The sequence below is a fragment of the Cinclus cinclus genome, chromosome 1 (assembly GCF_963662255.1).
Source record: "Cinclus cinclus chromosome 1, bCinCin1.1, whole genome shotgun sequence".
Classification (NCBI taxonomy): Eukaryota; Metazoa; Chordata; class Aves; order Passeriformes; family Cinclidae; genus Cinclus; species Cinclus cinclus.
Window position 1 is genome coordinate 138,682,717 of NC_085046.1, and position 144,179 is coordinate 138,826,895.

The 144,179-nt window shown below is 40.1% G+C and overlaps 2 protein-coding genes across 2 annotated transcripts in view; both read right to left on the reverse strand.

Annotated features, from left to right (window-relative positions):
* Positions 1–33,362: 33,362 nt before the first annotated feature.
* ENPP2 (ectonucleotide pyrophosphatase/phosphodiesterase 2) lies at positions 33,363–89,156 on the reverse strand. Its single transcript, XM_062503700.1, has 25 exons — positions 89,124–89,156; positions 88,719–88,821; positions 82,808–82,963; positions 80,660–80,785; positions 78,582–78,642; positions 77,216–77,313; positions 76,098–76,177; positions 74,752–74,871; positions 66,273–66,328; positions 64,073–64,138; positions 63,216–63,288; positions 55,128–55,239; positions 53,699–53,824; positions 50,258–50,289; positions 49,297–49,424; positions 47,278–47,365; positions 47,071–47,158; positions 45,965–46,137; positions 45,628–45,676; positions 43,110–43,246; positions 42,519–42,654; positions 41,657–41,734; positions 38,995–39,127; positions 38,287–38,443; positions 33,363–33,533 (listed from the first exon to the last, which is right to left on the reverse strand). The coding sequence occupies exons 1-25, from the start codon at positions 89,154–89,156 to the stop codon at positions 33,363–33,365; spliced, it is 2,580 nt and encodes an 859-aa protein (XP_062359684.1).
* A 43,485-nt stretch (positions 89,157–132,641) lies between these two features.
* Positions 132,642–144,179, reverse strand: part of TAF2 (TATA-box binding protein associated factor 2) — a 59,603-nt gene continuing 48,065 nt past the window's right edge. The window contains exon 26 of the mRNA XM_062514926.1: positions 132,642–134,265. Within this exon, the coding sequence (XP_062370910.1) occupies positions 134,000–134,265 (266 nt within the window). The 3' untranslated portion in view covers positions 132,642–133,999. The remainder of the gene's footprint in view (positions 134,266–144,179) is intronic.

Genomic DNA, 144,179 nt, shown 5'->3' on the forward strand with positions numbered 1-144,179 from the left:
ACAATTGGTTTCACTACGATCATGGCCTCACCCTTTCTGTTTTCCAGTATAATTCCAAGAGTAGGATAATGCATAATAAAATCTTCAGGGAAAAAAAATATTGTTTTTTCTAGTCCAAGCTATACTTTTTCTTCACCCTATTTTCAACAGTTTCTCAGTGTATGTGAAGATGGATGGAAAAATATTTATTCATTTATTTACTTATTCTAGTCCTAATATTAATGTATTATGACAAATACAAACTTCATGAAATAACATTTTGTGTCTCTCCTCTGAGAACTTACAATACTGGAATTTATTTTCCTTTTTTTTTGTTTTTTAATAATAAAATCATTATTTTGTACCAAATCTTTCTGTATTGACTCTTGTTTCAAAAAGTCATTCTAGTTATGTCCACCGTGCTAGATTTTGTAATAAGAGCTATCTATTGATGGCATGAAATTTAGTGTGACCCGAGGGAAAATTGTGCTCTGATTTTCCCTTTATGCACAAATCCCAGTTTGTCCATTGCACCTGCTCTATCTCTGTTCAGAAATGCTATGCTGCTGTCAGTCAAGAGACTTACCACGCAACTGCAACAGGAAGAGTCTAGTTGCAAATATCTAGTAAATATTTAATATTAGTTTAAATCCCTGTTGTAAAAAAAAAATTATTTCTATAAATGTATTTCTATAAAGTTAGAGCTAAGTCTGTTTCTTTATCATTAAACATGGTGTTTAAAATCTCATATTCTCCATGGACTTTAGAGGGAGCCCATCAGATTGCCTTCCAGTGAGCTTGCTGGAGAAATCAAAATTAATCTCTCACTAAGCCTCTCCACTCAGAGAAACAGTACTGAATAGCCATTGCTGGTCAATTGACTTGAATTATTTTTAGGTTAGCAAACAGGCAAAAAACCATCCTATTTATGTTCCAAGATGTAGATTTATTCTGCCTTGGACATGCAAATGGAATAAAAGTACCCCACTGACCTAAAACTCCTCAGTGTTCATGGATGTTAATTTGGTTGTTGTTATTCTCAATGTCAGAATAAAATATTTTCCCCAAAGTACTGCAGATCAGTTCATACAGTTCATACCTGGATCTCTGGTTTCATGTTGTCTCTCCTCTTCTGTAGCCTCTCATGCTATCACCATGCGCTGAGACTTTTTTCCACCCTCTTCCATGTTTTTTCTATGCTTTTCTTATCCCTCTCCTAATAATTCACTTCCACTGTGCCCTCAAGTGGTAAATCAAGCATGTTGACACATATCCCATTGCCAGAGGCTTTCCCTATGCACCCCGTGCACCCATGCATCCAGCCTTCTCCCTTCTCCATGAGACTTGCAGCCTTCAGGATACATGCTGTGTCCATTGTACTTGCTAGGAGCTAATCAGAGCTTTTTATAAGCATGTCAAGATTTACTTTTTCTGCTGGTAAAAGATAAAGAATATTTAGAAGGATATAATAAATTATTTTCTAAAGAGAATAAAGTGTGTTTATTCTTATTATGTGAGGGAGATTTGCTCTCCTATACCTCTGGGTCTGGCTTAATTAAGACCCAGGCTGAGCACTTCATGTTGCTTGATTCACAGAAATTCAGAAAGAATCCACCCATTAGGCCAAACAGAGGTTTGAGGCTACACATTGTAGCACCCAGGGTTGTGCTCTGATCATCATGACAGCAGAAAAAGTATATTAGACCTTGTGGGAAGATTGCTAGTTTGGGTTATGTTGGCTTTTTTCCCCTCTCTGTTTTTAATTAAAGAATATCACTTTAATATAAAGTTGCAAGTTTGTGCAAAGAGGCAAAACACAGAAATCTTTACATAGATCGAGGCATAATGAAATTCTTTGAACAGCCTTTGTGTACAAGTACGGTCATTGAAATGCTTGAAAAGTTGGACCCTCACCACTTTGCAAAAACTGTATTTTCAGACTGTAACATGTTAGACTGCCTACCTCAGAAATAAAATGCACCTCTCTGGGGAAGAGAATCTGAATTTTAATATAGTGAGAGTATTCCACATAAAGTATTTAGCATTCTGCGGCTTATGTTCTCGCTCTGTAAGTTTGCAATTGTACATGAATCTCTGTCATTCTCATAACAGGACCGTGCTAAGGGCTGCCTTTGCCACCGCTGCATTGCTTAGAGGAAAGACAGACGAGCCCATCACCTGGGGCCAGAATTACAAGCGGTATTTCAGTTCAAAGTTGCAAAGGAAGACAACCATGGCGAAGGGGGACACCTGGTGGCTGCGGGTCTTTGGGACCGGCCGAGGAGAACCTTCGGGGCTGCTGCTGGAAGCAGGGAGGCATCCGGACAGGATGAGGCTGATGCTGCTAATGGAAACTGCCCCTGGCTAGGGAGTCAACATCAGCGGGGAGGGTCAGAAACCCAATTTTCAAATGTATCTAAATTTTTATTAACGTTATGGCAGGGTTCAGCCTCCTCCAGGACTTTGCTTTGTGTGGATATATGATTCAGAAGAAAGTTTCTCATCCCAGACTTTCCAGTTAAATGGGAAAGACACAAAGGATGGAGGGGAGGCTGTTTTCTCTAGTCTGCCCATAAAGCATTAAAAGCTCAGAATATAGGAGCAGCTTCCTCCCCTCCACACACAATTTGTGGTAAACCGAGGAAATGAGCCATTTCTCTAAAATCAGCATCTACAACCTTAACCACAAAGCCTCTCCTCCTGCTCCTCCTCCTGCTCCTCTTAGCTTCACCCTTTGAAGTCCGCTCTGCACTTCAGAGGATCACAGAGGATGCAGAGGAAATGAAGCAGTATGCTTCTTTCCAGAGGGGTCTCATCTCCACAACAGAAAGGCCTTGAGGGAACAGAAGGACAATGAGCCCAGGAAAAAGATGGTCTCGGGAATGGTGATTGCTCCACAGAGAAGTTGCTCCCTATGTGTGGTGCAGATGTACTTCCGACAGTCCTACTCCATCTGATTACAAACCCCCTTGTTTTGGGTTACAGAGTGCCTGGTGCAATATAGCTTTGCATCTCTTCTTTGGGATGCTTGTGAAAGAAATAGCCATCCCTCATCTTCACTAACCATTGTTCAGTGTGGCTGCCAAATCTTTCCTCTTCTAAGCTCTAGTGAACATTTTAGTTTCCATATCAGAGTGAAAAAAACCCACAAAGGGATCGGTATCTGCAGCCCATGCAAAGTGACAGAATTCCAACTCCATCAGGAGGCAAGGAAGACCAGGAGCCCCAGGGTTTGGCAGTGAGTCCATCCCTGTCTCCCAGGCACTTGACACACACACGCAAAAGACCAAAAAAACAAAAAGCCAAACCAAACCAAAACAAAAAAAAAGAAAGGAGAGAAGTTTCTGCTGCAACCTTCAGGCCTGTCAGAAGCGGGAGGGGAGAGGGAGGGGAATTGTTTTGAGAAGTAGGAAAAGCCTCAAGGCAGCTTCAGCTGTTACATGAAGTTCTTTGAGGTTATCTGTGTTCTTCCATTCAAGCTTATTTGGGCTTTGGTTCCTGGAAAGAACTAATATGTTCTTGCTTTAATTAACATTTGTTCAGCATTTTAAAGCTAATTAGAAAAGAAAAAAATCTCATTAAATGCGAGTGCTGAACTTTACTCAGCTTTTCACCATTTCCATGAAAAGAGGTTTTCCAGAGGTTTTCCAGATTTACCACGAGGGGGAGGCAGCTGAAAAATTATGAGACACCTCTTCTTAGAACTTGGTTTTTTTAATGAAAAAACACTGGGACATCCACAAAAATAGTCCAAGCAAATCTGTTTTCAGCCTTAAGGAAAATATTAACCTTTTTATATCTATTATCAGTTAATATACTTTTAAGTAAAGTTGTTGGTTTTTTTTAAAAATCTTATTAACTTCAGTTAGGCTAAAATTCAGCATTTCCCAGAGGAAGGATATGTGCTAATGAAATGATGCTTTTGCTTTTATGTAGAAAGTGAAATAATAGAAATTACTTTTTCAGAACTTAAAAGAACCCACAAACACATGCTGCTTGATTCATATGGAATAGATAAAAAAATATTTCTAAATTTCTCATCTTACACTTCACATTCAGTTGCACAATTCATACTTGTGCTGGAAAAGCAGCTGTTTTCTCTTTCTAATATAATATTCTACACACTCCAAATCCTTTCCTTAAACTAATTAATTTCCTGCGTGTCTTAAGCAGGATTTTTAAGGACATATCTATCAAAACCTAAGAACATGAAAAGTCTTAAAGTGATAACTAAGGTCATCAGAAGCCTTTCACTGCCCACAGCATGACCAGACAAAGCTGAGAAGAAAGCCAGATGAGGCAGAGAAAGGTCAGGTCTCCAGCAGATCAGTGGCAGATTCAGAATACAAGGGACTAGTAATGTGTCACTTGGATGACTTTTCTTGCTGAACTGATGAAAATAAAGGAAGGTTTCTCTCTCAGTTTCTCTAATGACTGTACTTCAACAGCCATGAAGAATTTGAAGTCCAAGGTCAAAGAGCTATGAAAAGCAGCTGGGGAACCCTTTGGGAACACTAATTATGAGCCTATGAGAAATGGGTCTTTTCCCCTGTGTGAGACATGAATCTATCAAAGATTGGTATTCAATAGCAAGCCTTCAGAATAGGCCACCTTTGAAAGCTGTAATGAATAACCTCGAAAGAAGCCCTTATAAAATCTTAAACATGCACAAGATACTAGCCAAGGGCTTAATAAAATACACAAGCCCCGTATGCAAAAAAAACAGGCAAAACAAACAGAAAGCTATGGCAACTCCAAACATAACAAGATGGACCTCATAAGGAGGAATTAACAGCAAATCTCTCAATAACTTGCCTTTTGTGGCCAGAGGTCTGCTATCTCCCCAGGGTACAGAGCACAGAGAAACCAAATTAAACTGTGGTTATCTGATGTCTCTAGTGAGATTCACTTCATCACACGTCACAGGTCAGTGGGCAGCTGAAGTCCAGGACTGGGAGTCAGAAAGTCTGTGTTTGGTTCCCAGCTCTGCCACAGGCTTGCTCTGTAGCACTGCTCTACTTACTCAGCCTTTGTTTGCCTCAGTTTCCAAGGCATAAAGAGCCAGGGATTGCAACAGTGCTGCTGCACAAGGCAGTGCTGCAAAGCCCAGAGCAGGGCTGCTCGCATACCACCACATCAAGGGGGGTAACCACTGTCAAAATGCTAGTTTCTGGATGTTCAGCATCACATATTTTTGAGTTGCTAGGATTCCTGGCAAGGGAGGATGGCTTTCAGACCAGCTTGACTCTGTGGACAGTGGATTAAATGATTGCTGGAAGATGTGGCATTTTTTAATTGCAGGAGGTTAGTGTGCCCAGATGTCAAGCAGTGTGGTGGGGAGAGACCACACAGCAGTATCATGTCCCAGGAGCCCGAGGCCACATTGCACATCACTAACAAGGCTGGAGAGGGGCTGTGGTCCCTCTGAACCCTGCTGAGCTGCTGGACTCTGTTTTTCCAGATATTAGCGTCCATGAGTTGCTCAAGCTGTAGCTGTAGGAGCAGTCTGCTGAGACACAGAGAACTGGGACCATATCATATGGCAGTGATGATAGGGAACAACTGTGCAACCCTTGTCAAATGTCAACACTGAAAAGGTGTCCTCATCCACACTGTTACATGATACCATCTGCAGCAGAGCCAACCCCAGACAATGCACATTTTTGGCCTCTGGTGATCCCTGCAGTTTACAGATAGTCTCATGGCATGGAGCAAGCTCAGTTTTGCAGAAAAGAAACCTTGGAAGAAATTCTGAGACTCTGGTGCAAATCTGTAGTTCTACTTGTCAAGGTCTTATCCCATCATACGCAGTCATTTCCCATATTATCATGAAACAAGAATTCTGCATCATCCCTGGCTTCTGATGGAGGTGTACCCAGCCACAGAGAGAGGAGTTTCAGGAAGCCTGTGGAAAAAGAGGGCTGCAGCCAAAAGCAATGGGAATGCACTTGGCACATGGGAACATGGGATAACAGTGAGATAGATCCTGGCACAACACTGGGATTTGGCCCAATGCATATTCACTACAAATGGAAGAAAGTCAACAGAGCCTCTCCAATGCCAGGAGATCAGGCAAACAGCCTGTAAAAATGACTGCAACAAAAGGAAATACCTGAATTAAAAACAACATAAATTTAGTAGAAAATAATTAACATTATTGCAAATTCAATCCTTCCCAGCCTAGAAATGTCACTAATAAAGCTGCCTGTGTGAAGTGTGATTCAAAAAGATTCCCTTATCCAACTCACTCTTAATCTGCTTTAAGAGTTGAATCATTATCATCATAAAAAAGTTTGTGTTAGAAAAGGCCTTAAAGATCATCTGGCTCCAACAGTCTTCCATTAGAAGGTATCTTGATGTCACAAATTATGAATTATATTATAGATCTTGTTATTACAACCTCCACAGTCAAAAGTAACCAGAACATCACATCTTACCTCGGATCTGTGGTCAAAACAAGTAATGTGCAACCCAAGAGCCCACCTCTGAAGAGACTGGATGCTCTGGAGGTTACAGGAGCTGGAGGAGGCTCCATGATGGCAAACCAAAATTACAGGGGCCAAGGCAGTAGGAGCTGATTTCCCCTTGCAGACATACAGGGAACTAAAACGTATGAGCCAAACAATCTATGTTTACTCTGAAATAAGATGAAATCAGCCATGCAGGAGTGGAATGGCTGTAGTGGAGATGTTCTTCTTGACTTCAGACCAAAAATGGAAAGGTCAGTGGATGCTACAGCCAGCTTGTAGCATCATAGGAACACCAGCCTGATTCCTTTAGGCATTTCTCTCTGCCAGATCCACAGTTTGTACCTCCAACATTTTGACTTCCTACTAACCCTTAGAGGAAGGGTTAAAGGAAGCCAGTGAGTAACTAACTCATACAAAGTTCTCCCCATCATCCTCAACACAACATCCTTATACACAGACCTTGACTAGTTCAAAGCACTTCTAGTTTCTACAGCTTTGAGACTTGTGTCCTCTTGTAAGAGTCTAAATTAAGGCTTGAATTTGACCCTTTGGGAAAAGAATGAATGAGTGAAGTAACTTCAGGCAGTTCTCTTGCATTTAAATAGCCAAAATAACTTGCAATGATTAATAATCATTATATGGACTGTAATCCACCAATTTGTGTCACAGGAACTGCTTTCATTTTACTTATATCATCAGCCACACCTAGCTTCTATCGTCCTTCAGACGCTCTTTTTACGCTCTTGTGTTTTTGACATGAACTGTCATAGAGCCTGCCCGGGCCTTTGCTTTCACAAAATAATTTTTAATTATTTCTATATTTCAGATGAAAATGTAATTTACATTTCACTTCTAGGAATACAAGAAGTATAGGAGTACAATAAGACAAGACAATACAATAAGACAATAGGAATACAATAATACAAGATGAGGAGACTGGGAAGCCAGAAATGACAGAAATTTATTAATAAGTTATCTAGGTCATGACCCAGCAGAAAAGATCCCAAAGACCAGAATCAGAAATTGCTCTGTATGCATAATGGAGCTCTGCACAAGGAACAATTCTCCTGAATGACTTTGGCAACTGAGATACAGGCGGTGAGGACCAGCCCTCCAGCCTCCAGGGCTTTCTCTGTTGTGTGCCATTTGCAGGTCTCTTTTCCACTGTTTGAGGTTTTTGAAATTTCTTTGAAATTTGCATCCAGAAAATCATTACAAGAGTCAATTTTATCAAGATGTGTTTCAATAGACTTTATTTTTCCAGGCAGTCCTTCTATCCACCTCCCAAGTCCCAGAATTGTACTGAACACATCAATAAGAAACAGGGTTGTGAAATCACCTCCACTGTGATGCAGCCCAGGCCAAGGCTCAAAAGACTCTGTTGTTCAGCCTGACCTACATCAGAAGGAAATGTAAAACCTGATTCCTGATGCCCTCACTATGCTGTGGCAGTGAGCCAGTCTGAGCACAACCCTGTCACTTCATCTTACAATCTTTCTACAGAGTGGTACTGCTTTTGATCTGATCCTGTAGGTCTTGAGAGCTCTGAATAAAAGCCAATTTTACCAATTTTTTTTTTCATGTAAAAAGCTCATATTTTAATTGTGGTAAAGGTAAAGACAGTAGCATGAAAAAAAATCTCTGTATTCTTAAATTATACCTGAAATACATAGCCAAAAAAAGTTCCAGAGCGTCTCACAGGCTGCAATGACATTGCCACCAGAAGAAAATTGCCCCTAACATGACCATGTTGCAGACACCTCTGAAGTTTGAACAATTTTGGCTCTGAGTTCTTCTGTTTCAGTTCTGAATTTTACTGTTTCATATAGAGAGCCAAGAAGTATCAGATGGCACATACAGAGCAGGTGCTTATCTGAAATAGAAACTGTAAGATTTAGAGCAAATAGTTCTGACTAAGAGAAAGGTTAAAATCTCAGCATAAATTTTCTCCAGGTGTTTATAAAATACTTATATCACCACTTGGAAAGCAACCTAATTACATGTGCTGAGCATGATGGTGCTTGTACTTAGAACTCTGGTGCAATGTAGATCATGATGAAATATAATAATAATAGATCCAATGTGGAATTAGCCTCCACACAAAAACCTAGCTCTCTTGTAACTGGGACAACATTTGTGCCTAACAAACAGCAGCTGAGACTGTCCACCATCTGGGAGCTTGAAAATTGCAATGCCATTCATATCCAGCAAGAAAACCACTGTGTTTGGGCCAACCAAAGAACATTCTGTTTTGGGGCAAATTAAAGCAAGATATTGGTCTCCATGGGGAGTCCATACAAAGTGGTTTTCATGCAGCCTTGCTTTGCTGTCCCTAAGTGCTAGGACATGCCACTGTTTTTCTTGCAGGAAGATGCAGATTCTCAGTGAGCCTGGCCCTGGCTTGCACAGCACAGGGAGAGCCTCAGACATACCAGTCCTGATCAGCCTACAGAGAGAGCAAAGAGGTACCAAGGGACACTTGGATTGCCTGGGGGCTAGAGGAGCAGAAATAGGCTGAAATTTTATGGTATGATATATGATATATAGCTATACATAGATATATATATATACACACATATATATTTTATATGATATAAAGCTATACATCTTGGGGATTAAGGGCATTTGACAGAAGCATGATATGTGATTTGAGAACAGAAGAGGAGAATGGCTGACCTGTGCTACAGCTGCTATGGTGAGCCAGCCAAGAATACAAATGGCATATAGAAGGATAAACATTTCTGTGGGCACAAAATAAAACTGATATTCCAGGTTTTAATCAGTAGAGGTAAAGGATTTTTGTTTGGAGGAACAGATTTTATATGCTTTTTTTTTTTTACATATCCATTTTCATTAAGGTTGCTTTTACAGCTAGAGGAGCTATTAAGGAAACAGGCAACAGGAATGCCTGCCTTACAAGACAATATTAGGAGCATCTGTCTTAGCCTGGAGCAAACACTGGAGAAGAAAGTGTGATTACTCTCTATAAACACAAAGAAGTAGAAAAGCTCATTCAAGAGCACATGGGCACAGACTGGCTATGAAGTCTAAGCCAGAAGTTTACAAAAGGGTTCCTAATGGAGAAAGTAGTATATTCCAGTAGGAAGGGAAAAAGCACCAAACCAAATTTACTTCTAGGACAGTGCTTGTTAAAGACCTCTGAACCTTCTGATTTACTGCAGTGGCAAAGGACTTGAATTTAAAGTTAGGTTACTTTACAGACCTAGGCATTGGAGAGTCCTGACTGTGCACAGTCTTATCAAAGGAAGCAGCTGGAGACATCACCGACACCTAAAATTAAAAGGGATGCCAAAATTTGGATTTGCACCCCCTAAACTATATCAGAGGTTCCAATTTTGGTGGAGGGGCCACTAATCAGCAGATTCTGCCACCTCTACAAACACAGTAAAAATCCTGCTTTCCTCCAGGTGACAAGGGCAGAGATGCTGCTTGCTCATCATGTGCTCTCTCAGCAACAAATACATTTGTCTGGGGAGCACAGTATCAGCACCTGTTGTGAACTCACCCTGTTCCATGTTCAGTGGGGTGTAAGTAAAGCAAGAGGAGGTCAGAAGTCTCTGGACAGACAGAACTGATCCTGCTCTTCTTGCTCCTGTCCCTGCTCTGTAATGTTACCAGGCATTGATAAAATATGAGAGCATCTCTGGAGGTAAAATGCAGGCCACTTCCTTCCCAGCTAGATGCCTTCTGCCCTGAACTAAAAGATCATGTTTGTGCTCTTCCTCTCTTGCAAGGAATGCTAATTTTTTTTTCCTGCAGTTTTCCCAAGAACAATGCAAGTTTGCACAGTCCATAACAGTCTGGAGTTGGTATCTAAAAAGCTTCTGATTGAGGGGAGCCATGGTTTTGAATGATGGATGCTTTTGCAATCACCAAGGCATGGGAGGAGAACCAGTCCTATACCCTGCATCTGCCCAACTCCCACTTAACTGAACAAAGCATGAAAAACATCCCTCTTCTTTTCCTCCCTAAATACTACAGATTTTTAGACAAATACTTCTGATATGTGAATACAGTGGTGCATATGAAATGAAGAGCTAAATAAATCATAAACTGGGAAGACAAGAACACGAAGAAACATTTGTAATACTTCATAATACTCTTATTTTTAAAACTGACAAACAGAGCAAGCAACACAGATCCCAACACATGAAAGGAGGGGACATGTAACATTTAACTTCAAACAACATAACACAAATAGACTGTTGATCTGCATAATCGTTTAAGCCTGTGTTTTCAAACTTTTAGAGTAATAGGACCACCATTAATGCTAAGACCCTCTTGTGGACCACCATGTACTGTGTATCATCAAACTTGTAACTCAAAACACAACTGAAAGCTGTTCAGCTTGGTTCTGCAGCCCATCTGTGGACCACTTACCATAAGATTGTGGACCACCAGTGGCCTGCAAACCACAGTTTTGTAATTATCAACTGACTCAAGACCAGGCATGTGCCAGAAAAAGCAATGGAGTGGTACTAATGTCATTACAAAGATATTAACACATAATTAACCATATGGATAGAGAGCTCTTTATACCACCTGCAGCTTTCCATGTGGGAACACTGTTCCAGTTCCTCATTGTCTTCTTGCTAATGTGTCCCATACAGTGTACTTTTTGCAGCATATCCTGGGACTTGTTTATATTATGAGCTTCATGCCACAGCCAGTAGCTACAATTAAGGCATAATTATAAGTGGTAGGGAAGGGAGGAGAATCTGACTACCAGTAAATTTCACAATCAATGGTTCTCCTGCTACTCATAAAAAAGTTTAATTGCTCCCCTTCTTATTTGCTTCATTGTTTAACTAGTTTTGGGCCAGGCTGGTTTTTTTTAAGTCTCTGAGTCTTGTGAGTCTGTATTTTAAGTCCTGGTTCTCCTCCTCACTTATAGGAGGTGGAGCAGTACAAACCAGAGATCTCTAGCCACAAATGACTACTCCTAGTCTTGCCCAAATACAGTTTTCTTATATGTTTTGGGCATCCTTGAATTCTTGGTTTATGTTTTTAGGTTCATCCAAACTCTAATTACACACTGAATAGCAGATACTTGTTTAACCTGCTGTAATACATGTAAACACACGTACTCACATACACAGAGGGTTTATCTACAGGACACAGTGAGGTGCTGTGCAAAAATGCCTTAACTATCTATAGATGACCTTGCAGAAGACTACACAGCATTGCACAGAGCCATGCTCAGAAGCCCAATGCACCTTAAAAATCAACATTTTAGTTCAGGGTGTAGGTGGATACCACAAGGTGAGAAGCCCAAGTTGTCTCTGAACAAGTTTACTCAACGCAAATAGTGTAGCCATGACCCCATAAAGCAGTGTAGGCATATTGTGAGGGACATATTCTTTAATACTAACACACCACTTGAGGCTTCCATGGTGCCTTTGCAAAGGAAAACTCTCATTCTGTCATTACTCTCTCGTGGACAGGTAAATAAATGCCAGAAAAGTCCACAAGGCAGCAACAGGCTTAGATCACTCAAAGACCAAAGAGACAAGAAAGCAGGATTCTAGCTGCCAGAGGAGTAAGTGGGCCTCTTCGGGGCTTCTTGACCATCCCTAAGGTGGACCCTTGCAAATGCATTTAAAAGCTCAGAAGAAATTGTATGTGAAATTCATCTTTGACACTTTCCAATTTGGACTAGGTAAGGCTCTTTTGACAGCATTTATAGCTGCTTGGGAATCAAATAGCATGTTAGCATTTAGATACAGAAGGGTTGGATCAGTTGCTTTAAATTGCACAGAAAATCAGTGGCAGGGCCAAAAACCAAGGCAAGGAGTCATGATTACATGTTCTGTTCTCTTGACCCTGTGCCTCCATCCCAGTGCTGCAGAAGGCAGCTCACTTAGGCAAATGCAGAAAGGGAGGGAACAAGGAAGAGTAAGATTAAAAACTCTGGAAAAGAGATTGCAGAGAAGAAGACGTTGCATACCACCCCTAAAAAGCTAGCACATGGAAACATCAGCAGTACTCCCAGGCCAAGCCTGTGGAGACAAATTTATCTCTTGTGCAACATTAGTGAAGGAAAAAGACCAAGTTATTTCAAGAACGGATTTGAGCCAATAAACCAACGCAAATTAGCTGTATTGTAGCAGAAATTTTTCTTATTCTTCTTTATCTTTGACCTTTTATTGGGAAAAAAATAGGGCTGAGCAAAGCTGTACTCTGGTAAGTAAAATATATCAGTAGCACAAGTCTTCATGAAATAGAGGAGCCATGGATGTGTTTTATTCAAGGGAGATCATGTAGATGTACTTGGTTTACACAAACACTAAGCTGATGCTAGTACTTGCCCATGGCACTCTGCACTATGTGCTGTTCCACCACTGCTCAGTCTGTGTCTGAAAAATGAATGTGACATCTAATTACACAATCCTAAGTCCCTCCAGGGAAGAAAAAACATTCTCTTCTTTTGCTTCCAGTTCTTCCAAGCATGTGTGAACCCAGGGATGCTCAGAGGCTTTCACAGCCACTCCCATGCCCGGGGCCAGCCTGCAGGAGGCTGATGGTGCAGACACTGAGCTCTGTTCCCCACGGGCACGGCCCAGGAGTGGGTTCCCCATCACATCCCAGTCCCCACAGCTGGGCTGGCACATCTCCACTGGCTGCTGAAGGCAAGGCAGCTCAGCTTCCAGGGAGGCAATGGCTCTGTGTCCTTCTGCAGACTTGCAGCTCTCTGAGAGGAGAGAGACGCTCTTGTGGTTTTGACATGGCTATGTGTGTGAAACAAACATTTATACAGTTTTTAAAAATCTTTTTTCACAGATTTTTTCTGGGAGCTTATGGGTCTGAAATAGCACAAAGTCTGTTTTACTCATGATACCTCAGGTCGTGCTCGGAGGAAGTACAGAAAGAAGACCAGACCTAATCTCATTTTATTTCATCTTGGAAGCTCCTTGAGGAATTCAGAAAATTCATGAAAACCCAAAAACAAACAGACAAAGGAAAGAGAAAAACCTGCAAATAAAGAACTCCAGCTTTATTTGGGTTCCCTTAAACATATTTGTCAACTGCACAGCACTGCTCACTGAGGATATTTCCTCATGTATCTTATGACTCACTGAGCTACACAAATTGTTTGCCAGTCTGTAGGACCCTAAGTGGCTCATATTTAGTACACCTCTGTCCCCCTTGCATTCTTATCCTCATTTACTCTTCCCCACTTACTTCCATCTCTGACCATGCCCATCGTGACCCCTCAGATAAGCAGACTTGCAGACTAGTTTTTGTGCTGTTTCAGGGCAGGTTTTGGGTGCATGTTTCTTTCTTCCAACTTGTCCCAACAGCTGATTTGGTGGGATGTCCCCATACTTTCTCCCCACACACAGTTCCTCTGAGGCCTGTCACGAATTTTCACAGTAGAAGCAATGCAATGAACTCCCAAGTTCCATTTAGTTTTCACTCCACCAGAGACCTGAAAAGGAACTCTTATCTTGAAGTCTCTCTATGGGACTTATTGTCCACATCAGTGTAGACAGGATCTTCAGATACATCTCCTGTCCCTAACACTAGGAGGTTAAAACACTTTGATGATGAATTGTCATGCTTACACTGAGCTCCTCCTGTCTTAAATTGCATAAATATCCTTGAACCCATGTGTCCAGGAGGTGCTGCAGCTGAAGAACCAGCTCAGGGAGCCAACATCTCTTGGACTCAGCCCACCAAACAAAGCTGTGGGCAGCAGCCCCAGGGCACTGCCCCAATCCCCTTGTGCTTGTTCTCACCTCGAGTCTGTGGCAGTCCAAGGCAGCAGGGAGGACCTTGACCCAGCACTCCCTGTCTTTCCCAGAAATAGCAATGGTTGCCTGCCTCTCCATGCCTAGCAGAAAAGTTCAGCAGCCCCTGATACTACCAAGGTGGCTTGGTCAGCAGTCAGGGCCTGAAGAGCCACAATTCAACCCCTGCAGATGCTGTGGTTAAACCATCTTCTTAATTACACAGGAAAATGTGCTTGAAATAATGAATTTCATTGGTTCAGTTCACCCTGCCTGAAACCAGAGTAAACTGGGCAAAAAGAAATCATAGCTCAGAGCCAATTTTGCCTACCTGCACCAGCCTTATCAGGATGTGGGGGCATTTGGAGACTGGGAACCAAAAGTTTTTCCTGAAATAGGGATAGTCATAACCAACACATTTTTTAAACCACCCAGATTTTTTTCATGGTTTGTTGTGGTTCATATTAGTTGTTGCTTTTTTACCCCACTCTCTAAGAAGCTACTGCCACTGATACCTGTCTTTAGCAGGCACTGAAGGTTTCTCTATCATATGCACAAATTATTCTTGTCATATTTGTCATAGGTAGCTACATCCTGAAATTTGGAACCAAGAACAAACTCTGAGACAGATCAACTTACAACTATAACAACTGCCCTTGCTGGGCAATGATGTTTAAACCATACAAAATAATCTTTGCAAATGTAGGATACACTGCTTCAGCAGATGTGTTTTTGAAGATATTGTAGACTTCTTGCTGCAGGAAGACTGAAAATTACTTTCATCATACTGTTTGGAAAAAATAGACAAACCACAGGGATTATTAATGATGTGTAAATAAACCAAAGTGAGCATTCTGGGGAAGGAGTAAACAGCAGCAGTGCTTGAAATCCAACATGGTGACCCAGGTAATGATATTGATCAGCGCCTTCCCAGAGGACGAGAAATTAGAGAGTGTGGAACTAAAGACACTGTAAGTTTAAAATTAATAGAACCTTAAGCTAGACAGAAGGAAACCACCTATTAATGTTGTAAAGGGGCTTTTTGCTCACCCTGTGCCATGCCTCCTTTCATTGTGCAAGGCTGTTATCAACTTTCATTAGTGACTCTTTTGGCATAAATTTTTTCTCCTATGAAACATGCAGATTTTTATGGACCAAAGTAAGATTATTGAATTAAAATCCTGGATGCTTGGCAATGAAATACGGCTGAGGACAGAAGCCTGAAAGCTCACAAGAAACAATCAAGTCCCTTGACAAAAAGTATTAACAAATAAATACTTTGTAGCTGGTAAAATGTTATGTTGTGCTAGCTTTCAGGAACATCAGGGCATAAACTCACAACAGACACAGGAGAGCAAATTTAAATTCTCTTCCAACCCTGAGGCAACCACATGGAGCTTTAGATTAGGGTCCCATATTTTCTTTCAAAACATGCCGATTTATTTTACTGAAACATTCACTACATCTGGAACCCAAGACACATAGCCATGACTATTAAGCTGTGGAATGCTTATTGCTTCCTCTCACGGAAGGAATCCTGTAGGATTCCTGCAGAGGGTACCAGCACCATCAGGAGCACAGGAGACATCCCAGACTGGTTTGCCTCTACCATGAGAGCTGTTGTGTGAGCCTGGAGAGAGGCACAGACCTCCTCAGATGGAAGAGTGAGCCGAGTGTGGGTCTCCTCAACATGGACAGCTGTCTCCACCACCAATTCAGACACAGGTTCCCATACTGACCCCTTTCCTGCCTCCTGTTGGGTCTGTCCTTCCAGACCACACTTCCTGTGGTTCTTTCTTTGTGAGAGATGATCAAAAAAGGGGTAGGAAGATCAAAACAGGTTAATGCATTAAAGCATAATGATGATAATCACTTTGCTGAGTCTCATGGCAGGCCCTGCTCTCCTGCACCAAAAGGCTGTGCAAAGCTGGAGCTCTCTTATGAAAAGCAACAAGTCAACGTTTCACAATTTTTCTTCTACTTTGTCTGCAATTAGGCAAGGAGAAACACTAATTTGGCTTTTAACACAGATCTTCCACTCTTCTCTCAGTACTTCTTACTAGTAATGGAAAAAAAGGCAGGCCAGTAATTATGGTAGAGAGCATCAAGAAACACCTTCAGCTTGACAAGCAAGAAAGGGAATCCCCACAGACAAGAAGTAAAATAAATCAAGGAGGACTAGAGAGCACAGAGTTTTTCCAGGAACAGACATGTAACAGGACCTGCAGAAACTCTTTCATAAGAAATACAGACCCAACTGGAGGCAGTACCGGCACCGGGGTTGTCTTGACACTTATAAAGGAAGGAACTGGAGAAGCTGGTTTGCTTTAATTACATGACGACAGAATGAAATCCACAACAGCAATTCTATGTGCTTAGTGCTTTCAAGAAGTCGAATTACACAAAGCTGAAAACAGTTATGAGCCGAATTATTGCAGAGAAAGGCTTTAAACAGGAAAAATGTGAGTGATAATTGGGAACTATTTAAACACAATTTAATAAGTGCCCCAAAAAGCAAATTCTCACATTGCACCAAAGAGGTCAAGTGGAGTTAAAAACAAAGGCAAAGCAAACAAAACAAAAGCAGAAACTGTCTTAGAGAGGAAATTAAATCAGCTTTTGCAAAAAACTCCACAAACAATCCCCCTTCACAATAAACCCAGCAACAAAATATTAAACAAACAAACCCCCACATATATTATCATTAATAAGGAAGGAACTGCTGATAACAACTGTGTATTAGATACCAGGAAAGGCAGATAAAAGGAAACAATGGAATACAAAAGGGGGGTGGGGTGGGGGTTGGCCCTTGAAATGGTAGCAGGGAAGATCTTTTTTTCTGTAAGCATATCAGAAGAAAAAAAGCCTCTTAAGAGTTGTAATTATTCACTGTTAGATGTAAAAGTGAAAGAATCATAGAACGATTGTTCCAGGAATTTTTGGTTTTGATAAAGGTCATAATATTTTCACTGTGTTCTTAAATCTCCATAAGGAGATTTTGATTTAGAACTGAAGAATTGGGGGGAAGTAATGCAACAGTAGAAATCCAATTTGTTGCCTGTTAAATGTGTTTAGAAATGCTGACCCAAAGGAACAGTGCAGTGCCTCTGAGGCAGGCAGCAGGGCCCAGGGGACAGTGCAGGTGAGGGAAGGCATTAAACTTGACTTTTCCTGGCTGCATCACAGCCCTGTTCACACCACAGACCCCAGGACAGGTATACAGTGCTCCCAGGGTCTCAGAGAATGCATGTGGGGAGGAAATGGCCACACTGTCAGCTGTGCAAGGTGATGGAGATGCTCTGTCGGAGATCTCTCTCCCATGTCACAGATTTGCCAGCCTCTATTCACCATACCCACAGCAGCACAGACTTAATCACAAAGCACCTCTGGGCACCTCAGGAGCCCAAAAATCAACACAAGTACGAACTAGTCAAGGCCATATGTGTTGAACACTGAACCCAGGCCTCTGGACTGCAGTCCAGTGCCTGGGTAGCAGTGGATCAGGCAGAGATGGACAGCATTCATGGGGCCAGCACAAAGTGGCTTTCACCCTTCATGTCTGCCTCCCCAACTTGCAGGATCTGGGACCTTACACAGACACCCTTGGGGTTTGTAGGCTTTCTGCCAATTCATTTAACCTCTAATGCAGCCTGATACCCACCCGTGAAAGACTATTGCCATCAGTACTGGTACAAGAGGAATCTTTAAAGAGACTACAAAGCCCAGACTCCTATGGTAACTTGATCCATGGCATTTATGATGATTTCCAAGAAGTCAGGCCATGAGAACAGTGGTTTTAAATTGCTGTGACACATGCTATGTGCTTGGCTCACAGCTGGTTGAATGTGAATATGTTACATCCTTTTGAAAGGATTTGGCTGAACAACATGGAGAAATGCTTACCAGTTTGCCTCGTCCTGGCAAAAAAGCCCTGCTGTGCTGTGAGTCAAGCAGAGTCATCTGTGGGGAAGGCAGCTGGCAGGTGACATTTTCTCTGAAAATCCTGGGAAGGGGAGAAAACTGTAGGCAGGAGTATGTGGTGAGCAAAGGGAACATCCTCCTTTGGCAAAGCAGGAGCCCTTGAACAGAGCAGAAGGTGGAACATGCAGCAAGGTGCTTCTCCCAAATGCCAAGAGGGGACTGGCAAGGTTTCATGTGCCTGAAGAAGCTGGTACAACATAGCAGGACTAAGCCTAGGCTTGATGGAAAGGACCTATTCATAAGGACACAGGGAGCAGTAATGAGATTTGTTTACAGAACTTTTAAATTTAATCCCAAATTTCCTTCTACCTTTCTTGTAACGATTTGTCTTCCTCTGGCATCTGGATGCACTCATTTCACAAAAAAGCACAGATCCTCCAAGACCACTGCATATCACCCACTCTTCTGACAAGCAAACCTCACTTCAAGACAAGGCTCAAAACCAGACCAAGGCCTTTTCACCCATTGCCACAATTCCACCCCCTCCAGACAAGTTGTTGTGGTTTTTTTTGCATTGAATATTACTCATGGATAAAGAAAAAAAGAAATTCCACCTATAAGAAGCCTTAAAAAAAAAAGAAGAAAAAAAAAGAGAGAGAACAATTAAAGGGTATTAAGATAGTTGCTGGCTACAAAAGGAAGAAATGCAGAGTTTTGCTGCCTGTTTCTGCCAAACTTAAAGGACAGCCCAGAGGGGAAATAGTGGGAAATAACTATTATCTTGGACATAATGATCTTAAAGGTCTTTTCCAATCTAAATAATTCAATGATTTTATGACCCCACAAAGCTGAGGCTCTGGTTGAGGCTGTATTTGCTGAAGTCCTTGCCCAGGCTCTTCACTGCCCTTGGCCAATAGTGGCCTGGAACTGTGGATGTCATACAGGCTGGATGTGAGGCCTTTTTTTCCTTTTGTATACAAGATGGGATTTCCAAATTCTGGTAAAGCATCTGTAGAGATAATTGACAAACATGTACCCAAGATTGGCTTGATCCAACTCCTCCCTGCCTTACTGCCCCACTGGTCTGGGAGCTGCTCCTGCTGCTGCCACCCCAGCTCCCAGGGGAACCCTTGGAAGGCAGTCAAGCAAGCTTCTCAGAGGGGCATGAAAGCCCTGCAAACAGGAGGATCTGAGTATATAACCCTGTTTCTATAAATTCCTACACAGAAAGAGAGACTGGAGAACAGGCTCACCAAGCTTTTGTTTGCAGCCCTTGTGTTGCTCAAGGAGTGATGCTTGTGGTGGCATCCACAGCAGGGGCTTCCATGGCCTCTTGGGATTTTCTTCCCTTCTCATGACTGGTCTTTTCTGTGAGCTCTCTCCTCTCAGCCTTTTAGTCTGCCAAGGTGGCTACAACAACATTTCCCAGAGAAAGACAAGGATGTGTGGGGGCAAAGTAGCTGGGCATCTCTTTGGAAACTGTTCAGACATGCTGCCAGGTTTAATTTCTATCTAGGCATACAGTTATTTCTCATTCTAAACATTATTTCAAGGAACATTACTAATGAAAACTGATTACTTTAAAATATACCTTCATATACTTTAAAATATACCATTGCTTAATAAAATTTTGGCTGTGAGACTTCCTCTACTAAGAAGTTTAGGAAAAAATAAGGATTTTAATGTCCTCAATTAATCTTCTAAGATGAGAAACAAAAGGGACTTGATTTGAGCCTCCATACAAAGAAAGAAAAATCCCATGAGCTGCTGCCTGATTTTTCATATTCTAAGGTCATTTTGTTTTCCCAACACATTACGTTTACTGGTATGTTTGAACACATCAGGTCAAAAATAAACTGAGCTGTATATGTAAAACATATTAACAGGTGTATGATAAGATGTCATCTTAATATTTATATCTTTGGCCTAGGTACCACTTAACATTTTACAACTTTAATACCTCTTACACATGTATTTTAACTTTTACCTCATTGAAAAGAGAGATTTGAATTCAACATTTAAAGATTATTTAAGACCTGTTTTAAGTGTGGAGTGCTTAAAAATCTTCCAAGGTTCAACATATAAAGTTTCATTTATACTAAGAAATCAGTTGAGATGGAGGTACCACTTAAAATACAAGATAAAACCATATTTTGTAAAGCACTTGCCAGTTAAGTGTGTGTGTTTAGAAGAGATAAAGAGGTGCTTTAACAAGCTTTGAAACTTGTGAGTTAAACCAGCACCAACAAAAACACTGCAGGGCAGTCAATGACCCATATGAAGATAGGAATTAAAATGCCAAAATCTATTTTGCCCTTTTCCCCCTCCCTCCTTGCTTTGCAGAAACATTTTTCTCAACCTCTGGGACCTCAGATGAAGGCACTTTATCTACCCAAAATAAAAGTAAGTTTTTATATTGTTTAGTAATTTGCAGTACCAAACATCCCATCAAAGAGACATAGATTGCTTGCTTTGTTAGTTTCTTGCTGAAAGCTCACTACCTGGTAGACCATGAACTACTAAGGTCTCTGAACATTAATCATTACTACTTTGAGGGCACTCTTAGAGATCTATCTTTGTTTTCTTGTTTCCTTTTATACGGTATTTTCGATAATCAGTGAATATAAGAATTTATTGCATATGAGCATACTTAAAGAACAAAATAAACAAACAAGAAATCCCTTAAACTCATGCATTTTGAAATCAACTTAAGCTAATGGAGCAAAGAATTACTATTCCAGCAACCAGAAGTTATACAGAAATGCAATAAGCAAGTACCTTTATACATATAACTCATAGATGACAGACAGAATACTTACATACAAAGATCAAGGTTGTTTTCAACTATACGTTACCATTCCTGGAAAATCAATCTATACTATTTTTAGCACACATTGAGAACTGGAGTAATGATTAAGCGATTTGCCAAGGACATGGTTAGACAGACTTGGAAAATGGGAAACAATGATTTCTTTCCAAAGGGAACACGTAGTTTATAGTCACAGCTGGTATCGCTATGTAGCAGAGTTCAGTTTTATAATCCATGGTGTAAGAGATGAAACAGATTTTAATACAAAGCCTCCTATTACCTGAGTAACAGGAACAGTCCTAGACTTCAGCCAGGTCTGGGACTTACTCTGGGGCTGTGGTAGGACACAGCAGGCAACTCAAATGATATGAAAGGATTCACAGTTTGCAAATACTGCTTCCCACACCCCAATGTACTTCTCTCCCAAAGGAAAATCCAGTGTTGAAAAATACTTCACAGCTTTAAACACATGATCAAATGCCCTCCAAAATCAAAGGAATTTAAGTATAGAGATGTGAGCTAAACACATATTTAAGTATCCTGCTGGATTACACACACACACACAAATTTGATATGACTGATTGAACCCACAATCCAATTACTGGAATACGTTTAAAGCCAAGGCTGTTGGTACATCATATCCATTGTACAATACCCCAGCATTTTGCCAAGGAGTAATTCTGTGAAGAGTTATGTGCTCATAAAAAAGATTTAGGAAAGAGTAGAGATGATGAGAAGGGTTTTCTCCATTTCTAGTTTCTGGTGTTATCTAGAAAAACACTTTTTAATTTCATTAAAATTAGAGCTATTTAAGGTAATGTTTCCTCCTGTATTTTCAGCTGAGAAATTTGTCCAGGCAGCTTCCATACTACAGACTTGTTCCCTGCTGGCCCTCCATTGTGGCTTTCAGAGGCTCTGGGGGCAGCTCAGGTCCCAGCAGATGGCAGATGTGCCGTGCTCGTCCTGTCACCTGGGATGTACTGGGATGCTGCATTAATGGCTCCAGCGTGTTCAGAGCATCCGAGGGTCACTGGGTGTGCCACAGCCAGTCTGTCTTGCACTGCACCCATCTTCTCAAATGCCAGGCTAATTCCAGGAGACTTTCCTGGAAATTAACAGTATCAGATGAATAACATTACTGGTTCTTCTTCTTTATTCAAACAGCCTTTGTGACTCCAGAGTTTTGAATAACTGGCCAAGCCAGAAAGACCAAACTGTTATTTAATATGATTCAATCTGTTTTGCTGTCCCAGTCAGAGGCCATCTATCCTTGCAAAAAAATTATACTGTGTGACATTAAATAATCATCTTTCCTAGAAAGGTCTGGAGCGCTGAAATTTCTTTTAGTTTGAAAGGAGCTTCTTGGGACTTTTTTACACTTATAAATGTACTAAATTGTACATCTTGGGTAACCAGGACAATGCCAAGTTTAAACCACAAGTAGGACCCAGTGTAAAACTAATTTTTTCCCCTCAATAAATTTGTTCATAAATGGCTTGACAATGTTCAAACTACATAGCAAAAACAAAAAATAATTCACTGTGGAAAGTCATGATCTAAAGATGATTCAGCATCAGATCAGGATAAAAGGCAGGAAGAGATTAAGCACCTTTCAAAGGGAAATACTCTGTTTTACATTGCAAATTGAGGGCATCAAAGAAATTGAATCACAGATGAATCAGATAATAGCAGGAGCTTTTTCATTCAAATGTTAAAAACATTTTGAAGAAGAGATCCTGCATACATTGACACTTGTAGTGAAATGCTGCAAAAACGGCTTCTACTGTTCTTTCAGCCTTGAAAGTATACCCACTGAAAAAGTGAACAGAAAAAATGGCATTTCCTTAAAATGGGCTTGTGAGGATTCAGTGAGAGGCTCTTCAGCTGGAAGCAAGGTGTGAAGCAGCAAAGAAAATGTTTGATGCAGAAGAAAAAGTTCCAAGAATGAGGCCTTTGGGAAAGGGGAACAAACTGCCAGTGAAGTGGTTAAACAAGCTCTTGGCTCACTTGTAGTGAAGTGAGAACAGGGGACATTTGCAAAGGCAAGAATAAGATAATCTAACAAGGATTTTCCATTAAAAGTGTGATGGAAGATGAAGAAACTGCATTTCTATCAGGCCCACATCTCCTCAAGGCTGGTTGCTTCCTTTGGCAAAAGTGGTATATACAGGACTTACAAAAGTGTATGGATGTCAAAATATGCACCCACCATTTGCATCTTCTTCTTTCTCCTGACTAGCAGGTCTATTGATGCATCTGTGAAGGTTCTCTCCAAAAAAAAACTTTGGGCAGACCATTACTTCTATTTATTGCACCTGTTGGGTGCAGACTTTTACCCAATGGTTATATGAGTTGAAATAACCCCATGGAGACAACAGATTTTGAAGGTCAGAGATCACACAGATGGAACAATCACATCACTGGGTCAGAAATATGTGTCACTCCTGAGAAGAGTGTATTTTTCACACACAGAGCATTCCCAGCAGTTGCACTAAACAAATACCTGGACTTAGGGAGCTGCTTTGCTGGATAGAGCTGTGAAATGTCAGGACATGATTTTCAGGTCAGGACGTTCTTTTCAGGTCTGTGAGCAAGTAAGGAATCCTACTGAAGTCCAGAGAAACAGTCAGCACCATTAAAAATCAAATCATGGCTAATTGAGCAATTAGGCATTCAGGCCGCTGCCTTAAAATGATTATTTCAACACATGCAAAGTCCTCATGCTCTGGACTGAAGCTATGTTAAGCAAGATAGAGTTAGAAACACAGAATCATAGAATTATAAAATGCAATGAGCAGGGACAGAGCTTGTTAGAGGAAAGCACAGCAAAACAGAAAGTGTCTTAGCTCTGGCCCACTGCAACTGGTAACTGGTAATTCTCTACATATCTGTAGAGAAATCCTCTACAGATACCCTCATTTCTACTTTTCATGAACATCAGTAGAGGTTCACTTGTTAACAGCTGACAGCCCCTCAGCTGAGTCCCCAGTCACTGCTTTTGGGAGCAGCCCCAGGCTGAGCTGAGAAGACACACGTGCCTAAGTGGTAGAGATGTACTTTTGGGTGGCAATGCATTGTCTAACAGACTCAGCTGCCTCATAGCACTACAGGGCAAGCCTGCACCAATATGGGTAACTGGATTCGTTTGAAGCATTAGTAAAGGTGATCTAAAACCATCAGGCTTCTTAGTGACTTAAGGAGATAAGGGCTGTGAAGGATCATCTCACCTAATTCCATCTGTCTCAAATGAAAATATCTTTAGTCCCTACTAGATCATCTCAGTCACTCTATCATTAGTTACCTGTCTTTTTTTAGTTTTCCAACTAGGCATATTCTGTGTTGCTTCCTACCTGTTTCCAAGTAAAATGAGCCACATAAGTAGAACTCTAGTTTTTAAACCCTTTAGTGAAATAAACTGTTCCTCCTCTTCCTCCTCCTGGAGTGGGTTAGAGGGAAGCAGTTCTGCAGGCACTGAGGAAACAATAATCCTTGCCAGAAGAGGAGACAATAACTTCTTCAGCCAGTTCAGTGCAGCTGAGAGTCTGAGTCCAAAGCCCAGGAATATCACATTATCTACCTCTGCCACACCAAAAAATTTAACATTGGGCCGGAGGTTGTAGCTTGTTACACCACTCTAGGAAGTCTCACAAGACTATATCCTTGGCAAAAACTAACACTGAATTATGTGGGGATGGACTAAGTGGCTGCTGAAGAATTATTATCTTTATGCAAGCTTTATTTGCTAGTATACATTTAATTATGACAGTGGAAAATACAGCCCTCTCTATGGCATCCATATTATGAAACCAGAATTAAGCAAGAATACCCAGGTGATAAATGTAGGCATGTGTTCACATAAATTTAAATCTGTCAGATAAATACAAATATTAAATTAGCCTCTTTTTCAGGAATCAGGTGTAAGCTTCTTTTCTTATTCAGAAGAGATGTGCTTGCAGATTAAACAAAAAAACCAAAACCACCCCCCTCCAGAAAAAAAAATACAAACCAAAAAACAAACAACTAAAAAAAACACTTTGGAAAGGAGTGGGTGGATTATTTAAATACCAATGTGGAAGGCGAACTTGTAAGGATAAGAATGATGTTGACACAAAAGTGATAAGAAGGATAAGAAGATACAATCTGACCATGAACACATTAAAACTTGCCATTTTTTAACATTACAGTTCTGGATTTAGCTTGCACTTAGAGCAGAGAGGCCAACAGCTTAACCCCAACTCCTTGTTGCTGTTCTTACTAGAGGTTTCCTAGACTAGCTGCCTTCGTCATCCAGTTGGGATCCAGTGATCTCAAAAATTCAGTACTGAAAGTATTTGTACACTCTTTTGAGTGAAATTCAGAAATGCAACTTCTAAGACTGTGGAGTTTGGGACAGTTCTTTTTCTGACAGGTAATACTTATGGTAAAAACAAAGCTCAAAAAGCCCCATCCCTTGTGAGAATTACACGGTGCATACTTGATGCTGAAATTTTGGGTGGGATTTTCCATGAACCTCTGTATCTCCAACAGTAGTGCAGCCCAGAAACTTCAAATCCTTTTCAAGCCCGTGTGGAATGTGCTGTATTAGCTTACAAATGACAAGCCTTGAAGTATTTACCCTCATGAATATCCAACTGCCTTTACAAATTCCAGGGCAGAGGAAAATGCTGAGGCTCTCAGACCTCTGCCCTTCTCAGTCACTCTGTGTAGCAAATCCAGCATCTCCAATGGACCACGCTGGGATTTTTGATGCAGCCACAAGCAGCCAAGGTGAGGTAGCAGAGCTGGGAGAGTGCTCTCCTCTTCAGTTATACAGCAGGAAAGAAACACTCAGTGTTAGCCCCACTACAGGGAAAAGCAAAGGGGCTATTTCTCCTCTTGTCTTTCCTCATTTTAACTCACTCCTTCCTACTCCCTCATAAATCTGCTCAAGACTGCTGACACTTTTGTTTCTTGTGCGCAGTGAAATGCTGTTGAAAAGGAACTAGTAGTAATTGTCCATATGGAAACAGAATTTTCCTGAGGGGCTCTACAAAGGCCATAAAGTGAAAGAAATGTAAAACCTCTTCTACAACTTCAGCACAGCTTTAAAAAAGAGCACACCAAAGCACTTAGAATCACACTTCTCCAGCAAGGAAGACAGTAAACTTGGAATTTGTGATGATGACATTATTTAATGCACAGCTGGAGGATTTCTGGGACAGACTGATGATGAGAGCCTGAGTAGATCAGAGAAGTGAGGGAGAAGCCCACAAAGGACAGCAAACGGGGAGGAGGAATATGGAGGGAAGAAAGATAAAGTGATGGGCAGATTATCAGGCAATACTCCAACCTTGGAAAAGAAATGTGGACAGCATGAGATAATGGCCAAGGGCCGTGAGATGTAATGAGATTGACCCATGCAAAACCTCAGGAAACTATTTCTTCCTTAATTGATTGAACTTTTCTCAATTAATACTCCAAGGATGAAGTTTAAAATGGAATTTACTGCATCAGATTTCAGGTTGCAGCCAGAAGAATAGCTCATGATTTCGACCACAGGAGGGCTCCAAGGTTTCATGAACGTGTATGGAAACATTTTGAGAAAGGTTAGAATTAGATAATGAGGCACAGAAGGTGAAAGCCACGGAGGTGCACTCTTAGTTCAGTGTGGAGGCCTACAAGACCTCCTCCTGCAGCTGAGCATGCTGCACATAATGGCTTTTTTTCTTAAACAAAGAAAAGAAACAAAAGGAAATGTTTTTCTGCAAACTTTTTTTTTTCTCTTCTGCCTTAAAAAGGATCATCATAAAAATATCAGTTGTTAGATCCTCAAACAGCAGTATTTATTCTGATGTTGCCAGTAAGGACAATCTTAGAATTTAATTTTTTAATCACATGGGAAAAGACTGCCCCAGCTGCCCCACATCTGCCCCAGCTGCAGCCCATGCAGATTTGATACAGCCCAGGAGCATCTAACACATCACCTGTGATCTGCTTCCTACGGTCTTTTTCTCTAGATTCTGCAGAGGTGTAAGTGTACTGCAATCCTGAGTTCAGTAAGGGGCCTGTGGCCATGGGGAAGCTGGGGCAACTGTTCATGTGGCACTACAATGGAGGAGGAAGACGAGGATGTAGTTATTATCAACCCAGAACACCAGGTCCATGCACCCAAAACACATCCCAAAAGCCAACTAGAAACGTGGAAAAGGCTACAAGTACAAATGACACTCTGCATCCAGTAGAGAGCAGGTGAAACTACAGCCATCAGCAATGTCCTAGAGATGTTGTGAGGTGAAAATTGGCCAATGAGCAGCGGTGATCTGTCACAGTCAATGCTGACATAGAACCTGAACTCTGGCTCATCCGGATTTGGTCTGTACTTTCTAGTCCCAGAGAAGAAAATACTGACTTTATGGATAGCTAAATTTCTCTGTTGTTATAATGGTCTAGTCAGTCATGGCCTGTGTGAAGTTCTGGTTGACTCATCAGAGCTTTGGCATCCTCAGTGACATTAAGTGCCTCCAGACAAAGATATGTACCTGCGTAAAGGCCACCAGATTAAATACTCTGAAGAGGGTTTTTATCTTCAAAACTGCCCCTGGGTTGGGTGGGATTTTCCATGAACCTCTGTATCTTCAAATGTTGTGCACTGGAAAATGCACTGCACTGGAAAAGAAGATGGAGATGTATCAGGATCTTGATACATCCTCTTCTCTTCAGAAGAAGTGTGTAAGACCTGACAGAGCTAAGAGCTGGTAGGCTAACACTAAAGCTATTTGCAGATGATTAAAAGATCAAAGCTGAAATGAAACAGGTAGATCAGCATAAAACAAAATGCTGTGTAAGGATATAAGAGAAGTTTCCCACTTCAGGAGACAGAAGAGGTTGAACAGGTTGAAGGTCCAGGAGATGCTGCCAGAAGGGGACTGGGACTGGAGATTTATTTGACGGGCATACAAAGTTCCTGTTCCCTCCTCATCCAGCTTCTTCTGATATATCAGTCCTCCACATAGAAAAGAAGAAATAATTCCCTACTTGTTGCACACAGCCAGCAAAATTAAAACTAAGGAAAATATCCCCTGAAAATGACTGAATCCTTTTCTGTTGATGGTTTACCATGTCAGTGCCACCTCTTTTCTGGTAAATTCCGGTTTTAGGGTCAATCAGTTACAGCTGTGCTAACCCACAATTACTGACTTCTTTGCCTGTTGATGTCTCCATGGTGAAACCCGCAGATGAAACCTGGGTGACCTCCATCAGCCTTTCCCTACCGTGTTTAGAAAACAACAGATAAGGTAACGCAGTAAGGTAAGGCTCCACAACTGTGCACATACCATGATGCTGTAAAGCAGGGCAGGGATTTTCCTTTGTGCAGGCAGGTCTGGATAAGTTACATCCCAAACTTTTGACTTGTAAAGGGAAAGAAACTGGTGTTTTTTTTACCGCAGCTGACTGCAGCAATGCTGCTTTTTATGTCAACATACATTTTTAGTAAATGTTAGTTTGTACTCTGTAGTGACAGGCTGTTTGCAGTAACCTTGGGAATACTGCTCTTATCTTGTATTTACACAACAAGTGCAAAGAAACGAGATTAGGTATTTTTCCACAATGTTTAAAAAAAAACCTTTTTTCTCCTCTCTTGAACAAGGGCTGAACTTTAAACATTTCAAACACATTTCCCTCATTTGGAAGATGTACAGTTAATGTGGTATTAATCATTTACTGGAAGGTCTATCCTGGTCAGGTTATACTTGTGTTTTCATGACTATACCATGTCTCTCAGGTCAAGTGCAACAGTGGTCTGAGACTGCAGTAAGGGAAATTGAACATAGTCAAAAACTGACCTGGTAGGACCACAGACGGGATGGACAGGCAAGTACTGTGGCATCCCTCTGGGATACAAAAGGACTCTGGTAAGGAACCAGGCCTATCAAAAGCACTTTGATGCATGGAATTGATAAAAAACTAATTCATTTTTTATTGCCCACAAAGGAAGGGAATTTTGCTTCTCTTGCCCTGTATTTAAATTTTATTTCAGCTACATTATTCTGAAGCATTTGCTTTACAAAACTTACCTTGTGCTGTCCTGTCAGTCATGCCATTGCCAGAAATTATTTCAAAATGTCACATATCTAGCTCCGTAAAGGACCTCTGTGACCAGCTTTAGAGGCCATACTATATGCATGCCCTTTAACAGACTATCCAACCTCCTCTCCATGCCTCAGTTTCATCTTTGTCTGTGGTAAGAGCAGCCTCCCACATGTGTTGTGAAGTTTCATTTGTCTCTCTGTGCCAAGCCAGCAGAATAAACCTGGCTGCTGTAATTGCCAAACTCATTGGAAGAACACTGTACTGGAGCAGAGAGGAAGTGGCAGCTCTGCAACACCCAGACCCTCCCCTGCTCTGGGAAAGCCCAGCTGTATCCCTCTCTCCCAAGGCAGAACAAGTGAATTTGTCTCTTTGTTGGTAGGGGCTTGCAGGTTTTTTTTAAAAAAATTTATAAAGGGGGAATTTTCTCAATTGTACTGCAAGTATCTCCTCTGTTTCCTGCAGAAAGGAGCCAAGGTTATCTGCACAGAAGTGTAATACAAATTTAAAGGTAATTAAAGATGTTTGATGTGGGTGTGAGACTGAAGGGAAGGATTGCTGGAACATTGGTTCCTGCTGCTAAATTTTTTCTTCTTTCAGGTCAGGTCCTGCACTCTGTCCTCACTGTCCAAGACAGATATTGTCCAAGTTCTCCTGCAGTTAGCAACACCTTCAGAGGGAACCTCCTTCAGCTTTCCTGAAAAGGTTTTTTCTTTCTGGCTGTATGCAGGAGTTAGAGAGCTATTTCACCTGTTGTACTTGACAGACTGATGTATTGGAAGGAACCAAATGGAAGGGAAACAGGGAGTTCATAAACCTGCCATGTGTGTATTTTCATTTGTAAAGTCTTAAAATCTTCACACATTCAGCTACCCAACTGTTTGCACATGAAGCACTGAGAAGCAAGGGATCATGGCAGGACTGCTATGTAGCAACCTCCAGGGACACAGCAAGATTGGCCTAATTACACACTATTACACTAAATGCAGCTCTGGAAAAACTTACAAGATGGCACACACCTGACAATTAAATCTTTTCATTTTCTTGTTCATCTGGAGATGAAATTGCTTACTAACACAATGCAAACTGCTGCATCTGCTGTTACCAAAACAGGACCGATGTTCAAAAAAGTACTGAAACTGCTGAATATTGTTCCTAACCCCATAAAGGGGCTAAAGGCTGGACATGGAGAAGAGGGAAACAGAAATTAGTAAGTCTCTTGTCTAATCAATCTGTTAGGTGACCAGGACAGAACATAATCATAAGTCATTAAGTACTCTGGTACTGTCAGAACAGGATGGGGACTTTTACTATAATTTCACCATCACACCCATTCTGCTGGTCAGGTTACTTGATCTGCTTTCAGTGCTTATCTATTGAGGATATGTGACTGTGGAAAAGGGGTTAAAAAAGTAACAGTTTCATGTGGCAGTGTTATTCTAGTTGCATAACTACATCTGAAGGATTTTTCACAGGAAAGGACTTTGCTAGGTGTGCAGGACACCATGGTTTTTGTTGTTGTGGCAGTTGCTCAACTGAGCTGCCTCTAACCCATTGAACGTGTCTCAAATTTATATCACCCAAATCCTCAAAAATAGTTTGCTTGACAGAAAAATTCGGTTCTTGTTCTCCTCAATGAACTTTTTGCTGAAGCCAGAGACATATCAAGAAAAGGCAACATGAAACAGAAACAAGTGGTATTTCATCTTTTCAAAACGGTCTAACAGGATTGGAAGGCAGAAGGGTTCCTTCCCTCTGCCCTAAGCTAACATTCACCGTAAAGATTACTGAAGACAAATTACGGGTTTCCTTTCAAATACCTGTTGTTCCTGCAGAGCTCATGCTGCTCTTACAAGGCTTACAAGGCTTTAGCTTTGCATTAGAGCTTTGTGTTAAGGTATCTTTCAATGGGAAAAGTACCCCATGCCATGCGCAGAAGTCACCACAAATATTTCTCATCACAATTATATCTGCTAATACAGTAAAATAAAACACCAATACCATGCAAGAACATAGAACCAAAGGTTGAAGAGAAGTAGGTAAGACAAAAGTAAATTACTAGTATTTACTGTGACAGTAAGAAACTCAGTCAAAAAAAGATGTTTTCCTACACACTAATCACCACTCTTTAGTGAAACCAAGAGTTAAACTCTCCCAAACCATTTTCAATCACTAATTACATTTCAGAAGCAAACTTCTCTGAACACAAGATTATTTTTCAGAGTTTAAATGTTCCTTTAGTATAAATTTCATGTTATTTTGGAAGAAAATAAAAGAATTACATAATTTGTTCAATTTGATTAAAAAACCAAACAAACAGATCAACAGATTAATGTTAAAGCAAAACAGCAGTGGTGGTCTTTAGTTCAGTTTATGAACCACCACATTAAATCATTGCTAAATTTCATGTTGAAGGAATTAGGTCTTAAGAGAAAGCTCTTTTATATCCAAAGGAAATACCCTTTGTAGTACATGTAAGAACATAAAGTTTACCATGGCAAGAAGCCCTGCTGAAAGCTTACAGGAAAATATTTCCGTGCTACCAGACAACCGCAAGAGACATCTTTTAAGTTGCAAGAATAGGATGTTTCCCATAACTTTGTGCAGTTATTACAATTTCCATCCTAAAATTTAGAGATATTATAAGATATTCAGGTTTTGTGCTTTTCTAAATTAAATAGAATTTGGCACCTAGAATAATACATTTTTGTCTGGTCGCAAGAACTTTATTATCTATGTTAACATGATTAATTCCAGTTTACTACTTTCTCTTAGATGGATGCTACAGCGATGCAAGCTGCTGCTGTGCCAGATTAATTTTGCTTAGGAGACCCTGGCTACTTGTCTGTGTACATGGCTGAGATGCTTTCCAGCCCTTCCCTCTTCCCTTCAGCAGTTGCAATCCTTGAGGAGAAAATAGACACAACTTTTGTAGAGCGAGGGAAATCTGTGAGCCCAGATGAAGGCTTTACTATGGTGTCATTAGTAGGCTCAGCCTCAAAGGCATTCTAAATAATAATTTCTCTTTTACGTCATCTAGGTACACTAACACAAATGCTCCATAACATATGTCTTCTATAAAAGCTGTCCAAGTCAAATCAGGCCATTATCCAGATACCAGCGCACAACAGTGTCTATTCTACTGTCTCAGGACTCTGCCCTCAGTGACACTTGAAGGGGCTTGCCAGGATTATGAGACTGAAGTTACTGCACTGAAGTAGCAGAGACTTGACTCACCTGACCAAGCAGGTGATGGCTCTAAATCACATGCACTGTATGGACTCACTGTGCCACAAGTTACATGTGTGCAATCAGACCTAGGGGTTTCCTTTGAGAACCAGTGCTGGCACCAAGCCTCAGACTTGGGGAACACAGCTCAGGCTCTGTCCATTAGAACAAGATGATAAAAATCAAATTTTCTCCTCCTAGCTAAAAGCCCACTGCTGCATGTTTAGCAATGTCACCTCTTTCAACATCTGTCTTATTTCAATTTCCCCCAAAGTAAAAACAAAGGGTCATGGAGCAGATATTCCCAGGAACCAGCCCAGAATGGCAGTGGCAGAGAAGGTATGTGACAGCCCCACCAGTGACAACAGATGTTATCACCTTGAATCCTTTCCACGGCTCTGGAGCAGGGCCAAGTGGCCTCAGGGATGGGGTACCCCTGCTAGCTCATGAGAGCAAGCATCCTCCCCTCCCAGGTCTCCCCCTGTAGCAAAACCTGACCAGTAACAACTGCTGTGAGTGTCTATTTTCTGGTATCATTGTTGAGTACCAGGGCAGGGCACCTGAGCCCCTGGCAGTCCTCTTACCAGCAAACCTAAGCTCTTGAGAAGGGCTCTACCCAGTAAGAGATCTGTCAGCACTCAGCTGCCTGCAAGCTCCTATGAACATCCCTGTGAAAAGAAATCAAAACACATTAAAAAAACTGAATGTGTGGTTTATTATATTTAAGATGCTATTTGTCTATAGTGTTTAAATATGTCTGTCACACAGTTATCAGTAAATGAGTGTAATTTTACATGTTCAGTATTTTGATACACAGTACAGAACTACAATTGTGGTAAAGGAGCATGAGAAATTAATATTTCCTTGATGCACACATCAAACCTTGCAGCACCACTTAAAAGCTCAGAGTAAGGACTCAAAATGCAGTATTACAAGCACTACTAAATCAACCAAGAGACATACCTATATTAAACATTAGAGAAACAAAACAAATGACACAAAGGTTTAATGTTTAAGATTTGATACAGGATTAAAATACTAATATTTTTAATGTCCTGGCTTCAAATTAATAAATATAAAAACAATATAAAAATATACACCAGTTGATAAAAGGATGCACTGAGTAAGGTTAGAAAGCTAAATTTCACTTTCAAACGTATGCAGGTATGTCTTTAGGGAGAGGATTTCTGTGTAGCTGCGACTGGTCTTTCGGAAGAAATCCAAGCTAGTGAGCTGTTCAATGTCACGGACGCGTGCAGTGTGCATCTTAAGAAGGTCTTCAACCCACTTTGATTCATCCTCTGAGCTCTGGGAAAAAAAAAAACCACAAGTTTTACAACAAGTCTTGTCAAAAATCATCTCCAAAAGCAAATGCAACTTGTCTGCACATCTGTTCCAGATTTGAAGAATCTCTGTACCTTATTAAAAAAATGAATAAGGTAAATGAGTTCCAAGAAAATAAATTTGACATTTAACATGCAAGATAAATCCTACAGTTTTATTTCAGTACCCATTTTAAGATGAGGTTGACACAAAGACCATAATCATCCAGAAAATGCCACCCTCGAGTTGCAGGTGTTTCAGAAGAAGTTTTTAGAAGATCCACTGGTCACTCCATGTTTTTTTATTTCACAGAAAGAACTCCATATTAATCACTTTTGAATTACCAAAGCCAAAACTCTAGGCTGTCTGGCTTCCATTTCTATGCCTACACATTATTCTCAATTGACCATCACATCATCTAACCCAGTAATATTTCAATCTTTCCATTTTACTTTTAGAGGAACTTTACAATTCATTACACAGTTGGGACAATGGTTTATATAGGTACCTAAAAACTCTTGTAACATACATATTATTTACTGATAGAAAGAGGAATTTCAGCAAGCATTTCCCGATGCAAAGAAAAAAAATAAACAGGAAGTTTATGCTGCCAGAATGATTTGGGTCAGGTTGTATTCTCTTAGGGGATAGCTGCCTTGTGTCAGCACCAGCACATGTTGGAGTCATCCGCAAACGAAGGTAACTTGTGAACACGTCAGAAAATTAGCCCTGCAAGACACTGCAGTGACTGGCTCTTTGTGTGCCTTGAACAGCCCAGCAGCCTGTGCCAAGAGCATTGCACCCAGGCCTGAGGATGGCACAATGGGGAGCAGACGTGGGAAAAGGACCAAGCAAACAGGACTTTTGCCCCTTTGGCTGGTACCTCTGCACCACTGGTAGGGAAGAAAGAAATGGTGGGTTTTATCTCGGGTATTTAGACTTCATGTGTGTGACTTGGAAATTTTGCTGATAAAAATCTATTTCTGGGCCTATTCTTGGAAATGAACCGTTTCCTGACTGTCTCAGCAATGTCCTCCTACAATATGATCCTCTCATGGATCAAGACTAAACTCCAGCAATGCCAGAGCCTATCCAGTGCAGCAGTTGAGCTACAGACCAGGCAGTGGATTGCCCAAAAAAAAGCTAGGAGGGCAAGCGTGATCGTTTGCACAGAGGACACAAAGTCCCAGACAGATCACAGCTGGCTGCTCTAAAGCAAACATCCATGACCCAGTCAGCACCTGTTTGGTTCAAAGCTCTCAGCCTCAAACCAGCTTTCCTGTCCATATCACTAATAACCTGATGACCAAAACCAGGTCTGGAAGAAGAAAAGAAAGATGCAAATTAAGAGTGGAGGAGGGAGTGTGTCCTGCTCACTCCCCTTTGCCTGCAGTGCCATGCTCCAGGGATGCCATCTGGCAGCATGTGGCCATGGGAAGCCCCTGCTCAGCCTTCAGCCTGCAATCAGAAGTCTGCAAACGTGCCTCAACGAGGTTGCTAGTGCAAATGCAGCCACTGTGACACTGTTGCTTTTTTCAAGCCTTTCTTCTGAGCAGGAAATTTACAGAGTTCAAAAGTAAGCTACAAGTGAGCAACAAAGCTCACCTTTTTTTAAATACAACCAGTTTGCAAAAGATCCACCACATGAATAAATCACAGGATAGGGAGGCTTGTTTAACCTAGTTCAGGAAGACAGCATTTGCATTGACTCCAGAAAATCAATCAACTGATCTGCATTTTTTTTTCCCAGTCCACAACTGGCCCATGAAGACTCAGGCCCAGCAGCAAGGATTTTAAATATAGAGATCAACTAACACAGTATTACATTACCACATAACAACTAATGAAGTGTACACATTTAAAATGACCATTTTCTCCAGCTTTAATCCTTAGTCTCACCTCAAATATAAGAAGAGTTTTAGAAGGTAAGAGTAACAATTGAAAACGTGGAGATAAATAGGAATAGGTGATCAATTAGGAAGCTAACCCAAAATCCAGTGGAAAAAATACCAGATATTCTGCACAAGAATCTCTGAGTATCAATTGGAAAGCTGAACGTGATGCATTTTGACAGGTGGGTGAGGAACTCACTTATGAAAATAAATGTAAATGTTTTGCTGAAAGAGAAAACAATGGCCTGGAGGAATTTTCTAGTAGTTTCTAAAGTTCCTTCAACGTTGGTCTTAGAAAGGATTTTTTGTAATGTTTTCACACTCGCTTCTGGTGCCAAGGTCTTTGCCAAGGCTAGCAAAAACCCCAACAGTTGGGAACTCCTGTCAGTGCAAGGAAGACTGCAATAACACAGTGGAGGATGCAGATGCAGGAGTTCCCAGGATAGCAAGAAACTGGGTTATCCAAATAGACTGACAGAAGAGAAGGACCTGAGTGTACCAGTTATTCACGAATGTGAGTCACCATTATAACACAGCTTTGGCAAAAGCAAATTATAGGTAGTATCAGAGGAGTTATGTCCAGTGGAAAGAAAACCACTTTCATTTTGAGATCTAAACTGTAGTACTTAATCTCATTCATGATCCAGGTGAAAAAAAATATTGGATAGGATGAGATGCATAGGAAGTCTACCAACATCCGCTCTTACAAGAGAAAAAAGATCCTGGGTCTTCCATGAATAGAGAGAAGTTATTTGCCTTGAGAATCATCATAAATCATCTCTAGGGTAAATCCCAGAGAAGGACTATTTAAGACATAAAAAATGTTGACATATAAATAAATGGACATAACCTCACCATGAATAAACACAGTTCAGAAAAGGAACAAATTCAGTTGAGAAGAGTAGTGGTGCTCTTCAACAGCTGTGTGAGAAGAATATGTGTACAGCTAGAGCAGAGCAGAGGGAAAGCTAGTATTTCTTCAAATCTTAAAAGAAAATGGTGGAGAGGTTAAGGCAAGATTCCTATGTTATCCCATGCATTTCATCCATGAAGTATGGTGAGATTTTACACAACCACTTCTTTGAACAAATAAGATGGAACATCATGTGTGAAAGTAAGGCTGATGAGAGATTTCAGTGGCAAAAATTTGCATTATTGTATTTTCATTCAAGAGCAACATTTAAATACTTTGGAGTGATTCTTTGCTACATAAAAGGCATGGACCAATATCTGCTAATGACCTTGCAGAAGCACTGAAGTTTCTCTCAAACTGTAAACACTTACACTGTATGTATTTACAAGTAGCACAAACAACAGAGAAAAGAAGCCTGTTTTGAAATATAAGAAATTAAAGACTGAAAGAGACATTATTGTAAAGAGCTCATAAAAAACATTTCAGCAGTTTAAAAGAATTAAGAATTACGCAGTATAAGGAGGAAAAAATAAATTTGTCATAAAATTTCATACAGGCAGAGTAACAAGGGCAGAGAGACTAATAACTGCCAAAATAGTAATTTCTAGATCACTAACTGGATCTTGATTCAGAACAAAGCAGTCCAAGAAAAAGCCACAATGCAATATATGTATGACTTTCTGAGACTTCTGTGGAAGACATCTCTGCCCAAAACAGTTGAGATCCAAACAGGGGAATGCCAGACCTGCTTAAGAAAGAGGGATACTGCTCCAAAAGCATGGGTTTAAAAAGCAGGCTCTGAAAGCAAGTAGTGTTTGATGAATGAAGAAGAAACAGTGTTAAAGGTCAGTTGTGCTCACAGTTGGAATGAGTATTTCTGCCTGTAGCTGGAATAGGAGTCTTATTTTTTTTTGCCAATACAAAATTTACATTAATGCGTTCATTCAGGAAACGGTCGTTTGATGAGTGAGAAAGAAACAGTGCTCCAGGTGAATTGTGTACAGAATTGGAATGACTATTTCTGCCTGTAGCTGGAATAGGAGTCTCAACTTTTTTGCCAATACAAAATTCATAACATTAATGCATACATTCAGGAAACAGTCTCCTGGCAGTCTATAGTGAAGTGTCTGTGTGCAGGAATCTGCACAGCTGTGTAATGGGGGAACAAGTTCAGGCGGAAGGACAAGTCTAGATACAGCTGCCTGGGAGCTCTGCTGTCCTCACAGAGTGCCAGAGCCCACAGGGGACCCAATACCCTCCTGTCACACAATCAGCTGCCAAGTGTGCACTTTCTGCAGAGCTGACCAGACCAAAGCCTTCATCATGATTCTTAAAGGATCTTGCATCCTAATGGAAGACAGAAAAGAAACCAGTAGGGTGTTTGGCCATCTTTGTAAAAATAAGCCAAACTTTTCCCTTGAATCAAGGTGTTCTGGAAACAGCAAGAATTGGCATTCTGCCCTTGGCAGCTTATAGCATATACTTTTAATGCCGTGTGGGTTGGATGTAATCATGCTGACTGATGTACCCAGACTGTCGTAGCAGACGGATTGCATTGTACCTGCAAATGGAAACTGACCTCCATAAAAACATCAGGCTGGCTGCCAGCACGGTATGTTCATGCATACAGCCTCCCCCCAGTCTGCTCTGAAGTAACACTGACAAAATGTAGAATCCTACAGGCAAAAAACAATATTGTCAAGCTACTGTATGTCACTTCTTCCAGGCAATTTTAGGTGCAGTAATAGTTCCATTTTTTTCCTGCTATCATGGAGGAGTGCTTTTGTCTAATGAGCTAATGACACTTCACAGAGGCACTACCCTGTGCTTCCCATTCATGATATTAGTGAACATTTGCTTCTAATAGTAATGGGTTTTCACATGTCCCAGGGACATGCTTATCACAGGGATGCAGTAGTGCAACCAAACTTACATTGCAGCTCTCGTCGTTGTCAGGCCGGTGGGGAAGGATGTAGGAGAGAACAGAGAGTGGTCCATCACACTTGTCGGCTGGCTGAGTGAAGTCTAAACAGCTGGTTATGATGGCATAGTAATGTGTTGGAACAGGGATTGCACTGCCTTCCACAAACCTGGGGGAATAAAGTAAATATTTATCCACAAAGGATGAACTTGTTTGGAAGAAGGTTACACAAACAACATGGTCTTTCCTCTCCTACGTGTGAGAACACACATACGTTGTTGAGATGTGTTTGATTCCTGAACACTATTGAAAATGAGCATCCAATTAGCTCACACTGTGCTACAGAAATACCTCATGCAGTGCTGAAAGGCTTCTTCAGTTCAGAGACACAGAGAGAACGCATTAGCAAATTAACAAAAGACTTGAGCATGTAACTCAAATAGCACAGCTCTTAAGTTCTGGACATTTTAGAGACAATAGACTGTGTAGAACCAAATTCAACTTCGGCTTGAGGATGAAAACAATTTCAAAGTCAAGGTGAACAGTTAACTGTTGAATTGTCATTTCCTTATTTTTGTCACTGTCCTACCTACATGGGTATAGAGCTAGAAAATTATGTCTCCTCACAAAAAATTAAATAATGTGCAGGTAATTAATTGTTTAAGATAAAGTCATCATTAAGAGAAACAACAGCAAACCAATTTAAAGACAAACACTTACTGTTTTATTTTGTCAGGTGTGTCATGTAAGCCATCATAGTCGTAGTCAAAGATTGGTCCACTTATAACATTGACTCCATTTCGTTCAGTGGCATATCTCTTCACTAAAACCCTTTGGAAATAGTTCCATACCTCTGTGGGGGAAAAAAAAAAACAACAAACCAAACCAACCAATCAATTAAAAGTAATTTTAAAAATCCCAAAACCCAAAACAAACAGAAAAAGCCCAGCCAAACAACAACCCCACAACACACCAACATTTGGATAAGTCGAAGCATGTCAAGAGTATACTTTTTTTTCTTCCTGAGTATAAAAATCCAGGGGATATTATTCATATGACAGCATTACAGAGCTACTGCAGCTTCATTCAGTTTTGTCGATAAAGCTTATTCAGACTTCTTTGTTCTCTGTTGATTTTTTCCCCAACCAGTGATAAAGGAAATACATGGTACCACTCCCAGGCTGGCATTGCCATAGGCTTTGCACAGAGATTGTGCTGTTTCTTCACCAAGTTACAGAAACTGCTATTCACAGGTTTTTGATAACTCTTTAACCAGATAACCCTGTTATCTGCTTACAGGGAACTTTGCTGGGGTGGTGTGTTTTGGGGGTTTTTATTAATCTTACAAAGGATACAGTACTGTAATTAAAAGCAAAAATCAAATATTTTAAAAGAAAGAGAAATACAAGGGTCATATTCATTCAGTTAAATTCTGCTTTGATACACAATATTTAACTTTTAAACTAGGTGCCATCAAGGATGACCAAAGTCATGTCATTACAGCGACCTTTGGGAAGAGCATGATACACTTTTTCCTACCATGTCCTCCTCAACACGTTAAGATTCTTGCAGAGATGGAACACACTGAAACTTCCAGTGATATAATTATTTTAGTTCTTTTTCCTTTTTATTTTGACTAACAAAAGTGTGGGTAAACAAAACTTCTCAGACTTGTAAGAGTTTAACATTTGTCTTGCCAGCTCAGACCATTAAGTCCATGGTTCTCTGGAGCTGGTGACAAAGCCTTAGAAAGCCCCCTTGTACACCTTGTTCTAAGACTGCTCAGTCCACATGCAGTCCCAGCTGGGGTTAATAGCCAGGGTTCTTCTACCAGCAGTAATCTAACAAGAACCTCAGCCTAATCACTTGGCAATACCACTTCTCCAGTGCATATGCCTTAACAATAAAAACTGTCAAAACAGGAAAGATTCCTTCTTGCCACACTGTCTTGACTTTTGTATCTAAATCAGATGCCAGCTCCACTTGCCACTGCAACCACATACAGAGCAACACCAGGGCAGTGAGGGGCCAGCCCAGGGGTATCATTTTTGGAGCTCCAGCAAAGCAGGAGCTGCTTAAGACAGTCTCACTATGGAAAAGGTGGACAGTGAATTATTGCCAGTGGGGATGGGACAGGACAATGAATAATAAACACAAGGCAGAGGAGGAGGCCTCTGCAGCCGGCACTACCACAAAGCCAGTGCAGCATCACACTGTCACCTCCTATTTAACCTGCTATGGAAAAAGATCCATATAATGAGCTTATACTTGGCTCTCAGCATTGCAACCTGCACACATGGAGCGGTTTGAAATTCCCCAGGAATTACATTTAGTACCAGAATTTTTTTGAAAGGAATCCTTCACCCACATGTGATGAAGAATACCACTAGACAAAATGAGCTGCTAGAGGTGGGCTGTTCTCCTTGTGATCAGCATTTCAGCCAAATACTTAGATTAATATTAGCATTAAGAGCATTTTTATGAAGTGATTCAGGAGTGGGAAATTCCCAATAATTTTTCAGTCTTTAATCAGTCAAGTGCTTTTGCTCAAATTTCCAGCAAACATCACCACTTAGTCCTACACAGAGGTTTTTCAGTTAAAATAACTCTTTTCTGGTTAAAGAGAAAGAGGCTCCCATAGGCTTTGATGTTTATCCAAACCTCTCTGGTCTAAAATCTGAATTGGAAATCTCACAACAGGCTCTTGAGATTCTTCCAAGGCTTGTCAATCCCTGCCAAGCCAAAAATGCCACCAGAACAGCCTGAAAGTTTTCCTACCTCTTGGCAAGACTAGAGAGAAAAGGGATATGCAGACAAAAGAAATGTTAGTAATATAACCCTGCAGCACTGAAAGTTTTAGACAGGTTTAAGTCATCCTTCATTTTCCATAAATTGTTTTTCTCTTCTTTTTTCTTTTTAGGTAATAAGTATGTTCAGTCTCCCTCTAAGGGTATGGAGAGAAAAATAAAATGTAATCACTTGTCCCTGAACTCCCAGGCTTGTGCACGCTCTCATGCTCCAGTTGTTGCCTAAGTATGTTCTGCACTAGCTTAGGCTACAGACAAGAGAATCTGAATGGTCTTACAGAAAGTGAATTAGTATGGCATAAGACACAACTGCAGATTTACAGCTGTGCCCTTACGTTAGTCCAGCACATAGGAAAATAAACCCTTCTTAAAATTTGAGCCTTTCTTGTGGTGTTTTGCCTGCCCATACCTAGCACTCTACAGGTGCCCACAGGTGTTCGCTGCTGGCTACAGGTAACTGAACTTTATGTTCTAAACTTCTCTTATCAATTCATTCCATAATCCAACACAAAGTAAGGAAAAAAAAAACAAAGCTTGCTGGTAAAGAGAAATATAGTCATGGAAAGAGCACTTACTTTTGAAGGCAGGATACATTGGAATGATATTCGTTATTAGAAAAGCATCGTATTTGGCTTCTGCAGAAGAACTTAATTCTGCAAACAAGGACACAGAAAAATATTATTAAGATGAAAGATGACAATTTCAGAGAATATAAAAATGTTTTGAAAATGGCTTCAGAGATTAACCAAAGGGGATACCATAATCTAAACAGCAATCCGAATGCTATATTCAAAAGTGTACATTACATACACAGAATTTGTCTTTAATGTGACAGCTGAGGATGGAAAGAAAGAATTTTTTCTTTGCTTCAATAGTCAATCAGTTCAAAATATTTTCATATAGGCTATCCATTTTTACTGTCTTAAAAGGCAGAGAGCTCTGCAGGCTTTTATAAAAGACACCAACAATTTCTTGGGAGAGGAGTGTGGAATTTTCTATTTCTGTGTGAGCCTCTGCACCAGTAATTCCATTTCAGAAATCTACCATGAAATACTTCAGCCACTGAGTGAGGAAGGTGGAGCAATGAAGTCCACAACTGTCAGACAGTTGTGCCCCTTCAACATTTACTAATCCCAGAAGATCATTGATCCAATACTGAAGCAAAGCAAGTGCATCAGGAGAATGGAGGGTGCTTGTTTATACAGTTTTTTTTACTATCACTATTTCTATAGGATGGTAGAAACTTTTACAGCATGCAAGAGACTAATTTGGATTTCTAAATTAAAAATATGTTTATCTTACTGATGTTTTAAATCAAAATTATTCTGTTTATATCTGATGGGGCTTGCCTGGAGTATGTGCATACCAAAGGTTTTCTCCTAAAAAACCAAGAAAATTACAAAATCCCAAGGTACCAAAAAAGTTGTCCAAACTTACGAGGAGGGAAAAGGAATCCATAGGAGAGCTGTTTGTCGCCTCTGTAGGCAGCGCAGCTCTGGCTGTTCCCTGGAGAAATGCGGAGGTCAGGCCTCACACAGCTGGCCAGGTGTTCTGGGACACCTGATACCTCTGCCTGCATTGAGGAACATGGAGACAACAAAAATGTAATTTCAGCTTTTACAGATAAAAGTAACTAGATCATATAGTTGACAGACTACCCAGAAGGCCTTGAGTACAGTAAAATAAACCACTTGGCTGTACAGCCAAATCTGCTCCTGCACTGCTGCACAGCCCCATCTTCAGGGAGCAGAAATCCCCATGAGAGATAATTCAAATGAAGTTGCTCATAATAAAACAAACCCCCATTGAACAAAACTTAAAATTAAAACAGGAGAAGAAACATACAGCTCTTCCACCTTAAAATTTGTCTCTTGTGAAGGAAATAAAATAATTTGGGCATTGTTTACAGTGGTACTTGACATAATTTTTTGTGGGGAAGGGAAATTTTAGGACTTTAAGAACATAGATACCAAGAAACAATTACCCCAAGTTTTTAAAGCACATTTCAAGAGCAGAGAGAACACTAACCTGTTTGGAAATAGTGTAGGATGTCCAGAGAGGCATCAGGAATGTTTCACTGTAGCCACTTTCAAAGTCGTGGTGATGTAAGATATTGTATTTTGTGCGGTACAGTACTGCAGGGCGCCCATATAAAAGATGCTTCTCTAAAGATCAAAAGAAATTACATTTACCTTTATTACTGAAAACCTTAAGGATAAAAATAGAAGGGGGGGGTTTGGCTTTCCATTAGATGTTGATTTTTCAGTGATCATTAATGGGATACTGACCCCAAATAACTCCTAAGGAAATCTTTCGACAGAGAAAGAAAAACAACTCTTCAACTGCTCTGGCTTCAATCCTCATTCCAGGCTCACAAACACCCTTTGGGATTAAAAGTCCCTTCTACGCTTGAAAGCTTTTTTGTGTCACAAAGTGGAAAGGGTGTTTTTCCAAAAACTGGAAAATCTTATGATCTTTGTGTCCACATCTCAGTCACACATGAGGTGATAAGCACTTTCTTTTCACTGCTTTAAATCAGTCCCCAGTCTATCAGTTCTGCCACTCTTCAGTGGGCTCTCACTCCTTCCTATGTTTTCTGTAAAGACTTCCCCAAAAGGGAAGCAAAAGTGGTCACGCAAAGAGTAGTTTTTTCCCACTTGACTGATTTGTTCTGAATACAGATTTGCTATTTTTTGTCAAGAAACAAACTAAGAAAAGAACCTTTTCCTAACTTTGGCTACAAAAAGACGCCTCCAGCTCTGTAAAAACAGCCCTTCTATCTTGGTGATATGGTTAAATGTCCTTAGATAACTCTCACAAGTTTGCTTATAAAAAGACAGAAACATTGAAAGAGAGAGAAGAAAAATAAATTTCCTGGATAATCTTGCATTGTCCTGTACAGTCCATTGAATCTGATAACCTTTTGGCAACCACTCTTGGCTTGCTTTTGGAAATTAAAACACGGAAACAAGGAAAGTGGCCTAACACAGATCCCAGATAGGCATTTAACCTGAAAGAAAAGGGCATGTTTTATTAGTGCTTGAGTACAAACAGAGGATGTTTTTATAGGGCACAAGGAAAAAAGTAGGAAAGGGCTAGTCTAAGGACAAAGATGATAAACTTGCTTTATTCGAGAGAAGCTGAAGTAATCTTTTTCTTCTGCCCGTGAATAACAACACTGCACTGTGTGGTAAAGTGCACCATGAAGTAAAACAAAACTTGCATGAAGCAGAACTGCTTGTTTAAATAAGAACACATCATGCCATTTAAAAGAGGGTTGACAAATGAGCAAGTGCAATTGGTTTAAATGTTTACATCTTAAAAATGCACCAAAAATACTATTTTTATATTACTACAGTGAAGAAGAATGAAAACCAGAAACCAAAATAAAAATGTTGAGATTTGAACTACAACAGTGAAGGTGTTTTTTCCTGATGCCATAAATTGCCACTGTGAGGAATAGCTCTTCATTAATTGGGAAAATTAGTTTAACAAGATAAAAGCTGCAGAAAGGCATTTTCATTCACAAAGAAAGGAATAAAGCCACCTTTAGAAACTAAAGGAGAGGCTGCATTGCCTGTTCAAAACAGAGAAACTGAAAATACCTTCCTAAGGGAATTAAAACAAATCACCTTAATCATCTGAACAGTGCAATCTGAGGTACCTCAAAATCTGTGTCTAAACTGAAAGCTTCAGAATTTGCTAATTTGGACAATTGTTATCGTAAGGGAAATGCTGTGAATTGTTACGCTGAACTCATCATCACTGTGAGAAGGAAAACTCTGCTTTGGTGAGCCTTTCAGTCAGCAGTGCTACTCAGAAAAGCAGTTCCTATCCCCTCTCCTCTGCTCCTATTGCTCCACTTTACCCTGGACCACAGCCCTGATGCAGCTGAAAGTGCAGTCAAGCAGAAGTCAGTGCTGGCACACAGCAGGAACTAGTGCCCAGGAGAGCTGGGAATGCTTTCTCCTGGGAGTAACATTGACTTGAACACTAAAGAAGAACAGAATAGTACTGAGCAGTCTGAGCATTTGTTTTGCTGTGTAGCCTGCACCCTACTAGCAAAGCATAAGGACTTAGTCAGGGATTGTCAAAGCAGCTGTAGCATCCTTTCTAGGTGAAACCTAAGCTGGTATAACTATGGTAAAACCCAGCCCACAATTACAATCTGGTTTCTTCCCCATTTACAGCCTGTAGCTGAACAGATTACTGCCTCATGCACCCTCTTCTTTCCTCTTGTCTTTGCCTTCACATCTGAGCTTAAAACTCCTAGAGGTGATGATATTGAAGAGTTAAAACTTGCATCACTTCGAACAATACTTTAGTCTTGGTTTAGCAAAAGGTAGTGTGTACTTTCTCAAGTGAGAGGCACTCCATCTTGCCCACAAATCTCATTTATGTCTGTGAGCTACTTTGACAGCTACTCGAAGACACTTTACTACACATTAACTAAACCACACCAGGAGTTGCTCTGGTATTATGATGCGAAGTAATTTACAAAAGAAAATGAAATCAGCTTTCATTAACTGAAGCACCAGGCTCTTACCTTCTGTTCCCTTGACATGAAACCGCTTGTTGAGTTCATCCAACTTGTTCTTCTCGAGAAAGGGAAAAAAAGAACAAGATTAGGACCACCAGAGCACTCTGCTATCTCGTTTTACTAGCATCTAACAAAACAAAACTAGTGCTACAAGACAGTGAGGATTTTCTTGTCTCCTCTTTTACAAACAAAACCCATAATTTTTCCAAGGGGGCACAAAGACTTCACAGAAAGGACCTGAGGAATTCTTATAGATCAAACCCTCTGAAAACAAATAAAATGGCTACAACTTTACCAAAACTTCTGCTACTAGTGCAGGCTTCCACAGATCCTAAACACCTACCTTATCATCACATGTACATCCTATATCAAAATCTGCTGGAGGAGGTAGAGCTACAGGATACAGTGGTTTAGCAACTTCATCTGGCACAGTCGGTTTATAAACATTGGCTCTCAGCAGGTGATTTAAACTTCCGTGGGTGCCATTATTTGGAGCAGGCTTTAATCCAAGCAGATCTATGAAACCACCAAGGGAAAATGAATGGTGGTTAGACTCCAAACAAGTATTCAAGCAGCAACTCTATCCAGCCAACACATCTATTAGTAATACTCTTTACACCCACAGCAAGTTAGTGAGAGCTTTTAGTGTAATAAAAACACTGATTTTTTTTTTTCCAAATCATAAAATTGTAAATGCCACATGAACAGTATCTTTGCTTTTATGACAAAATATTAATTTGCATCAAGACACTGGAAAAGTTTAAAAGTTTTACAAAGTTTTATTATAACTACTCTTTCAGCCTCCAGTGCAAATCTGCGGTCAATGTACCGACCTCACACTCAACATCTGCAACACAGTGATTTCTAAAACAGGGCTAACTACCCCTTAGGTATTACATGTTTGGGGGGAAAAAAGTGAATTGCGTCTCTGAAACACCTCAAAGTTTTATTGTGAATTACACCTTGAAAGTTTCACTGCTCTAAAAAGTCAGTATTAAAGAAAAGACCCTAATGAATATCTGTGTATGTAATGAGATTTTTTTTCACAGCTTCAGTAGAAATTTGGGAAACATAATCATAATAGAAAATGCCATAGAAAACTAAGTGATCAACCTGAACTGCTGCATGAGACATTCAGATGCAGAAGCAGTAGCTGAACAGAAAACTCCTTCCTAGACAGCTGAGATGTGGACATCACACATTGTAGAGGTGTCCATTTGATCTCTGCCAAGCTGCAAATATCAAAACTAGACTAATCCCCTTTACTGGCCAGCTCCAGAGCAAACTAAGACCCCGGAGAAGTGCCTTCAGCCCACCTGGAAAGTTCTTGGGAAAGGCGGCTAGGAAAAAAACACTGAGAGGAAGTCAGGGCATAAGCTCATGGGTACCTAAATGAAGGCCTGTTAAAACAAGTTGCTGCTTTTGCAATTTCTCAAGCAGGAAACTTACCACACATGACGTTATAAAGTTCAATGTTTTCAAAAGGAGGCACTTTGGTTTTGTACTTGAAGGTAGGGCCATAACCTATAAAGACAGTCTGAAAAAAAAAAAAAGAAAGAAAGAATTAAAGAAAGAAGAGCATTAAAATTTAGGGGCTTTTCACTTAATATCTACATTCCAGAGACTTTCAATGACCCTCCCAGACATTGCTCATACCTGCATGCTGTTTATCTTGTTGTCATAGCCATGGTCTCCATGAAAGAAACATTTTCCTGTTGGTTTCTTGTAAACATCCATGGCTTTCCTAAATTGAAAAAGTATTAGAAATTTTCCTCAAAGGTGGCTGACCTTATAGTATCCTCTGGGGCAGGAAGGATAAGTTTACAGGGCTATGCATTGTTTATCTTTGATGAGTAGCAGCAGTAGGGACTTGCAGGCTTATACAGCATCCCCAGGGCTTCCTCTACTCCCACTCTAAGAAACAGCTCTCATTATTGATAAAAACCTTAGTGTCTATTATTTTCTCAGATTACATAATCTCCTGCAGACTGGAGCTGTTGGACCACACTCTTCCAATTCTCAAAAGGCCAACAGTGGCTGCTCAGAAAGCACTTTTGTGATGTTACAATGCTGCAAATGTCATACAGTGGTATAAAGTGCTTTCAGCTGTTTACCTTCAGCCCAATAAACTACAATGGGTAGCAGAAAAAAACTGGAAAAATAAAGATTTTCATGAAGACAAATAGCTGGGCTAATAAGTGCTGGACCACAGGAATGCTAATTATCAGCTTGATATTGGGTTTTTTTACAAAATACATGGAAAAATAAGTATTGTGTCATAGGAATTATAATCATCAGCTTATTTCAGAGTACTTCTATGCAGTTTTATAGGGCCATGTGCAGGGAATACCTGCAGAGGACTTCATTATCTTACAAATTAATTTCTTCATCTGCAATAAAGTAATGCTCAAAATTTGATTTTGGCCTTTTAAATTACTAGAGTTAGAACAATTAGGGCTGTAACGACCATTTTCCCTTAACCATCAATTACAGTTACACTAATGAATGGATTACTGGTGAATGAGATCTCTGAAAATTAATAAACAAGGCAAAGAAAGACTGATGTAATTAATAAGAAATTAGTAAATGTAAATCAATCTGGGCAACCCATCCATTCCAGTAAAACTCTTAAAACTAAAGCTTATATAGACCTAAAATTCAGAGTGTGATTCTTTGAAATATACATAACCCCAGCGGGACAGCCTGCCAGCAGCCAGCAGAGTTATGCAAGAAAGTAAATGGGGTTTCTCATTCACTGCTTCTGCAGAATGATCCTTGCATAATTCATGGAAAGATAAGCACAGATGTCAAAAGGCACTTACAACACACTGTGTGTTTGCCTGGCAGCTATATGGGCAAAAAATCCTACCATAATCTAAAGTTTGTACCATGAGCCAAAGGCTGTGTCATCTTCCAAGAAGCACTAAGTCAGATTGATGCAAAAAGACCCCACCATTCTCATACATTCATACTGTAATACACAACATGTGTCAAAGTGTACTCAAATAAAAAGCCGTGCACGATCCATAAGCAAAGGCTACTCCTCTCCCGTTTATATGTGTTATGTGCCAACTGGTTTTTCCTCATTTAATTTTTGGCTAGCTAATAAGCACTGCCCATATTCCATAACCAAAAATTTGGATTCATATAGCTAAGGGCAATCCAAACCAGAGTTTTTGCCTGAGCTACAGCATTCTGGCTTTCTGTGGATTTGTTGTGAAACAAAATACACTGCCAGCACAGTTCTTTGAAGGCTACCCTGTCACATCCTTCTGCATGTTCTCAGATATTCACCCACTCTGGCAATATCTATGTTTTCTTTCCATTCACCTATCAAACTCTTGTTCCCAAACATGCCCTCACCACATAAGCCTGCCTCTTCTTCCCATGTTCCTTGCTCCCCTTTTGGACTAAGCTTGCACGTCTTTAGAAAGATTTATCAGCTTCTACATTTGAGCTACTCAGTCAAAACCACCAAGCTGCTTGAGCATATCAGTCTAGGTTTCTACCTTTTATCCAGTAACTGATTTTCCCATACCTCAAAATATTTTGTGTTCTCAAAACTCCTCTTGCTCACAGGGTAGAAGAGGAGGATGCTAACAGACAGGGCAATCCTAAGCATCCCGTTTCCTCAGAAGACTGAAAATCAGGATGGAAGCAAAAGCAAGGGTTTACCTTGCCACGTGCCATTTGCGATCCACCAGTAAATGGACATCCTCAATTCTTCGGTTGTTAGCATAGTGCAAGCGTTTAGGCAGGTGCTGCTTCAGGTAAGGTTTGAAGTGCTGGTCAGGCTTTCTACACTGAAAAATAAATGGTTACACACAACATGCTGTCAGTTAGCTTAAGATGCACATAAAACCTTTGACTACAGAAATCAAACTGTTAAGGTCATCACTGATGGTGTCTAGAAAACAAAGTGTACACCTAGAGTATGCAGTCCAGTAATTTCTGTTCAGTACTTACATGCAGCCAAGGCCCAGGCAGCCATTCAAAGATATATTTGGAAAGTTTCATTCTTGTGACAGTCTATATGAAACCATCAAACAAAATATCACACATACTTAACTCACAGATGAATAATTTTATTCTAACTGGACCAAAGCTTAAGTTCCAGGAGAAACCTGAATGCTCAAAAATACACCTCATCTGCAGAAATACTTAAAGCCATCTGGTTACAAAACTTTTTTTGTTTGTTTGTTTGTTTTTATTTTAAACACTTTTCTTCCATTAATGGCAAGGTTAGACTTGAAGACTATCAAATGCACTTTTTCAGAGTCTTCAAAATGCTAGTAAAATGTTCACCCTAAAAGATTACTTTCCAATTTGGAAGCTATTTCCAATTCTGAGTCTATTTAATGAATAAATAGACTCAATTCAGGCAGTAAAGGCAGTCCAGAGATTCTGTCTCTGCACTGCCCAAAAAGGTTATAAAAGCTACTAGAGCAAAAAACAGCAGAAAACATGACAAACATTAATCGGTGTTCATGAAGGGCACCACTTAACATTCTTTATTTCTAATAATGGTTGGTTGATTTTCCTGTCTAAAGAGTGAGAAAGGAAAGCTGAATAAGGCCACAAATCAAGAAGTGAACTGTGAAGTATAGACAGATATCTCCCAGTCCTTAATACTTACTGTAAGGTTGGCAACAATCACTTTAGGGTCATCTGTTAAGCAAAGGTAAAAAAAAAAAAGAAAATATTAAAAATTTGCAAAAGAAAACACAAAGTTTACATAAGCATACTTCCTAATACTTCCCTGACCTTTACTAGAAGTGCTTTGTATATATCATAGAGTCACAGAATCATTTGGGTTGGAAAAGATCTTTAAGATCAAGTCAAATCCTTAATCCAGCACTGCCAAGTCTATCACTAAACCATGTCCAAAAGTGACCCATCTTTTAAATACCTCCAGGGATGGTGACTCTATCACTTCCCTGGGTGGCCTGTTCCAATGCTTGACCAACCTTTTCATAGAGAAATTTTTCCTAAGATCCAATCTGAACCTCCCCTGGTGCAACTTTTCGTCTTGCCCTGTCACCTGTTATCTGGCAGAAGAGCCTGACCCTCATCTGGCTACAGTCTAAGGTTGCTGTAGAGAGTGACAAGGTCTCCCCCGAGCTTCCTTTCTCCAGGCTAAACACCCCCAGCTCCCTCAGCTGTTCCTCATCAGACTTGTGCTCCAGACCCTTCCCCAGACCCTTCCCCAGCTCCATTGCCCTTCTCTGGACAAACCCCACACCCCAATGTCCTATTTTGGGTGGGGAGCCCAAACATTTGAGGTGTGGCCTCACCAGTGCCAAATACAGAGAGACAATCACTGCCCTGCTCCTGGCTGGCCAAGCTGTTTCTGTTCCATGCCAGGATGCCATTGGCTTTCTTGGCCACCTGGGCACAGCTGGCTCATGTCCAGTCACTGTCAACCAGCACCCCCAGGTCCTTTTCCAAGGACAGATTTCCAGCCACTTTTCCTCACCCTGCAGGACTGCATGGCGTTGTTGTGACCCAAGTCACAGCTTGGACCCAGCTGCAGGACCCAGCACTCGGCCTTGTTGAACCTCACACCACTGGCCTTGGACCACTGATCCAGCCTGTCCTTCTGCAGAACTCTCCTACCCTCCACCAAGCCCAGCTTGGTGTTGTCTGCAAACTGATTCAGGGTATCCTTGATCTTCTCATTCACATCATCAATAAGGATATTAAACAGAACTGACCCTCATACTGAGCCCTGAGGAACACTCTGGGCCCAGTCATCCAGACAATATTTTACCCACTGAAAGAGGCACCTGTACAAGCTGCAGGCTTCCAGTTTCTCCAAGAGAATGATGTAGGAGACACTATCAAAAACTTTACAAAAGCCCACATAAACATTATCCACAGAAGCAGGTCGCCCTATCATACAAGATCATGTTGGTCAAGCAGGACCTGACTTTCCTAAACCCATGCTGATGCCCTGGCTGTCCTGTATATGCCCTGTGATGGCTTGGTGACATATAGTTGTTTAGGTAGTGTTTTCACTGTTTTATAATCTGGGCCTTAGTTTAATGGAAACACATAATTTCTGCAAACACATACTTTCAAGACTTTTGGCTGTTTTACTTTAAAATAAAAAATGATCCCCAAACACAATGACTTCCCTTGAAAAATTTTGAAAGCACACTTGAATGCAGCAATGCACTCTGTTAGAAGGAGCAAGATAAATATGTAGCATTTTTTGGTCACTTTTAACATTTGACTGATTTCACAGGCTACCATGGAGTAAGTAAAAAACCACAGTAAAATATCCTGGATTGGTCTTCAGGCTACTAAAAGGACATGCTAGATGTAGAAAGGCCAAACCCTGTAACAGGCCATACTATGTTCTTCTGGGGAGTGGGGGAAACATTTTTCATTTATGAGAGGAAGAATAGACTAAAAGAACAGTTTGAGAAGTGAAAAATCTCCTGTTCAAATACTATTTTAGTTGCTTAAGGCACCATCGTGTTGAGCTTAAAATGGGCTCTGTTGCATCTCAAAAAAAAGCTGCCGGCTTTTGCATGGCAAAGGGGTGTTTGCACTATTGAGACGGTATTGTGGAACAATAAAGAATAAAAAATTTGGTAATTTGCCATTTAAGGAGGTACGTGCCAGTTCTAAAGGTAAGAAACAGCTTTGTTCTACGTTCAAACTGCTGATTTATAAGCAATTGCAAATAAACTAGGAAGCTGCAGACAGAGGACAAAAGAAGAAAATGTTATTTTGGGAAAACCAGTGGTATGACTCAGAGGTCAGACAGACAGACTGATCTTTTTGAAACATATTCCCATTCATTCTCCAAGGAAAACTTTTTTTTCTCAGCAATTTGGGAAAACAACGATTGAAAGATCTTTTAAAAAAAGCTTCTCAGAACTGAAATTTATTCACAGTAGACTGTAGGAATTCAGTCTCATGCTAGTCTACAAAATTTGAACAACATGCACTATTTTCAACAAATCTTTACACACTTATCATATAATCCTTGAGCATAAACACCCAGGTAAAAACATTTATAGTAAAATAAATGCATACACAAATCAGTATTAAGGATGTTTTACCACATTCTTATGATTTTTGCTATTATTCTGGAAGTATTTAATCTTCAAAAATGGATCTTTCCTTGAAACTTGTCCTCACCCAGAGCATATCTGAAGATTTGTGATGGAACACTTGGCTATCCCAGCTTTCTGATCTTCCCCTGTATCAAAAGTTGTCACTCTTGGAAGCATATGGTGCAAAAACCACAGATACTTATGGTTTATGAGTTACACAGTTTGCATAGTAGCTTAACTTCTGGCAAAGCCTCATATGCTGAGCCAGAGCAGTCAGGGTGCTGGCACAAGCCCTGGCACAAGGGCATATGGTCTGAAATGCTTGAGATTACAGAGTTAGTTTCATCAGAGAACTCTTGCCTGAGCCCTGAGAGCTATTGTCAAAGAACAGTTAATTTCAAACACTAAATCAGGGCAAACTTCTAAAAGCATGGTTCAAAATAGCAACAAGTTTTACTGACAACATTGGCCCTGAATGCATGTTCTAATCTTCCTTATATCCTTCAACATCTCCAGTCTGTTGCTGTTTAGCAACCCATATGACTTCTCATCTATGCCAAAAGTATGATAAAACTACTGAATTAAAAATTACAAGTTACTTGTTTCTTATTAGCTCATAAAATATACCAGATGCTTTTTTTTTTAATATCCAAGCTGTGCAGTGCTGAGATCGCCCAAATATATTTTTTGTTGACAGAGGAGAAATGTGCATGAATAAACTCACAATGACACGTAAACTGGCATGTGAAACTGGCTTGGAGTTCTTATTTCCCCTTGATATCAAAGAGTGGCATTTAACCCAGAACACTGAAACCCTCCCCTTGACAGTTCTACCATGGTGGGTTCTGTGAAGGACAGACTGGAAGGGGAGCAAGCAGCTGTCTTCAGTGGCATTCCCTCTGAAATTCCTGCCAACACCCTGCAAATTTACGCTCTTTGGATGGTATCATTTCAAGGAAGGAATAGAGTCTAGTTCTCAGTATAAAAAGGGTACAATTAAATTAACTTACACTTTAGGTTATTGCTAGACCTAGGGCGAATTCGCCCTAAAGATCCAGGAAGCAAAATTATATCATCCACATTAGTCAGATAGTTGCTTAAAAATTCAGTTCTTTCACAAGTTGTGTCTTCCATCCCTGCAGAAAGAAAATGCAAAATTAATCCACCCTGGACACATTTTCCAGAACAGCAAAAAAAGGAGACCCCAAACACTCTATGTATTATTTTCTTTTGGATGACTAATCTTGTTCTTACAGCCATCCAATTCCAACATAATACACTGGTAGGACTCAAACTAGGAGTGCCTATGTGAGAGAAACATCAGTCTCAGCATCATAGGAACAGTCACCACATACATGATGTGTGCACTGACTCAACTCCAAACTCATGGAAAAATCCAAGTCTGTTTCTAGTTTAATGTACTACTTTGGGGATTATTTCTTTTTAAACAAATGATTTTAAGAGGAATAGAACACAAAAAGGTATTGTCTCTTGGTGGTCTGTTCTAAGGCAGTCGCAGATAAACAATTTTCTCTTGCAGATATTTGTGGTGGGGAGGAATGTACTGCCAGTCACAGATTTTCAACACAAAACTGCCACCCCTGGAAATCCTTCCTGAGCCTTACCTTTCTCTACCCACAGCCAGAAATGAGGCATATGCCATTTTATTGCTGATATAGCAGTTCATGGGAAACTGTCAGGAATAAAAATCTAAAAAGAAGAGGGCCTTTTTTGGTATCACTAAAGAAGTTATGCAAACCCAGGTTTTCCTTAAATAAAACTTTCCTTCTCTTTTTATCTTTGCTAATATTTACTATTTCCTATATTGCAAAGTTTATTCTAATGTTTGAAGGAACAAGACCAACCAAATAATGTCTGTGCTTTTAGGTGACTACATCTGACCATGAAATATCTTTTTACCTCCTTCCTCCATTATTATTATGACTTTTCCAACTAAGCAGGGTACAGTCTTATATTCTGTAGATATGAGTCTGATAGGATAACTTGTAACTTCCACTAATTGCCATAGAAATGCCTCAATCTAAAGTCTTATTCTTATGTAGAGGAAAGCAAGACTATTAAAATTTTCATTCAATAAAAACTGATAAAATGATTACTCTAGGTAAATTATAGCCCTCCAATACATGCAAGAAGCACTACACCTGGATGTGATATCAGAAACACCAAGATTTGAAAAGCTCTGAGTAAAGAAGTAAATATCCAGATCACTGTTAAGAAAGTGTCCCTCCATGACAGTTAACAGGTGAGCTGAATTGACAGTGCACACCAACTGACTTGTTTTGTGAGAGTTCAACTTCCAGAAAAAAAGATCAGCACAAAAATATCTTAAATGGAACTTTGATTTAGGTTACCTATTGTATTTACACCTACATTACTTAAGCACTTATATTCTGACAAATATTATAGTTTAAAATTTACCATGATCACCAACAAATATAACATTGACACAACGATGTAGTTTCAACTGTTTCAGTCCATCCATTAGCTGTCCTACTGTCTTGTCAATCTCTCTCAGGGGATTCACCATCATCTGTATAAATATTCAGAAGGATAAAAAAGTTAATTCTGTCATTGCAATGTTCCTGCTCCTACAAAAGGGGATCCTTTGGCAAAACTCTAATGGGAAAATCATCCAGGTCAAGAGGCAAAGCCTTGGCTGAGCTGTTACTCCTAAGATTATTGTACCATTTCCTTTTGTATATCCACACCATGATTTTATTGTGAGAAAGCCCTGCTGAGATGCTGACACAAGACAGCAAAGGGTCTTTATGGCTGATCCTAGAGCCCCCATGAACATGGGTATAGTTGGCAAAACAATGTGTAGATAGCAGAAAAACACATGTGATTTTTGGGTTCAGTTCTTTTCTTATAGATAGAAAGCAGTGCCTTTAAAAGAAAACAGTATTTTATGTGAATGGTTTAGTCAAACAATGAACATGAAATGAAGCTTTAGACTTAGGATTCACATACCAAGTCACTTAAAGAAATTCACTTCAAAGGACATCTGATATCAGGATGACAACATGCACGTCACTTGAGTAGCACATGGGGCTCAGAGTGAGCTTCAGCTTCAGAGCCAAGAGTTTCCAACAGCTCAAATGACAGTTCTGGCAAAACTGTCAGCAGGCCCCAGAGGACACAGATACTATACTGTGATTTCTTCATTTAAGTTCCTTTTTCATTAAAAAACCCCAGACCAAAACAACAAATAAAACAAGCCAAGAACCCCCCACAAAACAAAAACGAAGAAAGACACAGGACTATGTTTTCAGCCTTAAGAAAATGAAACCTTTTTTACCAGAAGGCACAGAGAGGGGAAAAGTAAGATTTTAGGCAGAGGACTCATCTTGTTTTGATTTTGAGAAGAAAGCATTTGTTGTCACTATAGGGCAACTCCTTCCTCACTTGTCTGTTTGATTTGGCTGGTTCAAGTATTGACAATAAAAAGTCCTCCCAATGACAAACAGAATGATAAATTCTGGATGAAAAAAAAACTAGATTTCAGCAGAATTTTCTAAAACAAACACCATGTTAGTGTGACCCAGAAAGAGATGGCTCAGAAACTCTCCCTCTGCCTGAGTCATTAAGGGGTAGATGTTAAATGAGTCTGCTAGGTTATGGGACAGGAAATGTCAGCTCCCTTTGTGGCACTATAAATACACAGAGAAGGGACTTACAGGAGAAGGAATCATGGTGGGGAACAGGACAAACAATTTCTGCAACATATGGAAGTGGTACAGACAAAGGGTGAATTTTTGAAATCTTTTAATTCAGGAAAGCCTAAGCAGTCACTTAAGTTAAAGCTTTGAAACCTTCAAGTTCAGAAAAAAAGAAAATTCTCTGTTTCAGCATTCTTTCACTCTCCAAGAAGAGTTTCTTCTACAAATGGGAATTCCATTTTTTATGGCAGTCTATTTATATTGTGTCAGTCATATAAGGAAATACAACTTTAACTCGGAATCCAAACAGTATTCAAGGAAGCTGGAAATCCAGACAAATTTCCCTTTAATGTTTACCTTTGTCAGCAAGTTTGAGTCTTCCTTTAAACAATAATAATGATGATAAAAAGACAGAGAAACAACAATTCAAGGATTTCAAGTGATAGTTCTGTTTAGCTACCCTCTTCAGCAATCTGACCTCCTCTTACAGCTCCTTCCAGATGTAACTTTCAAAGATTTATTGGCAAACAAATAAAGCTGTGGAGTAAACCTTTCTTCACCTAATATCAAGATTTTGGAAAACTGTACAGAACCATATCTTTCAAGATACATGGATCTCTTGGATGGTGCTAAAATAGAGTTTTGTAGCACTGTGAAAGTGCTGAGTGTGGGATCTGAAACATACAAAAACCAGCTGGATTCTCTCACAAGTTTTCCCACAGAAGTGTGATTAGAAGGAATGAAGAAAAAAAGAATCTTACTTTTAAACTTTTTAAAAATAACTGGTTGGGTCCATCCTGCACTGCATTTCATTGCTGTCAAACAGCATCAAAAGATTAACTTGCAGATATGATGGCAACTATTACATAATAGTAAGGTTTTTTTTCTGAAATAATGGTGTCAAATTTTCACAGTTGACTTATCAGAAAAAGTTATTTAGGAGTAAGGTTGGATGACCTTTTCATTCAGAGAAAGGCAAAAAAAAGGGTAACATACGTTCACATCCCTAGGAATGTTGTTTCTACTCTATTTAATGTCAGAAGGGTATAGCTTGGAATGGCTAATTAGTGAGAAATAGCAATATCATCCATAGTAGCTATAAGTTCCTCTCTCAGGTAAACCTTAAAATGTTAAAAAGTTCTCAGGAAAATTCCTAGGCTTCTATACGTGATTTTTTTTTTTTTGCATGACCCTGTCTGCCATGTTTTTACACTTAAAACGTGTCTCAAAAGAACTTTTTAAAGTTGAATTGTGCAACAAGTCAAAAAACACCCCCCAAAAAAATCTCTTGAAAAGAATGTTTATAGCCTCTTGTAGGATACTGTGAAATGTAAAGGCTTTTGTTTCTAGCTTAAAGGAGAAATATGTAGACTGTTAGTGCCAGGTGGTTAAAGACAGTACACTAAGAATACTCTTTTCATCCACTTGCACTTTTTCCTAATAAAGTAATTTCTATTTGATGTTTTCCTTGTGAAAACAGACTTATGCACCACCTTTTGCAAATAGACCATTCAGAAATCCTTCAATAAAATTCCTTACCCTCGAAAGTCACAAAATTACTTGAAAATGTGTATTTTTAAAACAAATGTTCTTTCCCCTTTAGAGTTTACTAGTCACATTTTCAGGACATTTCTACAACCATGATGACTAGGCATAAAACCTCAAATAATCACTATGCTCCCATGAGGTGGGAGTTACAGAAGCTACAACATATTGCAGAACTTGCAATAGTTCAGAAGAGTTAGCAGCAGTAGATTTTTCTGACTTGCCTCCAGCTGATAGCTGAATTTTAAAAAATAAAGAGATTATAAAGATAACTTTCCCTAATGCAAACAGTCTGAAACAAGAAAAACACAGCTCCCGGAAGGCTTAGTCTGGGTTTGGCTGCTCTCCTTTGGGTCCTTCAGTACATTTATATTTTGGCTGCAAAATCCCAACCTGAAGCATGGAATGAACTCCCAAGTTGAAAAAAAATAAAGCGTAGTGCCTAAAAAGTGGCACTTCCATCATAAATTTTTGGAACTTACTTTCTTCCGACGAGTTTCCGTAGAATATTGATCCACTCTATGTACTTTTCTTCTTTTCTTTGGAGCTGCAACTGGTCTTTCCTGTCTCCTCTTAGGAGGAAGCTTTCTCTTAGGTCTCTTAGGCGGAGTAAGAGGGGAGCCATAACTACTCTCCTGTACTGGCAGGGAGAGATGTCTGGACTCAGAAAAAAAGCCTGTCTCAACTCACATCAGATAATAAAGCTACCTGTGTCACATAATCCTGAAGCATAAATGCCACAGACTTATCAAATATTTAGGCTTTTGGACAATTTAGGTTCTACCCCTTTTTAAGGAGGAATTCACCAAATCATACTGAAAGCAGAACAGCAGTTACAAGAGCAGCCCACATAAAAGCAAATTAAACTGGTGTTTTGAAAGACTGGTGGGGCTTCTGTGTATGAAAATACAATTATATAGGGGGTATTCATTATGAAATAATAATCCATTAATATTATCGAGATTTAAGTTCATTTCAATTACAGCAAAATTCATTGCACACAACTTAATGAGTGTCCAGGGTAGAGTACTGGTGGAAATGGAACATTTCACTTGAATGACAGTTCAGGTATGAGTATTAAAGGCTGTCCAGTCTCAATGACTTCTGCAAGGTTTTCCACACCAAAGTTTTGGCTAAATTAGTGACATCAAGTACCCTCATCCATAGCAGTAGCAGGTACCACTACTGTGTGCCAGACCCTGCACCTCACTGAAATCACCAGAACCTGATTTGCCACTGTCTGGGGTCTGCAGATCAGAGCTATGCAGGTAAGACTCAGTTAACACAGACCTCATATCCTTCAAATTGGCTGGGTGGGGCACACCGGTGGCAGTGCATGAGAAATCTGTGCCTTATTACCAGCTTTATGGGCATTTTGAGAATTTAATTTCCCAGCAGTTTCAGTGTGGCATCACAATGGGTAAATGTCATTGTTTCTAAATGCACAATTACCTAGGATACACTTATGGAAGGAAAAAAAAGAAGCACACAAGGAAGGAAACCCCAAGATCTAGCTAGAGTAAATTAGTATCCTATTAATCAACTTGCTCATAATTTTGAGCTGTCCCACTCTCGCTGACTGTAACACAACTTGCAGGCTCTTGGCGCTGCTCGAGATGGTGTGAGAAGAGCTGACAGGTGACACCTACCAGGAGATAAACCACAGTCTGCAATGGAGCACGCTGAGTGGGCTGAGGGAGAGTTGGGGATTTATGATGCTATGTAAGTTCTATGTACTTAGGCAGCTTCTCCCAGTTGTTGAGTTACAGAGCTCCATAAACAGGGAAGGGGAAGAAGGGGATATTACCATCTGCCATGCTGTTTCATTGCTTCCAACGCAAGCAGCTGGAAAGGAGATTCTAGTCCAGTCTCATTCGTCTCTCTCCAGAAAGGCATTTTAATAAAGCAGCACCAGAGTTTTCTGTTTTTAAAACGCTTCAAGCTTTGTGCAGTCCTGATGAGAGGAGCGGCAGGGAAAGGAAGGATTCTCATTTTACTGTCTCTGAATCGGCTCAGACAGAGCTCCACAATGCCAGAAACACACGAGCACGGGAGGCCCAGGTCTCAACACTGAAGTGACTGTCTCAAGACAGCATGTTAGAGGAGCAGCAGAAATGGCTTAGCACTGCCAGATTTCAATGTATTTTAGAGCTCTTATGGTAGTATATTTCTAGAATATTTTATATTTTTAAAAAAGTTAGCTAGGAAAAATAAAAAGCCAAGTTCTTATTAACCAGCCAATTCTTAGTCTTGCTTGAGAAGAGTCAGAACAGAGTTATGGAGAAGGGAACTGAATCCCTCCCCACTTACAGAAGGAAACTGTAACATCACAAGGGTAACTAGCCAGCCAAAGCTTTGCTTCTTGACCTGGATGGACCAACCTACCAGAGTTCAACTGCAGAAGCACAGAGGGAAAGAAAAAAATAAGGCAGAAGTAAATCAAAAGCAAGCACATATTTTATAACTCCCATAACTGCTCCTGGAAACATAACAGAACCCACTTAGATACCTCCTAAAATGTTTTTAAAGAAAAAAACCCCATGAAACAACCCCACCTCTAATAAAAGAAAAAAAACAACCAACCAAAACAAAACAAAAAGCCCCACCAAACCCCAAAATGTAGACAACCAACTCATTTACACTGAAATGCATGTTAGTGGGTATGCAAAGTTACACTTGTGGAAACTAGCTATAATATAAATTCCATTTATATAAAAAACACTCACAATTCACCAATAAATTTTAAGTGTATCTAAGTCCCTTTGCTTCTTGCTTTAAGACACTCTGCACATAAGCAGTTGTGCATGTCCTGGGGAGATCTCAGAGCCATCTGGATGCCATTAGACCTCTAAGATTATGCATTTAAAATAAATTTAGGATATTATTTGGCATAATTAGCTCAAATAAAAATTCTCTTTATTCTAATGAAGATTTGGAGGATTTCAAGGTAAAAAACTATTCCTCAAACTACTAACCTCAGTAAGAAAAATCAGCATGAAATATTCACTCTTCAAATGAAGTAAGAAACCCATTATAAATACAACACAGAGCTGTTACAAGTCTGTTTTCAAACTTTATTACTTGGTTAATCTGCCTTTGCATGACACAAAATGGTCAGTAACACTCCAAATGTCTAACTGCTGCCAGCTGTATACAAGAAAAAATTGATTTCACAGGGAAGTCATGCTCTTGGTATCAAGGGATTAGCTAAAAGGGATCCTTCTGAGGACTTTCTTCCAAATGATGTAAATTTCATAGCTCCTAAAAATTATACTGGAGCCAGTGTCAAGAGAAACAATATAAAATACTTCCTCTAGCTTTTCTATCCCGAAACCTGGCCCCTAGCAAACTTCAGCATCTGTGTACTTACACAGCTGTATTAGTTTACTTAAATTTCCATTCACAAAGTTTGGTCCACTGTTTGAACTGCAAACCCATACATGCTCTTCTGCTAAGCATCTGTTCTTAATTTGCTGAAAATTGCTTTCATGGTCTTCTTGTGTTTAATACAAATAACACAAAACTATCTATTTGCAAAATTCTCATAAGCTATTAATTCACACATATTAAGAGCTGAAGATTTGCCTTGCAATTAGAGATCAACCTTCAGATAACCATCCACAAGAACCCCCATAAAGGAAGAGCCTCAGGGGGCTTTTTGCTTTTACAATGACTTTTCCTACTATGAACTTTGCTGCGCTTCACTTTTTAGACTCTTATAATTAACCTGAAACTAGATTGCCTCATTGGATATTAAGCAGATTTGTAAAACACCACCATTTAAAGAACATTTTCAATGTCATCCTCTTAATATTCCCCTTTTAAGTCCATGGAAAAAGCACCACAATTCTGTTCAGAAGGAAGTGGCCATATCCAGATAAACAAAATCAGAGTTTTCAATCACAAGGCACTTATAGCAATTGTAACATTTCATTAAGAGGAACTGTAAAGCATTATTAAGAAATACATCATTAAATCAGAGAGCTCTCATTATCAATCCCTTGCCTGACTGAATCAGACACAACTCCTGTTCTGAGCCAAATGATAACATGGACACATATCCATGTCTCTCAATTTAGCAAGTGTTGGCAGATCTTAACACCTGCTTAACCAGAAAAAGGACTGCTTCTCTCCATCCAACATGGTGCTTCAGTGCTGATTTGGAATAATTCCTCACAATCACTGCTCTAACACCATGGCTCAAACTGCTCCAACAGGACTGCTACCCACAGCAACTTCATAACCACTGCAAACTGTTTAAACAGCCCAAATACCTCAACCATACTAAAAAATATTAATGCTGCTTCTCTTTGCTCTCTTCTCCTATCAAGAACAGCCACCAGATGTTAAGCAAACTAATAAGAAACTACTTCTGGGTACCTGGCTGTTCAAGGAGACTGGCATTGCCTTCCAGAGGGTAGGCATCTGATACACTTCTCACTTTTTGAAGACTGCAAACATTTGTTTACCCTTTGAAAATCTTATGTAAAACCTCTTATAGTCTTATGATAGGAATCTGCAGGCATGCATTTGCACTGAAACTAGAGGACCTTAGCAAGCTGCCAGGCATCATTGGAAATGCCACATCCCAGCCACTCAATGCAGGATATTTGGGTACAGCATTTACTTTCTCTTCCCACATATCCAAGACAAGTGCATTATCTTTAAGTTCTTGTCACCTGGACAGTGTTTTCAGGGGAAACAATACCCATCAGTCCCAGCCAGCTACACAAAGTCAAACAAAGGGTTAAACTGCTGCAGCAGGTTGCACATAATTTTTCATTAAAATGCCTTATGGTGCTTTAAAACTTTTTCCAAACTCAACAGTATGGTCCTGAGGGAACCATATTGGAAAAGCTTTCTGAACCCCTGTAGGGCCTATATGAAACTGGAACTAGCAGCTTTTTACATTTCCTGACAGACTGGAATTATTACTTTGGCTACTGCCAGCTGACAGCTTTAAAGAAAGCTTTTTTCTCTTCTGCATTTTATCTCAATATTTTCTGCATTATATTTTAATTACTTTATGGAAGGATAAACTGTTACAGGAAAGCTGAATTATGCTGTTGCACACAAATATACTACTGTCTTTGCCATAAATAAAATAAATCTTTCCATTTCCATTTATCTTATCACACAGAGAAACAGCCTCCTGAAAGGCAAGGGCAGCTCCTTCTCCCAGAAGTTAATTTTACATGATAAATCCTTCAGAAGATAACTTTGTTTTCTCTGGCAGAGGGGAATCATAATGCAGAAACAGGTGAAAACAAAGTTGTTAAAAAAAAAAAAAATCTGTGCTAACCTCTGAGTTGAAAGGACCATATCTGTGGCCAGCAGCATCTGGTTGCTCAGAGTAGAAAGCATAAACATAAGGCCTGAAAAAAAGAAAGGTCTTGTTCAGGTTAACTTTCTTTAGGTAACACTACAAAAACACAGGCTAGCCAGGTAAGTCAAATTGAGTCAGCTTTCCAATGCGACTTAGCTCTATGGAAAAAGAACTGTTTCTCAGTCATAGAATCCTGCAATTATTTAGCAGCTCTTTGTTTCCATGGTATGATTTAGTTGTTTGGCAGCTTTATTAAACCCAAGAACACATGCAAGGAGGCACATGGGGTACCATGTGAGGACACATGCTCATTCTAAATCTTGTAGGAGAAATCACAACAGTCGCTCATCTGAGCCTTACAGTAGCATGTGGCAACTTGTGTATTAAAACCCACTCATAATTAAAATCTTAACTTTTTCCTAGAGCTCTGTGTCCAGCTCTACAACTGCCATTGCCTGTAAGGTTGTTAAACCATATTAGGCTCAGTAGGATAAGACAAATCCAAGTTAATCCATGTAACTACATGCTTTTTGATAAGAAATAAATTCATACCATACATTTATTTGGAAGAATCAAACTGCTGATGGTTAAAAGCTGATGCGAAAAAAAAAAAAAAAAACAAAAAAAAACCCAAACCAACCAACCAAACAAAACATCTGCAAATCCAAAAGAACTCACAATAAAAGCAAAACCAAACAAATCCTTAAATCTGTGATAGCTTGTAACAGACAAAAATAAATTTCAGAATTAAATTTTTTCTTGCCCTTCCAGCTACTTATAAAGACAAGACAAACTAGCAGTTATCTGACAGAAGATGACAACAACTGAATTACCTTTCATTGTCTGGAAGGGTTAACCACTGAAGTATTGTTAATATTCTGCGCTCATGGGGGATGACACTGGACCACAAAATACAAAGATATACCTTGTTACCACAGAATACAAAAAACATCAACAAATGCTTGCTATGAACTGAATTTAATATGAATAATGTATCATAATAGCATAATTTGCTTTTAGGATGCTGTATCTTCTTTGTTGCTTAATACTGATTCTTAATTTGCAAGCAGTATCACATCAGACCTTCTGAACGTCTACATACCCCAAAGGAAAGATGATTAAAAGTTTCCAAATGCAGTCAGAGCTCAAAGCAGTAAATCTACCTCTTCTAAGCAGGAGTGAATAAAAGATCCATTCTGGTGGCTTTAACCCAGATAGCTGGTATGGGTAAAATCCACTATATTGCTCACATCAGAACATCCTGCTCTGGTAGCATTCCTATTTTCTGTTTCCAGACACTGGAAAAATTTACATTGCTTTAACAGTAGCAGCTGAGACCTAGGCTGGTATGAACCAGAACGGGGCCATCTGAAACACCAGGGCAGCAGCACAGGGACTTGAACTCTGAGAGCTTCTCTCTCTGCAGAACAGACCCATCTTACTTCACTGTTTGTACAGCAATTGCCATTCTCACTTGGCTGCTGAAGCCAAGTTTATGCTATGAGAATGACTAACCTTAGAAACAGCTGTTAAAGTTCCAAATATCTCATCTTAGGAAAGCTCTGCAGGTCAATGACCACACAGTCATTTAAATACAATAGCCCAGTCAGTCCAGAATCCATTAGATCAACAGCAGAATCCCAAGGCAGGAATCAGACACCATCATCAGTCATCATAATGAACTGAATGCAGCACTCTTTGGAAACCTCTGAGAAAGAAATAGAGATGGCAGGAGCCATTTGGAAATGCCTTAGTTTTTAATGTCTTGTAGACAAACAGTAGTTCTCAATCTCCAACTGCATGAAGAATTTTGGGTTGTAAAAAACCCAGAAAAATTAGAATTTATACTAAAATTTGCAAATAAGACAACATTTTAAACTGGAATAATAATTATGGGTACTGTCCAATTTTTCTATATTTATTATTTGTGCAATATGTAAAAAAGAAAATCCATTATTTCAATTAACTAATTTCTGACTAAAATCTTTTGAAAATGCTGTTTTCCTGAGTCTGCCTGAAAATTCTCCTGGAAATAGTCTGTGTACTGAATGAAATAATGCAGTTTTATAAATATTTCAATCATACATAAATTGGCTGCCTCACTCCTTTACTAACGCCATTCATACAATCCGTCCTTGGCTACCTTTTTCACATTCTATATCCACAAGCATGCATTGGCCAGGATGTAGATTATGTAGCTATAGAACTTAGGAATCACATTCATTTCTTTGGTTTGTAGGGCACCAGAGTGGAGCTCTGTCAGATTTCATCTTGCAAGCCTAAACCTATCATCAGCTTGTGGTTTGTTTTATTATTCCCTCCATGTGCTTTATGATATTTAGAAGAGTAAGATGTAGTATTTCTAGAGGAATAAAAAAATAGTCAAATCCCTTTATTACTTCAGCCTTATAGCTTAAACATTTTCTTTGTTCCTACAGTCCTGCCAGAAGCTGTAATAGAAAGACAGATCTACATGAACTCCTCAAAAATTGTCAAAATTCATTCATTTTTGGTTGTAAAGATATATTTTGGTGGGGACAAGGGAAAATAAGTGGAATCATTAAGCAAGAGAACAAACAGCAAAGATCCTCAAGGCTGTCTCTTAGGAAAGGGAAATTGGACATCTTGCTCAAAGGACAGACTGTATTGTAAAATGAATTAATCAGACCTTTGAGTCAATTAGACTGGTGATGTCAACCAACATAAGAGGAAAATAAGAGTCTTCCACACTCAGAAGACTAAGAAACATTGCTAGCAAAAAATATACTTGGGAATGAAAGACAGTAATTTTTCACATAGTCACACATCTTTTCTTTAGACAACTGTTAAAAGTCAGTAAATGAATCTAAAACAGCAAACTGCAGCATCAGCTTTAGTTACCAGAAATGTTGCACAAATGAAATAATAGAGGGTTACAGGTAGAGTCTACTACCTATCAAATGCTTAGAGAAAGTAAAACAACTTAATAAACACTTAGATTGAATTAATTCTTAACTATTAGTTTGAAATCTCCAGGAAACAGAAGGTACTTACATAGACCAGAAGAACGTGCCAGCTTTCACCCCTTGCTTGGCTGCAGTAATCCAAATCTAATGAGGAAAATACAAGAGGATTAGAATGTGTTCAGATCTCTAATGACTCTCCAAAATAAAATGTTTTCAAGGCACATTCTTCTACCCAGAGCCTAGAAGTGAAAATTGCAGTTTTCAGCCTTGGCCCGAATTTGAAAACCAAGAGTGACAAACCTATGCAAAGTCTGTAGCAGTGAGTCAGCTGCTGTGCTGTAGACTTTCACCCCTAAATCTCTGTTTCATGACCAGGAATTCCTCTGGTATTTAATTTAATTTTCAAAACCCAGCCACTATACATCTGACCATTTAGCTTCAGGTTTTGAAGGATACTCAGTTAGAAAGGAACGTGTACCTTAACACTAATCAGTATCTGCATAAATGTCCCTCTTCCCAGTATCCTACAATCAGTAGCCATCAACAGAAAATGTGTTAGAAGAGAGCACACAAAAAAGGCCACAGAGGGTGATGAGGTGTTAAGCCTGCAGGGAGGGACACATTCCTTCACAGATGTTTAAGAACTTCTTGAACTCACCCGATGGGGTGATTGATAGAAATGATGGAAAAATCTCCATGAAATTTTCAAACCCATTTTTCAATCCTTCAAGTCCCTTGTACTTTTTTAGCTATAAATCAGTTTGCAGCAGAAAGTTCTGCAATGTAGTCACACACTCCATAAATGTTTTTTTAATTTTGCTTGATTTAAAACCTGCTGGTTTTCAGTGGGATTAGGGTACCGTTCTCATACTTCAGAACAGGTTATTAATACTTTCTCTTCCTTCTTCCATGCAACATTCACTATATTCTCCTCTATTTACTCCTTTTCAAACACGACTTTGTTTGATCTTTCTCTAATGAAAGTTATACCATGCCCCTGGCTATCCTCATCACCCTCTTTCTCTTTTCTATCCTATGACTCTATACAAGGCAGGGGAATGAGAATGTTAGAACATCAGAAAGGTTCACAATCAAGGAAAGCAAACAATGAGTTTGTAGCTCAACAGAATTAAATTTGTCTTGCAAGGAACTATCCAAATTATCTCAAAACTCATTTCAAAAGTGGCAATGGCTTAAAGACCAGCACTGTGTATAGAGCTAGATTATCTTCTAATGGAAGAAGATTTATGCATACTGCAATGTATATACTTCATGAGGAGTTAAGACAAAATGTAGCTCATATAATTGCAGCTTTTTTGTTTACTTTAAATCAACTCTTTGAAAATAAATTCAAAATCCATTTACCTTTCTCAAACAGGCACTTAGAAATTGTCATCTGTACATGCATCATTCAAATGCCATGCCTGATTTATTCATACATCAGTCTTAATAGAAATTGATTTGGCACAGTAATGAAAGATCATTTGCACAATGAGGCTATAGTTAACAGCAATTAGATTTGGATTTTGTAATGTTATTTATGGGAAAATTGGTCATATTTGCCTTTCCATTGGCCTGGACACAACCCTTACCTCTCATATTTTATTCCACCAAATTTGACTGGACTCAGTCCAATTAAATTAAAATAACAGCTATAAAAGGTCGTTTTTTTTCATTTTATTTTAACTTTTTGATAATGTATCCTCTTTTACAGTGAAAACTAAATCCAGAGTAACACTATAGAAATGCTTTACTAAATACATGCAGCAAGGAGCAGAATGGCCATGGGTTTGGAGCCCACTCATTGTTTTCAGGTGCTTCTTCTCAAGAATCTGATTTTGGGCTTGGTTTATACATACTCAAGCTGCCACCAAAAAGGGAATCCCCCAGACATCTCCCACAGCCTCTGCAGCCCCAGCCTTCCACCAGCACCACAAGTTGCATGGTGACAGTGATCAAATGATCACAAGATGACATAGCTGCACAGTAACTGCCAAAAAAAAAATTTGCTTTGAACTTAGATAGGAATTTAAGGGTTGTAAGTTGAATAACAGCAACATTGTTTTCAATAGCTCAGAATACAGATATTTGAGTATCACAGGATACCAGCTCTGATAGGATGGGACAGAAGGATGCGAGTGAGCACAAAAGATGAGGAAGCATGCCTGCAGCCCAGTGACCATGTCACTGAGCCCACACACTGCAGTCAGAAGTACAATTGCAATGCAAGGATGTTTGTTGGTGCCACATAAGTCAGCACAGTCAGGGTACATAACCAGCCTAGACACTGTCTAAATAAGACAGTTATTCATTACATATTCATTAGTGCATCATGGTATTAACAGGTGAAAAAGGGCCCAGACTTAAAGCAATTTACTTTTCCTTTGCATTGCAGATGCATTCATAGAGAAAAGCCCAGTCCTGGCAGATAAAGGAGGTCGAAGACACATGCAGCATGAAATGTGTGCCAGCTCCCTCTGTTGCTATGCTCTGTCTTACTCTGCTTGGAAAACTGTTGTCCTCACAGCAGATTTGAGTTTTTTTTTTTTGGAAAATGTTTGTGTTCCTGCAAATTCTAAATAATTTTGCAGAGAACTTCGGGAAGGTCCAACAAACTAAGTCCAGGGAATTCTGTGTTTGGATTTTACTATCTGCAAACTCTAGTTTGACTTTCTAGTATTTTAGCCCAAACTGTCCAGTCTGCCTGGTTTTCTAAATAAGACCAGCAAATTTCTACCCTCAGCAGCTGAAGATGTCCCATGCTGCTCCTGTCTTAGCACAGCTGAATTCACCTCTGACCCTGTGTATTTTAGGTGATGATTTTAAACATGTGCCAAAAGAGACTCTCCTTCTGGCCAGGCAAGTAAGACACTTGTCATCCTGGCAGATGAATAACTAGATCATTGCCAGCACATTTGTGAGAAAGTGGTTGCCACATTTTTATTCTCGTTGAGCACAGAGTGTGCTTCATGAGCATCACCTGAAAACAGCACTAGCAGCTTTCTGCACTGGGGTAATGCACGTAAGTGGAGATCACTCCCAGCTGTGCAGTCCTAAGAGCAGTAAGTGCAGCCTAAAGGCACCCAGACTGGCTTCAGAAAGGGGAAAAGCTGCACCTGTCAGTATTTCACCTCAGGAATGCAGCCATTTACACTGGCATTAACTGTTTAGATGAATACATGTGTCTGCTGCACTTGAAATAAGATGAATAGCTAAGACAAGGATCTGTTGAAGGCAAAAATCAGCAAATCAAAAGGCCCCTATCTGTCTACAACATCTGAGTGAGTCTGAATGACTTCATCCTGACTTTGGCAGGCAGAGTCTGATTCAACTCAACAAACTTACGACAAACCACTACTGGACCTCTGCTCTCCTTCGTTTTTTAAGGGGAAGGAGGAAAAAAAAAAACAAAAACAAAACAACAAAACCAGCCAGCCCTGTGATTTATTTAAATCAAAACTAAGAAAATTCAACACTATCCACCATGAAGCAGCCAAATCGAGGTAGAAGAATTTCTGTTTGCATTGATCAAGCTCTAAATAAAATACTCTGTGTTTTGCAGTGCTGATGAATCTAGTGGTAGCTGTTTCTACTAGAAATACCCTTTGTTACCCAGGCCCCTTAACGGATAGGCAAAATTAGACAACAGACTGAAGCAACTGATGGGATCAAGTTTATTTAGTACTTTGGCTATAGGATAATAACTCCAGTAGAAATGCTGGGAGCAAGCTCTTACTGCAACCTTATCACCAGTGAACACCTCTCACTGTCATTAAGTTAAACTCATTGTCTTTCAAGGGAGACTACAAGTTGTGCAGGAGATCGAGATAGAAAAAAGATACCAGATGGCCTCTCAACCTTATTCATTCAAACCAGCTGGAATTAAGAAGCAAATAAGGGTTACTGTTCTGCACGGTTAGTACCATTTTGAGTTTATGCATTTTTTTTTATACATCATTACATTGGGTTTAACTGCTTACATGTTAGAATTTTATAGTCAGCTGTTTAACCGTGTCAAATGTCCACTCTTGACTTGCATAGGGGACAAGCCTAATTGTATTGCAAACTATATAAAGTCCGTATTTCCAAATTAATTTGTTTAAGCAGAGAGAAGGGGAATAAATATTTGAAAAATAATAAGAGATCGACCAGTCTGTCTTCATGCCATGTCACAGGAAATCAATAATATCTAACCTTTCCAATACAGAAAGACCTGTTAAATTATGCAATCAGATTCAAACCTAGTACACTGGCATGCATCCCAAGAATAGTATACATGCTTTCCTAGATATTTATGAAACATATTCTGTAAATTGAATTACTTTTATTTTTATATCCTCTGTGTTGAATGACTACAATTCTCCTCCTTTACTTACGGATGAAAGTAGACAAGGCTAAGATTAGGTGTCAATGCCATATGGAAGTCACAGATTCTCCCTTCTTCTGACTGCTAGACACACCTGCAGGTGTGCAAGTGCTTCATGCAGAGTTATTCAAGATAGCTGTGGAATTTTCTTTGAAAACCAGCACAGAAAGTGGGACACCTCCCTAGTTTTAATGTTCTATGAATAAACAATAGCCCATAACTTCAAAAAGGCTGACAAGTGTTTGATGAGTCAGATGGATCAAAGGCTGACACAGCAATGGGAAATCCCTTCTACATCCAGGCAAATGTGGGAAGGAGGAAATCACAGCATTTCCTAGTAAAGAAATGTGTACAAGACCGGTGCAAGCATGTAGAATCAATATCACTCCTGAGCCATTTGCAACTTGTTCTGCCAGCAAGGTAAAATGTGGAGTAACCCCTTCCGCACTTCTACACTTCTAACACGACAAATGTTCTCCCAGACTTGGCAACTAAGCATTGCCTGCTTGCCTGCCCAAACAGATTTTTGGTACAAGAAGACTATTAAATAAATAGAGAGACTCAGAGTCCTGTTGCTTGTTCATGGCTCAGATGGAAGAAAAGAAATATTTATAAAATAGAATTACAGACATCTCTCCTTCTGTTTCCCCTACCAATCAGCAAAGTGATTGCAAGACCTGTTCAGGATGGAAAGGCAGATGACAGGTTTCTGAAGTTCCTTCTGTAATTATTAGACAGACAAAATCAATAACATTCCAATAATGGTTTTATTCTAAGTACTGATATATAAATTTGGATGAATCAGCAATATCAAGATGCAGGGTGGCAATAGCTAATGTCCACAGGCATGCCCTGAAGACTACAAAAACAGCTTTACAACTTGCTGTCTGTTACCTAGGAATGTCATGGCCATATTTAAGGATTTACATCTCAAGATAGTCCTTTTTTTGAGGGTTGTAGTCTTTAAAAGGTTTATACTGGATTTAAAGCTACATACAAGGCACCCTAAACATCCATCAATACTTTTACAATTATGATATTTCTGACGTGAAAGGCATCTTTTGCACCCAAACTCAGGTCCAAGTCAGGTTACCTTGTGAAAGAGGCTCTCTGCCCCCATAAACTGAAGACCAGCAGTTTTATACCTTGTCTCTTCTTATCTTGGAGAGGCTAATGGGTTATTTTCAAAGATCATGAAAGATCAATTGGAAAAAAAACCAAAGTAATGTCTGTAGTGTAAGTTTAAATGCACTACATCAGACCAAGACATGGAAAACTACTGCTTAACAGAAGTGAAAGACAGCAGGGGCCTAAATTTAGTGCCCAAAGTTACTTGGGATGAAAACAAGAGTGTCAGTGTCATGAAAAATGAACAGTAAACTTAGTTTCCCCCATGGGCCCTGATGCTCACCATTTCTGTGAGATGCTGTTGCAGTATGAGGAGTGGTTTTATGGCTGTTTCCTATGAAACACTTCTGTTTTGAAAACAAGGTTGTTTTAAGCTTATATAATAAATACTAAATTAGGAAGTCACATAACCAGCTACAGCACCCTGAAACACTTCCAAGCTACTTTCTCCCCCCTTCTCCCTTTCATAACATTATTAATTTCTCATAATTCCTGGAGTAAAAATATTCAGATACTCATCTGCCAAATCCCACTGATGTCCATGGTAATCTGGCTGTTTTTCAGCAAAAGACTGAGTTATTAGAACAACTTAAGAAAGAAAGAAGGACAGACCACCAAACCCCCCCCCACACACACACACATTTTCATAGAGCCATATACATTAGACCAGTTTCCAGGAACAAGAAAGTATTTCAGAAATTACCAATGTTAAATGACATTCTCTTCTAGGCAGTTTTAACCATAATACAAGGCTGGGAGTGATGCTCAGACACTTTTTCTTCTTTGCACAGAAAAAATACTAATTTCCAAACCTGTGCAAACCATTTCCCACTTTGAAGATTTTGAGTACTTCAGTTTGAGACCCAGGATCTAAAAAGAGCCAGCTGAATATGTGATATGACAGGGTTCCTGGGATAGGCAGACCAGTATCCTTTCCTATCCCCTTATCTTTTAATACCCAGCTACTTTGGGCAATCTATGCCACTGTAATATTTAAAGAAAATCATAAAAAGCATTTAAAAACTTATTGTATCTAATCAATACATAGACAGAGATAACTTCTCTTATAAAATGTGCAATTCTTGCACATACAGAAGGAGTATAAGTGATATCATTTCTGCAAGAGATCTATCACCTCCTTATCCAGCTACTGTGGCCACTTTATCAAGTTTGCCCATCTTATGGGTTTCCCTCATGTTATGTGTATGGGGATTGAATTACAGTCCTTCCTCTGTGCATGTTTCCAATTTTCCAAAGACATGTCCAGTTTATTGCATGGTTTGTGTGTTTCCTTTTTACCAATTCTTCAGAACAACTGGTTTATCATCCCTACTTGGGTATGCAACCCCCATGCACACACACCGTATCCTCTGACAATTTCACCCAGCATAAGGTCACCCACTATTGTGTAACTTTTTTGAACTCTTCTCAGATGACCTTTTTCATCCAGAAAACTCTTTTCTTCCTTGGAGTAGCATAGGTGTGGGGATTAACAATGATCCCCACACAACACAGCAGATGATAAAGTATTCATAGACTTACATCGTACTTCTAAAATATCACAGTTTAAAAGTAGGGACATTTGTACAAGCCCCAGCAATTAGTTCTCAACTACGTCCTACCTAGCCATGATTAAGGTAAGATGCAGAATTAAATTTGCAATGCATAATGAAATTTCAGCTGCTTAATGAGTTGTCGCACAACAGTAGAGCTACAGGATTATCTATGAGCTCGACTCCAGCAGCTGGAGCAGGTTTTAACTGTAGCTCTGGCTGTAACTGAGATAAAGAGTTTACACACTGCTGTTCTTTCACTGCTCCTGGTTTTGATCCTGATTCTTTTCTTCCACGTGGATAGATAATAGGTACGTTCCTTGCCCTCTCTTCTCACCACCCATGCCAAAACCTAACCAAGGTCATAGCTAGCCAAGGGAGTCTACACTCACTGACAGATTTTACAACAGCACAAATACCTCATTCTGGCTCAGCTACAGCCAGATATATCTTTCTGTCACACATCTCCCTGCAGCTCAAAGTTGCCTTGTCTCACGTTTGTTGCAGATTAAGCAACATGCAGACAACATACACACTTGCTAAACCTACAACTGTCTGAGCAATTCCCTTTAACCTCTTGGGATATTTGTGTTTTTGGAGGATGATATGGATCAATTAGGCAAACAGAAATGACAGATTATGGTGTTCCTAAACCCTTCCCCATCTCCTCACTTTAAATCACTGAATTAATCTCACTCCTTTGTGAGGTTAATTCACCAGAGAGCACTCAAGCCATGGTTCCCTAAGCAATCAGTGCAATTAAATGTGCAAGTACCTTGGCTTCCTGCTCTTAAAACTCACTACTTTTACTTTTGTTGTCAAAGCAAGCCAGCACAGCACGCACTAATAGGGGAAAGTGCAGCAGAAGCATGGGGACTGTCTTAGCTGTAATAACACAGAATACTTGGAAGGACTCCATTTCCTTGCCCAGAATTAGGATTCAGAGCTAGACAAACCAAGTCCAACACTAATCTAAGAGACTGGACATAGTTCAGCCTCTGCTGCTGTGCTCAAGGCTGAAATTAATTCTCAAGTTTCCACAGCCTCTGCAATAAATCAAGTATTAAAACAGTGATTACTTGTGGACTTAACTAATAATGATGAAATTATGCTGTGCTATGCTGACAAAATATTTATACTAAAACTGTTCAAAAAACGTTACTAGGACAAAAACCTGAGAAACCCATAATGAAAAGGAAACATTATACCATAGTAACAAAATTACAGTGTTACACTGCTGCCTTAAGTGAGTGTTTTACTCTAGCTGCATCTAATTTATACTTATCAATGCAAGCACCTTTCCATAGTCAATGGATTTATTATTCTCAAAAGCAAAAGCCAGCTCAAGACATTACATTAAGCTGATAGACAGAAGGCCAGCCAGTGGGGCAGGGGTAGGGATTAGGTACAAATTGTTCACATATGTTTTTTTTAAATTATTATTATTGGCTATGTTCCACAGCACAGGGGGAGGGGAGAAGAGGGAGGAAGAAAGAAGTAGGAGGGAATTTGAAACTTACTGGTTGACCTCCCCACCATCTGTGATTGAATTTCTCTCGCCCTCGAAGACTGAAGCTGGCATCAAACACTGGGTCATACATCGAATTGCCAACAATTCCATGTGATTCAGGATAGAGTCCCTTTGTGCAGAAGTAGATTAATTAGTAAAACCCTAATGCACACAAATGCAGTGCTTCATAGCTATCTGCAAAATACCACTAAATTATCTTAAAATAAGTATCTTTGTAACTACATAACAGACAAGATTTTTACATCAGATAAGCACATTTAAATCTGGCTGTAGTAATGAAAGCAGTAAGAGGTGACTGAAATGTGCTAAAAAGCATAAAAACTCCTGTTACTCAATATTTCAAGTTTTCCGCAGTTTAAAAATTAGTTTGAGGTCATCAAAGAAAAAGCTTATATGTATGAAAAGAAGATCTATTTGTACTTTCAGATCCTCTTCATAAATGCCCTTTCTGGACACAGTAATTCATTCTCTGCTTACAAGAGCAACACTTACCACTTCCATTTTATAATATTTTATCTTCATGAGTGCTTCTGTTAGATAAGTTATTTTCAAGAAAAAGAATTGAGGCAGGTCACCAAAAGCCATGGCTTTATATCACAATTTATCCTGCAGTAAAAGCAATTCAGGGAGAAGAGCAGAAAATTCCATTCTCTGGGCCCTCTCCCCTCCCAACCTACTCTTTCTCAATATGCTCCTGACTCATCCATTTAAATATTTGTGCAGTGGCTGCACAAAAAAAAAAAAAAAAAAAAAAAAGTTAAAAATTGCAGCTGCAGGTGGAGAGTCACTTATGGCAGCTTTGGAAGCACTGTCAGTGTCACACAGGTGTGGGGATAACCTGGCTGCCAGCCCTGCCACCGCAGCACAGCGATGGCTCCTCTCACTGCAGGGCCAGTGCAGCATCCAGACACCCTCAGCAGCTGCACACTGCCCCACTGGCTTGGGCTGCTCCAGCAGAGAAACAACTGCTGGTTGTATTCAGGGCAGCATTTCATGCATGGGTTTTTTTTCCCCTTAAGAAAACTTTGACCTGTAATTATGCAGCAGTACAAATAACTGAAAAAGCAGGCATAAGAAAGCATAGGAAAGCTATGGCAGTGTATAATGGTGAGATAAAATCCATTTCACCACCACAAAATAAAAGAAAATTCTTAAATACTTTTTCTTCAAAATGAAGAAAATACTGAACTTAAATAAACACCAAAAAGGATGGATAATGAAGCAGTTATATATATATATATATAATTATTATTATTTTAAAACCTTGTTTCCATAGAACACATTTCTACTTCAGTGCAACATTTTATCATGAAAAAATCCTTCCCACGGACTTACAGTAGCAAGGGTGTACAAGTTGGGGAATGTTTTTGTAGGGTAAACAGGTCGCATGTAGGGAGAATGTGTTCCACAAGATCCTGAAAAATCAAATGCAAATGTGAGGAAGCAAAGCTCTTAGACATGGGGGGAAAAAAGCCAACAAAGTAATTTCTGTGACTCAAAATGATGCAGAAACTAGTTAAATTTTAACTAATTTAAGTGGACTTTCTGCTGCTTAACAGCAGTCAGCAGTAAGGGCAGTAGTAAATCTACACATGCACACTTTGTACTTCACAACTAACAACTGAAATAATGCATCCAGATGACTACAGAACCAGCTATATTCCCATGGACTGTTTTTTTTCCTGAGCTAATCTCCATCTGGAGTCATTGGAAGTCTCTTGCTAAGTAAAACAACATGGGAAAACACAGGTTTATTTTAAGTAATAAATACACCAAACTGCAGTCTCACACTGGGCTTTGTAGCCTCAGCCCCTCCCCCCCCCCCCAATCATAAAATCATTTAGGCTAGAAAAGACTTTCAAGATTATTGTACCCAACCATAGCCAGCTACACAAATACGAGGGCCAGTGCACACACACAGGGGGAAAAACCCAACACATTTCAAGGGTATGGGCACAAACAAAACACCATGCAATACCGAGAGGCTCACATATGCAGTGCACCCAGTCCTCCAGAAACCCAAGGGGATGCCCATTCCCAGGAAGGTGAGTGCAGGGCATATTTTCAGCCAATTACCAGGCATCCAAGTGCAGCTTCTGCAGCTACTTATACATATCTATGACTTCTCTGAATCAAGTGGAATATTTCCTGGGCACCTCCCAACTAGCCTGTAAGCATGCATGATACATATCATGTACTAAAGATTAATTTCTTGGCTGACAAAACCACATGAAAGTCACTGATTCTAAGCAGCATTTCCCAAAGAAGCAGCTGTGTGCTGCATTATTCAGGGTGCTTTCAAGTCACCAGTTGATATCACCTAATTTAAAGGGAACTTCTGCCATTTCATCTCCATGCTGACCCTTCTGTTACTCAGTGAACAATGAAAGCAACTGGGCTGGAAGAGACTGTCTTTTATCTTTCATTTAATGACAGAAAATAGATGTACTCACTCAGTTTTTCAATATTGGGCATGACCTTGTTCCCTTTCTTCATATATGATGCACGGAAACCATCAACAGAAAAGATGATCAATGGAGGATGAACAAAGCTAAAGGGAAAAGCAGCAGGAATATAAAGCAGAATTTCGAAATTTTAGTTTTTTTTAATTTTCACTTGCTCATTGAGCCTCCAATAAATCCCGAAGTTCAGTTACTGTATAAACTATATACCTGTAGTATTTTACATACTTTACAGAGCAAAAGAAACTGATAATCCTCACACTTAGTAACAGCCAGTGTTCACGCAGTCAGTGAAAGAGCTGATATCCAACATGAAAGACATCTTCTCTGAACAGCTAGAAACATATAACCCATAAAGGCAAGTGCTTATAGAAGGAGATAGAGAAAGAAATTTACCATGCACAAGTACCCAGGTCAGCACACAATCTCTAGTTAAAAGCCACATGTCTCATGACAGTCTTCTTTCTCAAACAGAGGTCCATGGGGCATTTGGAGCATGCTCTGTATGGCACAGCTCATTCTAACATACTAAACATGACAGTATTTCATGTCACTTTATTACTTTTTGAATTTACTACTGCTACTGAGAGTCAAGTCCAAGCAGGCAGAAAATGTGCCATGGATGGACACACCTGGGTTTTTATGTCACCTGCTGCAGGGGTTAGAAGCTGTCACTGTCACCAGGAGAAGTGCCTCCAAACTATTCTCCTAACAGCACAGGCTGAGCTGCAGCCCAACAAAGCACCCAAGCAGATGCTTGCCTTTAGGAATAATAGTGAAACAAATGGTTTCAAAAGTTACTTACTTTCTCCATGTTACTCATGTGCTCAAATTCCTCACTAAGTCAAGCCTGTACCCCATTGCAATTTAGAAATCGTTTAAGGATATAATGCTAAAAGTACAAAATTCCATCAAAAAAATTGCCTGAACTGTGCTCACATATGGCTTAACTTGAATTTTACTGAAAGCAAAACAACCTAGGCCTTTCCACTGACTTCAGAGGAGTCTGGTTAACATCTCTATACATGTAAGAGAAGCAGGCAAATCCAGCAGCAGGCCACTGAAGACCAAGAGGTCAAAGCCAAATATCATCCATCACTATCACCCAGCTGCTCAAAGGCTAATGCATGACAATATTATGATCCTAAATAAAGGCAAATGCATTACAATATTATGAGCCTAACTGTACAAATGGTGAAGCCCAGGAAAGTATCTAACCCACAGTCGTTCAGCCTGCATGACAGGGCCAGTGCAGAAATGTGGTGGGCAGAGGTCCAAGGCCTCTTGGCCTTGACACAGAGCAGGCAACCACTGGCTTTGCTGCATTTGCCTTTCCAGGTGCAAGCAAAACACTTACCCTGCTGGACATTCAGGAGCCTTTATCTCTTCACAGTCATCATCCACCCAGTGGGTTTCTCCTACCAGAAAAGTCACATTGGAGTTTCAAAAAACAAAAAAGTACAAAATCTGTGGATATAGCTACAGGTTTTACAAAAAATATATATTTAAAAAAATGAAGTCTAGCTCCAGTTAATGGACTGACTTGTTATACTTCCCATGAATAATGAGAATGTCTTTTCACAAAGCTGAACAAGTGATCTCGTTATATTATATTCAACAAAAATATCCAAACTAGTACTTCTACAAGCACCTCTTAAAACCGGAGTTAAAAGTGTCCTTTTGACCGCAGGAGACAGTGGTAACGCTTTAGACAGAGTGGCCATGTATTTTAATTTTTTTTTTATTTTTGATCTGTCAAAAACAGGTAGTGCTGCTTCTGGCTGTGAATTCCCACCCTCCTCCCATCAGTTCTGATGTCTCCAAGAGGTGATTCAGCTGGCTAAAAGCCCAAAACAAAATTCATTCTGGGGAAGAAAAACAACTCTAAATAGTTTCCAGCTGGTTTAGACAGATGATCAGCTCATGGATCAGGTGAGATTCATGCTAAAAAAAAGCATTAAATACTCTTTCAGAGCTAGATTAGTTAAAATTACTTCATGTAATCAACTATTTTCTTAAGGTTTTCACTGCTGAATGCTGTCTATAGAGTGGTTCATGACTTGCACTTTTACAGGTCAGTTGAAAAAAAGAAATCATTAGCTAACAAGCCTACTTCCTGAATCTGGCCCTATTAAAGAAAATTAAATTCAATTAAAAGAACAAAGCAAAAAATATAATCAAAAAGACCTGCAGGAAATATGTGCTGCAGCAATTCCAACTGATCATGACAAGAGGTGGAGGGACAATTTCCAAAGGAAAAAAAACCCAAACAACACACTATCTTCAGATAGGCAGAGGCACGAATAAAGAGGAAACACTGTTCTCACATAAAGCTTAGTCCTGTTAGAGTTCCAGAGTCGTTGAGATAGTTTGTTATTACCCAGATAAATGAAGATTATGTACATTAAACCTGGAGACATACAAATTCCTCTGTCTTGACCTTTGTGAGAGGAAACTCACTGGAAACTCTACCAGTATTTAAGTGGTCTCAGCTTCTGGTTTCTTTGGGAAGGGGTAGGACATTCTACAGGGATTTGTTGGAAAATACGTATTTCATCTGGATTCCCAACAGCAAAACACAAATAAACAAAAAGGCCCATTTTCAATATATGGATGGATCTGGACTATTATAATTTTCTGAACATATGCATTTGTCCAAAATAGTGTAACAATTTCAAACTGCTACCCTTGCCCCAGTAAAGTTAATGAATGGAAAAAACTAAGAACTAGGTGAGATACAAAAGCAAAAAGCTGTGGAGCTCATTACCAAGGATCAGAAGACCTGCTGTGAATGGCAGACACTAGACAGGCAGGATACGTTCTAAAAGAGCAGAGCAGTGCATGAAAATAAAGCCTTCGAAGCCCATCCATTCCCCAAGCAGTGCGGGCTGTTCTGCAGCCATGGTGTGCCAGGGTCATGTGAAGCCCACTCCTCCCCTTGCACCCGTAACAGCCCTTGGATTCTTGCAACTGCTCTTCCACAAGAAAAAAGCCTACAGGTATTATGCCAAGCAGTTTGAGTAGAAGCTTTTGTGACTGGGGTGGAGAGAAGTCTTTGGGACAGAGATAACATATCTAGGAATGCCCCCGCTCCTTCTGAGATCATTAGGTATCCCTGCACTCCCTGCGATGAAAACAAATGTATCTGGACACTTTGGAGCTTTGCTTTAAACTCTTCTTCATCCACCTCCACCTCTTCTCTTTCTACCATTATCTCTACAGGCAAAGGTAACGTCCTTCAACATATTATTCACCTTTGCTAGTGCCCAGAAAATTACAAACGCGATTCCCCACTTTCCCCACCTCATTAAAAAAAAAAAAAAAAAAAAGAGCCAAGCAAGCAAAACAAGGAGAGTTCCTCTTTCGGATGAAAACTCTTTACCCTGCCTTCTATTGGGTGTGCAGAGATAAGAGGTAGAAAGACCAAAGACTTACCTTTGCAAACGACTTGGTAATTAGTACAACAATCTCCTCTACTTAAGCAGTCTTCAGAGCAGTGACAAGCATTGTCATCATTCCTGGTTTCTCCACAGCGATCTTTGGTACACTCCCAGCCCCGAGCTAAAATATTCACAACGTAAGCAAGAACAGGGGATTGTAATGGAAACAAAAAGTATTCATTCACTCACAATGAAAACAGCCTAATCGTTAAAGCAGATATGTAAAACAGAAGGAAAAAGGACCCTTGTCACTTGCAAGTGTGGGAAGGCTCCTCCACAAACACCTGTGTGAGTATTTCTGCTGCCCTAAGGTACTGTATTCCAGGCTCTGCACAATCTGAATGCCAGGAAAAGTGTGGAAAGGAAAAGACAAAAAAGGATCTTCATAAATAAATGGTGGAACCTAAGGCACAAACTAAGAATTCTGATGTTTCTTAGGTAATCTTTGCTTTTCCTCGCAAGTACTACAGTCCCCTGTTCAATCCTTAGAAAATAAGAAAGTAAAAAAAAGACTATATCCATGCAAAGTGATGCCTTACTCCCACCATCCACAGTGCACCCACAGTGCAGATCCAGTACCAACCTCAAAGATACGAAAAAAACAAGAGCTGTCCTTCAAGGAAAAGCATGGCATGGCTGCTGTGAAAACTCCATCTTTTCTCATCTTGCAAATGAATTTAAGACCTGGCCTGTCAAAGTTAGGTGCTCTCTCAAGGGTAGTACATTGCTTTGGAGAAGGGCCTATGGTTTTAAACATATGGTTTTCCACAGTAAGGTCCACCCAAGAAACAATAAAAATCACTTTTGACCACATGTACCCAGTAAAAAAAAACACACATCAGAGCAAGGTCTTTTATCCCCTTTTCTGCTTCATTTGGAATTTATTTCTATAAATGTGTAATATTTACAGATCACACATGTGATAATTGCCTGAACAAATACCTGTGGGAGTATCTGACCATTAGCACAACAGCCCCAGGGGCTATATAGGTATCCATATGCATGTGTGAAACTGTGTGTCTGCTGTGGACAGGAGGGTGAGGAACTGAAAATCTGCCCTTTGGTAGCAGACATTCTGAAAGTCTTCAAAAAGAGCCTCTCATTCTGCAGCCATTTACAGCAGGGGTGAAACAGCCTAAAATTCAGAAAATTTTGGCCTGGAACCAAATTTTTCGTACTAGATTAGCTCACTCTTTTTTTTGTATCAAACTATGAAAATTATATAATCATAAACAGAACTGAGGAAGTCAGGACTTTCAAGCATGGCACATCCATGGGCAATGATATTTTTAATCATTGCACCTTTCTTCTGTCTGCTTAGTAAGTGTAATAATTCAATAAAGCAAGAAAAAGTTCAATGGCAAAAATAAAAGGCACCTGTGTCAACTCTGACCACTGTGCAAACACTGAAGGTACAACTAATAATTTAAATGTACTAGGCTAAGAAGTAAAATATAACTCATATCTCTCTTTGAAGTTCTCCTTACCTAGGACTCATGGGAAAGAATAAAGCCAAAAAAAAGAAAGTTAGCCTATTGCTATATTTCCGTCCCCCAGGGTCCAATTAATTGAAGTCAAATGTTTCTACCAATACAGTAATATGCATCCTAACACCTAGAAATCAGGGCCTGGGACATGGGTAGCAAGCCCTGGCTGTCCCCTGCAACAAAAGGACCCACACCCCTTCAATGATCCTAGCTTCCAAGGCACCCTCTCAAGTGACACTAAATTGCTCCAATATTAAGTTATCAATTAGGATGAAGAAGGATGGCTGACACAAAATTACCAACGTACAGTTTTTACCATGGTTTTTGATTGTAAACTAGAAGTCAGACTGGTGCCAGAACACTGATTTTTGCTTTTAATTTAGTGTCAGAGGAGCTGCTTTTCTATGTGGTATGAAGAGCACCCTGCTTTTTCTGCCCCTGCCATAAGGGGCGATAGGGGTACGTTCCTACTGCTCCTTGCAAAGAAACATGGGCTGCATTTTTCAGCTGAGCTGAGCCTGCCTGGCCAGGGCAAGGTGAGGAGGAGATGAAGATGGTTATGCCAAGGAATAGTGGTTTATCAAGCAGGTCCTGACCACTGGCAGAACCCAGGTGCCAGCAGAGCCTGGCAATGCAGGACAGGAGAGCCACCATACCTGTCTTTAAGCACAGCTCATCAAAGTCGAAGCAGCAGCTGTTGTAGCTCTTGCACAGGTTGTCACAGCGGCAGCCAGGAGGCTCTGCCTCTTGAAGTTCAAAGCATCTGTTTTTGCAGGAGCCAGAGGTATTGATCCAGGGGGAATCTGACAGGACTGTGTGGAACAAGAAACAGGGCAGCATCCATTAGGCTGGCAGCATGGGACAGGGAGCTCAGCCCTGACCAAGACCTTGGATGCTTGCTCTGGGAAAGGGAAGGGAGCAGGGAGAGCAGGAGAATTGTTTGAAGAAACAAAACAAATAAAAGAACAAATTTTAAAAAAAGTTGTTCTTTTGGGGGGGGGGGAAAAAAGGGAAACAGCATGCTGTGATAACATCCTGCAAAGAAACAACCCTGGCTTTACCTTTGTAACAATCAAGAGATCATTAGGAGAAATGTATTGAAGTCTCCAAGGCCCCATTCCAGGAGCTGCAGCTATTCCACAGAAGCAGGCCTTTGTTTTCAGAAACCAAGTGACATTTTCACGGCTGGCTGGGCAGTTTACAGAGGAAAGGACTCCAATTAATCCAAGTGCAGACAGCAGGACTTGGTTTGCTAAACTGGAAGGTGTCAAATGAATGTGAAGCGTGAAAGAAAACTTTAAAATGCTCTATAAATTAATGGAGAAATAAAGCAAGACTTTTTGACGGGCTTCTGCAGGGCACCAAATTATAAAAAACTTTTTAAAAAGAGAAGTATTAAAGAAATCAATAATTATTATGTGTACAAGTAAATGGAGGACTGCCAGTCTGCAAACCATGAATAATGTATTAGACTTCAATAATCTATTTATTAGTAAGGGCCCTTAATGTGAAAGCTGATATATGCCTGCTCTTTTCTCAAAACTTACTATTTTACACACTTTATATATTTTACAACTTTTTCTTGTAGGAGAATTCTACCTAGAAGCTTATATGAAGCAGGAAGTGTGTGCTGTTCTTTAGGGTTAATGTATTTTATGAAATAAAGTAAGCAATGTATGTTATCCTTTAAATACAGAAGTGTTCCAAGGAAAATTTCACAATGCCTTTTGTTCCTTGAGAGACCTATTAAAATTAAGTATTTGAAATTGTCTTGTGTTTTGTTTTCTTTTAGGCCATGGTTTGGTTTTGGGTTTGGCAAACCTCACCATGATTAGCAGTATGACTTTTAGAGGACTGACGCAATGGCACTTTTGGGAAATAGTTGCTCTGATATTTTATTATGTATTTTTTCCTCTACACTTTCACATAGCTGAGAATTTAGTTTCCACATAAACTGAAGGGAAATCTCTTCCCAAATAAGACTGCATTAACTGAACACTATGAGAATGGATGGAAAAGATGATGCAGGGGGAGTTTGGAGTGACATTGTAGCAGCTGATGTTTCACCAGCTCTCATCCCAAGCACTTCCCTTTGAGTGGCACTGACTGGATGCCAGCACAAACTAAATCAGTGAGTAAACCTGTCAGCAAGATCACATATAAGAAACCCAAATGAACCGTGGTTGCAGTTGTAGCTCACGGCAGTGTCAAGGCACACTCATATAACTGCTGGAAAAGGAAGCTGCAGACTCCATCTTTCTGTTTTTGTGGGGTTTTATTTCAATCATGTCAGCTGTGCTCAGAGTGAGTAACATCATACAAAAAGTGAAGTTTCATTCTATAGCTACATACCCTGCAAGAATGCTCTTAGTGAACCGTTAGTATTTTGGCCACCTGAAACTCTAAGGAGATAAAGATTGTGCATCTATGCTGGCAATACATAGATCAGTGTTTTCTTTGCTTATATAAGTAGGTCACAAAGCTACGCCAGAAACTAATCACACGAGAATTGTTTCAAATCATGTTAACACAAATTTTTGGAGCTATGAAGCTGCGGTCCTTATTTTTGATGACAGCTGCTTCCTATCAAATGCTTCTGAAAATCTATTACCAAAAACTATTTTCATGTTATTTAACCTCTTCCACTTCTTTCTCTTTTGGAAGCTAGGTAATATGTAATCACAGAACCAGTGGCCTGCAAATCAAAAGTATAAGAAACTTGAAGGTATTACATACCAGCATGTAAACCTTACCCTGGGCACCACCCTTTTCATTTCAAAGGGTTGAGTTCGAGAAATTTTCAGAAGGCCAAAAAAAAACCCAAAACCAAGGCATCAACAAGTGTTTAGGAAAGAGAAGGTGTAAATCTGACTGCAGATTACATAAGAGACAGTTAACTGCAGCTCAAAGAATGTCTATCTGCTGTAAAGAGCAGCTCATTTATACCAGGAAACCACCGGAATGAACTGCCCACAGAAACTGTGCAACCTCAGAGCTTGAAGATTTTGAAGAATTGCTAGGCCAAGATTATCAGAAGCACTTCTGTAACAACTGACTTGGTCTTGGGATATGGAGGTCTACACAGCTGTTCAACATCCCTTCTAGCTCCATCTTATATAACTGCAAGTAGGGTTTCCATTTCATGTAAGAAAGGTTTAGCCCACCTACCTTGTCCAATTTTTTCACATCTCCTGACAATCACCTCATTAGTGATGTAGCAAATTATCCCAAATCACTTAGCAAATTCAAGTCACATGTCCTGAGTCAATGGAGGACACTTTTCATATCGCAGCACAAAAAAAGAACTTGCTGAATTTCTCCAAGTACATTAAGATCATTTCTTTGTTTCCCACGCTTGACCTTGCCTTTGCAGCCAGACCATGATTTTCAGGTCGTGCACAATGCCATAGCACAAGTACTAGCACATACAAAATAGTTGGAAAATATATCATCAGGAACTCTCTCCCTGGTGAGCTCTTTCAAAGTAACAGAAACCTGTACAGAACAAACTTAGTTTAAAATCCCGTTCAGATTTCCTGCATCCTCCTTTTCAAATTTTCTGCATCGCTCCACAGCTCCTGCAGTCAGATGGTGCAGAAGGTACAGGGACCACAGCCTGAAGATCCTTCTTATTTCATACATAAAGTTTTTCACGTTTTATCTCTGTACATTCCTTTTATTGTCACTAAATTCAAAACAGACATCTAATTGTCTTCAGTGTCATGGATTAGACAGCAAAGCTAAATAGGGCAGTAGTGCCTTTGTGATTCAGTTCAAGGAAGTTGTTACATTTCCATTTTAAAGGTGTTATATTTATCTTAGAAAGTGCCATAACCAACTATTTCGTTTGATTCTGTCTGATTGCAAGGTTTAAAAATAATAAAATCCATTTATTTTAGTAGTAGTGTTTAAAACAGGACTACACAATATAGACATGCTTAAAGAGTCAGAAGGAGACTATCTAGTAAAAATTTGCCATTTTGGATACCATACGGAGCCTATATGAAACAGCAAAATACTTAAAACATCTGGAACACTAGTTCTGCTAGATGATACTGCTATTATGAACTTGCTTTTCATTTTTGCAATGAGTTAAATCCAAATGAAAAGCCACATAAGGGAAAACATACAAGTGTTCCAACAGAAGAAAAGCATGATTCCATTTTTAATGGCATACTTAAAACTACAGCGAGAAGAGATAGAAAAACTACAGTGTTTGTCCATCCAAAGCATTGTTATCCTACTGTGAGCAAGAAACATGCTTCAAGAGATTACTAAGGCCATTTTCCCTGAAAGTACTTAAAAAGATGGTTAGGAAATTCATAAAGCAGATAACTTACAAAGGCAAAATTATGGAAAAATGTGAGCTTTGGTTCTCTACTGTCACTTAAATAATTTGTTTGGTACAAATATTCACATCTCAAGTGTATAGAGACATATATCTGTATGTCTGTACACTGTAAAAAGAGAACAAGAAGGGGTATTTTAGGCACTGTGGTGATACTTTGGCATGCATTTGCAAGGCACAAGGTGAAAAAAATATGGTTTTGGCTCACAGAAGAGTTCTAGGCTATATGAAAACAAAAAAATTTGCTTACAATCATGGCCTACCTCTGGAGAAATAACAAATTGATTTCTACTATAATGCTTGGTAAAGAAAGTGTTTTGTCAGTATAAAATGATTAATTCTCAACATCAAGACACTTGGGGGTAGATAAGCTAAAGAATAGTGAAGTTGAAAAATAGTTTATACCAATTTTTTTTCCTAAATATTTCATCGGACTGCTCTTCTAATAAAGCATAATTGAAAGTCATGCAATTAAGAGTGACTAAGGTTCTTTGATCACAGTGCTTTCAGTTTGCTGAAAACCCCACACATCTCCAGTGCAACTTTTTACTGTCTATACTTTACTGTAGCTATACTGCTTCATGCTTTGCTATCATATTTTTTTTTCTCCTGCAATAAAAGTAGCCAAGCTACATAAACACAGAATGGAAAAATCCTCCATTACTTTTGTCTCTCATTGTTGCACCCTTGACTGGACTAATTCAATGCCAGGTGTTCAGTCAATTCAGTCAATCTCACTTGTAAGCCAATTTTCAATAGATTTCCAAAAGTATCCCATCTCCTGTCCTTTTCAAGAGGTCCTGTGTTTCTTCCTACTTTTCTGGAATGCTGAGCTAACCCTCCTACTCTTGGAAGGAGCACACAGTTACTGTTCCCAGCCCAGGAGGTGTTGAAGATTGCTGGTTGGCTCAGCAGAGTTGGCACTGCTCAGCTGCAATGGGACCCCAATATCAGACCTCTGGGTCTTCAGTAAAAACCAGCTGAGCCCTACCTAACAGTCACCAGTGACAGCAAAGCAGATGGCACTCTGGTGTTGAATGCTTGAAATGTAAATCCTTCCCATCACTATTACACACACTACACATCTGTTCTACAGCTAACATCCTAGACCACTTTTCAAAAACTGTTTTTCAAGTAATTTTTCTTTTACTGCTGTGAAGATAAAAAGCAACAGCCACTGTCTCCTTGATTACCTAAAATGCCTCTACTCAGTGACCAGCAGCCCTGATAGTGGCTGTGATTAAACACCAATTCCTCAAAGAGGGAGGACAGGAGGACACAGATACATTACCAGGAACACAACAAACTCTGTTCATGACAAACAATTTTATAATTAAAATTCACAGGGTATCATTACAGATGGGCATTGCAAATGAAACCCTTTCACTTCAGTTACATTAACCAGCTCTAAGTCAATGACCTAAAGTTTCCTTTCTCCTGCCAAAGGAACAGAGACACTACTGAAGCCTACTTTTTCTTGAATAAAAAAATACTAGTTGTCTGGTTTATACATTTTTCCATTTGGACTGTGCTTGAGCTCACAGAACCCTATACTGCCCCACAACATAAAGAAGAGTTCCTCCTGTGGTATGTTCTTGCTTTTTTTTCCAAAGGAAAAAAAGTAGAAGGAATAAGAAAAGCAGAGGACTCGGTGACAGCACATCTGCGCGAACACCTGCTCTCCTCTCCCAGCCCTCTCTGCCGTCAGATGTCTGCCGTCTACTGTTCACAAACCAGCATGACCTCAGGAGCCACAGAAATCCCAAAAGCTTTTCTCACCAGTGCCTCTTGAAAGCATTAATCAAGTTTCTAGAAACCGCTTCAATAGCTACCAAAATAAACCCACCACCCTTAAAGCCATCAGGGAGTTTCTCTTAGCACTAGAAGGAAGCTGTGTAGGGTACAAAACACTGCAAACACTTCAGGAGCTGATGAGAACAGTCTCTGTAAGACTGACAGTGCTCAGTCCTAAAATAAGCTAAATTTTCCATAGTCACATGCACACAGAGCAAAAGTTTAAGTAAATAGGAGACCTATAGGTGAGTCCCAAAGGTCAACTGACTCAGGCTCAGTGAGTTATTTATTCTTCTCTATATCCTAGAGGGAAAAGGAACAAGCAAACTACTGTTACAGAGTAGGAATGTCATTTATAACATTTCTAACCACAGTCTGTAATATAAGGGTATATGGTGATGTATAATTTATGTCTGTTACTGTACCTGAGACCGGGCCCTCATCCCATTCTTCAGATCTCCTAAACCGATTTGCTGTAAATCCCATGCAGACATTTACTCCAAAGGCAAAAGCAAATAAGGATATAACCTGCAAAAGTAAGCAAAGTAAGCAAAGTAAGCAAACTGTGCAAGAAGCAGGACTTTTGCACTATGCACATTACGCATAAAGGACAGAGATGGTCCTCAGTACATTGGAGCTCCCCACCACTGCAGTTCCCATCACTGGAGCAGCAGCTGACAGCGTCACCGTTGGAGAGTAACACAAACCAAAAGGGGTTTATGAATAAAACATCTCTTTCTGAAGCTGAAACGCTCCTTTTTGTAGGAGCTTATTCAGGAGAGACGGGCTACTCCTCCTCTAAAAGCAAACACGCTCCTCTACTCCCCTACCTGGTGCGAGTGGACGCAGCCCTGCTTAGCCATACCAGGGAATTCTTGAAAAGCCTGCGCCGCACCGTCGCCTTTTTTTATAGTGAGCGCAGAGCTCTGTTTGCTCGGGGAGTTCAGGCTGTTAGCTACGAGTAATCCCACCTGGTGAGGTTGACAGACTTGTGTGATTTGTCCAGGGGGTGATTTCATCATGTTTCACTCACAAATCGCAGCTCCGAGTTCAAGAAGCTCCAGGCATCATCGCTCGCTGCGCCCTCCCCCCAGACGCACACCCGCGCGCTTTTATGTGGTTTTCTCTGGCAGAGTAGGGCTGGCTTGTGCCGCTGCGGCCAAGAGCTGATCCTGCTCGTTTTATTCTCCTCACAAAAGTAACATGCTTAAAAGAGAAACCAAATGCGTCTCCATCTGGCTCAGAGAAGAAGCGGGGGAAGCTCGCTGCGGGCTGCGAAATACAAATGTCCCGCGGGCACCCCCGAAAGTGCCGGGCTGGTGTCAGGTGTGCCAGCCCGGAGCGGCTTTGGGAGCGCCCGGCTCCTCTCCGAGGGTGCTCCCCACGTTCGGCACCGGGCTGCAGAGGCCGCTGGAGACACCTTCGGAGCCGGGGGCAGGGGAGCATTTTTCAACCGTGTTGTCCCGTGCTGCTGTGGCAGGGCAAGGCTCGTATCGATGGAAACACAAGCTGTTTCATCTGAATAGCTGGAAACCCCAGACTGCCAGAAAGGAAGGGAAGTGACACGTTCCCTCTGCCCCACATTTCCCTATTTTCATCAACAACAGAAAGCTTGGCTGTTTGGATAAGCACTTTTATTTACAAAGCAAATGATAATGTTGAACAGAATTACGGTTCAAATCAGTGGCTTAAATATTGTTTGCCAAGGCAAATTATTTACCACTGTAGTTTGCCACGTTTTTTTTCTCTGATGAAAGCTTCTTTCATGAAAGTGTTTACTAACAATTACATTTAAAGGGACAGAGTCAAGGTTTGTAAGCCCTCGGATGGACTGAGTTTCCCTTGGGACCTGTCCCAAATTCTATACTGGCATTGAAAGACACAGTACCGTTTTCTTTAAAATATTTTGCAATATTAAACACGTTCAATTTTGAACTTTGTTTAGAGGTAACTTTTACCTGCTGAAATAACTGCCCCACCGTGTAGCTTTACAGGACAGACTCTAAAATTCCCTTCTCTTTGCTGCCCAAGTGTCATCCTGCCAGCCTTTGCTAGGACCTGATCCTTTTTTATGCAATTTCTTAACCAAAAGTGCTCCATTTTGCAGCTGCAACTTTGCATTGCAAGGCTCAAAGCAATGTAATTAGCTTGAGAATTCCTACACAAGGACATTGTATTCCTTTTCCTTGCACAAACTGAGACTATGAATTCAAGACTCATCTCCTAATGTTCACTTTATCACTAGCTGGGCTGGAAAAAAATTACGCAGCAGTAGGTGCTATTTTTCTAGCAAAAAATTGTGCGTAGAGGTCTAAAAAAAAAAAGAATCAAAAGTTTTACTAGCTGTTTCTATAAAATTCTTCATCCTTAGCCTCTGGTATATCTTGTGGTCAAACAATTTCATCCCCAAACACTGGGCAAGTTTAAGTTCAGCAGTGTTTGACCACAGCAGAAGGGAAACCTAAAGTGTCACAAATATAATTGCTCAGTGGTGTTGCCTATGTATCTTAACTAATGAAGTTAATTATTTCAGAGGAAAAATACGGGAATCAGCAGCCCCAAGCTCTCCCCCAGGCTAGGACCTTCCGATCACCAAGGAACTCGGGCAAAACACAATGGACTTTTCAATTTGGGTGGCCAATTTTGTGTGCCCAAACCAACACATGAAGTCTCTGAGATGCTCTCAATTTCAGAGCCTTTGCTGTTCCTGCCTATCTTCCTAACACACAGGTGCTTTGTTGTTTTTTTTTTTTGTTTTTTTTTTTTTAAAGAAAGTTCCTACATACGTTAAAAATGGCCATTCAGAAAAAAAACCCTGAACAAATAAAACAAAAAAATACAGCATTATGAATTACTTCTACCGATTTAAACATACATATTTCATTCTTCCATTCATGTAACACCTCTGGAGCTTGAAAATGTTACAATTTCACATGAATGCAAGAGCTTATTCTATGTCCATGTTACAAGTGTATTAAATTAATTAACCTTCTTTGTAATGTCTTTTAGAACTATAGATGATGACTCTGAAACTGCTAATCTTTTTCATCTGTGTTATGTAAGACATTTTCCAGTAGCTCTGAACTGAACACAGTCAGATGCACAATGTTCTTTTTGTGACTAGGATTGTGCCTGAAGCTATCCCACAGATTCAAAAGGAACTTATTAGCATAAACAAGGTCTAATGATTTAGTTCAGGAAAAATGTCACTGTTGGGATCAGTGGCAACTAATTTTTTCAGCAACTAATTGCCATTTGAGTAATCAAAAGAGACAGGACTAAAGCTGAAATAATGTATTCCTGGCCCAAGAATTCAGCGATTCAGTGGAAGTTTTAAGGCTTAAATGAAACACATGGAAAAGGAATTTTAACAAGATAATCAGAATATGAAATGCCTCTTCCTCAGTTTTTGTGCATAAAAATTGGCCTTTGGGTTTTCAGGCTTGTATGATTTCACTGATTATTTAGCACGGGATGCAAAGCTTACAAGGAGGCACCAGATGGCGCCTCACAGGAGACATTCATGCTGCGACATTTCCAGTTACAAACATTCACAGTCAAGAATCACAGAATCGTTTAGGCAGGTAAAAAACATTAGGACCACTGAATCCAACCCAATGCCCAACCACTAAACCACGTCCCTAAGTGCCACACCTAAACGTCTTTTAAATACCTCCAGGGATAGTGACTCCACCAGCTTCCCCGGGCAGTTTGACAACACTTTCTGTGAAGAAGTTTTTCCTAATTTCCAGTCTAAGCCTCCCTTGGTCCAACCTGAGGCCATGTTGTCTCATCCTGTTACACCTTACTTGGAAGAAGAGAACAAACTCCACCGTGCTACAGCCTCCTTTCAGGCAGTTGTAAAGAGTGGTAAGGATTTCTCTGAGACTCCTTTTCTCCAGGCTAAACAGCCCCAGCTCCCTCAGTTTTTCCTCATCAGAATTGTGCTCCAGACCCTTCTCCAGCTCCGTTTCCCTTCTCTGGACATGCTCAATGTCCTTTTTGAAGTGAGGGGCCCAGAACTGAACCCAGGATTCAAGGGGCAGCCTCCCCAGTGCCAGGTCACTGTCCTGCTGGCCACACTGCTTTTGATCCAGGCCAGGATGCCATTGGCCCCCTTGGCTACCTAAGCACACTCTGGGTCATGTTCAGCCACTACTGATCAGCACTCCCAGGTCCTTTTCTGCTGGGCAACAAACTGACTGAGGGTGCCCTCAATCCCCTTGTCCAGCTCATCATTAAAGATATTAAACAGAACTGAGCCCAGTACTGAGCCTTGGAGACCGGACACCAACAGAATTTAATACTAGCACCACTCTCTGGGCCCAGCCATCCAGTCAGTTTCTTAATCCAGTCAAGAGGGCACCCATCCAGCTAATGAATAACCAATTTCTCCAGAAGTATGCTACTGAAAAAGGCTATTCCGTAGAGTTAATATAAGCAAGACAGTACTTACAGTCTTATATAAAACTCATTTTTTCTTGAGCAGTTTTTCTAATGAGAAAAGGAATGCAGAGAAATCAAGGATACTGGCTGAGGTTGGGGATGGAGTAGACTCTAATAAAATGAGCCTTTTTAGTTACTCTTGTCAACTTTGCACTGGATGCAATTGGTGACTAGGGGATCAAGGTGAAAGCCTCCAGTAGGGTTGACAGCAACATGAAAGACAGAAAGATTAAGGACTTCCCTATAGTGTCCCAGAGCTCTCATCCTCCCAAACACAGCATCCACATATAGTTGTGGCCATGAAAACAGTCAGTTGAGTGCACAAAATGGCAATTTCAAGGAACAAAACCTTTTGAGAAACCCTAGGAATTTAAATAGTATTCATAGCAAGTGTACAAGCACTGGGAAGCCAAATGAACTTCCAGCTGGCAGAGTGAACATGGGGACAGTTGAGTACTTCACTGATGACACTCTGAGTCTTAATGTAATCAAAGAGGCACAACATATCAAGTAGAGCTGATTCCTGTGTATAGAGGACTTTAAACCATGTTTTTGTTACAGAGTCAGAGAATGGTTAAAGTTGGAAGGGGCCACTGGAGGTCATCTAGTCCAACCTCTCTGATCAAACAGGATTCCCTAGAGCACATTTCTAAGGATGGTGAATATATCCAGAGAAGGAGACTCTACAGCCTCACTGGGCAGCTTGTTTGAGTGCTCAATCACTCTCACAGTAAATAAGTTCTTACTCACATTCAGGTGCAACTTTAGAAGGCCTGACTGCTGAGGAGCTGCACCACTATGCCCTCTGCTACCCCGTGAGCCTGGGGAGACCCACAAACCAGGCTGTGCTCGCATGAAAGCACACCCTCCTCACCACAGTTTCTCAAAACACCACCAGTCTTCAATTATCTGTCTGCTCATCACTGCCCCGAGGGGAATGGTATGCAAATCATAGTGCCTGGTGCCCTGGAGGGCTGTGCTGAGGATGCCTTTCTTGGCCAGAAAGATCCATAAAGCAGTGCCAGACCCTCGGGGACAATCATGGACAAATTAAAGTCTTCAAAATTGCAGTTTGCTGCAGCCCAGCCCCTGTAGCACCAAATGCCTTAGGAACATATAGGCCCATCAACATTTCTGAGCATCCTATATAATGCCTGCAGGGTTCACAGGATGGGGGGGAGAGCACCCAGATCCAGCCCAAACTCAAAGAGTACCATGCAGCAAAGCTCGTCACCTCACCCTCATGTTCGTGTCCTGCTCAAAATACAGGGAGAGTGGGTTCATGCCTGTCTGAAACTGAGTTCTGCCTACCCAGAGACAGAAGAGGAACCACTGGTCAGGGGAGGACCTGAGTCCCTGTCTCTGCTTTATGTGAAACATTTGTATACTCACTGGGATAATGACTGAAACACTGGTGAGCAGAGTGGTGAGAAAAAGGAGGACATAATGCAGTAGATAAATAAATTCTCACACCCCACATCAGATAGAACAGCTTCAGTAGTTCAGTGAGGACTGTGGATTTGGTGACAGCACTGCAGCTCCAGAAGCTGCCTGTGATGCCTGTGGAGGGGTCTTAGCCCACGTGCACCCTCCACACACAATCACCCTTTGTGGTGGCATACAAGCAGAATAAGGTTTATAAGTGAGGTTATGTCTTAGCAGGACAGCTAAGTCAGCTGGAAAGAAGAGAGGAGTTTTCAGTGACCTGGAGAAAGCTTTGGGTACCTGACTGCTTGTCTCTATCCCAGCAGTGCCACAGCTAATACACCACCCACTCCAACATAGGGAATTCACTTCTCACTGCAAACTGCACACAACAGCAGCAGCATTAACACCACTCCCATATCTATGCCTTCCTCATCTTCACAGAAACTAACATATACCAAATTCAGTTTATGGACAACACTACTATCATGAAGTAGACCAAGTACTTCACTAAAATGCTCTGAGAATTATATTTCTTAAGATAGTAATAAAAAAAATTCTAGCAACTGCAGGATAAGAACTGTTCAGTGATGAAAAATCTTCAAGGAGAATATGAAGGAGTGAAACACGGAGCCAAAAGGCCCATATATGTTTTTAGCACAGTCCATAAAAGGTTGCGTATTCAGATCCTCACTCTTGTTTTTCACTGCTTGATATGGGGGTCGCAGGTGCCCATTATCAGCATTACCCGGGTCTTTTTCAAAGAGCTGTAGATTTCAGTGGTGTGACATCCACCACCTACCCCCTAGACAGCAGTCTGGAGGTTTCAAGGTCCTTGCATGGTACCTTGTGTATGCCACATACAATCACTATTAATTTATTTGAACTTTACAAGTGATACAACCTATTGCATCCCACAAAACCCATAACCACTTTAAATTAATTAATTAAAGCTAAATGAGAAAAAAAACCCAACCAAAACAAAAACTAACAAACAACAACAAAAACAAACAAAAACCCCACTAGGATGGGAAAGCTACCTAAGGATGCAAAAAGCGGGTATTCTAGAACTTCAAATCATATTTCTAGTTTATTTCTGTGATTTCTATGTAGATCCTTTACCATGTTCAAACCTTTCTCAGTAGAATATTAGCTTTGAATCTCCTGTGTGTATATAAAATTTCTTGTGGGGACTTCTACAATAACCCTGTAACATATCTCTCTGACTTGATTGCATTTACCCTCAGCTCAAACTGTACTTTGGCACATTTTCAAGGTCAAGGCTTGGATATGATTAAAAAATTTCCAAGTGCTAGTCTCCCCTACAAGTAAAATATGGATACAATTAATACTGTTTACTTTGTTTTCTTAGCAAACAAAAGTTTCTGTTTGTTTGAAATACTTATTTTCATGTTTTCAGCACTTGGATCAAAAAAAGAAATGTTTTAATTAAGATCTTTCTCCTAGTTAATCTAAAAATACCGCACTGATATTTTCAAAACAGAAAAATCCTATTTGATTTCAGTTTAAAGAGATATGTCACTAGGAATATTGTTCTCAACTTGCCTGCAGCTGAGGCTTTGGACATGCTTTTCAGCATCAATATTCTGCAGAAAGATCAGAGTGGGGTCAGGCTGGAAACAGAGGATTCCCACATAACAAGTAGGGGCATGCCTTCAGGAGGGCACATTTTCCTCCTGGTTCTATGTAGGAAGAAGAGGCATCTAAGGCTGAAGTATTAGCTGCTGTTATATGTGTTTCCGTCTATGAAAGTTTTTTTGGGTTTTTTTTGGTATGGTAAATGAATGCATGAACGTAGAACAGACCTTGGCAGTGTTGCAGTTAAGACAAAAAAACAAAACCCAAAAAACAAAACCCAAAAAACAAAACAAAACAAAAAAAACCACACAATAAAAATGCTGAGGGCCTTCTGGGCCTTGAACCTCTGCATATGAGCATGAGCCTGACTCAAGTAGATCTAATTTTTTTTTTGCATAAGGACTGCAGGTCTACACCACTAAATGCAATCAGTCCAGCACAAAGAGAAGGAAATCCTGAAGAAATTAGGAGAGCTGATGAAGAAGAGATGTCCTCTTAAAAACTACAATTATTAAACACTGCCTAAACTGCCTTATCTGATTCACAGGGCACAGGAACACTTATGCCCGTACAAAAGGAACTGTCCAGGCTTTTGTTCATGGACAAATGCATATAATGGGGATGCAGCTAACATGTTAAAAAACTTGATCCCACCTGCAGCCCTTTTTTGGGTGTACTGATTAATCTAATCAGTAAAGATTAGATAAAGAAAAGATAAAGAAAGACGCATCTTTTTAATGTATCCCTAGCTGTTGAGAGGGATGAGGTATTCCAGTACCTTGGAAACAGCTGGTTTTTCTGCCCTTTTCCTACAGAACAGAAATAAACCCAGCAAGAAGAATCCAGATACCTAATGTCTACCACCAGTCCTGGCAGACGGCCAGGTCCTTGCTATCTCTTACATCCTCTCACCCCAACCATTTCTAGAGATACACTGCAAATCAAAACAGGTTAAAAACTTCCCTTTCTTTGACAGGACAATTGGATGAGTTTCCTGTCCTGGTTCTCAGCCCTGGCAGCAGTGAGACACAGAGAGCTGCAAACTGCTGCTGCTTCCCAGCCCCAAGCTGGACACTGTAACTGAGGAGCATCCGTGGGCAGGGGAGCGGGGAGGGGGCAGGGACAAGCTCTGGTCTCCCCCCACTCCCAGGGGAGCGGTGTCACCGCAGCTTTCACTGAACACCCTGCACTTCTTAATAGGCATCTGCTGCTGCCTGTTGTAATGGCACAGCACAAAAGCCTAAAACAATTGCATCTTGCTTTTTGGGTCATTTCGGACAGATGGGCCATTTTCCAAGCATCACAAATTTTCCTAAGTTGAAACATGTCACCAAAAGTTCAGTTGAAGGTCACATTTTTTTTCTCATTTCAGCTGAGTGCAAAGATGACAAATATAAGTACAAAGGGAAAAACATCCTGTTGGAACAGTAGTCCCTGTTTTCTACGAGTGAGAAAAGTATATGCACCATTTCAACAACAAAACAATGTGATCCATCGCTGAATGACTATTCTTAAAACCCGTGTCATAATGTGTAACTGAATAAATTTCAAAGTCTGAAGGAATGTAATATAAAATTAATGAAGAAAAATGCTAGTAATCAAAGATATGCAACTCTGCATGATTTTGTGTAAAGATTATCAGGGTTTTTTTTAGGCAAATACTTTTTTTACTTTCTCAGCATAAAACATTGGAAAGGAATAAAGTATTTTTTCTAATGGATTAAGCAAGTAAACTGCAGGGAAACTCAGGTCACTTAAATATTAATAGATTTCTTCATTATTTTAAAGCAAACAATCTTACTGGGTTAAGTTTTGCTTAACTCATATTTTGGTTTTTTATTTAGCAAAACAAGACTTAGAGAAAGAAACAGTTCATTGGTTTAGTGATTGCTGACTGCTGTAGACCAACAGCAGCTCTGCTTTGCTCAGCCTTCAGAGAAGGCTCCCCACCCTGGTAAATGCCCTTTTCACAGCAGACAAGACTGAAACCAGCTTAAAATTATACTTGTTGAAGATTTCTGTGGCAGAGACAGATGTTCCTGGGTATCCACCAAGAACCTGCAAAACTATTTAATTTATTGTCTTTTCACTATCCATGGCTAACCCTTCTCCCTGATACTGAAACCAAACAACTTTGATGGCAACATCTGATCCAACCCATGTAAAAAAGACTTGAGAAATTACTGATCTGGTGAAAAGAGCAGGGACATCTCCTTTGCCAGCTGCAGGGATGGCCTCCAGCACCTGCCTTCCCTGCTCAGGTGCATGAACTCAACATTTCAGTCTTTTGGGAGAGGAAGAACATTATGATTAAATCACCTTAAAAAAAAAACAAAACAACAAAACAAACAAACAAAAAAGAAAAAAAACATCTAACAGCACACTTTGGGCAAAGAAGCCAGGATGGATGATGGAAAGAGGCAAGGAGCAGCAGTATGTTTAGGTGACAACTGAAGTCATTTGAGGAGGAGCACCCCTACCGCTGTGCAAACTGAGGTCCCTTAGCACTAAGAGCAGGAGCACAAACTTCCTCTGTGGTAGCTTGAGTTGTGAAAGGTGGTTTGAAAATGGGTGTGGGACTATAACTGCATGGTCATACCCCTGCTTGCTGGGAGCCTAAGTCTGCTGAAGCATCTGCTTGATTCTGCAGATTATTCCAGCGTGGTTTTGGAAGGTACTGAATTAAAAAAAAAACATATTAGGAAAACTTCTCTAGCTTCCTACTGTCATGCATTATGAATAAAATAAATAAGCCAAACCCCAAACTCCATTGTATAAGGGCAGGTGGAAGTACAGTCAGACTGCAGGACAGATGGCACAGGGGAGGAAACTTGGAGAAGTGGCAGATTCAACACTCAAACCAGGCTCAGTGCTGCCAACAGCAACTGCCAGGACAGCACAGTAGATGAAGGGGACCCAATATCCCATGACTGTCACTGCCATCTCCTGCATCTGTGGGGAATGCTGGGCTGGCTTGACAGAGCAATGGGAGGGCAGAAAAAGACATCTTAGTGTGGAGGGTGAAAAAAGACAAAATATATTAGGAGAACAGAGCTTTGGAGACTCCAAAAGGGAATCTCCTTCTTGTTCCTGCTGTTGTGGAGTTTGGAAGGAGGAAAACATCCTTGTGATCTCTGCCCTATTGATAATGCTTTTACAGTTGTACTCTACTGCACAAGACCACTATATGTTAGGGAATGTCAAAAAAGTAGAGCATCTTTAGGTGCACTGAATGTATATAGTCAAGCACAAATGACCTGAGTCAGTGCTTTTGGATTTGGCAGCCAGCTGAGACTGGGACCCTTCAGGTTGTTTCCTGTAAGCAAGGACTTAGATTCTCTGGTACAATCCTGTCATTCACAAGAAATATACAAAGAAATACTGTTCCTGTGAGCAGGGAAAAGAATCCTATTATTATGGATATCCAAAAGGCACTTAAGGGCTTCTTGCATTTCTCCCAGATGAAGTGCCATCAGCTCCAAGGGAATTTCACCCCATCTTACAGCATTGCCTCTGTTCAAGATGGAGTGGTGACCTTTTCTGGGGTTTGCCTATTGTCTTCACTACCAGTTTAGCTGCTCAGCCTCAGCATGGAAAGAAATAAAAAGGCATTTACAGGTGATGGCAACTTAATTATTTACGAAATATTGTTTCATCAGGACATTTTCTCTTACCCTCATAACGACCATCTTTTCATCCACTGGATGTTTATGACTGTCCCAGCCAAAATTCAAAGAGCCTTTGAGGAATGCCTGAAATGACTGAGGAAGACATACCTCACTTCTAGTATCACCTGGTGCAGGCACCAGATTGCAGCCACAAACTCATCCTCATCTTTCTCCAAAGAAAAAGCTGCACCAAGCCATATTTTCTCTCTATACAGCCTGTGAAGTCTTTAGTTATTACACTGACCATCCCTCACTGGACCTGATACAGATGAGTGCCAGCTCCCACCATCCCATTCACACCTGAGGCCAATGCTGACACATCAAACCATGAGCTGGTGCAGCTGGAGGGGCACTGATTTGTTGCAGTCTTTGCAGTTGCAATCAGAATTTCCCTGTCCCCTTTGGTAGCTCCAGCACTGAATTTGGTGCAGGGCTGGTCCCCCTTTGCTGCAACTGCAACACACGCTCCTCACCATCATCCTGCCCCAGCTCCAATAACCCTTGTCTCACTTCCCCATCCTCCTGTTACTGGCCAGAAAAGGTTTTCAAGCTGTCACATTCATCAACAGCACCAGGGACATACACTTAATACTACTTAAAATATTTTTCAGCAGGGCGAAATATACAGCAATAGGTTCACACCCACAAATTTCCTGTGGATAGTAACTTCTACCTTGGAATTCAATTCAGTCTTTGCTCTTTTCACTGCTATTTTTCATGAGTCCTGCTGCACCAAAATCTCTTGCCTCAGGGACTAGCACTTAAATTAGGCAGTCTGGGGCAACTCTGCAGAGGCCAGTTGCTGTAGTCAAGTAATTGAAAATTCAGAGTGTGGGATGAGGCGTCCCTGGGCTGTTTTCTTCCCTCTGCTTTGGTATGCTGTTTGCAAAACAGCTGAGGGAAGTGTTCCAATCCTGTCCCAGGTTTGCACTCTGTAAAACCTGGAGTGACTCCCTGTGGAGCCCATTTCAGAAGTCCTGCCTTTGCTGCCTCTAAGAGCTTTTGCTATTGCAGGGACAGAGCAGTACAATCATCCGTCCTTTAGGCGAACACATTTCCCCTTTGCAAATGATCCACTTTTGGCAAAAGAATGACGGGGGGGACGGTTTGTGTGTAAACACAAGGATACGGATGTGTCTGCGAACACATCCGTATGGGTGGGCTAATAACCGTAAAATAAAATAATAAATAAATAATAATAAAATAATCCGTAAGTGGGCTAATACTGGTACCTGTAGCCTGGCAGCCTCAGCAGGTCATCCTGCCGTGTCCCGGCAGCCACCTCTGCTCCCACATGTACCAATATAGAGCCAGAAATTGGAAATTTGGCATAGATCAAGAAACCTGCATGAACAAAACATTATTACCCAGGACAATCCATATATCCCAAGTTCTTTGAGCACCACAGGTATGAGAGGCAGGACCTCAGCTCAACATGCCATTAACAGCAAGCAGCAGGGAACAGAAATCTGTGAAGGGAATAAAATGTGACATTTCAGTGAGGGGGACAGGAGGCATGCTGCAGGAAGGAGAAGAATGGCAGGAACAACTCTGGCTGTGTCACACCAGTGGTGTTTCTGCAGGTTTCTACATCAGATAACATGGGAAGAAAAAATTAGGTTACGGACAAGGTTGGGTTTCCAAGAACTTCTTCAAAATGAGAAAGGAAGATAAAACTGGTAAAGAGCTAAGTGGCAGAAAAGCCAGAGAGCTCTTCAAAACTTGAAGGTTTTCAGGTTAAAATTTTTATCTAGCCAAAAAAAAAATACCTGGAAACAGAAGATGAGAGGGTGAGAATCCAGAAAGATGCAGTAATGCATAACTTGGAGAGGCTGGGGCTGCCATGGAGCAGGGAGAGCCCATCCCAGCACAGGAACGGCCAAGGCCCTCACGAGGCCAAGATGGCGGCGCCTCGGGTAGAACACCACGGAAAAGGGTAAAAAACACTGTGCAGGTAGTGAAGGGTGAGGGGGAAAGTAAGAGAACATCTCTGTGGACACCAAGGTCACTGAGCAAGGAGGGGAGGAGGTGCTCCAGGCACCAGAGCAGGGATTCCCCTGCAACCACCAGAAAACACTTTAGTGAGGCAGGTTTGTCCGGAATGATCCTGGCGTGTGGAAAGGCCTCACAGTGGGGCAGGGGATGTGTGAGCAGGAGGGAGCAGCAGAGAGGGGCTCTTATGGACCGATCATCCACCCAGTGCTGCCTGGGATGGAGGGGACAGGTGGAGGAATCAGGCATGAAGAACTGGGAAAAGGGGAAAGAAAGGCGCTGGTTTAATTTTTGAATTTGCTTCTCACTATCTAAGTCTGTTTTAAATGGCAACAAATTGAATTCATTTTTAGCAGGTTGAGTCTGTTTGGCCCATAACACTAATTGGGTATGTGATCTCCTTGTCTTTATCTCAATCCATGAGTTTTTTCCATCTTATTTTCTCCTCCTGCCCTGTTGAGGAAGGGAAATGAGAGAGTGGGAATCTGGCAGCCAGACAAGGCCAACCCAACACAACTTCCTAGTACAAATCTCTACAAGAAATGATGAAGCTAGATAAATAAAGGAGAAAGCTTTTGGACAAGACTTCTGAGTTACTTCACAAGAAAAACAGTATGGAAGGAGGGTATGAAGCTGCACAAAGAAATGAAAACAGCTGGCTGGAACTGTATTAGAAGAGCAGGTATCTGAGGACACAATCTCCCTGCCGTGGATGTAATCCATCTGCAATAGGAGAAAAGTTCTGTCTGGTTTAGGACAAGAGGACAGGAGCTGAGAATATCTGCTAATATATTTTATTTTAAATCTCTTTTAATCCAATTTTTTGCAGCACTATCAACTAGAACTTCTAAGCAATTAGTCACTTCAATGTTTTGAAACATGAAGCCTTCTAGGACAAAAGACCATTTACCATGAATCTTTCTCATGGAATTTAAACAACTGTACACAACAGGAAAATACTTCTCCAATAGTGATAGAGCTAATATGTATTTATATTTACATTTATGTATTTTTGTGTACCAAAGTGACAGTGACCCTGTTCTCTTTCATTCTAATTGTGTGAGCACACACAGTTTCATGGGTTTTGAGACAAAGAAAGCTTGTGAGATAATTTGGTCTGGCTCCCTACAAACGCAGTTGTCATCACACCCGGTGATGAGCACAGGGGAGGGTGCATCCCAGCTGGGTTGGTATGGGTGGCATGGGGACACCTGTGCTGGGAGGCTCAAAACCCCTCATCCAGCCAGGTGTGGCTTAGGTCAAGGATGCTGTCAGATTTGTAAGAAACTGAAAACCAATTTATGTTACTGATGTGTCAGCAGTATCAGGTTTTGATGTTTTTCCCTAAGTGGTCCTTTAATCTGGGGAAGTGCCATAAATGAGCACTTCCAATAGCACATGGGAATTCCCCCAGCACTGCCAGGGGCAGTCTCGTGCACCATCCTTCATTCAGCTCTCACAAATATTCACTATCTCCACTTCCAGTTCAGCTAATGTCAAAGGATTCATTTGGCATTCTTTGGTAAAGGCTGCTGTGCAGGCATTTCTATGAACAGCTCCAGCTTTCAAGAATGATGCTAACACATCTTTATCTGTCTGGCATTCAAACTCAGCTGGCATACTTGATAAATAATTGGAAACCTCCTTGCTGCAGTGACATTAAACTCATAGTTTAACCCTCATATTACAACCTCTGAAATAAGCTAAGATTTTTTAGAATAAATATTACTACACAAATAGAGCACTATTTAATTTTCTTAACATCTTATACAGGTCAGCCTCCTAGGAGGAAACATTACTCCAGCCTTGCACTTCATGAGAAGCTCTTAATTTAAAAATGTCTCTATTTGTCCCTGAACAGGTACAGCAGCTCTTTGTGGGCAGCCAATCTTAGGGTCACAGTCCCCTTTGCTTTCTTTTAGGTACAGGCACCCAACCCTGGTATCTCTCCCTACCCACCAGGCACAGCCAGTGCTCTCTGCCAGCCCCAGCCCACCTCCCCAACACCCAGTGGGAGGGTCCAGTGGGACCCTCCAGTGGGAGGGCTGGAGCACTCGTGTAACATTAGGCAGAGCCCCGACAGCCCTGAAATGCCCTATTTCCCATTTTTTGATTTTCATCGGACAACTTGGCGTCCAAATTCCACTTGCAGAGCTCTAAGTTTCTATTACAGACGTGGTGGCAATAAGAAGCAGCGTGCACAGCACTGACACATCCTGACAGGAAGTTTGCATAGATCAGCAGAAATTAAAAGTAAATCACAGTCAAAATCTAAGCAAATCAGAAGCAAAAGAAACTTGAAAGAAGGATCCAAGAGTAATACTTCAAAATCAGAATAATCAAAATCATTATGAGTTCATTTTGAGTAGGGGAACTACAAGGCATGCAGCACTTCATTGCTTCTTGCCCCTCTAATCAGCACTTTACAGCTCTGGCATAGGGAGTTATGTTAAAAAATACAGATACTGGAAGTCTTACTACCCTGATTAAAGAAATCCCTATGTTTTCCCTGGAGAAAAAGGCTTAGGGAGAGGTACCTGTAACAGGAACCTTATTGAGATAGATTGCCTTTAAGCCCAGAATTTTACCAGTAAAGCTCCAGAAACTGGAAATTTTAATATAAATCAAAAGCCAAGTGGTGTAGGAGTTCTAAACTCATATTTATGTACTCACATAATATTAATACTGTAGGAGGTAAATATAAACAAAACACAAGATACTCTGCTCATGTCTGTGCTGGATGCCAATTTTATATTACTATGAGGTAAGAATATATATGAAAAGCAGTTTGTATTAAAAAAGTTAAGAGAAGATATCTCTTCAGGAGGCAAAACAAGCTATACAAGAACTACTATGGTTTCTAGAATACATTTTCTTCCCCACGCATTATATAATATTTTCTCTTATTATGAATGAGGGGGCTTCCAACATCACCCCTGAATGCATTTTGGAAGGACGTCCTACTTACCAAACCCAAATCCGAGTTGCATTTTGCAAAACCACATTCATGCTGACTTTGCTTGTAATGATATTTATTTAAGGCTACTTTGGCAAGCCAGGAAAACACACAGGGCAGAAGGGGAGTGCAGATGCTCCTACCGTACCAGCGAGTCTTTTTTCTCCATGTCTGAAGCTCGGTGCTGAGACTGCCCTTGGTCCTGGCTGGAGAGGCTCGGGCCGGGAGTGTCCCGGGAGATCGGGAGTGTCCCGGGAGATCGGGGCTGCCCCGGCTCCGGGCTGGCTCCGGGGCTGTCCCGGGCCCGGCCCCGGTGCAGCACGGCTGAAGTCAGGGTGCCAGCTGCCCCGGCAGGACAATGACTCCATTGGGAGATGGCTGGGGGACAAAGGCTCTGCTTTCAGGAATGATTTTATATGCATACATGTGACCTTTGCCTGAAACGGCTCTTTGGAAAGTGTCCCTGTCCTGAAGCTCTGCTTTCAAATGCAGAACTCATGGGTGCTTGCTAAATCTGCCCTTTCCCCCCCTCTTTTTATTTTGTGGCACAGATGCCTCAGGCGAGGTCATGTGCAGATAATAAGGTGATGCTCATTTTTCCTCTTAATTTAATACACCTATTCAGTAATGCATAAGATTACTTTCTTCACTTTACAAAGTCCTTCACCAGGACCTGCTACTTGGAGTGCTTTTTCTGCTTTTAGGACTTTAACTACAAAACCAGATCACCCCAATTTCCAACCCCATGCCTTGAGCCAGCCTCCACTAGCTGGTGCTTCCAAGCTCAGGCTACCTTTGCTAGAGTGCATATAATTTTAAGTTTGTGCATCCAGATCACAACAGCAGGACCCTTGGGTTTTTAATGTATTGGAGTGACTTGTTTATTATAAATAAATTTATTATAAACTAGTTTATTTTAACTGTGATTTTTAAGTATTTTGCAGGCTTCTTACTTGAATAGTTATAAGATAGTGAGTGTCAAATACACAGCATGCATGAAATCCAAATATCATGCTAGCTGGGCTAGAGGTGGAGGGGTGAAGACATAATTTGTCACCTTTACTTTGGGATACAGCAGTGAATGCTGCAGGTGAAGTGATGGTCCCTCAGAGTGATTATTTATTAGGTTACAGGGAAAGTAAATAGCAGTGTGACTCTCAGGTTAGCCAAACTTTCCTTTATAAGACCTTGATTTTTGCTGTTTATTGCTCTGCAAAATTATATTTGCACTGACATTTTTGTGCTGAAAAGAGTTAGTAGATTTTAATCTATTTTTAGTTTACAGCAAAACACACCAAACATTTTTGAGATTAAAATGAAGAATGTGTTCTTTTCTATACAAATATTAACCAAAATTATCTGTCCTTTCCATAAACAGATCTCAGGCTTACATACCCTGGAGCAACAGACCAGATTTTAGGGACCAGGGAAGAATGGCCTTTGTCAAATGAATGCATTCATTCATTGCTACCAAATTCCATACAAATTTTGTCAAGTTATAAATCTTTAAGAGAACTTTGTGTATGCTGAGCACTGTGTGCAACTTGCTCACACTTAATGGCTGAGGTCTCTGGAGATCATCTTCTTTGGGTGTCTTTGATTCCCTTACTGATCATGGGTCACACTGCAGATTTATTTCAAAGGAAAGGAGTTTTAAAAGTCTCTCACAGTCTGAGCCAGATCCAGGAGAGTGGTCCTGGCTGTCTGTCATACACCACTCCCTCAGCACAGTTGCACACACAGCCTGTGTCTCTCCCATAAAAAGTGTGGTGTTGAGCATGCTGGGAAAGCAAATTTCTTGTGCTGAAATAAATCCCAGCCCATCCCCCCAAAAACCCCAAACCCCACTGTTAAATCTCCCCAACCATCCTCCCTGTTTCCCACAGCCCTTTCCTTCAACATCAATCTTTAAAGAGAGGGAACATTGAAAAGGAAAATAAAATCAAAGCTTTGAGAAACTATCACAAAGATAGCAAGTCCTGTATCATAAATGAAATAGGGCTGCTGTTGGAAAGACAGCACAGAGCACCTGATAACACACAGAGAACACAGAAGCAGACAGATTTCAAGTGTTTGAGGAATATTAAAATTTCAAAGAATTTTAGATACAAATCCAGTTAGAGTACTACAAGTAATGAATGCAAGCAAATTGAAGTATACATATATTCTGCAATATCTCACCACAAAATATCTTAGCAAAGGGAGCAAAAAGTTACCAGAGAAGAAGAAAGAAACAAGCAAACAGATCTCCACCTCACAGCAGAATGTTCTCAACACTGTGCTCCCTAATGCTTGAATTTCATGTAAAAAAGGATGCATCTCACTTACATTAGAAGCTAATGTGCTGCCTGTGATGCCATTGACCACCTTTTAGTCCCATCTCACTTAAATATAATTTTCCTTTTTTTCTTTGATTTTAGCTTATAACTTTTAATTATTTGTTATACCATGGAAAAGAATCTATACCACAGCAGAGGGGCTTAAACTTATTGTTACGAGTGGTCTGCTGAATAAAGACGTGTCTACATTATAAATCGAATGATTTCTCCACATTTACAGAGTTAATATATACCTGTATTTGTAGACAAGTGCAAACTTCCCCACTTAGTCTCACTTCAGCATGGTTTGCAGGAACTGTCAAGATTTATCATTTCCAATATATTCATTGCACTCTAAAACTATTTTGGTCAGTCTTGACATCAGTTTAACACCACAGCCTTCTCAGTCATTCAGCTACTCACTTTTGAGTCATACTCAATTAAAATAAATCTTAGGCAACTCTCACTCTGTATAAACACATTGAGGCTATTTAGCAGAACAGATGCTACTGTCCCTAGGTGTCATGGGGAGTAGTGGCTATTGCTTTAGGTAATGCTTCCTCAGAATTAACTACCACACTTCAAGCAGGGGCAGTGACCTGGGGCAGAGGGGTACACAATGATGGAAGTTGGTGCCTGTCCTTAAGGGCTTTGGGAATGGCTTTCTAACCAAACCCACATAATTTTTAACGTGTATATATAAAGAGTTATTTAAGATCCCTAGAAGGTGATCTGTGCAGAGCCACCACCACTCTAACAGGCTGTGGCCATCACTGCATTTCCACAGAATCATAGAATGGTGTAGGTCAGAAGAGACTTTAAAACTTGAAATTCCTTCCTATTATCCAGTCTGCACCTGCCCTCTTTCAGTTTGAAGCCATTTCTCCTTGCCCTATCACTACATGCCCTGGTGAAAATATCAAACAGCCTCTCACTGCAGCATACCTTCAGTGAGCTGTGATCACAGATGTTGGATCTGCTTTCTGGACTTGCCTTTAGGCAGCAGAAAGGCATAAGTTGCTCAGATCAGGGCAGGGCTGCACCTGCACAGGTATAGCTGCAGGTAAGAAATTTCAGACACCAAGGTCCTCTGTTGACCATCCAAAACATCCAAACTAATGAAAACAAAAGTGGTAACATTCCAGGTATGCTAAGTTTGGAAATTAGTATTCAAGAATTGGATTTTACAACAAATGCACTGAGGAGAGTAAGGGGCATAGGCTCATGCTTTCATTTGTAGCTAAGGTTAATGAAAATGATAAAAAATATTATTTATTTTTCAGTATTCAGAACACATAGGAGAAAAGATTGTACAATCTCAGCTTTAAAGCAGCTGTTCTCCTCATCAGAATCAGAAATCTGAACATCTCTTGATCTCGTGCAATAAGAGGGAGTAGTTATAACATTAAATCAGGCCACACATTGAGCAGCTATGTATGGATTTCTGGAGCTAACATTAAGAACCTATTTTTAAAAGCTGTGTTTACAGATATCCCAGACTGCTAGAAATAAAGACCTTTTAAACATAACTCCTTTTAATCCCTGCACTTACTTCACTCATTTTAAACAGTATTGATGAAAATAAATTAATCAGAAAATTATACTGGCAGCTTGATATGCCATGGGAATTACAGCACTAAAATCAACCATAAAAACCAGTGCTTCGCAAAAATTGCACTACAGATAGTCATGAATAAAAGAAGATTGTGACTTACAAGAAATATACAACCCCTTCTCTTGTTAATCTGTTCCATATTTGATCACTGAGTTTGCATTGCAGTTGAAAAATATCCTGGGGGACCACTTACTGTACAGCCTAATCCAGCCATCCACCCCCTGCAAAGTACAACCTCATGTGGTTTTGTTTCATTAGGAGTTCCTCTGCAGCTCCAATGACCCAGCTCAGTTTCACCTCCAGCAAACAGGTCTGAGCATGAAGAAATAGCTTCTGTGGCCAGAACTGTGCAGAAATATGTAATTCTGTACCAGCATAATTGCACGAGCTGAGCTAATGGAAAAAACATACTTTGTCCAGTTACCTTCTAGGCATGGCTGGAGTTACTCCATCTGCAATCTGAATGGATTATGCGGTCTTGTATCTCTGACTTTGTCTTGGCATATTTTCTTGTTCTTAACCCTTCATTGACAGTGTTACAGCTACATAACAGCTTTGTTCAAATCCCAAAGGTTTACAGCTTCTGTTAAACAACATTTTTCCTGCCATTAATGGTTTTTATTTCCACTAGACTTTGCCCACCAGTAGGGAGGGACATTACAGTATCCTTTATCTTCAGTTAAAGCAAAAACATATCCTCCCTCTGAAAAGTCTTCAGACCCAGAACTTCTAAAAATCATCTGTCAAAATACTAGTCCTTTTTTCCTGGGCTCTGTTAACCACAGTATACCAGGCTATGAGCAGTTATAGAATATCACACCTTTACAGACCTGCACCAGCAGGATCCACCTCTGTGAGGATGTCTGCCGTGGATAGTTTGGGATGGAAAAGAAGTGGCCATAAATTGTAGCCAGAGGTACATGTGTGTAGGGAGACAAAGTTTGGATATGTGAAGAATCATAAAGATCATAAATTACGGCTTAGTTCTCCCTGACCAGCATGAAAAGACTCTGCATGGGCTGCAATTTTCCTTCGAGAGAGCTAGAATTGGCTGAAATAGCTCACAGCTTTATCACTTTGGCCATCATGCAGGGCACTCCAAGCCCTGGATAAGACCAGAAAAGAGCCACAGGGAAGAACAGAACATTACCAGCATCAGCAAAGAGCCACAGGGAAGAACAGAACATTACCAGCATCAGCCAAGATCCTGCTCTTTGGGTTGGGGGCTGACACCATGGCTCCTTATCTACCTGTGTCATCACTGAGACATTGCTCTCTACACCTTCAATCCTTCTCTTCTTCTGCTTTTCTTGTCCCAAGGCCAATCCCTTTATGCCCTATCCCAAAGAACATCTCTTTAATCTAACACAATTACATGACCACATAATTTTGAAGTTCCTAGTCTTGTACAATAAGTACAAGTGGAAGTCAAATTCTACATCATGAACAAGATGCACAAATTTCTTGAATTAAATAGTAACTCACAAATTGCAACTAGGGACCAAGTTAATAAAATCCCTAAAGGAGGGAACACAGTAAATTTCAAGGCTGCTTTTGCCTGATACAGAAAATCTTGTCAGGCCTGACTATAAAGGCCTGACGAGACAATGCACTAGCAATGAGGGTTGTGAAGGTTAAATTAAAAAGAAAAAAAAAATTACAATTACAGAGTCGCAGATGCTAACACCAATCCATAGGTGACAGTAGCCAACAAAAATAGCCACAAATACAGCCAACATATTCCAGAGAACAGAGAGGTAAAGCAGTTCCAGACAAGGCTTAAAGAGGAAGTACTGGTGACTTCCAAGGGTCCCACTACAGGGAAGGGTTGAAAATACACATGGATTTGCAGGTGATACACCAAGACTAGCCTCTGGAGCACATTCAGGAATTCTGACTACCTACCACCTACTATGCCAGTGAGAAGATGTTGGTCCAAGCTGTGACATAGCCTGGGTTGTTGACAGGGCATTTATTATTCAAGGTCAGTGGGTTGGCCACCATTACTCTAGTGCTTGGACTTTCATCTTCCTGAAAAGGAAGTTGAATCTCCAGAGAACATAAACATCTCAATCTTTCTGAGGCAAGGGAAATTGCATACATTTTTTAGAAGTAAAAATAAATAAATAAATAAATAAATAAATAAATAATTAATAATAATAATAATAATAATAATAATAATAATAATAATAATTTCTTGTTTCTTACTACCTCCAGTTGGGGTGTAAAAGCTGTTTCAAGTGATTAAACAACTCATCCTTGTGTGGAGATCCACTGTGAGAGGAAGGTACAAGCCCAACTACAACATGGATTAGGGCCTTACAAGTACTAGATTGAGCAGGTATCTATCACAGTGACAGGTACTCCTTCACTGAAATGTACTCAGTTTTGGGGAAAAAAACCCAGGAGTGAACTGGCTTGTTTAGCTTTGGCTGCTGCAAAGAGGAATGACTGAGCAGTGAAGGTTTTTGGGCTGCACAAATCAATTTTACATTCAACTACTTGAGAATTCTAAAAGGACTTGTTTGTTCACAAAGCTTAGTTTATATTTCTGCTTACAATTTATACTTCTGTTTTTGATTTCTCACAACATTTGTGTCCTTTTTCCAGACCCCCCTGCAAGTCTTTATTCACTACAGCTTTCAGAGTTTTGCTTTTGTTCTAATGTTTTTGCCTTCTAAGTTGTTTTTTTTTTTTTATGATGTACCACACTGAGTGCTATAACAGCCTGTGAGGGATAGTTTCTAAGAAGAATAAATTACAGGCATTAATACAACAAAGCACAGAGCTTTGAACATTTGGTTTCATCGTGGAAATACTCTCTTTCATATGAGAATCATGTTGAGGATTTATTTCTAGAGGACTTTTTTCTGCTAGTAAGATCTAATGAAGCAGTATTCTACTGAAGGCTTGTTTTTTCCTTGCACACTCAGTCATGGTTATTGCAGAGCTCTTCTGCTGTTTCTCATTTCACCACAAGGTACCTATGTGCATATGAAAGGTACACTGCGCAGAGTTTGCTTTCAAGTTTTCCATTAAGTGGGGGGAAGGAGGGTATGGAGGTTTTGTTTGAGCTTCTTTTGTGGAGGGAGATTAAGGGAAGGATACAGAAACCAGGGACAAAGTAATTTTTATAATAAGTCCAGATCTCCCCTCTGTAAAAACATGCCAAGCAAATATACAAATTATGGCAAATTGGTTGTCTGTGTGCACAACTGGGCTCATGCTAAAAACTAAGAACACTGTAAGCATGAGTTAGAACATTTATTTGGACCTCCTTGAAAAGTCTTCCTTTCAGTAGGTTCAGTCCTGCAACATAAGTAATTTAGCTCTCATGAGTAGTCCCATTGACTAAAAGCAGGGCCTGGATTTACAGGGTCACCTAAACCAACAGAGGAGTTTAACGTTTTCCCATAAGTCACTTCCCATTATACGCTTTTGCCACCTGGACTCCATCTCCTTAAATCTGCTTTATTGGTCCCATATGCTTTTATTCCATGAAGTGCTCGAACTTTGATGGAATGGAAGGGACACAAGCAAGCATCAAGCAGCTTTCCTGAGCTGGAGCTGCAGCCGTGCTCCCAATTAATGCCTCCATTCATAGAGCTGTGTCCCCACGCTGCACACAGGGAACAGCCTCCCACTTGTAGTGGCCAAACATGCTGGCTTTCTCTTCCAAATCTGCTCACAAAATCCACTGCGTCATGGCTGCCTCCAGCTTGCAGCTCTGTGCCTGTGTCCCATAGGGTTTGTTCCCTCCTGGTGCCAAGAGCAGGATTTCACCTGCAGCCCTGCAGGTCTGGAAGCTGCCAGCCCCCAGCTGGCACCACTGCCCCTTTCTTGTACCAGCTCTGGCTCCCATTTGGCTCCCAATGGATTTAATTCAGTTTTTCAAAAGGCACAAACTACTTCCCCCCCCCGATATTGGTTGGATCTGGTTTCTGGCTGTTTAGCAAACTGACTCACCAGATCCAGCTGAGCCTCTGGGCTGATCCTCAGGAATCCCCAGAAGTGGAGCGGGAGGAGGACAGGACCACCACATTCAGAAGCCCTGTATTAACTAATTGTAGAACCCTACACAAATTAGGGAGGAGAGAGACACGACTCCATCTATCCTTCTGGCTGCATATCTCCATACATCTTCTCCTTTTTGTCTGCATTTTGCAATACAAAAAATGTAAGGAAATATTTTGGTGCAGATTTCCTGAAAACAATGGCAGTTTTTGGACTTGGACAAATTTTTAGCAGTACCTAAATCTATTTCAAAGCTGGCATGTTAACTATACATCTACTTTTAAGGTAAGATGAAAACAGTTTGATTATATCATACTCAGATCAAAAAGTGGGGGGTGGGAACCACAAACTTTGCAATGTTTGACTTGAACTCGAGTGTAAACATCTGAAGGCTTTTGTGGGTGTTCGAACTTCTCAGTGACAGGAATCAAGGTAAAAGCAACTTGATTATTTCTTTTTATCATCTTCCAGCCTTGGTACAAAACCAGGAATTCATTAATTACTTCAGACACCAGTGAGGCTGGATTGGCAGCAGCAAGGAGCTCTGAGCTTTTGCTTTGTAACTGGTGTGTTGAAAAACTCCTGTGTGTTTCCTTCCTCACGACATGACTCACAAAGAGATTTACGGCTGTGTTTTAACCATGTGTCAGCGAGCCAATGCATCAAGATTTACAGGAGAAAATTTGGAGACTTATCTTCGGCTGAATTTTCCCACCAACAGCTATTATAATTTATAATAAATGTTAGCATATTTCACTAGCTGTATGATGAGATTAAATACTAGAGAAAAGTGGCCTAGATAAAGGAAGTAAGTCAATGGCATTGTATCCCTTGAGATCAGATTTTTTAGCTGCACCACGCTGCTCACAAGCAGCAGCAAGTAAGTCTATAGGAATGCCAAGAAATGGATGTTTATTTGCATGTCCTGAGGTTTTGCTTTAGTTCTTACAGGATCTCTTACCATCAATGCTACTTCTGTCAATTTGTTTTCACGCAGACTCCCAAACATCCCAGCAGAGACAAGTGCCCATACAGTAAATTTAAGGTGGTGATCACTTGCTTAGCCACCTTTCACTAAACAAAAAATTTAAATGCCATTTCTCCCGGGCTGATTTGTTTCATTTTGATTTTGGTTCCTTTTTTGATTTTGGCAGTCTACATGCACAGGCCAGGGGTCTGTGAGACTAGAACAGGGAGAGGTAATGCACTTGTGCGGGGATGCCAAGGAAGAGGCCTGGGGCAGGTGAGAGCTGAACACCTCTATTTTCTTTACATCTCCTAGCACTGTATTTCTTGACAGCTCTCAGCTGCTTTCATGACATGGATTCCAGGAATGAACAGCACAGCAAGGAGACCCTGTAGGTGGCCTAAGCAACACAATTTGCTGTTACAAAGATGTATTTTGTTCTAAGACCTTTTTTCAGCCAACAAAATTTCAAATCCAGCTAAGGTGATGTCAGCTCCTCCCTCTCATTTTCTGGCTTATGCCTAGAGTATAATCTTGCTTCATGTTTTAAATATGAAACCTTCTATTAGGGTTTTGAGCATTTCCAGTTCAAGCTGTTGCAATGTCTTCAGTGTAACCAGAAGAGCATATAAAACTCAGACACCACAGCAACTTGCCAAGTTGTGTTCAGCTGAGTTTCTTGCTTCCATTTGGAGTTAGCTGTTATGGATCACAGTATTGAAATAAACATATACCAGGCTGCATTAATGAAGAGCTGTTGAGCTTAGAAAACTCCAAAAAGCTCTTCATCACTGGCTAATTTCAAGTTTCAGGGGTTTTTCTGGTTCATCTCAAAGTTCCAGATCCATTATTCTCAATACCACTGCTGATTCTTATCACCACTTTTGGCTCAAAAGATGAAAACACCTCCAGGTTCAGCATGCTGTGCCTCTTGCTATCATCCCACCCCTAAATCCATTACCTCAGAGAAAAACATTTAATAGAACGAGCTTAGAGAAGGCTGGCATAAATTGACAGCACCTGTCCTTCCACTTTCTTTTCTTGCCTCACTGACAGTAATTTCCACATAAATTGTAACATATGTCTTTCTGCAAAAAACACATTTTACCTTTTACAAGATATCACCTTCAGAAAACACATAATAAGTAGTACTGAAGTGGAATTTTGCTGTTTGAACTGTCAGTCCTCACACATCTTTCAGGAAACCAATACAAATTTCAAAAGTAAAATTAAACCCAAATATACTTTAAGAGATTGCTTTTTCAGGTGTCTACCGCCATTTTAAAGGATTTGTAGAATCACAAGTTTCTTGTTTCCTTCCCAAGTTACCTGAAAGACATTCAGGAATTCTTGATGGACAACAAAAAGTTAATTAAGGTATAAATGAAATACATGCATAGTAGAAATAAAACAAGTAATAATTTTTAAAAACTAGTTATTGGAGCATGTACTCTCCAGCAGAGTTTCACCCATCTATTAATTCAATTCATACTTTACCAATGGGTAAAGTCAGCAGGATCAATGTGGAACTATGCAAATAAATAACAGCAATAATACAACATTGAGAGGGTTCCAAGAGTGCTGCCTCTCTCTTGCAAAGCAGCAGTCTACCCTCTCTGATCCCTTATGCTTTTGCCATTCATCTCAGGTTGGACGTAAGATGAAATTGTTAAATCAGAGGCTGGGGAGGATGCCAGACTTCCAAACCCAGGCTGTGAAAGGCCCCCTCTGTCCATTGCAGAGTTTCACAGGGACTGCAGACAGCAGATCTGAGACAGCCTTTCAGGCCTGTCTTTATCAGTCAAATCACCTCTTGTGCTCTGGAGGAACCCCTGGAGAGACTTCAGCCCCCCAGTTGTGCTGGTGCAAGGGGGCTTGGCTGTGTGCACCCCCAGCCAGCCAGACCCCAGGCTGTCAAACTTTCCCTTTACACAGGCAAGCTCTCAGTCTGCCTACCTCTGCTTGCAGGACTTCTAATTCTTGAAAGTTTTGATATACAGAAAAATAATATATTTGTCAGGAGGAGAAATTAAGCCTCTTTCAGTTTTATTACATTCCTTCTGTTTTATAGGTATGCCTTCTCTTTCTCATTTGTTTTGCAAAAGACATTATAATATAATAATCAACTGGAAGGAGTTTGCTTTTGATTGCTTTGGATGAACTGCCTTAGACAGTCTGTGTCTGAAGTAGAAAAGATTAGTCCTGTATTTACTAACATGCCACAGGCTCAGGGAGAAAAGGGGGGAGTAATCCCTCAAAAAGGGCTGTTTGTTATAAAACCCACCACAAGTAATCAATATACCCCAAAAGAGCAAAGGCAGTGATGGAGCAAACCCTTAATGTGAACCAGACCGAAAACACGCAACAATCAGCTTGATGAGTGAAGTAGTGATTTGGCAAATGTTCTGACATTTCTTGCCATGGGATTTCCGGACAGTCATGGTGAAAGTAAGTAAACATGCCTCATCAGAAATAACACTAGCAGCAGGCCCAACAGTAACACACAGATGGGCTGTTCTTTCAGAGCAGGGAATACTTCCCTTACCTGATATCAAATCTTACCCTCCACATGGGGCCACAGAGCAGCTTGGATATGAAATTTATATAAAAAATTGACTTCCATGAAAATACTTCTGAGCTGGAGGTGAAACAACGGGATTGCCAAGTTCACCCTTCATGACAAAACCAAGAGGTTCCCTGAATTAGTCCATATCTGTTGTGAATGTTTGAAGAAACAATCCAGGAGCTAGCACTTTCTCTTTCCCAGCTCATCCACTTTCCATTACAGAAAGAAATTCTATATTTCAGCAACCTACCCAGTCCTTTCTGGGGAATTTTAAGACAAAACAAATTCCTAATCTAGAAAACAAAAATAAGAGGGTTAAAACATATTAAAGGTTTAAAACAATGAAAATATGAATTGTTATTCCCATGTAGCAACTGAATCTTGACTTTTTGTTTGCATGACATTGAAGGAACTCCTCCCATCTCTGGGGACCATGAACTTGTGCAGAATAGAGACAAGCAGAAAAAGGATGTCTCATTTTGTCAAGAGATGCATTCAGTCCCTTGAAAAGGAATATAATATATAAAATCACTTAATGAATCTTCAGCTCAAGAGTTCTTAACCAAAGGTTCTTTCAGTGTGTACAAACTCAGATGATCTGCCCAGCCCTTCTTTCTGATTAGCTGCAAAGAGATGTAAGATTTTTGGTGACACCAAACCTGAGGGGCAATTTGAGACAGTCCCCTAGACTGGAAATAAACAGCAGCAACTGTATACAAAGGTTGAGACTCTTGGATAAAACATCAGGGCCCATGGGGAGCATTCCTGCATTAAAGTCAGTGTTTGATTCCAAAATTTGATATCTCCAAGATGGTCAGAGAGATTTCAAGAAAACAAGACCATCACTCAAAGTGTGACAGAGGCTGTTACAACACCATCTCCAACAGGCATTGAGTTTTAAACACTGGGGTTTGATGCAGCTCCAGGAAAGTGCTATGCTAAGCTTTGGAGAAGATGTGCTAAATTTGGAATGTTGTCCAAAGAGAAAACCAATTATATTCACCAAAAGTCCATCTAATGTTTTACAATGACCGTAAAACAGGCAGATTTAACAAGGTGTGGCAAGTAGCCACTGACTTGACTCGAAGGTCACCTGTCAAATACAAATTGATCAAGTACTGAGAAGCCACATGGTGTTCAACAAGCAGCACAAGGCTGAAGCGAGCTTGAAGTATGGCTGAGAGACAACCTCCTGCCTAATGCAGAAGGAGCTCTCAGCTGGTGTGCTTCTCTGCTACTGAGGACCTGATCAAGACAGCAACCAATTCTGTGTTGTAGAAGTCATCCAACATAGATGTCAATGTAGAAGATATCCAACAATTCTCTTGAACTTTTTAGTATATTAGTATCTCTGAAACAACCAGCTTTAGCATGGTCTTAGGGTACCAGCATTATCACCTAAATGCAAAATACATAATCCAAAATGTACTCCAGGTCACCCAGTCTAGGATAGATTGCCACTGCCACTCAGTCTGTCCTCTGGCCAGATGCTGATTCATGTCTGTTGCTCTGGATCATATACATCCTGTTCAGGTGCTTTCTGCACAGGTCTTGGTGTTCTAGATCCCTGTTTCAAGCAACATCCACCACAGCAACAAACAAATATTCTTACATCCTTGCTTCCTCTGCTTCCCACATCAATACCACGCAGCAAACACAGGCAGAGAGCTGTGCCAGATCAGAAATTCAGAAATGCTGAGCCACTTTTTTTTTTTTTCACAATGCTAATGTTGCTGAGAAGAAAGGGGCACAGAACACACCCTCGCTGTTCAAATGCTGCACGTCAGGGCTGCAGGACAAGCTGAATCTTCCAGGTGGCTGTCAGTGATACCGACAGCAGCACAGTGGCTCAGCACAGTCCCTGCATACAAATTCCTGACTTCTTTATTGTGGAGCACCATTCAAAGCTTCGTTGTGGACAGCGAAGATGATCAAGAAATGCCCATGCAGTGGTGTCCAATCAGCTTCCAAAATATCTTGACAGCACTCCTTTGAGGTAAAGGCAGCACCACTTGCAGATGAGACAGGGACACTAACAAATGAGTTCTACTTAATTTAAAAGCCTATCTTAAGACTTGAAGAATGCCACTTTCAAGAATACACAGCATTAGAAAGCACTACTACCACAGGCACTGCCAGAGACTGGCCATAGTGGCTGTGTGCAGCATAGACCTGCTACCTTCAGATGAACCCATCAAGACTCAGTAGTTCTCCTAATCAGAGCTAGGCATTTCAAGCTGAGTGCTGAACAGAGAAGTTAAAAAATGACCTTTTCAAAAATTATAGTTGAAAAGACCTGGCAACATCTCATAATAATTTTGTCTGTGGAGACACAGAAATAGGATCCAGCTCTTCAGAATGATTGAGCTGATCTGAGCATGACCAGATTTATCCTGCAGCCCCATTCCCCACTCTAGACACTGTGCTGAGATTGTCTCATCATACTTAAATGCCAAGGTACTGCATAAAGTTGCCCAGATGTTCTTACATCCATTCAAATGGACCTTATTCATATTCTCCAAAGAGAGTGCTTTGTGGTTTGTTTTATTTTAAAATTATTTTAGAAGACTGAATTCAAAGAAGAGCAATTCCTAGTGTGCAGATGATATGCTGCCTCCTTCATGGCTCAACAGCAGTACTGGAACACATCTGGCTTGCATGAGGTAAGAGATTGGCAATCACAGCTGTTGTGGGCTGTCATCCCTTTGGTAGCTCATACCTACAGAGGAATAAAACATGTATTTTAAGCAAATGGATATGATACCTGTTGGCCAGGGGCAGTGAGACTCCTGAACCTCTGGTTACAACCCAGTGGATTGTGGGTCTAAATTATTCTGTCTTGTCATCTTTGCCTGTTGTTCCTTGATGCCCAGTGTTTCTTCCTTGTTGCTACTTCTTCTCAGATCTTCTTTTGACTTTATGGCCTGCCACTGGCTCCCTCTCACAGTTCTTGATCCATTTGCTTAGCTCCCTCATTCCCTGGGCCAGCTTAGTTTTTATTTCATGTTTGATTAACTTTCATCAGAGGTCTGCCCATGCCAACAGACTTCACTCTGGAATGACTGGGCCCAAAGTTCCCTGCTGCTGCCTCTGCCCTGGTGGCAGTGATTATGTGAACTGCTTCAGCCTTGCATCAAGGTGCTAACTCACAGAAATTCACAGGGCTTTGGTTTCGCCATGCTGGGGTCTCTTCTGGAAATCAGGTAAGGACTTCTAAATCACGTGAATGGTTTGGCCAGTTCTACCTCTCACGTCCACTGAAAAATGTGAGTCTTTCAGTATTTCAGGCAGATGTTAGTAGATGATTCAGGGAGCAGATACACATGGTTGCCAGCCATTGAGTTGAAGAAGCCCCAGAGAGAGTCCAAGAGATGATAAAATTGAGCAAAACTGAGAGTTAATCCAAAGTTTGTAACTTGCTCTCAGCTCCCCTGAGATCACACAACACACACTGAGCAATGGATTCCAAAATATTAAGAAATAAGCTAGCGTGTAAGAAAAATAAGGATCTCCTGTTGAATTAAGGAGTTAGGTCATTAATACTTGTTCATATTACATTACTCACACTTGAGAGACAAATAACTATCTGTTGCCTCACTAACCCACATATTTATTTGAACAAATATTTCCCAAGAAGTAGGGAGAGAGAGCCATTTCAACAGAAAAGTTCTATATTATGGTCTTATCATAACAAGCCACTTCACAGTATGCTGATGTGTACCGTATACAAGCATCCATTGTGAAAAGCTATTAAGTGTATCTCATTTTACAGTGCTGACATGTTGGTTCCTTCACAGAGGTCATTAGCTCACAACAGGGCCTCACATTTCCCTATGCCTCTCTAAGGTTTTGCTGTATTTCAGAATCAAACCTTAGTATAAGCATTATTAACTCAGGGTGGGGCATGAATGGTGCCATATAAAGTCAATTTATATAGAAATCCTGCAATCATTCACAACAAATTTTATTTAATATATAAAATGAAATTTACAATCTTTAAATAGAAAGGACATAGTACATGATTAGGTCAATCTCAATTGCTTAAGATGTTTGAAAGAGAGCCTTCCAAAAAGGAAAATATACCCAATCCTAAACAAAATTACCTATTTTCCTCTAGGCTGAAAATACTGCTCAGTCACCTGTTCCCAGGCCAGCCTGTAAACAGTGCTGGACATGAGCAGTGTGTGGAGGTGAATTGCTGCCTGTATTTTGATCAAACAGATCACTGATTGCTGCTGGAGCACCAGCATGACCCTCAGTTCAGAAAGCAGAGACATGCCAGGCACTGGTGATGCTCCCTGTCCCCAGTCACTCCAGTACCCCAGAGCTGTGCCTAGTGCAGAACACTGCATCCATCTGGGCTGCAGAAAACACTAGAGACAGTCAAAACCTCTGAAAAAGCAGAACAAGTAGTTTTATGAGTAGACAGTGGCAAATGGCCAGAGTGCCTCACCTGCACACATGCATATGCAGTTTTTATCATCTCTGTAAATGTCTCAAGACCACGAGAGACTATTTGGTGTCATGTACTGATGTTCTGTGCATAAACCTACTTCCCATCTTCTGGTTCAGCTCTTCATTTCAATGAAATTTGGAATCATGTCTGAGCTGGAGAATTGTTAAACAAAAATAGAGGAAAAGAAAATGGAAAGAAGGAAGAGGGGAGACAGAAGAGCAGGGGGCTGAGGCCAGGGAAAGAGGCGCTTGAAAGCTGATGGGGTGCAAGGTGGCCTTATCTGTGCAGTGTGTTCAGCTGGTGGGAGATACACAGTGGTTCACCTTCCAGTCCATCCCCTCCTCTGCCTGGCAAGGTGAAGGTACAGCATGTGCTGGCACACGAAATGTCCAAAATAGCTCATTTATGTGGTTGATGAATATACCAGTCACAATGCAAAAGGTGGGCTGGAGAAAACTCCTGGCACTTATGACTGCAGCTCAGCTACCTGCAAGTGCTTTTTTGCCCTCCTGAAAGGGCAGAGAAGTAATTAGTATTTAAATAGAGGACCTGAACAGTAATTTGAAGGAAGAGGAAGATGCTGCCTTCACAGAAATTAACTCTGCAGATAAAAAGAAACGAAAAAGTTCTGAATTATACCAGGATCTAAAAAGCTGGGATACTTATGTTCCTCCAATGAATGTCAAAGGCACAAAAATATTAAGTATTACACTTGCAACAACTCACCACCTGGACCTTCTTTTAACAGTAATAGCATTGTGGATGCCTTATACTAATTAATCTTTACTTTAAATATCAGTTACCCAAAATACAATCTAGGATTTACAACTTCCCTCTTTTCTGTAGCAGACAAGTAACTGCCAGGAGTTGCTTCAGGAGCTCAGCATGTGGAGCAGGATCACCTCAGCCTGAAAATCTGCCCAGACTGAATCCTCCCATCACCTTCAGGTGAAGCCTCCATCATACTTAAATACAAGAAAGGTAGATTAATTAGAAAAACTGTTACTCAGGCTCTCAGTGGTGTAACACCTGCTTCAAAAGGTGACACTTATTACCCAAAATCATCTCAGACTCTAGGGAAAGGTACAAGTCATTGCCTCAACTCACAGCCACAGTCAGAAATACATACAGATACAAATACAGCTCAAAGGCTAATTCCCAAATGTGTTTCTGTGCAGCCCAATATATATTACATATGTTACCACAGAGCAGGTAAATCAAGTTCAAAGTATATTTGATTTTTGTAAAACAGCTGTAAATCACATATTTAGAAGCTTTCTCTTTTCCTGATAGCACAAATCACTAAAGGAAAATGAAAAGTGAACCACCAAGCCGTTAGTTTCTGTTGGATGACAGATATTCAGTCATGATATGCTGCTTGACTCTGAATAATAAATGGGGCTCTTGCTGGGTTCTCAATTAAAGAATACAGCATTCAAAGATAATGGTCAAAAATCAGGCAGCTGTTGTACATTATATACCTCACCACTTCTTGTTTTCATTTCACAAATGATTTTATTGCAAATTAAATTTTTAAACTTCTTTTTTTTTGCAAAAAGAGTACTGTTTTCAGCTGCCCTCTCCACACTATTTTACTCTGAGGTTTTCATATCTCTTCATAGAGCAGTAGTCAACAAACAAATCCTTGAAGTCCTTTATCAGTTCTCCTACAGTGTAATTGCATTTCTCTTCTATGAAGAGATGTACAAAAAGCTTTTGTTCTCTCTCCTCCTTTGTGTCTTATCCTACTTAGTAAGTGCTGAGTGTTTCATAGAGCACCTGGAAGATTTTCAGTGCTATAAAAAGAAATGCCTCTTTGTAAAAATTTGACTCTCAAAAGCAACAGAAAGTATTCAGTATTTCGAACTTAGTCAGCTACTCAAAAACAAACATAAAAATTCCAACATTATAAAATGATATTTGAGATGGAGAAGCATTTTTTATACATACTGCTCCAAACACAAGAAAGATGCTTGCACAGACTCTGGAACTGTAAAATGTCCACAAGGGACAAGGAATTTCTATGTTTGGTTCACAGAGAGGAGAAATAAGCTGTAGCAGCCTGCTGGCCACAGAGCTGGGAACAGACCATGAATAGCCATGACAAGACTCAAATTCTCGAGTGTAGGGTATCAACCTGCTCCTAAGAAGCTTAAACCCACTGTTTTAGTGGATGTCTTTGAGTAATTTGTCTTTCTTGAAGCTTGGACATCCCTCTGACATTTATTACAGCTATAAACTGGAAGAAGACTTGAAGGCAAAGAAATAGAGGGAAACAAGCGATGACAGCAGCAGCTCTGTAATGCCTAAAAAGCAGCAGAATCTGCCTTAGGAGGGTGAGTGACAGAGCTGATGGGAGACAGTCAATCTCTCCAAGTCTCTCTTCCCTGAGGTAACAGACCACCCCAGACCCTTCTCTTCCTCCCTATCTCAAGATTTTCACTGTACAGAGAACTAGGACTTGACTAAAACTAGCAAGACAGTAATGCATTGTCAAGGACTTCCACAACCTCTGTATCAACTTGAAAAGTTGTAGTCAAATAGTTTGAAAACTTCTAAGAAACCTTTCTCCCCCATATGCTTTGATTCAGCTTCTGGGTGGGAAATGAGCTATAAGACTGGTAAGTTTTAAAAGATACATTTTCCCCCCAGAAATATGGTTTTGAAAAGGGGAAGAATCAATCAGGTCTTAAAATATGCTCTCATTTAAACTCTGCTTTCAAACTCTGCCTTTTTTTAGGGTGTATTTTAATTTAGAAGTTTAACTGGTTAGTTACACTTCACAGTGTGCTTTATTTACAAAATATGAGAATATTTATAAAATTAAAAGTGCATTTTCAGAATTAATTGCTTCAGATTAACTCTTGTGAAATTCAGTCCTGTGGATAAAAGAAAAGTACAAAATAACAGATTAGAATAATAACAATAGTAACAACAATAATAACAGAAAAAAATAAAAGTAATTAACAAAAGTCTATTTGACCTGAAATGACTTTTGGAGTAATTTTTGAAGTGAGTTTCTTTTCCACTCTATCATTGAGACCAACTTTTTTTCAGCACGGAAAAGTAAAAATAACTGCCAGTCACATAAGCTCATCTCACTCCAACCTTCCAAAATGTCCAAAATGAATCTGATTCAAAGCAATCACTCAACAAGTTCACAACAAAATTAAGACTCCCAAAGAGGCGCAGATGTGAAAACTTGAATTCTCCCTATTGTATTATTTTCTCAGAGCAAAGTCACAAGAAGCAGTGGAGCCAAATGAACTGGCTGCTGCTGCCAAAGAGGGTTTTGTTCCTGCTCATGTCTCCCTCCCTCCCTCCCTCTCTCTTCCCACTCCACCCTTGACTCCACAAGCCAGGCATGAGCCTCGCTGCCTACTCAGCCTCTGCCCAAAAATCAGCTCACCAACAGAGCAGGAATAACCCAAATTTTTTTCATGGGTGAGAGAGTTTATCAGGCCACAGAAGAGCCCACTTAGCAAAAAAATCCTATGTGCCACTGTGGGGTCAGGAGTTGTGGAGGAAAAAGAGCTTGTTGCTGCAGGAGGGACAAGCTGTTAAACCAGCACAAAATGTACCCATACAGATTCACTTTCATTTAGAAATTAAGAAAATCCAGCTAAATATTCTTTCATTTGCTCTGTCACTTTATGGTGGTTTCCACAACCTAAGCACCATACTAACTGAAGGATTTTTCAGTAAATTGCAAAGCCATTCAACTTAAATCCTGACTCTTCTACATCAACAAACATTGCTAACATTGTAGATTTATCAGGACAAAAACAATAGCAAAAGAAAGCCTTGGAAATGTGTTTAGAAAACTTATATTTATGGTATCAGATGACTATGGAATAATGCAGACTTCAGATATTTGCTGCTGTGACTTAATTCATATGCAAACACTCACATATTATTGACATTTAAAATTATAAAACCAGAAAGCAAACATATATTTTAAGAATATATATTTTAATGAATATATAAAAATTGAAACTTACAAAAGTAATTAAATCTCATCTAAAACATTTTTACTTACCTCGTGTATTTTAAGGGCTGTTGTTTAATACAGATGCTCCATTAAAAACTGGGTTCTTAAGTTCTGAGAATATACTATCATGAAGAACTAAAAATAATAACTCAAAAATTCTTGTATTAAAATTTAAAAAAATTCTATTTCTATGAATATGAAATCAACTAAAAGCAAGAAGCTCTTACATTCCTGAAAGCTAAACAATGTAAGACACTAATTTTCATTTATAGGAGTCCTTGTGTCAGCTTGCGTGCTTTATGGACAGCAGAACTTGTCAATACAAAAATGTTATGAGCTCACTCAAGGACTCCATGAAGGTGCATCCTGTGATCCCTCCCTCCACAGCACTGGCACACTCTGACAGGGTCTGGCAGCTACTCACCAAAGCTGAAACTCCTGCTTACTTGGACACCTAAGGACAGGAGCTATGTCCTCATTAGATGCTTACAAATTTAAGAGATGCAGTACTTACTCTGTGGATATTTTATGCTATAATTGTACTGAGAACTAAAGAAAAAAACCCAATGAAAAGTCTGCATTAGAAATGCATACATATATTTTAGCATTACATATTTGCCCTACCCTTACGTGTGTTCTCATGTTTATTCTGAACAAAATAAAGGAATTAATATTAAAATCTGATATACCAAAATAAATTCTCCAGATTTTGACTACTTTGTATATTTCCAACAACACATTAATTTCTACTTATATTTGTAATGTGCATTCTTGCAGTATTTGGATAATACTGCCCCCAATAAAATATTTTTCCATTTGTTTTAAGAAAAGTGTGCTGTAAAGCAGGAGTTTTAACCAAAAATCAGAACCCAGATCAAAAGCAACTGTGTAGGTTACAGACAACCTATGAGGTTTGAAGGTGGAGAGAACAGAGAGATTAATCCACCATCCAAATATCAAATTTTAACTTGATGTCAGGTTACAACTTTGAAATAGTCATCAGTTTTTCAGCAGAAGAAAGACTCAAGCTAAACCTCAATCAGTGAGATCTTTGGCAGGCAAAGACCTCAGTTTCCTAAACCTTCTGCAAGTGCTGGTCACAGGCACCACAAAAACTTCACCAATAAAAACGAAGATTAAAGAAACCACGAAAACAACCATAGCAGTGAGGTCCCTGCACTAGGTGGGGTGAAGCATCCCATACACATCCCCTCCAGACATTTGCCAATCTCCTGCTTACAAGCCTACAAGAAATGAGTTTTCACATCATTATTAGGTGCCTGTTAGAATGCTTTTCATCTTAATATTCAACAAAAATATTTATTCTTGTGAAAAAAGCTAATCCCTCCCTTCCCAAAGGAAATATCAAGAACTGATAAACATTTTTTGTTGCAGCAATATTTTAGGTGTGTGAAGGGCAAGTTCCTCCCTCAGACTTCTTTTATTCTAGACCAGGAATACTCAGTTCTGTTTATGTATTTTCTTCTATGCAATGTTACCTCTTGTTTCCATCTGCCCACTTATTTCTTAAAATATGTTGCCCCAAATCACTGGCACTCAATAGAACAGCTGCTTTCACATCTTATATTATTCGGATTTCTGAGCACACTTAGCAGTTTGTGAACATTGCCTGTCTACATTGCACCACCTGCAGACCTTAAACTTTGTATTCCATCAAATACACTAATGGGTTTTCTGAACCAGGAATATGATGTAACCTTCAGAAAATGCATTAGAAAAAGTTTTTTTATATTCTCCCCCTCCCTCCCCTATCTTCCAATTTTTTATTGGCAGTATCTTCACTGTATTTTCTCAGCATGTGTTTAATAGTGCACTTAAAGTCATACAGCAAAACCTCTGATGGCAGAATTCCTGTGCTACAGCTCTGCCTCTGTTCTGTGCCTGTATCACTGAACAATACATTTTCCCTCAGCCTAAGAATGTAAATCCACATCTCCGAAAGTAGAAACTACACCAGTCTATGGAGAGGAAATTATGGCTGAACAAGGATATAATATCCTCATTGAGACTAAAATGCACAACCCTGTATACGACTGGGAGAATGGTAATATTGAGCTATCCCTGAATGAAATATATGGGAAAGAACCATAAAATAACAACAGTAAGGGGATGGGAAGGTACATTAAAGTAGCAAATAAATAGACAGACATGCAGGGAAAGTACAGCAAAATAGCAAACAGGTAAAATGGATGTGACTAAACTAGGCTGCTAGACTGCTTGAGCCAAGGGGTGGGGAAGATGCTGTAAAAGTGCGTGAACAATGAGCTATAGCCAATCGTATGCATTCTGCAAGCACGTGGACAGCTGCCTTTATCCAATTGTTGTATGCTAAGTATTGTGTGTACCCTGGACTTTACTATAAATTGTTACCGTGAGCGCATAATAAACACAGCTTTGATCATACCTCTACAAGGAATCTGACTCCCACATTCCTCTCTTTCTCTGGCACCTGAATAGGGATCTTCATGCAGATGAAAGCAAAAAGCTGAATACTGGAGTGAGAAGCTGATCCAAGCTGCTGTGCTTCTGAAAGAAGGCAAGGCTGTAGAGGAACAGAACAGGGAGTTCGGCTGTGAGTCAGCAACTACAAACTGTGGTAGGAAGAGTGGCCATTTCCCCCCTGCCCCTGCTTCAAATATGGAAACTGAATTTACTGCTGCAAAAAAACCAGCTGTTTGCGCGGGCAAGCAATTGCCAAAATGGCAATAGGAAAATTAGTGCAGTGGGCATGGGAGAATGGATTTATGAATACTCTGCACAAGATTTTTGAGTGGGAAGAATGGAAAAAAGTGGGTGATGAACTGTGGGAGAGAAACATTACAAGTAAAGGGAAAGAACCTTTCATACGATGTGGGGAAACTTGGCAGGTAGTGATTAACACCTTGAAGGAGTTAAAAGCAGAGTCAAAAGTGGCCATGGCGGCAGTCAAAGCTATCCTGATTTTGGAAAAACCGATGCCCCCCCACTGAGCCTGTGAGCTGCTCGAGTGTGTTTTTTGGTGTTGGACATGTTAGACCGATGAAGAGGATGTCAGTCAAAAAACAATGTAAAAATGTCAATGAGACATTAGCTGCAGCAGGGAGGCAACAGGAAAAGACGGGAGAAAGTGTCGAATGGCTGCTACCACCACCAGAGGCTGCTGGTCCTCAAGTAGAAGAACCATCGACTCAAAGGGTGATACAAAAGTCAGTGGAGGCGCATGTGGCGCCCGCCTCAGGAGGACCGAGTTGCCGTCCAAAAATATATCCTCTGTTGACACCATAGGGCCCACCACCAGCTGAATTGACCCCACTGCCTGAAGACAGGGACTCGTCTGAAGAAGAAGGGGACCAAAAGGCTCCAAAACAAAGAGATCTGAGAGACCTGAAAGAACAAATGGAGTCAGCCATGAATGCCCTTCAACAAAGAATGGAAAAATCTATCTCAATTTTGAAAGAAACCCTAGAGGCAGCAGGGAGTGCAGGGGCTCTGATAGCTCCGATGGCTCTTATTCCTTCCTCCCCTGCAATTACAGAGAGCTGTACTCCGTCATACGATAACGTAACAGCAAGTAGCCTTGTAGGTTCACGATGGTCTGGAATCATTCGAGATGCCATACTGGAGGGAGATTGGCAATCAGTGGGAAATGTCACATTGCCCATGGTAATGGGGGGAAATGGTGCTTTGAGGTACGAACAACATGACTGGAAAATATTACAAGTTAAGAACACGGTGCAGGAAAATGGAATAAAATCAGAAGCAACTAGAGCAGCACTTGACTGGATTTTCACTGCAGATGTCAATTCACCACATGACTGCCGCAACCTAGCCAGACTGTTAACACCCTCACAATTAGTAATTTTTGAAAAGGGGTGGACGCGCCTGGCAGGACTAGAAGCGGCAAGGCCGAGAGACCCTCAAGACATGTTGCAAGACATGTCACAAGACATGTGACGGTGGAGATGATCACCAGATCAGGAGTGTTGGCCAATATGAATCTACAACTTCAGTATCCTCTATCTATGCATCATTTGGCAGCACAAACGGCCCAGCAGGTGTTTCATGCTGTTCCAGATGAGAACCCGCCTCAGTCATTCACCATGGTGAAGCAAGGACTAACTGAAATTTATACCCACTTTATTGACCGACTTGCAGCATCCATCACCGAGCAAACTGACTTAAATGAGGAATTGAAACAAATGATGTTCAGCCTGATGGCCTGAGAAAATGCCAACCTGAAGACGAAAGCCATTTTAGCTACCTTGCCAAAGGACGCAGATGTGGGGGACATGATTGAACTTGCTAGTCGACCTTGGAGCAGAAACTCAGAGAAACTAATCGCTCAAGCAGTCCCAGTGGCCATGACACCAGCTACAAACCTGTTAGTGGCAGCAGTGCAAAAACTGGGGGCAAGAGTGTCAAAGAAGCCAAACTCCAATTTTGGAGCATGTTATCGATGCAGCAAGAAAGACATCATCGCAAGGCCTGTACTGCAACAGTGTGGTGTGAGCAATGCCAGAAAAACCACCATGCCAGAGAGGTTTGCCGCCTGGCAAAAAACGAGAAAACCAGCGCGAAGGGACCACGCGCGATGACACAAATGGCATGCCCCACAGTGCCATTCAACAACTTCCCCTCCCAGCAACCTGGGGAAGCCTGGGAATCGATCTGACAGCAGCAGTAGAGGGTACCTTGACGACCTTGACAGTACACAAAATACCCACAGGCGTGATGGGTCCCGTTTTTGCTACGAACAGTGCAATTGGGGCCCTCCTCCTGGGTCGCTCATCAGCTGGCCTAGAGGGCATTGTAAAAGCCTGTTCACAATGTAGTCAACAGGGCAAAGGGCTAGGGTTAGGAGTAAATCTGAAAGGGTTGGGTGCCTGTGAAATTTGGCAGATGGATGTTATGCACGGGGATGAATTCGGACGACAAAATACGTTCATGTTTGTATAGATACCTTCTCAAAAATAATATGGGCCACCACGCAAAGTGGGGAAAAAGCTTTACATGTGATTAGACATTTAATTGTCTGTTTTGCAGTAATGGGTGTTCCAAAATGCCTAAAAACAGATAATGCACCTGGGTATGTGGGCAATAGAGTAAAAAGATTTTTACAAACATGGGGTATAAGACATGTAACAGGGATTCCTCATTTATCTACAGGACAAGCCATAGTAGAAAGGGCAAACAGAACGATTGAAGAATATTTGATCAAACAGAAGGAGAACACAGAAGCAGATCCCCAGATACGATTGGGAAAAATTTTATTTACACTTAATTACCTTAGTTAAGCAGCTGATTTAGAGCAACCCCCTGTGAGCATTCATGATAGTGGCTTAAAAATGCAAGTAGTCCCAGAGGTAATGATACAATATAAAAATCCAAAAACAGGACAGTGGGAAGGGCCAAGTACATTATTATTTACTGGGAGAGGCTATAGTTGTGTCTCCACAGATCATGGACCAGTTTGGATCCCCAGCAAATGGATGCGACCAGCAGTGGTGAAGAACAGTGTGAACCACAGCGTCAAGTCATCCCAATCTTAAAGGCACAGCTGGAGAAAGAAATTGGCATTGAGGGAGTAAAAATTCATATGCAAAGAGTATTAGAAAACATCGTGGATCACCAAAGACCGGGGGGAACTGGGGAATTGAATTCCTTGTTGTACAAATATAATAACAGTGCTTGTAGTAGGTGTGGAATCGGAGGATTATCCCTTACACTGATCTGTGGGAAATGTGAGAACACCTTTAGAAGATATAGTTCGACTCTAGCGAGGGAGGGTAGCCTACGTGATAATTGCTACCAGGGGAACTATGATGCCTTTTACACCGCTGCTGTCACTATTTATGGGAAGCCACATGTAACTGTGAAAGACTTTGGAACTGTAGATAATTTTCATCTGAGTCAAACCATTTGGGCCCTGAAAAGGCCAACAGAACAGGTAAGGCAGGCAAAGAATACTCAGCTTGTGAGGGCAAGATGCCATCACTGTGGGACAGTTACTGAATTATCTTAACCACAGCTAGTGTACAAAGTATGCTGACCCAGATTAACCCTTGACAAAACATGAGGATTACCCTTGGAAACATAACTGGACAAGATTCTATGTGCTTGAGTCTTGCCACACCTGGCAACCCCTTTCGTACCTGTTTAATAGGAGTCCCAGAGTGGGAACCTGCATTCTTTCAAGGGATGGTGGCCAATTAAACAGTACTTAATTCTTTAATCATGATACAAGAATGCAATCTAACCCTTATTGGTTTTACATTGGCTCAACTTGATGCTTGTTGGCAAACAAAAATCATTCAAAGTCTTAACATCACCATATGAGACCCAGAAGAATTAGACTTATTAGGATCAACTAATACTTCAGGTGGATGGTTTGTATTCGAGCCAGTAGCTCTTGTCAACACTAATTGGAAATGGTAGACTGCTGTAGACCCAATCAGTGACTTTCCCCACCAAAGTGAAATCATACATTGAGTTTATTTGCTAGTTAACTGTACAGGAAAAACACCAAAGAAATTACCTAAAGGTACTTTTCTAATTTGTGGAGATAGGGCATGGAATGGGATTCCAGCTAGCCTTCATGGTGGTCCTTGTTATATTGGGAAACTTAATCTCTTTCACCCAAACTTACACCAATTGATGAATATAGCAAATCATGCTCACTTTAATTATCGAAAAAGACGCAGCATCCATGAACTAGATTGCACACAAATAGGGCCTGTTGATTTTTGGGGTAGAGGAACAATATGGTTAACATCTGTTTATACTCCACAAGTAGCTGCTGTAAGAAGTTTAGCACTTCTAAAGCGAGTCTCCTGTTGGGCTCACTCAGAACATTACTTCTCAGATGCTGGATGAACTTTCTGCTGATGTTACTAGTGCTTGTCACACTGCTTTGCAAAATAGAGCAGCTATTGATTTTTTGCTATTAGCTCAAGGACATGGCTGTGAAGAGTTTAAAGGAATGTGTTAATGTTTCTGATCACTCAGTGTCAATTCACAAGAAGTTGAGACAATTGCAAGATGGTTTACACAATCGAAAAGAGGATGATGATCCAGTTGGAAAATGGTTAGCTGGATTAGTTATAACAGGATGGTTAAGATCTCTGGTTATAAAAAGTGCAAGAATTTTAGTCATAGTATTCATAAGTTTGATCATAATGATCTGTGTGTTGTCCTGTATTTGTAAAGTTTTGAAAAATGTTGTAACCAAGGTCTAGGTTGTGCAAAAAGAAAAAGGGGGAATTGTAGAGGAAATTATGGCTGAACAAGGACATAATATCCTCATTGAGACTAAAATGCACAACCCTGTATATGACTGGGAGAATGGTAACATTCAGGTATCCCTGAATGAAATATATGGGAAAGAACCATAAAATAACAACAGTAAGGGGATGGGAAGGTACATTAAAGTAGCAAATAAATAGACAGACATACAGGGAAAGTACAGCAAAATAGCAAACAGGTAAAATGGATGTGACTAAACTAGGCTGCTAGACTGCTTGAGCCAAGGGGTGGGGAAGATGCTGTAAAAGTGCGTGAACAATGAGCTATAGCCAATCGTATGCATTCTGCAAGCACGTGGACAGCTGCCTTTATCCAATTGTTGTATGCTAAGTATTGTGTGTACCCTGGACTTTACTATAAATTGTTACCGTGAGCGCATAATAAACACAGCTTTGATCATACCTCTATGAGGATTCATCTCTGACTCCCACGTTCCTCTCTTCTAGTCTAAATTATCCATGACCTCATTTTTAAAACATAAAAGCACCTGCCTCCAATCTCCCAAACAATGTCAGCTTTCATTGCTTATTAGCCCAGGTCTCCCACAAACACCCCCGGCACTGTTACATCACTGCTTAGCCAAGGGAAAAACACCTCAAAATATTTCCACTGAGCTGTTAGTTACTGTCTCACAAGGAGCACTGAGCTGAGCTGCACACATGGTTTGTACCCATAACACACTCAGTATCTCATTCAACCCACGCTTAGGTGTTCCTCTTGCACCTTTAGCTAACCGAAGCTCCCAGAGCTCACAGTTATCACTAAAAGAATCCCAGGGGGCTTTTCCTGACATGGCAAAGCAGCAGATCAGGAGAGGCTGCAGGGCTGCCCAGGGCCATTGTGTCTGAACCCAGTCCAAATGGGTTCCAAGTGAAATGATTAGTACAACTATCTATGCAGTATTAAAAGGATACGGTGTTTGAAAAACAAAATAAATATATGCATATTACAAAATACCTGAGCCTATCATCTTTCTAGTCTACAAATAATGCTTTATTCCAAGAACTACAGGATTCACCAGCAGGTATAGAATATAAAAGTATTTATTAACTTTCATGAAACAGAATATAGCTTTAAAAAAGTCTTCTTGGGTCCCTCTTGAACTTTCTCTCTTTGCTTTAAGGAGAATCACTCTCTCATGAAAGTTTGTGAAAATTGATAAAAAAAAAAATATTTAACCCAAATACAACCATCTTATAGAATGTTATGTGAACTATGGGCAACAGAAGCTAACCAGTATATGGAAATAAAACACTGCCTCTATACACATATAAAGAGAATAGATAAAAAGTGGCAGAGACTATTTATCTGTATTATTAAAACTTTTTAAAAATTAAGTTTTTAAATAAAACACTTTCCAGGTGTAAATAGTACACTGCATAAAAAACAGCTAAAGGAATTTAAATATATCCATCATTTAAAGTACCAGACCCAGTTTAATCTACTGATATATTTCTCCTGTGGATTCATGAGCTGATCCTGCTTTCAAACAAATCACCCCTCAGGAGGAAGAAATACATGTTTTCGATATTTTAATTTTTAAACTTTTCAGAATTATTTTTTAAATTTTAGCAAACATATTTCAAAAGCATATTCTAATGTAAGCTTGAAGAAAAAAATCTGTCTCTGTCAAAATAATTCGCAAACTTTATTGGATTTTTAAAAGCCTGATTACAGGACAAAACATGCATTATGCATTTTGCTAAAATTCCAAAAACAACTGCAGAATTTAATCATATTAAAAGGCTCATGTCCATAATAAATACCACCAGCCTAAAAGCAGCCTGGAATTTTTCAAGAGTTTTAGTATCTGAAAATTGAAAATGTTCTACATACTGTTCTTTTAGAAGTCTGACATTACGTTGCAATGGTTAAAGCAAGAAACAGGTCAGCTGAAGACTAAAGGAAATCCCTGTCTTCTGAGGAGATCTACTCTTAGTTATACAATACTGCTCTGGAAACAGTCTGTCACCAAAGGCCAGGCAATTGGCTTCTGCTTAAAACATACTCTGCCTCTAACATTCTTCAAAGGATTAAACCATAATTGATTCTGGCAACACACATGGTAAGCGTGATGTGCAGGGGGTTGCCAGTGGACATGGGGCCCTTACATAAAGGGCTGTTTTCTTTGTTTAAAATGGAAAAAAGAGTGGGAGGTGTGGAGAACAGTGAAATACAAAATGAGTCAGAATCATAAACCATATTTTTTGAATCAGATTTCAACAACCACACATGCAAAAAGAAGGCTTCAAAGGTGGCAGAGCTTCTGACTTGCTCAGGCAATTCACATATTCTTAGTTCCATAAAAAAAAAGATAGAAGCTATAGTTATGTACATCCTTCTAAGTACTCCAAGAGTATTGCAAGTTGAACTCCAGAGAAGCCATTGGTATCAGTCTGAAAGTGATGGGGAACGGATTGATCGTGCACTGGCTGGACTGTTAGAGAAAACAAAGGGATCCTTTTCCTTTTCTTTAGTGTCATGTTTATGTTTATGTTTATGCTTATGCTTGTGTTTCTTCTTCTTTTTCTTGTGCTCATGGTGGTGATGGTGATGGTGATCACTGTGTTTTGAGGAGTTTGATTCTTTACTGAACACAGAGAGTGGAGCTGCTGAGACAGGGTGCATGTTTATCTCTCCAGAAGATTGTTCCTTACCTAAAAGAATGGATACAGTGGGATTAGCAAATGTTTAACTTGCATTGTTTCCAAACATAAGGAATTCTGAAATATATAAAACCTACATTATCATTTAAACATAAAACATGAAATCTTTTATGATACCATTTAGCTTCAGAGAAGGCTCTGAACATGCAATTAAAGTTCCCACACTACTGACAATTTTTAGAGATGGTCTTCCCTTACTCAACAGCATAACAGTATCCCAGACAATCAGGAACTGTAAAGAGCCCTAAGACACTTCAAGTCAAACTCGTGTCCTGAAATTAGTTTTTAAATAGAGTAGGAAGGCCACTATACCCTGAATAGTGCAAATATAACTGCTTGTGAAAATTCTGATATAAAGTGCAAGACTGACACAATAAAGTGCATTTTTGGGATGTGAACTCTTCTTAGTCAGGAGGTAAAGCTCCCTGCAACAACATACAAACCTTTTGATACGGGAAAATTAAACTGGTTTTTCTAAAAATTGCCTCTTTCAAACAATTTAGCCTGTTTGAAAGATTATACAAGTTCTTTTTTCCTAAACAAAACCAAAGCCCAATAAAGACAACTATACCATCTTTATCATATATTTCACAAGTACACTAGAACTACTTATATATTGAACAAACCTGGTATCTGAACCTGAGGAAGGAAATATGATCCATGATATCTCAATGCAGGAATGACTTTCTCATTCTCTTTTTGGCTCATTTAATATTTCATTACTTCAGACAGACTGCAATAGCTTCAATAGTAGAGATTAAAGGGCATTATTCAAAGGATACCTTTGTTAAAGAGTGGAAATGCTTGGAAAGTAGGAATACTCAGATTCCTTTAGCCAGAAATTGAATCAGATCACTCATACTGCAAGAATGCTTTAACAACTAGATAAATATAGAAAAGCACCATCAGACTTTTGAAGGCAACAAATCCTCTAAGTATTACTTAAAATGGATTTTCTTCATTGCTACTTTAAATATGGGGGTTTTTCCCACCCAGTTTTTTGGTAAAAATATCACAATTAATAACAAGAAATTACGTTATTTGATGTTACTATGCTGTTACTATAAAATTACCTTTTTCTGTATATTTGAAAACACATTTATTTTCCAGTACATCTTTTTGTTTGGCCGATTGGCTGTATAACTCAAAAGGCAGGAATGATTTGTCTATGGCAATGATTCCTGGAAGTCTGAAGAGACAGCTCCCTGTACTATGACAAGCAAGTATTGAGAACAATTTTCATTCAATCTTTCTAGCCTCACCCAAAAGATTAAGGACTGATTCAATCGTATATATATATACATAGGGAAACTTCTAGATGGTACAGCTGTTCTGGTTTTGTTTGTTTGTTTATAGATACGTCTGGAAAAAACAAAATCTACATCTATATGAAATGTTTAGAAGTCAGAATAGAAAGAAAACATTTTTATAGTGAAGACAATCAATAACTTACTATTGGACAGGATGGAATTTCTACTGCTTGGAGTCTTAAGCAGCAAAATGATGTCTTTCTAGAAATATGTTTGGTCTTAAACACAAGACAGGAATATGGTGCAATATAAAATTCTGCTGAGGTTATGAAAGAGGCTAGTCTGAAGTACAATAGTTTCTTATAAACTTGGAATCTCTAATATAAAAGCATTTTAAAAAGTTTTCGCTTTTATTTAATCAGAACTAAGCACCAGTAAGCTCATGTTATCAATGCAAAAATTTATTGTTAGAACTCACAACTTTACTTTTTTATGTATCTTATGGCAGGTAGAGGAGATGCACACCAGTTCCAACTTCTACTTGCTGATTTCAATGCCTACCTACTACCATTTTTTTACACTGTTGTCTGGAGCCATTCTCGGCAATGAAGACAGCATGCAAGTATACTGTATTTGATGCAGAAAGGTGCAAGACTACTTTACTATGTAACTATTTCCAATAATATCTTTAAAGGAATTCCTCCTGTATCTAGACCTATCCTCATAACCTGAACTCTTTCCTCTAAAGCATTCAGTGTTTAGACAACTTTATTTAGTAGCTGCAAAGATTCAAAACCAGCCATTAAACAGATGACACAATGGTGAAAAAAGGAGTATATCTGGCTCAGGCCATTAGAAAAGGAAAGGGTGAAGGCTGTATCTCAGGAAACAAAAGCAGTATTTCACACTGTTGAAATAGGCTGCAGTAGTTACAGGTGAACTGTGGCAGTGACACAGAGCTCCTAGAAACACAGAAATAAAGGTCTTGGCAAAAAGCCTGAAGACCACTGGTTGGTTGTATAGAAAATGTACAAAAGATTACCTGAAGTACAGAAGATATTCTCATGTGTTCTACAAGCTACAGGCACATGATACATTAAAATACACATGGCAAACTCAAGTCAAGTTCAAATAGAAGAAAAAACCCACACAACATGACACAAACTCCTAAAACTCCTCAGCTCCATTAAGTCCAAATTGTGGAACTATTTTTATTTGAAAACTAAACCTGTAAGTCTAGACACTACATTTATAACAACCCTAAGCCAAAGCTAAGCCTCTGAACTTTAAAAATTTTAACCAGAACTGGTATAAAACCACTGGTTAAAATCTGCAGGGATGAGGTAGCAGTAGTGTCAAGTGAAGATGGAGGATGCAACCAACCAGACTCTCCTGACTCTGCTACATGACCTGCCACTGTGCTAATTTCCTGCAGTTTACAGAACTACCAGCTCTGCTAAGGCGTCTGTATTGTCACCACATTACTTATTTCAGATGTGTTATTTAAAAAAAAATCTGTTTGTTAAAGCAGTTAAACACCACTGACTGGAGTTAAGGAACAAGTACAACAGTAGTTTAAGCCAACAGGACCAAACAGGTGGTAGTGACCACGTAGAGAGGCAGGAAGATCTTCAAGAAAGGGAGAAATGGGATCCAACTGCAACTCAAGGGCTACTGACACTTAAGGGAACAGTCAAAATTGGTGGTAATATGGAAAAGATGTCAGTAAGTAATGAAAGAATGTCATTACAAAAATCTGCTTCTACTGAGCCAGCAATAGAGTACACACACAATTTCTTCATAGAGGTGAATAGTGACTCTAGTCTCTTGGGTTTTTAAATGCAAAAATAAAACAGCTATCCAGAAAATTTCCTCCTACTGTTTAAGAGTGCTTTGAAATCAAGAATCAAATATATTGATCCTGAATGATGGCTCCAAAAGACTGATCACAAACTACCGAACTCAGTTATGTGACGAAATGGACAGACCTATAAAAGCTCTATCAAAAATGTTACAGATATCCATGCATAAAATTCAGTATTGAATCTCCAGAACCTCTTTTTTTTCTTCCTTTGAATTAGTATCTACTTAAAGCTTATGCCAGGAACATGACAAGTGTAGTTAAGGAAAGCAAGGCCAAATAGAAATTGCCTCACAGGGCAGTACAATCATCCTTTTATCAGTGGGGGTAGCAGGACTGATGCAAAGAGGCGCAGAGCACTCCCTGCAGGGAACCCACTTCTTCCTGGCACAGAAAGAAGGACTGAAACCCAGGTTTCACAAAACACAGAAACACACAATAAGTGGAGGGTGAGCCCAGAAGTTCATTTCTGAAGTGGTTAGTAGCATTCCTTGGAAGAAAATGTGAATACATGTGTCTATCCACATGGATCTCCTCCTGTTTAGGATGTGGAGATTCCAATGTAATTGTTAGCTTTGTGGTGCTCCAGCTAGCAGGGTAGGTGCTTAAAATTAGACAGGATTATGATGCCATGGGAGAAAGATCAGAATATTTGTGTACCGTTTGCCCCAGGGACATATACAAATGCTGTAGATGTCATGAGAGAGAATAAAATATGAAAATATGCATCATGTAGATTAGTTTTAAAATTAAAGGGATTTGGATCCTGGTAAGCTTTAAAGTAACATTTTCTGTCATAATGCAAATTGCTGTCAGATAATGCTAACACCCTGTTCACTTAAGTTTTAATACTCATTGGTGCATTAACAATGACCTATATTGTTGGACAGTGTTTCACCTATTTTTATCTTATTTTGGTTTTGAACTTTTCCAGTTTGAAAACCTGTAACTTGAGACTTTAACATGCTGACAGGCTTTCATGAGACCTTTCATATGGTCCCTCCTAAGTTTTTGATTTTGTGAAAAGAGAGTGGGATGCCACAAACTTACAGCCTCTGTTTCTTTGCATGGCCAATGAATATAAAACAGCTGGCTGATACACGATTTTTACAAGTTGACATTTGTTTGAAATTTCCCCATTTGCACCCTAATTTACTGAAACATCAGAGAGGGAGAAGACAAGTTCACAAATCATAGCAAAGGCTGAAGCCCATGGGTCCTGAGGACAGGCTGGTGCTGCAGCACCTGGACAGGCTCTGGAAGAGGGGGATGTCAACAAACACAGAAGCACTTAATGTGTCTCTCCCAGAACCCAAAGAAAGCTTACCAATGAGAAAGGCAATGCACACTCTGTGACTAGCAGTTGAACTGCATCTCTGGCTAACATTTTCTCTAAAAAGAAAACATTCAAAAAAAGGAAAATACCATAAAAACAGTTTCAAAATTATCTTGTTTTTCCTTATTTCTTCTTTTCTTTTTAGTGTTACTCTGGAAACATCCAAGACACATTATTTTTTAATTTAATGCTCTGTTTATGCATCTGTTGAACCACCAACAAAGTACATAGAAAAAATTACCAAGCATAAATGATTTCAAGTTTCCAGAAAGCAATGTCCTGTAATTAGTCTAAAGAACCAGAATTTTCAAATTATACATCTCTGAAAAAGGTTATCAATTTTCTCTCTAGGAGAGTGCTCTTTTAAGGTCTATGGGACAAAGTTTAAAGTTTGAGGGTGAAAAACAAAGGTCTAGTTAAAAAAATAAAACCAGCCAAAGGTTTTCTGAAGATATACTAAGCAAATCAGTTAATTTGGCACCAACATAAACATTTTAACTAGTTCCAATTTACAGATTCGTTTGACTTCAATTTTTAGAGGCATTTAAAACCAGATAGACAATTCCTTATACCGATACCAAAGTAAAACAAAAGTATTGTATAGCCAAGCTGGTGTTTTAACGAAAATACAGTTTTAACTGGTAAAAAGTTTGATTTCCTCATTTGGCTTTCCTTTAACAACTATATTGCCTTACACTTACACTAACATAATAGCTTAACTGTGGTGTTATTTTTACTACATTTGTTTTAATATTCTAGAACATTCTAGTGAAATCCCTGTTTTTGAAAGAAAGAACATCCAAATCAGGAAGCCAATTCAGAATACTTTGTGCCTCTACCAGTTTCAGGTAGTTGACTTAAAAACTTGCTAGCCTTGTTCATCCTCTAGATTTGAGAGTGATTAGTTGTTTTCTCAGAGACAGTCACAGCTACAGTATTAGGTTGATTTTATTAAATCAAGTAGTCGACACACTGCAGCCACACACTGATGCAACTCTCATTTCTGTTATCACTGTCTACAGTGCATGTGTTTCTATTAAAGCTGCTTTCTTTACTTTAGAGTAAAGCACTGGAAAACACCATTTCTTGTGAAGTGTACTATTAACCAATTTCAGTGACGCAAATTTATCTACAAACCTCAAAGCCTATGAGCAACCACTTTGTAAGCAGTTAAATCTTGAGTAATAAATTCTAACAGATACTGCACTAATATTATATGTTATTAAAAGGCATTCTAACAAAACAGTTGTAACGACTTTTACCTCCTTAGAAAGTAAAGCAAAATGTCATCACTGTCAGTGGTGTCCTCAAATCCAAGAAGTGTTCATTTATGTATCTGTCTGTGCGCTGATGTTTCCATAGCACTTTTTTGACAGAGAGCCACTAATGGCTGGACTTTGAGGTACTGGTGCACTTACTGCTAACTTGGGTAAATGCAGAGGACTGGGCTTCCCACAGAGTTTGGACTGAATTCCTATTTACTCCTGCATGCAAACTCCAGGGGCAGTGATTTGCACCTCAGGCTTGGATCTGCTGCTGTAAATGTACTGTTTAAACATAATAACTACAGCAGTTGACCTCTACACTTTACTGCAGCATATGCAGTATGACCAGTTTCAAAGTGTTTCAGAAAAAAGTTAATCCAGATAAACCATAATTTCCCAAAAGTGCAGTAACTGTGATAAACAAGATGACAATCCAATCAACACTGTGACTGTGGTCTAGGCCTCCAAAGTTTCACATACATCTACACAGTAAACAGAGCAACCACAAAGTCAGCAGCGGCAATTTCTGATTTGACTATCCTGGAAAAGTGCAAAAGGATTAACAGAATGGCCAAGGAATCTGTTTGATCTGAGTCTGAATGCTCAGGACGTCCTCAAAGCCCACTGCCTCTGAATGTCATCAGAAAAAGAATTGCCAGTGCACAAAGTGACCATCACTGTATTTTAACTTTCCTTCCTTTTCAGAAATAAAGAGAGAATTGGATACTGCTTTTTATCAACTTTCAAATGATCAAAACTAGTTGGAAGAAGTGCAATTAAGTGTTTATCAGTGATCAGCCATAATGACATGCAACTTCATGGCTGATCTTCCAGCCTACAGCCAGGAATTTATTTTGGAAGCAGAAAAGATCAGGCAAATCAATAAGCACTGACAGATACAGCAGAACCTTTTAAAGGTTACTTCTGATGTACTGTACTTTCAGATGAGTGAAATATTAAAGAAGGGTACCTTTATCTGATTTCAATGAAGTCAACAAAGCAAGACAAGTCACCTTACAGCACGAGAGATCAAATCTGTTGTTTACACAAAATCTCATCTTGAAAGTCTTTTATCTTAAGATTTAAGCGAAGGGAGTGTTCGTAATATTCTTGATGATTATTAGCAAAATAAAATTTGCTCTCATGTACAAAATGTAACCTTGCACAGCCTTGGAGGTTCAAAGGAGGCTACCAAGCTTCTAGTCCTAAGGGCAGATGAGTAATCATCACAACAGCATTCTTTAGACAGTTCACAACTAATGTTTTGTTTGTTTTAATAATTTCTTGATAAAATGATTAGATTCCCTTACAACTGCCAGAGTCCACAGTTCTACTACCATAGTCAGGATGCTTTAGTAGGACCATTAATTTAAGCCATTTATTTTCTATATGAACTAGGACAGGTGCTCTACTTTATAACACTGAAACTTGCAATCCAGCAAAACGTGTACTAGAAAACTTTTTTATTGTCCCATCCTTAACCTTCCATATCCATGGGCAGAACCATAGAAAAACACTGCCTCTCCCAACTTTTAAGGAAAATAATATTAGTTTTCCTGGAGTTAAGGGGATTACATCAACTTGACCAAATCCAAATCATCATTTGAAATGGATTGAAATGGTCTGGTAAATGGAAAAGAACCCCAACTCAACAATCCAGCAAAAACCACAGATACAACTTCCTCCTGTGAGGAATGTGAACTTCCTCCTGGCAGCTGCTTTTCACATGCTGTGTTGGGCTGATGACCTAATGCTTCATGTGACATGCAGGGCCATAACCCACAGCTGTGGGAGGAAAACTGCTGGTGGACTAAGAGCTCACTCCTTCCAAGCAGGAGTCAGAACTGAGGCAGATTTACTAACAAGACACTGAGGCCATTTCAGAACCTGCTGTCAACCTATTTCACAATAATCACTCCTTGAAATGCACCCATCCTCCATCACTGGAGGATGTAAAACCTCACAGGCCCCGTGATTCCTTTGTAAAACAGAACACTCTTACGTGTGAACAATTTTATTTATGTATGCTTTTATTTTTCCCCATCTGTTTCTTCTCAGCAGTATACCATTTCCTAAAGATTGAACTATCTTTATTTACTCAGTCTGTAATTCATTAATCTCAGCTTCTAAGATAAATGCCATGATTAAGAAAAAAGGTGAAATTTTAGAAGCAAAAAGTATGTGAAGTTGAACTGTTTCTAACCACACAAAGGAAAAAAAAGAATAACACAATCTTCAATGGCTTACTATTTAAAGTGAATTTTGGTGCAAAACCTGGCATGTGTCGTATTTATTAGCTAAGAAAGAAAATGTATTACAGTGTGCTGAACACCTAAACAACAGAGGAGAGAAGGCCATTTAGGACACAAGTGAGACTTGAAGTAGCTTGTGTCTGCTGTGGGTCTATAAAAGCACCACTCAAGTGGCCACTGCTCCACTCCTGGTCAGACTTTATCCTTTCTGGCCTCCAGTGCAAACTTAATCCACAACAGGCCCAGAGCTGGCACACAGAGGGTCCCCTAAGTCCTATTTGTGACGTATTTGGCAGAGTTTTGTTTATGACTTTATATTCCATAGAGTGTGCAAATCTAGTGAAAAAATTGTTGCAAAATATCACATAAGAGTTATAAATACTAATCCTCAGCAGATCAGCTTTGCACTTGCATGCCCTGGATGCATCATTCTCTGCCATAGCAGAAAATGTGATGGTTGACCATAAATAAATTGAGAACAAAATTCAAAGCAGCTCTGAGAAGTTTAAACTAAAGATATAGGCTCCTTCACGAGAGTAACCTACATGCAGCCTGCTCCTTTACCCTGCTGAAGTAAATCAAAAAGCTGGGGGTTTTGCTACTCTAGACACATAACAGCAAAGCTGTCCTGGTGGAGTTGGCTGTAGGCCTGTCATTAACTGAAGACCATCTGGAATCCAGAAACTAGACCTCCCTGTGTTTTAATGTCCCCATATTAACTTAATTTGTTAGCTGAGAAGTGACAGCAGTTACCTTTTATAAAAAAAAAAAAAAAATCCACAAAAATCAAAAGAAAGAAATTAACTCCCTTAGCGACTAGAGCATCTGCCAAAAAGGAAAAATGTTATGTCCAAGGCTCATAATGGAGTATGAGCCTCCAGCTTTTGTACCACTGGCACCAAGGCACCAGCCTCAGCAGGATTCTCAGAGCAGCAGCATCCACCAGTCCTTCTCTTAAATGGGGCCACTAAACTGCCTGGCCACAGAGAAAGCAGATATGGTCACCTGCCAGCATAGCTCAGGACCTAGGGGAACTCAAGATGGTACCAACATTCCAGGTCTATTTCTGTTTTACACTAGGAAGTCACTGAATAAAAACAGTAAAACAAGCAAGAAAGTAATTACTCTGAATTCTAAAGCAAAAAACTTCACTTCTACACAGTACAGTACTGCAACCTTAAAATCTTGTTCTGAATCTGAATGGAAGATCCCTCAAAGTGCTTGGTACATTGTCACATTACCTCAGTTTTGCTCCACTGATACATTCTGGAACTGAACCTTAGAAACGTTGTTAAAACATTTTGAGACTAACCATTGAATTTATTTGCTAGTGACAGAGAAACAGAAGGTGGAAGCTCAACAATGAAGCTCAACCTGTTTTAAGGTTTCTAAGAAACACTATGCCTACAGAATAATTTTGTCAAGTATTGAAAAAAAAAGATACTAAGAGCAATAGTAAAAGAAAGGAAGTACTTGAAACGAAACAATTTTTTAACTCTCAGATGCAATCTTCAACTTTGGAAAAACCTTCTAAACACATTTGAGACATTTATGTTTTTTAACTGCTAATGTTAAATTATAAATCATTAATATTTTAGTGTTATTTTTACCTAAGGAGTCTTGTTATTTTTTTTAACCTTCAAAATTATTATTTTTTAAATGACAAGTTTCACCTAATTGCTTATGGGATTCTACTTAAACTACTTCTATTTTGTGCTCTTTTTTTAATTCCTTAGCTTTTCACTTTCGTAAGTATGATTTATATTTGTCTTACTTAGATATGCGTGAAAATATACATGTATACACTTATCTGTGCATCTCCTGAAAATTTAAGAAATGTTCTTATGCCCCCATTACACAGTTCCTGGAATTCCAGCAACACTTAGCACTTAACAACACCGAATGTATGGAAATAAGCAGTAGCAAAAAACACCTCACAAC

Bases quoted from the DNA above. Each gene is read 5' to 3' on its own strand.
- ENPP2 (XM_062503700.1), bottom strand. From the start codon at position 89,156: ATGGCTAAGCAGGGCTGCGTCCACTCGCACCAG. The intron at 50,290-53,698 runs GTAAGTTAATTT...TTTGCTTAACAG, and splicing joins GTCTAGCAATAACCTAAAGT to ATGACCCTAAAGTGATTGTT. The intron at 41,735-42,518 runs GTAAGTTTGGAC...CCTTGTTTGCAG, and splicing joins TGGATTCCTTTTCCCTCCTC to AATTAAGTTCTTCTGCAGAA.